The sequence below is a fragment of the Macaca nemestrina genome, chromosome 3, assembly GCF_043159975.1.
Source record: "Macaca nemestrina isolate mMacNem1 chromosome 3, mMacNem.hap1, whole genome shotgun sequence".
Taxonomy (NCBI): Eukaryota; Metazoa; Chordata; class Mammalia; order Primates; family Cercopithecidae; genus Macaca; species Macaca nemestrina.
The window spans coordinates 132,224,032-132,368,210 of NC_092127.1; the positions used below are offsets into that span (position 1 = coordinate 132,224,032).

At 35.2% G+C, this 144,179-nt stretch overlaps 1 protein-coding gene, 2 long non-coding RNA genes and 2 pseudogenes across 4 annotated transcripts; 1 reads left to right on the plus strand and 4 right to left on the minus strand.

Moving 5' to 3' along the window:
• The first annotated feature begins 2,969 nt into the window (after nt 1-2,969).
• On the plus strand, nt 2,970-57,223 carry LOC105477359 (uncharacterized). Its single transcript, XR_984626.2, has 5 exons — nt 2,970-3,061; nt 6,789-6,900; nt 10,405-10,580; nt 27,843-27,979; nt 57,095-57,223. It is a non-coding gene; the product is annotated as an uncharacterized lncRNA (long non-coding RNA).
• Nucleotides 11,929-16,715, minus strand: LOC105477360 (uncharacterized). The gene is made up of 3 exons (XR_984627.2): nt 16,593-16,715; nt 13,623-13,748; nt 11,929-12,089 (listed from the first exon to the last, which is right to left on the minus strand). It is a non-coding gene; the product is annotated as an uncharacterized lncRNA (long non-coding RNA).
• On the minus strand, nt 35,339-36,825 carry LOC105477361 (14-3-3 protein zeta/delta pseudogene; annotated as a pseudogene).
• Nucleotides 56,073-112,354, minus strand: LOC105477357 (UDP-glucuronosyltransferase 2A2). Of its 2 annotated transcripts, XM_011733835.2 has the most exons (7): nt 111,586-112,345; nt 102,795-103,424; nt 67,081-67,229; nt 63,669-63,800; nt 62,579-62,666; nt 61,900-62,119; nt 56,073-57,328 (listed from the first exon to the last, which is right to left on the minus strand). In XM_011733835.2, exons 1-7 carry the CDS (start codon nt 112,298-112,300, stop codon nt 57,049-57,051), a joined length of 2,214 nt encoding a protein of 737 aa, XP_011732137.2. In that variant the 5' UTR covers nt 112,301-112,345; the 3' UTR covers nt 56,073-57,048. The 2 variants fall into 2 exon arrangements, with proteins under 2 accessions (XP_011732137.2, XP_011732138.1); XM_011733836.2 differs by lacking the exon at nt 102,795-103,424 and having other exon boundaries at nt 111,586-112,354.
• Nucleotides 112,355-117,564: 5,210 nt separating this feature from the next.
• LOC105477358 (acetyl-CoA acetyltransferase, cytosolic pseudogene) lies at nt 117,565-118,808 on the minus strand (annotated as a pseudogene).
• Nucleotides 118,809-144,179: the final 25,371 nt, after the last annotated feature.

Below are 144,179 nucleotides of genomic sequence, written 5' to 3' on the forward strand. Positions count from 1 at the left end.
GGGTTGAAATTGTGGAAAATCAGATCACAACCACTCGTCATGAGATTGACTGACCTACAAGGAGAGGTGCATGGTCAGCCTCTCCTGGTGTCAACTGTTAAAGTGAGGGCATCGATTGGGAAAGAATGGAACCCTGTAACTTGGGATGGGGATGTTTGAGAGGGTCCTGATGAAGCTGAGGACACTGAGCTCCTAAATTCTGATAAGCCATTTTTGCTAAAGAAATGGACTTCCCCACCATCAGTAGTGGCAACATTTCCTCCCCAACCTAGGATTCGTTCAGCCTTTCCAACTTTGTCTGAGGATATTAAATTTACACTTGCTGAGGCAATAATTATGGCCTCCCCCAAGGGAGTTGTCAGGCAAGACAATGCTGATTCTACTCAAAACTCATACCCACCTCTCCTCTTTACTTCTAGATCTGTAACTATACTCAAGTCCCGGCAGACCCCTAGAGGTGAATTTCAGAGTGTGACCCATGAGGAGGTGTACTACATTCCAAAAGAACTACTTGAGTTTTATATTTTATGTAAGCAGAAACATGGAAAAGAGGCATGGAAATGGATCTTAAGGATGTGGGATAATAGTAGAATAAACATAAAGTTGGATCAGGATAAATTTATTGATACGGATCCACTAAACAAGATTATATATTTAATGTTGCAGCTCAAGGAGTTTAAAAACTTTCTAATAGTTTACTTTCTTGGTTAGTTGAAACATGGCTCAAAAAATCACCCACTGTGAGCAAGCTGGAAATGTCTCATCTCCCCTGGTTTAATGTAGAGGAAGGGATCCACAGGCTTAGGGAGACTGAAGTGCTAGTGTGGGTTTGTCACTTTAGACCTACTGATCCCAACTGAGAGGGCCCAGAAGACATATGCTTCATCAACACCTTGCAAAACAGATTCATGAGGGGAGGACCCTCACCCTTGAAGAGCTCTGTAATTGCTCTTCTCTGTATGCCAGATCTTACAGTGGGAACCACAGTCACTCAACTGAAAAACTTAAATGCAATGGGAATAATTGGTCCCAAGGTGGCAGGGACCAAGTGATAGCACTCAATTGTCAAAAGCGAGGTGGGCATAGTTACTATACTAGACAGCAGAGGTAAAGCAGCAATCAGAATAGTCTGATTCATGTAGACCTCTGGCCCTGGCAAATTATTTTTAGTGCTTTTAGAAGTGAAATAAATAGGAAGCCTAGCACATTCTTACTTAACTTCTAGATGCAGCAAATTTCCAGGTTAACTGTACAAAATATTAATTTGAATTACAAAAGTAGAGAGTCATGGCTATTCAATCAATTTCCAGATTTGAGGCAGTTTATAGACCCAGAACCACTTGAATAATGTGAGGGCCAGATTTCCTTGAGAAAGGACCCTACTACACTATCAAAAACGTGTGCTGTTAATTTTTCTCCCATCCTTCTTTAAGGGGACTTCTAGTCTTTCATCAGACTAACTGCATTGGGGAACAGAGACTGATCAGAATTTTCAGGCCCTACTGGACATTGGCTCTGAGCTGACATTGGTTCTAGGGAACACAAAATGTCACTGTGGCTCTCCAGTTAGATTAGGGGTTTATGAAGGTCATGTAATTAATGGAGTTTTAGCTCAGGTCCAAATTATGGGGGCTCTAATAAGACCCTAGACTCATCCAATGGTCATTTCCCTAGTGTCAGAATGCATAATTGGAATGGAAATACTTAGCAGCTGGTAGAATCCTCACATTGGCTCCTTGATCAATAGGGTCAGGGCTCTTATGGTGGGAAAGACCAAATGGAAGCTGTCAGAACTGCCTTTGCCTAGAAAAAGAGTAAATGTAAAACAATATTGCATCCCTGGTGGGATTGCAAAGATTAATGCCACCATCAAGGATCTGCAAGATGCAGAGGTAGTGATTCCCACCACAACCCACTTCAACTCTCCTACTTGGCCTGTGCAGAAAACAGATGGATCTTGAAGAATTACAGTAAATTATTGTAAACTTCACCAAGTGGTGGCTCCAATTGCAGCTGCTGTACCAAATGTGGCTTCATTGCTTGAGCAAACTAACACATCTCCTGGTACCTGGTATTCATCCATCTATTTGGCAAATGCCTTTTTCTTCATTCCTGTGCATAGGCCCCACCAGAAGCAATTTGCCTTCAGCTGGCAAGGCTATCAATATGCCTTCACTGTCCTGCCTCATGGGTATATCATCTCTGGCTTTGTGTCATAATCTTGTTCCCATGGATCTTGATTGCTTTTCTCTTTCACAAGGTATCACACTCGTCCATTACATTGATGGCATTATGCTGATTAGACTGATCCAGTGAGTGAGAAGTAGCAGCCACACTGGACTTGTTGGTGAGACATTTTCATGCCAGGTTATAGGAAATAAATCTGACTAAAAGTCAGGAAGCTTCTACTTCAGCGAGATTTCTTAGGGTCTAGTTACATGAGGCCTGTCAAGATATTTTTTTCTGAGGTTACAAGAAGCTGTTACATTTGGCCCCTCCTTCAACGAAGAAAGAGACACAACACCTAGTGAGACTATTTGGATTTTGGAAGAAACACATTCCTCATTTGGGTGTGTTACTTCAACCTGTTTATTGTGTGACGTGAAAGGCTGTCAGTTTTGAGTGGTGTCAAGAACAGGCAAGGGCTCTGTTACAGGTCCAGGATGCTGTACAAGCTGATATGCCACTTAGGCCATATAATCCAGCAGATCCAATCATGACTGGTGTGTCAGTGGCAGATAGTGATGTTGTTTGGAGCCTCTGGCAGGCCCCCATAAGGGAATCACATGGAGGCTTCTAGGATTTTGGAGTAAAGTCCTGCCATCTTCTGCAGATAACTACTCTCATTTTGAGAGAAAACCCATGGCCTGTTACTAGGTCTTGTTAGAAACTGAATGTTTGAATATGAGTCACCAAGTTACCATGCCATCTGAACTACCTATTATGATCTAAGTGCTTTCTCACCTATCTACCCATAAAGATGGACATGCACAGCAGTGCTCTATCATCAAGTGGAAGTGGTATATATGTGACTGGGCTCAAGCTGCTTCTGATGGCACAAGTAAGTTACATAAGAACGTAGCTCAAGTTCCCATAACTGCCCCCCCCATCACCCTACTTTCTCTCTCCCAGTCTGCACCCATGGCCTCATGGGGAGTTCCCTATGAGCAGTTGACAGAGGAAGAGAAGACAATGACCTGGTTTACAGATGGTTCTGCATAGTATGTAGGTGTGATGATTAATACTGAGTGTCAACTTGATTGGATTGAAGGGTGCAAACTATTGTTCCTGGGTGTGTCTGTGAGAGTATTGTCAAAGGAGATTAACATTTGAGTGAGTGGATTGGCAGAGACAGACCCACCCTCAATCTGGACCCACCATCTAATCAGCTGCTAGCACAGCTAGGAAAAAAGCAGGCAGAGGAATGTGGAAAGACTAGACTGGCCTGAGTCTTCTGACCTCCATCTTTCTCCTGTGCTGGGTGCTTCCTGACCATAAACATCAGACTCCAAGTTGTTCAGCTTTTGGACTCTTGAACCTACACTAGTGGTTTGTCAGGTGCTCTTGGGCCTTTGGCCACAGACTGAAAGCTGCACTGTTGGCTTCCCCACTTTTGAGGTTTGGTTACACAGACTGGCTTCCTTGCTCCTCAGCTCACAGATAGCCTGTTGTGGCACTTCACCTTGTGATTATGTGAGTCAATACTCCTTAATAAACTCTTTTTCATATATGCATATATCCTGTTAGTCCTGTTCTTCTAGGGAATCCTGATTAATACAGCAGACACCAAAAGTGGATAGCTACACCACTACAGCCGCTTTCTGGGACATCCATAAATAACATTGAGCAATGCACCTGGTTGTGCACTTCGCTTGGAAGGAGAAATGGTCAGATGTGTGATTATATACTGATTCATGGGCTATAGCCAATGATTTGGCTGCATGGTCAGAGAACTTAGAAGAAGCATGATTGAAAAATTTTTGACAATTAAGTCTGGAAAAGAACTATGTAGATTGACCTCTATGTGTGGTCAAACACTGCGACTGTATTTGTGTTTCATGTGAATACTGAAGAAAAGGTGACCTCAGTAGAATTTTAATAATCAAGTGGTTAGGATGACCTATTCTGTGAACACCACTCAGTCCCCTTCTCCATCCACTCCTGTCATTGCCCAATGAGCTCATGAACACAGTAACTATTGTGGCAGGAATAGAGGTTATGCATTCAGCAACAAGGACTTCCACTCACCAAGGCTGACTTTGCTACAGCTACAGCTGAATGTCCAAGCTGCCAACAGCAGAGAAAAACACTGAGCCCTTGATATGGCACCATTACTCAGGATAATCAGCCAGCTACTTGCTGACATGTTGATTCCGTTGGACTTTTTTTTTTTTTTTTCTCAAGGAAAGGGCAGTTATTTGTCCTCACTAAAATAGACACTGCAGATATGAATTTGCCAACCCTGCACTCAACGCTTTTGCCAAGACTGTCATTTGTGGACTCGCAGAATACCTTGTCCACTGTCATCGTATTCCATGGAGCGTTGCCTCTGACCAAGGCACTCACTTCACAGATAAAGAAGTGCAGCAGTGGGCTCGTGCTCATAGAATTCACTGGTCTTGCAATGTTCTCTGAGGTATTGCATCAGCCTGAGGCAGCTGTCTTCTTGAATGGTGGAATGACCTTTTGGAGTCACAATTACATCCCCAGCAAGGTGACAATACTTTACAGGACTGGAGCAAAATTTTCCAGAAGCCTCTGTATACTCTGAATCACTGTCCAATATATTCTACAGTTTCTCCCATAGCCAAGGTTCATGGGTCCAGGAATCAAGCAGTGGAAGTGGAAGTAGCACCACTCACCATTACCTCTCAAAAAAATTTTCCTTCCTGTTCTCACAACGTTATGTTCTACTGGCCTAGAAACCTTTAATAATCAAGTGGTTAGGATGACCTATTCTGTAGACACCACTCAGCCTCCTTCTCCATCCACTCCTGTCACTCCTGTCAGGGAGGGAGCAATGCTGACCCAAGTAGGCACAACAATGACTTCATTAAACCGGAAGTTAAGATTGCTACCTGGCTACTTTGGGCTTCTCCTTTCTTTCAGCCAACAGACTAAGAAGGGAGTTATCTTGTTGACTGGAGTGGTTGATCAGGATTATTAAAATGAAGTTAGACTACACCTCCATAATAGATGTAAGGAAGAGTATTTCTGGAATACAGGAGATTCCTTAGGGCATCTCTTAGAATTACCATGCCCTGTGATTAAGATCAATGGGAAATTACAACAACTAAATCCAGGCAGGATGACAAATGGCTCAGACCCTTCAAAAATAAAGGTTTAGGTTAGTCCAGCAACTAAATATGACCACCAGCTGAGGAGCTTGCTGAAGACAAAGGGAATACAGAATGGGTAGTAGAAGGTGGTTATGAACACAAGCTACGACTGCATAAACAGTTGCAGAAACAACAACTGTAATTGTCATGAGTATTTTCTCCTTATTTGATTAAGAATATGTTTGTGCATGTATACACTTGTACGAAGAACATATCTTCATTTTATTTCCTTTCTTTTTTCTTTATCATGTAACATTATTGATTTACTTCATATTAACATTTAAGTGTTTTTAACTTTATGTGATAGCATTTAGGTTAAGGATTAATGTACTTCCAATTGTAGAAAGAATAGTTGTATTATGTTAGATGTAAACATAATCTTACTATTTTCTGTATTTGATGATTTATATGATTTCAGGAGATGTGTATTGGTGCCATGTTGACAAGGGATGCACTTGTGATAGTAAATATTAGGTGTTAATTTGATTAGATCGAAGCATGCATAGGTAGCTGATAAAGTACTGTTTCTGGGTGTGTCTGTGAGAGAATTGGCAGAAGAGATTGAAATTTGAGTCAGCAGACTAGGAGAGGAAGACTCACCCTCAGTGTGGGTGAGCACCATCAAATCAGCTCCCAGGATGGCTAGACCATAGCAGAAGGAAGAAAGTGGAATATGTTGGCTTGTTGTGTCTTCTGGCTGTTATCTTTCTCTCATGCTAGAGGCTTCACCTGTTCCTCCTGCCCTTAGACATGAGACTTCAGGGTTTTTGGCCTTTGGACTCTTGAACTTAACACTAGTTGTTTGCCAGGTTATCTTGGATTTTCAGGCACAGGCTGAAAGCTGCATTGTCAGACTTCCCTGTGTTTAAGGCTTTTGGTCTCAGCCTGAGCCACTACTAGCTTCTCTCTTCCCGAGCTTGCAGATGCCCTATCATGGGACTTCACCTTGTGATTGCATGAGCCAATTGTTTTAAATAAACATCCTTATATATACATATATCCTATTAGTTCTGTCCTTCTAGAGAACCCTGACTAATACCACCATTATCATGGATAGTACCAAAATAACTCATATGTCTATAAGTTGTTCCTGATACATTTGTATAGTAAAGCCTTCTCATTGATTCAATAATAATGAGGGAGTTTTTCTTACGCTCATATGGGAGAGGAGTCCGTATAGAGTACAAAGTAAAAAATTAGCTGGGTCTTTTTATTATCTCTACTTGGTTGTAGTAAAACAACTGTGATATTGGAATCTTTTTTGGATTTTTTTCTATGTAGTATATACAAAATTTGGTTTAATTAATTGTAGTATATTTATGTAATGGAATATTATAGTATAAAAATGAACAAACTACAGTGATATGCAAAAATGTAAATAAAATAGAAATCATTGAAGAAGTTAGACATAGGATATTTTTCAATTACTTTATTGTCTTATTTACACAGATGCAAAGACATACAGATTTCACTCATTAGCCAGAGATGGGAGAATCAGGAGTCACATCTCCGCCATTTGAGTAACATGTTGACATTTATCAGCCAAATGCCTGCCTCCAATGTAAGATATAAAGACTTCCACTTTCTAGTTTCTGTTGTAGTGGTATTTGTCATTCCACGGTCTGTGTAAATATTTCATTTACTTTTCCAGCAACTAACTGGTAGGAACAACAGTTATAACCAGAAAAACACATAGAAGATAATGTAATTAGAAAGATAAAAAGTTAAAGTACTAGAGCTTTTAAAACTTAGTGTTAATTTTTAGCAAGAAACCTCAAGATTTTCACTGAAGGGGATATGATATTACATTCATATTTTGAAGATAAGATGAGAGACAACATCATGTGAAAAGTTTTTCTTTACTTTCATGAATATTTGGTTCTTATATCTGGAGCTGGAAATCTAAAATAATGCTACTGTTTGTAGAGCCCCTACACATTTACTATTTCCCACCACCATGTGAGAATACCTGTATATGGAAAAAGAGGAGTACAGTGCTTTTTGGAGAAGGTGAAATATGGAGTGATTTACAAAACTTTGACATACTCAGTAAAACAAGAGAGGAGGTGACTGCAGGGCAAAGAAGAGAAGCAGAGTACACAAGAAGGCTGTGAATGTTTTAGTAGTGCTTTCAGGCGGAATGTAATGACAGATAAGATGAATAATACATTTCTTAATACAAGTAAGAGCATAGGTAGTACATAGCTTGAGTTTAAAACACTAACACCTGCATAGAACTTGAAGAAAACATGAAACACATAAGAATCTTCCTTATCTTTATAAGGAATCAAACTGCTTACTTCTAACCTAACTGCAATCTTACCTACAAGTATAATCATCCTTTTCTACTCCTCCCCTTCCATTAAATGAATTTCTGTGCCGAGTTTCACTTCTATTAAGGCCAGTCTTTTGGAGATATTCACCTTACCTCGTAACCCTCCTGTCTTTTTTCTGTATCCATAACTTCCCTTCCATAATAATTCTTTCACATTTAAAATCAGAAGTAGATAATTTATTTTCAATTGTACTGACTCTGGGCTCCATCAGTTTAAGGTAAATTGTTTCCCAATCACTACCAACAAACATAGCTCCATCAGTTTAAGGTAAATTGTTCCCCAATCACTACCAACAAACATAGAAAAATTATACGATCTACTTGTTTCCGCTCTCTTATTGGTAAAATTTGTCTAAAACTAATATGATTTTTAATGATGTTTAAGAATGTATTGAGTTAATACATTGCACTTAGAATAACATCAAGCATTTAACATAAAACAATACTACAACATACTGGGTCCTGATCTTGATGCCACATCTTGATGCTATGTCTTCAGGTTGATATTGATTTTGATGGCTTATCTTTAAGCTTCGTGGATCTTAGAACCATTCAAGTTTCATGTTATTTCGTTTTATTTTCCATTCACAACTTACTTTTATGGGAGGTGTCTATGCATTTCATCATCTTTCCTTACTTTCAATTGTGTAATTCATTTTGTGTTGCTGCCATTTCATTGAAACTGCAAACATGCCAGAATAAGTAAAAAACGTCTTCAAGTCAGATTTCAAAAAACTTTTCAGTCATTTTATTGACACAATCTAGAATTCAATACTATTTTACTCTATCTACTAAAATTCTTATTTTGATTTATGGCTCACCATAGCCTCACCATTTTCTCATGTTTTTTACTTGTTCTCTCCTCTTTAGCAGATATGACAGTCTATTTCTATCTAGTAAATGTAAATGTGTTTATTTATTCATTCGTTCAGTCAACATGTATCAAATTTGTTCTTTGTGCCCAGATGATCACTAGGTACAAAGAATGTGGAGACAAATGAGATCAGTCCCTACCTTCTCTGTCTTTATTTTATTGATTGATGTATACCTAAATAAAAAAAGTGACAAGATGAACAGAGTAGTTAAATTTGGGAAGAAAATTATGGGAATTATACAAACAAATTTTGAATGCTTATGTTCAACGGCTTTAAAAGAAGTTGTTGCAAAAATTAGTTTACTTCAGTATTTTCAAGTTGTAGCCTATAATTTAAAGTTCAACTCAGATGCCTCTCAGGTATAACCAGTGTATGGAATTTTTTTTCTTGATTCTTTTCATGCTCAGGATCACATCAATGAATGCAAAAAATCTATAAATTTGGTGAGTATAGGTTATTTGCCCAGCTGTGTCATCTAATAGAGCATATTATGAAGATATTGCAAAATGACATATAGAGATTGATAGAAAATATTTTTTATCATGTGAATACTGGGACTTCTCATGTTTGAGACTGATTTTATTTAGGCTACCTAGACTCTAGAAGACTTAAAGATCAACATTTAATTATTGGCTGGTTATCAGAGACTGGGAAAGCTCACAAGGTTTCAAATGGCTCAAATCTTGTCTGACTCTGAGGTTGTTCTCATCCTTAATTGATACATAGATGTTTTTTATGAAAAATTAGAACACTGGTTATGTGTCTTATGCAACAGTATTCATGACTCTTCAAATTAACACTGTTTGCAATATGTTCTAACATGTTTATTGTGGGCAAGTTTTGTGAGATAAAATTTGAAACTTGCTTGTTATAATGCTGATCAAAGATCCACACAGAATGAGTGTTTCTAAGTTGGAAAATACATAGATAGAAAAGGAAAGATTAGTTCAGGGCTTTGAATTTATAACTCCTGAAAGAAGAGAAAACAACCTGTATGGAAGGAAGTTGTAAATAATATCCAATATCTTGTAGCCAAATTGAAATCATGACTATCAGGCCCCAAATCTAATTGCAGTGGTGAATTGAAATGACTTTTCAACGTACAAGCTCATAGATGTCTCTAATTTTCCTCATGTTATATCAGAAAACTGAGTAGAAATGAGGGGGACCCTGAGATTTAGAGAGGGATATTTCAGCAGACACAGACAACTTAGAAACTTATACTCCTAAAACTCCTTGAACTTCTTTTATGGGCTCAATGATACCCTCCTTGTCTATCTGAAAACACTAATTTTGTGTTGTGTAAGACTTTGTAAGAACTTAGCATGGAATAATGTTCTAGCAAGGGAATCTACAGTTTCCATAAGATCCATCTCTACCACTTCTCAATGCTTCATTTCAAGAAGAGAATTGCAAAGTCCACTCACATATACAGCAACACGAGGCACAATTTTATCACTTTGATGGACTGAACAAGAGGCTCATTTTTCATCTTAAATAAAAACTATTTAAATAATATTTTATCAGGCCAACTTCTTACAAAGATGCATGTATCCACTACTTTGAGGTTAATGTGTTGGTCCAAATAGTTAATTATGTCATTATCAGGCATTTGGTTGAATAATTAAGGCCTGGATTTAACATGACTTATAATAAATAAAGTTCAAATTTGATAACATTATTGATATTCTATATGAAAATCACCTATAGGCTGAGGGAAATGGGAATGTTAGAGGAGATACATTATGTGCAACATGTTCAGAATCCATTTCACCATCTCAGTGACATTAAAAAATATATTTGTGCTAAACCTATCAATAGCCTTGAAAATCTACATTGTGTTTTTCTTCTGTAGGGTAGAGATGAAAGTGAAAGATGCCGCAATAAAATTGGGATCTACAATTTCAGTGGAAATAATAGACACCAATGATGGTAGAGGCTGGTTGGGTTATATTAACTACAAAATACTTGATTTGGAAAAGTACCAAATCCAGCTACAGGACCAAAATTGTAGAATGTTTCAACTTACAGGTAACTGTGGCATTGCCTAATTGCTCACATTACTTTTCAGAATAAAATGTATGAACATCCTATGATGATACTGCTTCATCTTTTTTGAATATATAGATATCCTATGTGTACACACCTATATATCCTATATATCTTATACATGCATTGAACGTGTGTGTGTGAGATTAGATAGATATATAGACAGACAGATAGATAGATGATAGATGGATAGAGAAATAGAGAGATAGACTAGATAGTAGATAGGTAGATAGACAGATAGATGATAGATAAATGGATAGATAGATAGATAGCTACATGAATACACATATACATAGATAGATGATTATGTTGCCTATAGACACCTTGTGACATTCATCTTATAACTCAGGAATTTCACGTTTTCTTCCTTTGTCTGTCGTAGATGCCAAAGTTAAATAAACCTTTAACAAAATATAGTAAGAGAATCTCAGAATTTTGGAGCAAAACTCTCACCCATTTTCCTGAAATATCTTCTCCATTAGAAAAACAGTCTCTGATTTACTCTTGAGTTCTGGTGGATATTTACTATTAATATTTGTCCATGGGCACCAAGAACCTATCCTACCTGAGATGGCTGTTCTGTTGTGAGAACAACAAAAATATAACTGAACATTAACAGCAGTATTCTACTCTTAATGGACATACAAATATAAGAAAAGGACTGAGAAAATTTCAGAAAAACAATTAAATCACTTTAGCAAATGGATAAGGCTCTCATGGAACTGAACAATGTTTTTAAACCAATCTCAATAAGCCTGCCTAGAGATTTATGGGGTAATTTCTAATTTAATAGAACAAAATACAGGGTTACAGTCCCACTCAGGAGTGTCTCTTAAAAAATCTTTAAGCAAAATCCTTCTAATGGGCAGAATATCAAGCAGGACATCTAAATAACTGTACTTTTTGGGAGGGGGAGGAGCAGAGAATGGCCTGTGTTACAGCTCTACAGAATCACAGGTAGTACCTAATGAACTGACTAGTTTTTAAGGATATGGAAATAATCTCAGTGAAAAGTTAATGGAAAGAATATTTGAGGTAGACTTATGTGGGTTTACCTTTTGTAATTGGCAGAAATCACTTAGAAGGCATGCACTCTAGGAACTGCCTCAGCAATAAAGTGGATTGAATAAGTAGTCCTATGGAACTCAGTCTTTTCCTTCAGACCTCCAGAACTTGATCGTAAAGTTTATTTTTAAAAAGGAGCAATGCTGTCTGAGACAGAGACTATATATAAGTTTATGACGTGGACTTTATCCCACCAAGGCTGATCTGGCTACTACAGCTGCTACACGCTCAAAATGTTAATAGCAGATGTCAGCCTGAACCCTCCTCAGCATGGCATCATTCCCTAAGATTCTAGCCAGACAGGTACATCACGTACATCACCTTTCATCATACAGCATGCATTCTTTATTTCATAGTACATATGCTTTAAAAAAACACACAGAATTTTCCACATCTTCTCTTTGTTATTTCTGGTGGCATCAAAATCTGTGAACATGAAGGACCCATAATCAAATTATGATATTAATCTCAACATTGAGTATGAATAGGAAATATATTCACAGCGAAGGAAATGCAACAAGTTCTAATGTCTGTGAAATGTGCTGATTTTATAAAATTCACCATTATCTAATGAAGATCCTGAAGTTCTTACCTATGAGAAAAAATTGATTTTGTGGTCTTAAAAATGCAGTATGTGTTTTAAATTAGAATCTGATAGCTGACATTTTCCATATTTTAGTTTAAGTACATGGGTGTAGAATTCAAGAAATTTAAAAAGGGAATGGATTCTCTCAAAAGTATGCACTAATATTTTTGAAAGACTACTTTTTTTTATTATTGTAACCTAGAGGCAATTTGAAGGTTGTCAATCACAACAGAGGAATATGGGATCCAAATATGGGAATATAGAATTCATATTACCTAGGGATTTGGCCACAGTTTACTTAGATTGGAAGCTGAGAGCGCTGCTTGATTATTCTGAACTACTGTGTTTTGGATTTTGGCCAGAGAAGGTATTACTCTCCTGGCTGTGGTTATTGATCCAAAATACCAAAGATAAACTAGGATGCTAAAATATGTTGAGTATAGTCTAAATTATATCTAATATCTGCATTTTACAATAACATATCTTAATACCTTGGTATTCAGTAATAAAAATCAGTGAAAAGTAATGGCAAATCATTAAGACAAAACATATTATTACATTGATTTGAAAATGATGAAATTCGGGATAATTCTACCAGCTAAAGAACTTTGACCAGAGGAAGTGCTGCCAGAGAATAAGGGACACATGCAATATTTACAAACAAAATAAGTTAAACAACCAACTTCAGTCTCCTGGTTAACTCTAAGGGATGATCTTATAAGAGCTGTGCAAAAGCACTCTCGCTGATGTGACCTGGTGTCTGCTTTGTGAGGGATGAGATTTTCCACATTTGACTCATCTGAATAGTTTTGTTAACAGCTGTCAGGGAAAGTTGATTCTCTCTCTCTCTCTCTCTCTCTCTCTCTCTGTGTGTGTGTGTGTGTGTGTGTGTGTGTGTGTGTGTGTGTGTATCCATGTATATCCTGCAGTTACACTGACTAATCCAGTTTGCATTGCCCAGAAACTTTTGCCAGCTGGTCTTCTAATGATATTCAGATAAGGAGAGATAACTGCAGAACATCAAAGAGAAGGAGGAGAGAAAGCAGCTCCTATCTTACCTGATCTTTCTCTACCTTGGCCTCACCTTGTTTTCAGTGGCTGTGTCTCTCTGCAACCCCATCTCTTACCATGCTATCTTGTTTCCACAGTTCCATTTCTTAAGGAACTCTAAAATGTCACTTCTTTTACTTTTCCTTTCCAACCTAGGGTTAATGGAGAGTTTCTTCTCTTGATAAGTCATAGTTCCTAGTTTATTTTCTTAGCTCTGTCAATATTACTGGGAATAGTAACACCCTAAAGCTGAATTATTATGGGGATACACCTGTGAATAAAATAAAACTCCTAAGCTTTCAAGCAAAACAAAACAAACTCACCAGAAAGGAGACCCCAGGCAGATTCAGTGGTTTTGGCAAGGCAGGAAATTAGTCACACCTCATTGCTCCCCTTCCCTATAACTGTCACAGGACTTTATGTTCTAATAATTCAACAGACACCAGTTCCTGAAAAAAAAAAATGATTGAAAGATTTTTCCACCAATGTTGACAGACTGTCTAATGTCATGACTAGACCTTCCCTTACTGTGGCTTCTCTAGGACAGTTGACTGGACTTACAAAACATTCTTTCCTAAGCAATAAAGACTGACCACAGACTGGTTCTGACCAGCCCACGATGACTGTGCACAAGGTGCTTTTATGCCCTCTGATTGACTTTTTGATGTAAAGAGACAAGTTTCAGTTCATGTTAATGTTAAGTTCCCGTGCCAAAGTAGGCATGGGATGAACATACATATTTGTTCGCCATGCATGTGTTTGGTCTTCTTCATTAATATTCCTAGGATTATTATATATCCTACTGAATATGTATGCATAACTGGTTGGGTCCTTTTAGGCATAAAGCCCAGCCTCTATTTTTTATCTCTGAATCATACGCTTTTGGTATTACCTGGAGACTCTGTTTCCTAACCTGCAGATTGTAACCCTTTGTAACAAATAATTCTCTCCTTTTTCTTCTTCCACGTATCTCATGGTGTTTGGTTAACACACTTCCCTGAAGTTCCTAAGCACCTATCTAGCTCCTAAGCTGACAATTTCAATACAATCCAGTAAACTGTTATTATCCATGCATATATTTTAAAAAGTCAATTGACTGGAATAATTGAGAGGGGAAAAGAGACAACCAAGTCTGACTCTTTAGGATTGAATTTAAGCCAAGTGTTGAGAGTATTACTATTTGGAAATGAACATATTATTCCCTTTGTCCAAAAATCATGGTACAAGGGCTTTGAAAAGATAGTTTTATGTAGACTACTTCCACTAAAAATACATGCTGCACAGAATTCCATTTGAGTTTGCCTTCTCCCCTTCTTCTCAAATGCCAGGCTTCAAAAATAAATGGAGTATTATACCTATCTTTCAAGTTTGGACACTAAATAAAATAATTGTCTCAGATAGCCCAGAAACAAGCTTAAGGCACTTATTCAAATTCAGAGCAAATACTGAGAAAACATGAAAAAAAAATCACGAGCTGATAACCATTTACACAATATTAAATTTTTTTCTAAATGACAGATGAAGACAATCAAGCATAACATATGCTATGGTCTGAATGTGCCCTCCAAAATTCATATATTGAAACTTAATTGCAATGTCTTACTATTAAGAGATGGGCCTTTAAGAGGTGATGAGGTCATGAGGGCAGAACCTTCATGAATGAAATTAGGAGCCTTATAAAAGGACTTGGAAGAAGGGGCCTCTTCTCTTCCACTCTTTGCCATGTAAGAAAACAACATTGGCCCACTATTTATCTTCCATCTTTTCTGCCCTGTGAGAACACCAAGAAGGCACCCTCTATGGCCTTCAGCCAATGCCGAAACTCCTGGTGTCTTGATCTAGGACTTTTCAGCTTCCAGAAATGTGTGAAAATAAATTTCACTTCTCTATAGATTGATGAATCTTTGTCATTTTTTTTTATAGCAGCAGAAACAGGGTGAGACAATATGTGAATCCCCAAAAGAGAATATTTGAAATAAAATAAGAATATGTGGGTAATAAATACTAGATCAAAAATCCAATTATGAAACAAAATGATAAAAGAGATAGGTGAGATGTTAAATTAATTTTTGGGAAATAACACCTGAAAGAATGGATAAATAAATTAGAAACAGAAAGCAATGCTTATGACATTAAAATGAATTTACTAATTAAAATTATTTAAGGCAGTCTCGAGCTGAGAATAGTAAAAATTAATTAAAACAATTAGAAAATAATCAGAATGAGGATGATCAAAATATTTTAAAGTAGTGACAACTGAAATCTGATGTCCCAAAAGTAGAGAAAAAATGGAACTGAAAGTTATCCTAATAATCAAACAAAAATTAATTTCTAAAATAAAAAATGAATACTTTAAATCTTGAAATAGCTGTGTTATAAATACACACTATTAGCTGGGAAAATGTATACAATTTATAAAAATATATTAAAATTAAGCTTCTGAGTTTAAAATATAATGATTTTTTTCTAGTCAAAATGGAAACTTTTCAAAAAAGGAAATAATTTGATAGACCTCAAAAGTTATTTAGTAACATTTAAAGCTAGAAGACTGAAAATTATTTACACAGTTCTGAAGGGAAGAAAGTGAGAGATAAGTACATGATACTAAGATTTAGATTTTGTTCATTCTCACATAAAGGTGATGAGTAAATATTACCAAACTTGATCTCAGAGAATTAATATCCATTAGTCTTTATTGAAAGCAAATTCTGTATGACATATTCAAACCAGAAAAATTAAAAACATTCTGGAATAATCTCTGATTCAATGGTGTACATTGAATTCCTTCAAATATAGCAAAAGACCAAAGAAATGTGAATCAAATAAATGTCAGAACTATTGACAAGTTATAATTATGATGTAAATCATATAAATTGGGGATGAAATTACTTCCATAGCAAAAGTTTAGCTAATAGCTAAAACTAAAATGCATGGTTAAAAATAATGACTAAAACTATGCATACATATATCATACTATTTCTTAATCTTAGAGACATCTATCAGAGAAAAAAACAATATATAAAGATATATATCTAAAATTCAGTAGAGATTAGAGTTCCATTTCAGTATCTTTCAGCTAAATTAAATAAAATTATGTTTAAAATTTTATTTAAAAATCCATAGATAGTACTAATCCATTAATGTGGATAACCCCCCCAAAAAGGTTGTCACACTGGCCCTTTGCTCTTGCTGGTGGAGGGCAGCCGCCCCACACGATGAGGCAAAGGACTCACTTAGCTGTTAACACCTAAGCCGTCCACAGATGGCTGAGCTGAAAGAGCACTGTAACACACCTTCTGGAGCTTCAGGGAGTCGCAGGCATCTCTACTTGGATGATGCCATGGGGCCCGCACAGAGTTTGCTCATGCTACTGCCCAAAAGCAGCTGGCCAGACCCCATACTCGCTTGTCTAGGTGCTCCTTCCCACAATGGATTGAGCCAGGCAAGCTGAGTAAATGGAGTTTGTTCCGGTCAGTGTCCGAAGGTGGTTGTCCAGTTCCTGCACTTGCTCACTCCTGGTTCCTGGACTTGTTTGCTTGCACACTCCCTCCTGCAAGAGGTACAAGGACAGGATAAGTAAATGAGACACCCCTGTCATGAGTCCCACAAAGGGGTCAAGAAAATATCCTGTATTATAGGTTAGACTTTATAAACAGTGGTACTTATCTGGAGGTTTATTAGTGACTGCTTTTAAGATATTTAAAAAATTCACTCTTGTCATTGTGTTTACATTCATCTCCACAGATGCGCCTTTGACCTTTATGTGAATGATGCCATTACTCTGATGAGCAAATATGGGAACTCACACCATACAGACCTATGATAAATAGCTTTATAGATCCCATTAATTACACCATAAGTGACACATGCTTTCTTTTAGAGATGACTTAATTTGCGGAATGGATGAGAATGAGATAAGGATTTCATTCAAGGGCAGGGTCAAGATGATGAACTACAAGCAGCTCATGTGTGTTGCCCTCAGGAATGGGAAACAAAAGGGTTAGTGAACCCTGACCTTGCAAGTGAATCATTTGAGAAACCATGTCAGGATCCATCAAAGCAGCAGGGGAACACAGAGAGCAGAGAGGAGCCAAGCTGGGCACTGACCTGTCTAGGCTTAGAGCAGAGCAAGGAAAACCTCTGCAACATGAGAAAGGAAGAGTGAGTGACAGCTCCGAGGGGGATTCATGCTCTGCATAGGGACCTTTACAAAAATAGGAATGTGGAAATCTCCCTTTCCCCCTCCCCAGCACTCCTGCAGTGTGCTTCTTGTTTGAGGCAGAGAGCCACCCAAACATTTTTCCAGGTGAACTTACAAGGAGATCTTATAAGCTTTGAGCCCAAGAGAAGACCAGCAATGATGTCACAGGTAAAATAGAAGACACAGTTGTGGTGCCTGGGAGCAGTAAGATTAGTCCCTTTGCTAGAAGGGGCTTAGCACCATTTTCCAGCCCAGCTGTCGTGCTTTGGCCCAAACTTGGCTGGCTACTCCACCGACCCAACTACTAGTAACCAAGTGAGCAACGCTTACTCAAGATTCCAACCCACTGGTCACAATTTAGTGTAAACTGAGCTGGAGTGCATAGTCTCCTCATGTCCCAGGAAACACCCAGATGACAGGGCATGTTACCTCACTAAACCACATCAATTATAGCCAGGTGAGCAATGCCTCTAGAACTTCTGACCCAGTATCCCTGTATCTGTGTGTACTCAGAGCGTGCAGCATTCCATTGGTCCAGGAAACACCTAGGTGAAAGAGTATATGAGGATGCTCACCTTCATCACTAGTAGGCAGGTGGGCAATACCTGTTAGAGACTCTGACCCACCGGTTCTGCTTCGGTGGGAATTCAGGCAGTAGGTACAGCCTCTTGTTGTCCCAGGAAGCACCCATACAGGAGGGCAGGTGTCCCCCAGAATTAATGCTGCTGATAGCCCGGTAAGCCAAACCTGCTAGAGCTTTCTACCCAGCAGTTCTACTGCTGTCTGAATTTGCTGGGCAGCACACTCTGCTATTGCCTTGGAAACACCCAGACTATAGGGCAGACAATTACACTGACCCCTACCTCCAACAGTCAGATGGGCCATAACTGTTTAGAGCTTCCAATCAGTATCCCCCTTTCCATCTGAATTCTACTGACAGGTGTAACCCTGGGCTGCCCCAGAAAGCATAAAGACAACACTCTAGGGCTGGCCTGCCAAGGATATGTCTTGTCTGCCAACAGTGGCCCCTGCCTGAGAAAGCCCCATGGACTGGAACAATCAACAATAGAAACAAGGATATGGAGATTGTAATTGGAGACAAAACAAAAACTGTCCACTATTCCAAACCCAGGAGTGGACTAGAATTGAGCCAGTCAACTAAACCCATGTAATATCATAATCACTCACAGAAGAAAAAAGCAAAATATTCGATAGAAAGGACAGCAACTTGAAATAATAAAGGAATATCAGTTCACACAAATGAGAAAGAATGAGTGCAACAAATCTGACAACTCACAAAGTGAGAGTGCCTTCTTCTTTCCAAATGACTGCACTAGTTCTCCAGCAAAGTTTACTGACCAGGCTGAAATGGCTAAAATGACAGAAATAGAATTTAAGATATGGATAGATATAAAGATCATTGAGATTCAGGAGAATGTAAAACCCAATTCAACAAAGCTAAGAATCGCAATAAAACAACACAGGAGCTGAAAGATGAAATAGTCATTATAGAAAAGAACCAAACTGATCTGTTAGAGCTGAAAAACACACTATAACAATTGCATAATGCAATCACAAATACTAAGGACAGAATAGGCTACACTGAGGAAAGGATCTTAGAACTTAATGATAGGCTTTCGAAATAACACAGTCAGGCAAAAATAAATAAAAATAAACAATATCTGAGAAATACAGAATGATGTAAAGAGACAAAATATGTGACTCGTTGGCATCACTGATAGAGACAGGGAGAAAGCAAGCAACTTCGAAAATATATTTTAGGATATCGTCCATAAAACTTTCCCAAACTAACTAGACAGGCTAACATTCAAATTCAAGAAATGCAGAGAACACCTGCAAGTATGCAAAAAGACCCCCATCCCAAAGACACATAATCATCAGATTCTCCAAGGTTGAAATGAAATTTAAAAAATATGAAAGGTGGCTAGAGAGAAGAGACTGTTCACATACAAAGGGAACCTCTTCAGGCTAACAGCAGACTTTTACACAGAAAATCTACAAGCCAAAAGAGATTGGGGACGTATACTCAGCATTCTTCAATAAAGAAATTTCCAAGCAAGATTTCATATCCAGCCATATTGATGCATAACGAAGGAGAAATAAGAATCTTTTCAGATAAGTAAATTCTGAGAGAATTTACCACGAAACCTGACTTTAAAACGATCCAGAAAGAAGTGATGAATATGGAAAGGAAAGATGGTTACCAAACACTACAAAAGCGTATTTAAGTACTGAGATTACTGACACTATAAAGTAACCACACAAACTAGTCTGCATTATAATGAGCTAACAATACAATAACAGGATCGAATCTGCACCTATCAATACTAACCTCCAATATAAATAGGCTAAGAGTCCCTCAAAAGGCACAGAGTAACTAGCTGGATAAAGAAGCAAGACCCAGTATCATGCTGTCTTCAAGAGATGCATCTCTCATGCTATGACATCCATAGGCTCAAAATAAAGGGATGGAGGAAAAGCTACCAAAAGAATGCAAAACAGAAAAAAGCAGGGCTTGTAATCCTAATTACAGATCAAATGGATTTTAAGAAAGATAAAGAAGAGCATTATATAATGGTAAAGATTCAACTCAGCAAGAGAACATATCTTAAATATGTATGTGCCCAACAATAGAGCACCCAGATTTATAAAGCAAGTTATTTTAAATCTATAAAGAGACTGAGATTCCTACACAATAATAGGAGGAGACCTCAATACCCCACTGACAGTATTAGACAGATCATCAAGGCAGAAAATTGACTAAGATATTCATGACTAGAACTCAAAACTTGACCAAATGGACCTAATAGACATCTACAGAAGTCTTCACCCAAACCAACAGAATACACATTCTTCTCATAGCCATGTAGTTCATACTTCAAAATTAACCACATAATCAGACAAAATACAATAATCAGCAAATTCAAACAAAAAAACAAAATCATATCAACCACTGTCAAAGACCAAGCACAATAGTAATAGAAATTAATAGTAAGAAAGTCATTCAAAACCATACAATTACATGTAAAATAAAATAAAATAAATTACTACTGAATGACTTTGGCAGAAATAAAGAAATTCTTTGAAACTAAGGAGAACAAAGATATAAAATGCCAGATTCTCCAGAACACAGTTAAACAGTTTTAGAGGGAAGTTGATAGCATTGAATGCCCACATGAAACATTTTAAAGTATTTCAAATTAACAAACTAGCATCACAACTAGAAGAACTAGGGAAGCAAGAGCAAATCAACCCCAAAGATATCAAAAGAAAAAAAAAATCAGTCATAGCTGAACTGAAGAAAATTGAGATACGAAAAAACAAAAAAAAAAAATCAGTGAATCCAGAAGTTAGTTCTTTGTAAGAATTAAAAGAAAAATACACTTCTAGCTAGAGTAAAAAGAAATGAAAAAAGATAGAATATCCAAATAATCATACTTGCAAATGACAAAGGGGATTTTTCCACCAACTACATAGAAAAGCAAAACAAAGCAAAAATCAGTCTAAAATGAAAACAATACTCCAAGCACACAAATTACAAAATCCAGAGGAAATAGATAAATTTATAGACACATTCAGCCTACCAAGACTGAATGTGGAAGAAATGAAATCCTAAACAGACTAACAACAAGTTTTCAAATTGAATAAGTAATAAAAAGTCTGCTGACCAAAAATAGCCCAGGACTAGGTAGAGTCACAGACAAATTCTACCAGATGTATAGAGAAAAGATGATTGCACAATTTCTCTAAACTGTTCCTAAAAAACGAGAAAGAGGTATTGCTTCCCAACTCATTATATGAAGACAGCATCATCCTGATACCAAAACCTGGCAGAGACACAACAAAACTGAAAACCTCATCCCAATATGCTTGATGAACATAAATGAAAAAAATACTTAATAAAATACCAGCAAACTAAATGCAGAAGCACATCAAAAAGCTAATCCACCATAATCAAGTAAGCTTTATTCATGTGGTACAAGGTTGATTCAACTTATGGAAATCAATAAATATGGTTCCTCTCCTAAACAGAACTAAACACACAAAAAAAATGATTATTTCAATAGATGCAGAAAAGACTTTCAATAAAATTCAACATCTCATGATGTTAAAAGCCCTCAATAAAAATAAGCATTGAAGGAACGTACATCAAAATAATAAAAGCCATCTATGACAAAACGACTGCGACCATAATATGGAATTGGCAAAAGTTAGAAGCATTCCATTTGAAAACTGGCATAAGACAAGGATGCCCTCTCTCACCCCTCTCATTTAACATGGTACTGGAAGTCCCGGCTAGAGATATCAGGCAAAGGAAATAAATATAGGGCATCCAAATAGAAAGAGGAAAGTCAAACACTCCATGTTTGCAGATGACATGATTCTATATCTAGAAAACCACCGTCTTTGTCCAAAAGTTTCTTGTTCCGAGAAACAACTTCAGCAAAGTCTCAGGATACAAAACCCAAGTTCAAAACCAGTATAATTTCTATATGCCAACATCCTTCAGGTTGAGAGCCAAATCAGGTACATAATTCCATTCAAAATTGACACAAAAAGAATGAAATACTTAAGAATACAGCTAACCAGGTAGGTGGAAGATCTTTACAATGAGAACCACAAAACACTCCACAAGGAAATCAGAGAAGACACAAACAAGTGGAAAAACATCTCGTGCTTATGGATAAAAAGAATCAGTATCATTAAAATGGCCATACTACTCAAAGCAGTTTACTAGATTAAATATTATTTCTGTCAAACTACCAATGGCATTCTTCCCAGAATTAGAAAAAGAAAAACTGTTTTCAAATTCATATGGAACCAAAAAGAGCCCAAATAGCCAAGACAATTCCAAGTAAAAAGAACAAAGCTGGAGGCATCACATTGTCTTAGTTCCAACTATACTACTGGACTATAGTAACCAAAACAGCATGCTACTAGTACTAAAACAGGCACATAAACCAGTGGATCAGAATAAGGAGTCCAGAAGTAATGTTTCAAACCTACAACCATCTGATCTTTAACAAAACTGACAAAAACAAGCAATTGGGAAAATATTGTCTATTAAATAATTGATGCTGGGATAATTGGTTAGCTATATGCAGAAGAATGAAATGGGGACACTTCCTTTCACTATATACAAACATCAACTCAAGGTGGAAGAAAGACAAATGTAAAACATAAAATTATAAATAGGCTGGAAGATAACCCAGGCAACACCATTCTGGATATAGGAATTGGCCAAGATTTTATGGCAAAAGTCCAGCTTAAATTTTCACTTTAAGCTGGTCCCAGCTATGTTCTGTGTACAATGTTTTAACTTACATCTGAAAAGGTCACTGTTAGTCAATCTACCTTTCCAATTAGTAGAGTGGCCACAAGGATTAAAGTACTGATTTCTGTGAATCTGAGTAGGGGCTTAGAAAATGTATTAGTCTGTTTTCATGCTATTAATAAAGACATACCTGAGACTAGGTAATTTATAAAGGAAAGAGGTATAATTGACTCACAGTTTCACTTGGCTAGGGAGGCCTCACAGTCATGCCTGAAGGCAAGGGAGGAGCAAATGCATGTCTTACCTGGCAGCAGGCAATATAAGGTGTGCAAGGGAACTCCCACTTATAAAACCATCAGATTTCATGAGACTTATTAACTGTTATGAGAACAGCAGGAGAAGATCCGCTCCCATGATCCAATTACCTCCCACCAGGTTTATTCCATGGCATGAGGGAATTATGGAAGCTACAATTTAAGATGAGATTTGGGTGGTGACACAGCCAAACTACATCAGGCAGTAAGATCGATGTTTCTTCTGTGAGATTTTTGACTATTGATCTTAGAGAAAATAAAAACCCCATCTCCGCCTAAATTTTGTGCAAAATCTTATCTTTCTTGTGAAGGTAAAATTATCTCTATTACCAAGGTGCAGCATCATACAGGAAAAGAAAATGTTCACATATACTTCTAACTGGAAACAGTAAAGAAGTTTCAGAGACATCATGATACTGATTCTTCCTACCCATGAACATGGAATGTTTTTCCATTTGTCTGTGTCCTCTCTCATTTTCTTGAGCAGTGATTTGTAGTTCTTCTTGAAGAGGTCCTTCACATCCCTTCCAGGGTATTTTATTCTCTTTGTAACTACTGTGAATGGGAGTTCACTCACGAGTTGGCTCTTTGTTTGTCTGTTATTAGTGTATAGGAATACTTGTAATTTTTGCACATTTATTTTGTATGCTGAGATATTGCCGAAGTTGCTTATCAGCTTAAGGAGATTTTGGGATGAGATGGTGGTGTTTTCTAAAAATACAATCATGTCTTCTGAAAACAGATATAATTTGACTTTTTTGCCTATTTAAATACCTCTTATTTCTTTCTCTTGCCTGATTGCTCTGGTCAGAAAAATAGCAAATAACAAAATCAAAGCCATATCCTAGGAAAGAAAATCCCAGGACCCAATCACTTCAATGTTGAATACTTCCAAACATTAAAAAGTTTGTTTTTTAAAAAAACAAAACTAATATCAATATCTTTCAAGCTCTGTCAAAACAGAATAAGAGGAACACTTCCAAACTCATTCTCTGGGGCTAATAGAAAACTAGAAGAAGACACATTAAAAAAAAAAAAAAAAGAGAGAGAGAGAGAGAGAGAACTACAGACTAATATCACTGATAAATATTGGGGTAAAAATCCTGAACAAAATACAAATAAATCCAATTCAACAGCACATTAAATAAAAATCATTCATTATGACCAATTGGGATTTATATCAGTGATGCTAGGAAAATTAAGTATATGCAAATCAATTGATGCAATATATCTTATCAAATGAAGGTCAAAATCCATACGAACATTTCAATGTATGCTGAAAATGCATTTGATAATGCTTAACATATCTTCCTGATGAAAACTTCAACAAAATGATTGTACAAGAAATATACCTCAAAGTAGTAGAATCCATCTATGACAGACCCACAGTTAGTATCATACTGAACAGGAAAAAACTAAGTCTTTCTTCTTAAATCTGGAACACAATAAGGATTTCCACTGTCACCACTGTCATTCAGCATAGTCCTGGAAGTCTTAGGTAGAGCAACAAGACAAGTGAAAAAAATAAAGGACATTAAAATTTGAGAGGAAGAAGTAAAATTATCCTTGTTTGCAGATGGTATGTCTTATATTTCAAAAAACCTGAAGGCTTCACCAAAAAAAAAAAAAAAAATTAAAACTGATAAATAAATTCCATTAAGTTGCAGATACAAAATGGACACATATAAATGAGTAGCGTTTCTATATGCCAACAGTAAGCAATCTAGAAAAGAAGTAAAACTATAATCCCATTTACAAGAGCAACAAATAAAATTAAATACCTAAAATTTATCTTAACCAATAAATTGAAAGATATCTACAATAAAAACCACAAAGCATTGGTGCAAGAAATGGAAGAGGACACAAAATATAAAAAGATATTTCATTTTCATGAATTAGAAGAAGCAATTTTATTAAAATGCTCATATTTCCTATTCATTCTACATATTTGACACAATGCCTATCAGAATGCCAATTACATTCTTCACAGATATAGAAAAAAAAAAATCCCTAAAATGTATGCGAAGTCACAAAAGACCCAGAATAATCAAAGATATTTTGAGCAAAAAGAACAAAACTGGAAGAATCACATTATCTGACTTCAAATTATACTACAGCATTATTATATTATACAGCATGGTAATGACATCAAAAGACAAACATAAGTCAATGGAACATTATTGAGAACCCAGAAACAAATTCCCACACATAAACTCATTTTTAAGAAAGTTTCCAAGAACATACATTACAAAAAAGACAGTCTCTTTAATAAATGGTCTGGGAAAACCAGATATTTATCTACAGAATAAAGATATAATACCTACTTCTTACCTTACACAAAAATCAAATCAAAATGGATTAAAGACTTAAATATAAGACCTCAATCTATAAAACTAATACAGGGACACATTGGGAAAACTCCCCAGGACATTGGTCTGGGCAAAAAATTTCTTGAGAAATACCCTAGAAGTAGAGGCAACCAAAGCAAAAATGGAAAAATGGGATCAAAAGTAGAATTATGGAGCCAAACAGTATCTTCACATTTAATGTGAAAAGGTTATTCCAAGTTACACTTCATCAAAAAAAAATTCTTAGATTCATTTAAGTTGTAAATCTTCTCTGGAAAAAGAACTCGCTGACTTAAAGTTTATTTCTCTAAGTATCAGTGACTTTTGCTGTCTTACATGTGAATTGCCTGTTCATTTATGACCTATATTCATATTGGTCTGTTTGTCATTTTGGTTGTTAATTTTTACTCGTTTCACTGTACAATGAACCAATCTTTTGTTACTTGTTTTGTAGGATAGATTCGGAAAAAAATAATTCTGGCTTAAGTTAAAAATGTTAAAGTATCTACCATGGTAGTATATTAGTTCTACTTTTCTTTAAAAATATGTCAATTATCTACATGAGTTAAAAATTATGTTGTAAACTCTTTCTATAATTCCCTTAGTGTCAAAGTTTTAATATGTTTTTAAGTTAAGTTTATACCTCAGCCTGGAGAACGTTTCTTGTGCAATTTGAATGACAGTCTTCTTACTAATCAAGGCAACTGTTGTTGTTTAACTCAAAAGTTTTGATCATAAAGTGCTTTGCTGATTTGTAGCTTTCAGAAGGGTCTGGAATATCCCTGTGACTTTCCCATAAGATTGTTGTGATTTTTGTACTTTTTGCATTATTACTGATTATGGTTAACCACAGTTTGCATAGATTTTAAAAAATTGTTATTATCCTACTTTTAATCATGCCAAATTATGTAGTGTTTTCATATTATGGTTATGAGAAGAGTGTAGCAACAGTCTTCTGAGGAAAGAGAGAAGGAACAAGACATGCTTATCTAAATTATGGCTACATAAAAATGATAATTATTAGTGTAAACTATCTTTTACAAACACATGTTGAATGTCACAACATATCTGAAAAGTAGTTACTGAAAGCAAAATCTTCTCGAAATGGCTCAATTTTATAGCAAGAAGCAGATTGACCTTGCTATTTTTTCTCATTCCACATAAATTCTACTGGAAAATGCTTTAATGTATGTTTTAGGGGAGAAAAAGTTATCCTGACTCTGGATGCACATTAAAGTTAAGTAGCACTATTTGTCTCCCAAACCCTGAAGGAGTATATGAGAGTATTAATATGGTTTGGCTCTGTGTCCCTATGCAAATCTCATTGAATTGTAATAATCCCCATGTTATGGGAGGGACCTGGCGGGAGATAATTGAATCACGGGGCCAATTTTCCCCATATTGTTCCTGTGATAGTGAGTGAGTTCCATGAGATCTGATGGTTTCATAAGCGTCTAGCATTTCCCCTGCTGGCATTCATTTCTCTCTTGCCTGTCGCCATGTACGATGCCATGTACAACATGTCTTTTGCCTTCCTCCATGATTGTGAAGCCTCCCCAGACACGTGGAACCTCTTCCATTAAACCTCTTTTTCTTTATAAATTACCCAGTCTGGGGTATGTTTTTATCAGCAGAGTAAAAACTGACTAACACAATTTTATAAATTTCTTTGACCTTGGCTTCAGGCAAGGTCACAGATGAGATCTTAACAAATTCTGAAGTATTTATTTTAGACATATCTGACTACAGTGCAATAAATTTTTAAAAAAATAATAATTGATTAAAAAAGAATGCACCACTATTCAAATTACATGTACAAAAATACATACATTTCAGTGTTTCATATAGTGTAGTATACTGAAATGATTATAAGTGTATCAATTTTTTCCCACTTCTTCTACTCCAGAAATATATACTTCCAGAAGAAAAAATGACATTGATCAACATACATAGACTAGGATAAAATGAAGACATTATGTCCACCAAGTGTTAACACTAGAAGTAATTCTATGATTAGATCCTTGTAAAAGCTATGAACAAAAGTGACTTTTGGGAAGAAACCAAATGAGACATAGTCCCTGGAAGTATAGAGTACAATTTAGAATGCAGTGAATTCCTGCTTAAATAAATAAATAAATAAATAAATAAAACAAATGTAATGGAACTAGAGATCTTCCTAGACTAAAGCAGAGTCAATTAAAAAAATTGTGAAGACATACTCTTACATGCAGAGTGTTCATAAATCAATACCTGTTGAAAATTTCCTAAAGAAAACCATATAAGAAAATAACCATATACAATAGAAAGATTTGCATCCAAGATTTGTAGATAGAGAAAAATGTCAGAATGAGATGTTTATGTTTTATTTTTATTTTTTGAGATAGGATGTTGCTGTATTGCCCAGAGTGGTATGTTTTCAGTGATATGATTATGACTCATTGCAGCTTCAACCTTCCCAGCTCAAGCAATTGTCTCACCTCAGCCCCCTGAACAGATCACAGATTCATGCTACCACATCCAGGTAATGTTTTTAATTTTTTGTAGAGGCAAGCTCTCGCTATGTTGCTCCTGGGCTCAAGGAATCCTTCCACCTTGGCCTCTCAAAGTGTTGGAATTATAAGTGTGTAGCACTGAAACTGGACAGAATAAAAATTGTAAATAAGCATGATTCGAATATTCAGAGAAAAAAGAGTCACTAACATAAGACAAAGATGGAATGGTAAAAGAAGCATGAATTCTAAAAACCAAACAAGCATAATGTGATACTACCTTACTCCTGCAAGAATGGCCATAATCAAAAAAAACCAAAACAGTAGATGTTGGCATGGATGTGGTGATCAGGGAACACTTCTACACTGCTAGTCGGGTTGCAAACTAGTATAAACACTATGGAAAACAGTGTGGAGGTTCCCTAGAGAACTAAAAGTAGAACTACCATTTGATCCAGCAATCCCACTACTGAGTATCTATCCAGAGGAAAAGAAGTCATTATATACAAAAGTTACTTGCACATGCATGTTTATAGCAGCATAATTCACAATTGCAAAATCGTGGACCAATGCAAATATATATGATGGGATAACACTCAGCCATGATAAGGAATGAGTTAACAGCATTCACAGCAACCTGGATGAGATTGGAAACTATTATTCTCAGTGAAGTAATTCAGGAATGGAAAATCACACATCATATATTCTCACTGATATGTGGGAATTAAGCTATCAGGACGCAAACGCATAAGAATGACACAACGGACTTTGGGGACTTGTGGGTAAGGATGGAAGGGGGTGAAGGGTAAGGAATAAAAGACTACAAATAGGGTGCAGTTTCTACTGCTCAGGTTATGGGTGCACCAAAATCTCACAGATCACCACTAGAGAACTTATTCATGTAACCAAACACCACCTCTACCCCGATAACCTATGGAAAAATAAAAAAATAAAATAAAATAGATATTTTTATTTTTGAAATTAGAAATTGGTTCCCTAAGTATATGAAATATTGCCCCCGAGAGAAATCACATAATGCTCTAGACACTGCCAATAAACTGATGAAAACATATACATTTTTTGTTTGTTAACAACTTGCATTACAGCTGTCCTCATCACCTGCTTTTCTTCTAAAGCTCTCATGTTTCCAGTTGTTTGCTTGATCTTAACCACCCATCCCACGCTTTGTTGAAATGTTTGTGATCTAATTCAATGTGTTTATTTCCATTTTTGTTTCATGCTATCCCAACTCTTGCAACTTGCATGTCCTCATTATGATTGATCAATTCAACTACAAAGATCACCTTATCTGACCAAGGACTATTCATTAATTTTTACTAGTTTGTCTGACCTTGGCTAACCTTATATCCTTTGCCAGTCACTCTGAACCACAATCATGATGACTCAGGATTGTAGATCTCTTTCAATTAACAAATTTATATTTTGTAAAATATCTATACCAGAGAAGAATCTATAGAAAAGAACACAACATGAAAAATTGAGGACAGAATATGAACAAAATTCTGACTGGATTATAAACCAAGAAAGTGATTAATCAGATTAATAATTAGGGATTTACAGTAAAATCACTGATACATTTTTATATTTTGCACTGATAAAATTAATATTTATTTACAGGCCAAGCACCAAATAACTGGCGACTCCAGGGCTGGTTTGTTTGGCATATGACTGGTGATAGGTGAATGGTACACAGGGGCCCAGAAGAGCAGATTGCAACCTACTAGTATCTCAATTCTCATTATACTTTTGGACATTAGGAAACAGACTACCAGTGGGACTGAAAATTCTGTGGGCCAACTCTAAGCTCATCTTTGTCGGAAACTCTATATGCCACAACTTACAAAAACATTATTTTCGAAAGAAAGCCATGCCTCTTACTTATCTGAATCTAAGATTCAATGGCCAATGGTACAAGAACTTTGGGGATGCTAGCAAATGAGAAATTTGAAATTTGTTTACCAGTTTTCAATTGATTGTTCACCAGGTGCAAATAAAGTTTTGTGATGTTGAATCAGGACCCTGTAAACATTCCTCATTTGCCAGCTGTCTGAGTGGTAAGTTTCATCAATAGAGAACACTGGAGTGACTGACAGGGAGTGTAGGCAGGAAGACACATCCCTCCCAAGGTCCTACTCTTCACTGTCATTCAGTAATTTTTGTGAAGATTATTGGGTTTTAATAATATGTATTTTAAAGAATATATGTAAAAATATACTTAAAGAATATAAGAAGGACATTTCAATTAGCATATTTGTTTTATCTTTTAAGAAACGTAGCATTCTGCTCAGGAATCAATATAGAAAACTCCTACATATACTATTTGTCCTTGACATAGATAGACTCAGCTTTATATGTTATTTTCAAGACTAACTTCACAATTATTTGATTTTTGCTTTCAACCTCTGTGGTGCTTGCATATTCCTATCTTTAAGTATCATATTCAAAATAAAAATAAAAGAGATTATCACAGAGATGAAGAATGTTACATAAATACAGTCATTCTATGTGATTACTTAAAGTTTATGTGTTTACATATTGCTAATGGCTGAGACATTTAAAAGTTTGCTGAATCAATATCAAAGAGACAGATGCACAATATTATAACTTTTTGAATTTAATATACTTTGGGATTCTGATGACTCTCTATCAAGTACACCTTTATATGAACATATTTTCCTAACTATACATGTATATATCACTTTACATAAAAAGACTTTTCAAAATTAAACAAATCAAAGTGAAAGTATTCTTTGATCTCCTATGGATAGATATTAATTTATGTATCTAGCTATGTGGTCTAAGAATTGCAAAGAAGATCTATTTTGACAAAGTCATTAATACATTTCCAAATGATATTTTGTTAAGAAAATATAAATAAACTAGCTTCCATAGTACATGTTAAGCTTCATTACTGACTTAGGCTAGTATTTATATATAAGGTTTACCCCTTTTTAAAAAAAAAACACATTAAAATAATTAAAGAGCATTAATGCATTACTTTTTTCCTTCCTTGTATTTCACTATTATTTCTTTTTAATGGAATGACTCTATGTTCAGTTTAATAAAATATTCAGCATATATTTATTTTCTAGATGTTATCATACTTAGTTTCATTACCAATTATTGTTAAAAGTATTATTTATAGATGAGCGCTGTAAAATTATTTCCCATGCATCATAAATTATTATTATCCTTTTTTTCATTCAGCTGTTCAGATATATCTCATCAGACAAAAGAACTGCTCTTAAGTTCATTTCTTTCTTCTCTGTGATTTGCTTTTCAATTCTTGTTCTGAATCTAAAGGCTATAATGACCAAAATTTAAAGGCAAGATTTAGAGAGCTTTTGTCATTTATCATGCTTTCTCCAGCATAGACTTTAAAAATTATTGTACAGAATATTTGGTTCTTTATTCAACCTACAATTTATTTTTCTCTGTGTTATGAGAGGATAGTAAGCAAAATGACTATATACATTTCTGGTTTGTATATCCTCAGTATGCCAGGTATTAAAGTAATTGGAAGTATCTGACTTGACAAGGTAAGACTAAGAAGTGTGACATCTTAGTTCAGAAGAGAAATCTTGTAACCTTATAATCTAGAGGGACTGGACTAAACTTTCTGGGCTCCATCTATCATTCCTAACTAAAAGGAACTAGCTTCTCCTTTTGTTTTGTGTATTACTATCCAATTACAAAGGGTCACCACTAAAGCAAAAATGGCAACTCAAGCAAGTTTAAGGCCATATGAGGAAAACATCTTTAGAGTTTCTAAACAAATAGTTTACCAGGTTGCATAGTTTTAGACAGGAAGCCAATTATGACCATCTAGTATGTTTGAAACAAAGAATATTTTCATGAGGAAATATTGTGTATTTCATATAGAATGTGAATTTAAACTTCTATGTAACACAAAAGACTTGCCTAAACACCACGCTAAGAGACTTGGCCAAGTTTAGTTCAGCTTATGTGTGCACTAGGTGACGGATTTGTCCTGAAAAGTGACCCCAACCTCCATGTTGAGACTTTGCTGAAAATAGCATCAACCTGCCAGACTGCAAAACATATACTGTTTAGCTGATGTTCCTGAACAATTAGCAATTATTTTCCACTTCCTTTTTATGTAATATTCTGTTTTCATATAGTCCTACTAGTCCCTTGTTTTCCTCATTTTTGTTTCCTCATATTTCCTTTTTATTCATATCTATTTTCTCTTTATAAACCTCAGTACCTTTGTTTCAGTTGGAGTTGAGCTCAGTTTATACAGTAGTCTCTATCCCCTACTTCAGTAGTCAAAATAACATCTGCTTTGCAATCTTTAACAAGGACCTTGCTTTGATTTTCTTTGACAGAAACACATATATTCTGTTTGATTGTATTTTGTTTATACAGAAGATGTTGTTAAAATGCACAATTAAAATGCCTAGTCTTTCTGATTTCAAATCAACAGATTAAAATTCCAGTGAATCTTGTGTTTTTTTTTTACTTTAAAAATATACACTTGTAAGCATAAAAATTCAATTATTTGAGGTTTTCAAAAATTATAATTACACATTACTTAATGTTTAGCCAAGAGTAAAATATTTAAATAAATCAGGAATTACAGGTTTTATGAAATGTAGAGGAGAATCTTGCCACAACTTAATGCATAGAAATGGAATTAAATGGAATGATCTCTGGTGTCATGCCTACCAGCCTTAGTTCTCAAAGAGTGCTAATATCTCTTTTCCTTCTTTATGGACTTAACAAACTTTTGATAACCGAAAAAGCAATATTTTATGACAAATAGAGTAAGAATTTCCATGCAGGCCAGCACATGCAGAGAGTAGTACTGGAACCAGGTGAGGTTGTGGGCAGTTGGCACAGGTACTTGGTTGCTTTTTGGTGTGTGACAAACTCAATCCAGAAGACTTCTTAGGACTTCATAGGCTGAACATAATGAATGATCCATAATCATGTAACATTCTCTCTACAGATAAAATAAAATCAAATAGTCAACAACTTATAGAATAAACTAGAAAAGATAAATATGTGAAAATTTTTTTGCAGAAGTTTAAAATGAGTGCCACATAACATGGATGAAAACTAAAATATTTTATTTCAAAGTGATTATAGAGATTTTGGTTTATGGACTAGAATTTGTTGGATGCATAAGTTTTCAAGATGTAAAGAGAGAACTTAAGAGAGAATAAGTATTTCTAGCCTAGAGAGTGGAAGAAGTTAAAGCCAAAATTAAATGTACATATATATATCCCCACACACATATATATATACACACATATATATACATATATACATATATATACACGTATGTATAATTTGAGAATACAAAGTTTAATTATCTGCTATAACAATTATTAATGGATGTTGTATACAGGGTTCAAAATAGTAATGGATGTGGTATACAAGGTTCAAAATAGTATCAAAGCCTAGAGATAGGAAACAAATCTATGACAAGATTCAGGTCCACTTCCAGGCAAAGCTGATAAGAAGTTAGTATTGATCAGGAGTTAGTATTGGCATTATATCAGTGGATTAATGTTTAAAAGCATGAAGCTGGTTATATTTAGTTTGAATCTTAGAATACCTGGTGGAATTATTCTCATGATAAAGAGGTTCTCAGTAAACATTTGCAATTATTACTCTCTTTTTTGTATTGTGGTTTTTAGAATATAAGTGGTGCTTAATATTTTAATTTGAGGCTTTGTACTTCCATTTGTTTTTGCTGTTGAAATAATTATAGACTAATAGACAAAGAATAAGAATGCGTGTCAGTATTTGGCTTATCATGTCGAAACCAAAAACTGCTATATAGAAGCCTCATATTTCTGGTTGGAGACATTTTGGCAACTTATTTCTTTCAAGTCAATTATTTTTTGATTTTATTTTTTTTTCAAAAAAAAGCAACCACAGCTATAAAACAAAGAATATAGCTACATGTATACTAGTATCTTCTTTTTATAATAATTTTTAAAAGTCAAATTTGAAAGCTCTGGTAGTTTAAAATTTATCAATGATAGGAACAAAATCTTAACATGAAAAATTTGGAAGGCATTAAATATAATGGCAATTAGAGTTTCATTATGTCATTCTGATTTAATGAAAATGAATTATTTTTTTTCCATCATCAATATTTATTGAGCATTTACAGTGTACTAGGCACAATAGAACATACAGAAAACATTGTCCCTGCTCTTGAGGAGCTTACATTCTAAAAGAAAAAATACACTTCTTTTAAAATGGCATTTTTGTTTGGTGTTTTCTGCAAAGTACTGAGAAAATATTTTGTTACAGTGAGCTTTGGGTATAACTTAGCCCCATCATTATTTAGAGAAGAGAGGAAGAAGAAAGAGGAAGGATTTTAAAGGCAGACAATGACAGACCATTCAGGATAGGTAGGGTTTTAAAGGGAGATAAACACAATCTCATCAACTAAGGACAGATTTGCTACGGTAAATAGGATGGGGAAATAGTCTGTGGGGTGCAAGCAAAGAAAGCAGGGTGCCTTAGACATTGAGTGGAGCCAGAAAGATCATGCGGCCTTTTCCCAAGTACACGGCCCCCAAGTAGGAATGGTTGGTGACAAGACAGAAGGCTAAAAAAGGAAGGTAATCTTGTGCACCTGACAAATAGAATAAAGGATCAAAATTGAAGGCAGTCTGTAAGAGTATCAAGAAATTCTTAAAAACCAAAAAGTGATTTGGAAGCACAAAACTTACAGTTAATGCTACCCACTGTGATGATGGGCCAAGAACATTGTACCTTCCTAAGTTAGAAAATGCCATATACCAAAATTTTAAATGGAACATATTACATTGTTTTGCAATCAATCTCCCCCACTCCCAGAAAAAATAGGAACTCATTTTTTTTTTCAGGGTGGAGAGGAAGAGAGGGGATCATGGGACATGGAAACAGTAGTTATATTAGTAGTTTTGTTGTTATGATAAATTTTGTGTTTAAACTTGGTAAAAAGCCCATTAGCTGCCAAGAGGGAATAAGGAATAAATTTCAAAAAAATGTACAATTTCCTTTAGAGAAGTTTCAGAACCAAAAGACTAATTTACATGAAAAGCTGTAGAGAAAGTAGTTGAAAAGTCCATTCATAAAACTTTTATTCCACTTACATGAATTTAATACACGTGTTCTTAACAATTATGCTTGGATTGTTCATGAAAATTTCATAAGATATTAAACAAAGCTAGCCATCATCTCAAGTTATTTCCCTGTTAACTATTTTTACAGCACATGCATGTTAGGCAAGTATCAAAAAAAAAAAAATCACAAAAGCAAAAAACCTTAAAAAAATGTTAAATACGTGGGTTTTTTGTTTTACTGCTGTGCTTAATATACATGAAGTAATCAATACCAAGCAATTCATTTTTACTGCATCTTTACTTTTACATTTGTTCTTAGGTTGCCTAAAACATTTAAATACAAATAAAATGAGTGTAGCAAAAATAATGAAAGCTAACAGCAGGTAACTTTACAAATAATGGAATGTGAACCATTTCTGACCTTATCCAGAGTAAAATGGGTCACAACTTTGTCTAAAGGAACATTTCTGCAGCTGTAGTCAAAGATGTGCATATTGAGATTGAGTGTTCCACAGATACACATGGTTTAACCTATGGTGTACATGGGGTATGTCTCTACCACAGCCTTCTAAGCGCTCCAGACCTTAAAGTACCCACAATTACTACACCTGTGACTGGAACTAATGATCCCTTTTATTCCCCACCAGGACAAACCAATATATAGGCAGTTTTCTTTGCTTAGACACGGAAGCGGTTTTACACTGGCCCTTGTGAAGCCACAATGTACCAAAAGTAGTATGCCAAACATTTAGAGCTTGTATAAAAATTCCACAGCCCCATATTGGCCACCTCAAGATGAAAACAGATAACTCCCTAAATGTTAACTGGCTCTACTCCCCTAATATTAAACATAAAAACTACATGAGAAATACAGAAATTCAAATAGAAGTAACATAAACCTGTCATAAATCGTAAACAAAAAACTATTTGTGGGACAGCGTGGATGACAAATGGTCTACGGTGTAAATTTTAGAATGAGGCAGACAAAAGTTGGAAGTCTGGTTAATTTTCCCCTCCTTCTCCTGCTTCAGCTTCACCTCCTTGGGTATCTGATGTCCACAATGTCAAGTTGTCTCTCAGTAATTGCATTATTACCGTGCTGTCTTTGTATGACCCTTCACTTAATGTATCAAGTTCAGCAATGGCTTCATCAAAAGCTGACTTTGCAAGAGAGCAGGCTTTCTCTGGGGAGTTCAGAATCTCATAATAGAACACAGAGAAGTTAAGGGCCAGACCCAGTCTGATAGGATGTGTTGGTTCCATTTCCTTTTTGCTGATTTCAAAAGCTTCTTGGTATGCTTGTTGTGACTGATCCACAGTCCCTTTCTTGTCATCACCAGTGGCAACCTCAGCCAAGTAATGATAGTAATCGCCTTTCATTTTCAAATAGAAGACTTTGCTCTCTGCTTATGAAGCATTGGGAATCAAGAATTTTTCCAAAAGAGACAGTACATCATTGCAGATATCTCTTAGCTCCGTCTCAATTTTCTCTCTGTATTCTCGATCCATCTACTGTTTTTTCTCAGCACCTTCCGTAAGTTCAATACTTGAGACGACCCTCCAAGATGACCTACGGGATCCTATAACATTTTTATAAGCAACTGAGAGAAGATTCCTCTCCTCATTGGATAATTCAGCTCCTTGTTCAGTTTACAGACTTCATGCAGGCTGCCATGTCATCATATCATTCAGCCTGCTCGGCCAGTTTGGCCTTCTGAACCAGCTCATTTTTATCCATGACTGGACGTTCTTTTTGTCTCGTAGAAGCAAGGTTTGAGGTATGTCGTAGTCCCCAGGGTTCCAGCTGGTGGTGGGAGTGGACCACAGGGTGATGAATGGGGACGGTAGCCAAAAATGAATTATTTTTAAAGAGTTTTAAAAATAAGGGAAAATGTGCAACTAATGTGAGATGCTAGACATGTTTATTTGCTTCACTGTGGCAAAGTTTTTACTCTGTATTTATATCCCATAACATCACTTTGTATACCTTCAATATACAAAATAAAATTTATTTAAAATATAACATTTGATGAGCTGTCTTACTGAAAGACCCGCATAAATTAGTCAGTACTATCATGACATTCATGGTTCCCTGCTTCAGGTTTGTTCTCAATCTTCCTCATAATCCTTCTATTACCATCATCAGCAATTTCTCTTATTTCACTTTTCAACTATTTCAAAACATATGCATTATCCTAAAACCTCTGTCAAATATTTCCATTAAAACCACACACATACACACAAAAAAAACCAGATTGTGATACTCACAATGGTTTGTTAACGATTGTCTTCAAGCATTAAAAAATACATATATGTACTCAGCATTGTGTTCATGTTCAGAGTCACTGCTGCTCCTTTGGTCTTCATGTAAGAACTCATCAATACATGCTATGTAGTTTAAAAAAAAAAAAAAAACTGTACATTCACAAACGATCATTAATGACTGCTTTTAATGCATTGAGCAAATCTGTAGTTGACATCATTTTTGTGTCCAGTTTAACAGCTTCTCCCCTAGCCTTCATGTGAACAATGTTATCAGATTGATCTGCAAACAAAGGAAGCCCCCTCCACATAGGGATCCCATGGTAGATCCTCTCATAGGTGCTGTTGGCTCCACCATGAGTTATGAAAGCTTTGGTTTTTGGATGACCTAAGATTCAATTAATTTTTGAATAATTATTTTTTATAAGTCTTAGAAATGAAATGAGCAATGCACAATATGAGGCAATGAGACGGGCAGTGTTCTCTAGATAACAAATTACCATTGCAGAAAAACTGCATTAAAATAGCTTCAATCTCAGAGGAAGAAACACCTCTGAGGCGAAAAGTGAAGGCTCCACAAGTGGTATGTGACTTGAGACTTGAAGAATGAATACAAGATTGTCAAGTGGACAAATAGAGCACACCATGAATAAAGAAAACTACAAACCCCTGCTCCAGACCTCAAAACCAGGATGCAAGGTAGGACATGTTCTTTTAGAGAAATAGCGGAGTCACTGAGTGTGATAGGGTGTGGTGTCCAGGGCAGCAGGGAGTGGGGTGGTGGTGGTGCTCGAATAGAGGAAGGACAGGTCACACTTCATCACAAAATGCATTACCACTTCGTAATAAAGACTAGGGATTTATTCCCATAGAAAATACAGTCACTGATAATAAAAGAAGAGCTGTTATTTTTTAGTTGTATTTGAAATATCTATATATTAGGAGAAAGTGTAGGTGTAACATTCAAATTAAGAGACAGACAAACCAGAAAATTATTGGAAAGTTATCTGTGCAATGTAACTACACTAGAAACAAAGGTAGCTAGTTTCTGGCCATAAATGATATGACTGTGTATAATAAAATGCAAACTGTTGTAGTTTATTGTATTTTTCCCCAGAACTGGGATAGTAATGTAATGAAGTTAGATTTTGAGTTTTTAAATAATAAATGGTGAAAGAGTTAGTTTTCTGTTGGATCATTTTCAACCTGTTTGGCTGATACTCACTTATACAGCTGAGTATTGGTACTAATGTATCTGATTTCCTGTCACCAAATTTCCATAGAACTATACAGATAAGGGACTGTAACAATGATAATACGTGGACACATAGAGGGCCACAACACACACTGGGGTTTTTCAGAGGGTAGAAGTTATGAGGAGGGAGAGGATCAGGAAAAATAACTAGTGGGTACTAGGCTTAATATCTGGGTGATGAAATAATCTGTACAACAAACCCCTATGACACAGGTTTACCTATGGAACAAACTGTCGCTTGTACCCCTGAACTTAAAGTGAAAGTTAAAAAAAAAAGTACTTTGTCATATGAGTCAAATTCAAATTATAGCATATTTGTAAGAATTCTAAAATGACAGAGAGATCACCTAGTTAAATGCCTTCCATAAAGCTAGTAAGGATATGAGGACAGGACAGGTTAAGTAACCGAACTATGGAAACCTGAAGTGAAAATAAATAAATAAATAAATAAATAAATAAATAAATATTTAGTTGGTGTAAAAGTAATCGCAGTTTTTAAAAAAGTAATGTCAAAAATCTCAATTACATTTGCACCAACTTATTTTTTATTTATTTTTACATTAAATTAGATTAAACACAATCATGATGTTTCATACATAGTGACTTAGACAAATAAGATAATAAGTGATAAATTCAAACATTTAAGTAATTGTTAAGCAGTCACAATCCTAATGTAAATAATAGCAATAAATTATTAATCATCTATACCTTTTTTATTAATGTATTTACCGTACTCGCTTTCATCTGCAGAATTTAGTATTAAGCTTTTTATTTTTAAATCAATTAAATTGGAGAGAATTTACTTTTATTCACTTGTGCCATAAGTCAAGTCTGACAGCTGATGGTTTACAAAAAATCAAATATATGCAATCATTTATGTATGAGAACTAAGTTAGTTCTGTTTAGAAATTACATATAACTTGTTTCTAATTACAAATTACTAAGCATTTCTTCCATAAAAAAAATAAAGCGACAGCAGGGCACGGTGGCTCACTCCTGTAATCCCAGCACTTTGGGAGGCCGAGGCGGGTGGATCACAAGGTCAGCAGATAGAGACCATCCTGACTAACATGGTGAAACCCCGTCTCTACTAAAAATACAAAAAATTAGCCGGGCGGGGTGGCGGACACCTGTAGTCCCAGCTACTCGGGAGAACCCAGGAGGCAGAGTTTGCAGAGAGCCAAGATCGCGCCACTGTACTCCAGCCTGGGCGACAGAGCGAGACTCCATATCAAAAAAAAAAATAAAAAAATAAAAATAAAATAAAATAAAATTCCAGTGACATTTTCACATATATTCAGAATATTATCATATTTGCTAGCATTGTAAATTCTTTAACTATTGGACTGACTGATAGTTCATAAATAATAAGGCATTTGAAATTTTTCCAAAATTGTGATGATGCTAAATTTTGTTCAACTTACTGTTAACTTTTCAGTGACAAACTACAAAGTGTAGACAGCAGTGATCATTATGGTCATCTATAGCTAAGCCATTTGGTATATGCCTAATACCAAAATGAAGTACTGATTTTGGAGTTACCAAACAATCTTCATAAACTAGAGTATAATGAACACATTTTTAACACTTATTTGCTATATAAGCAATAAATGTAACTTCAGGTTTGCAGCAAAAAAAATTAGTAAAGGTGATTACAGGAAAGCTATATAGGATATAAAACTAAAGAATATCTCATAAATATTTAATACAATATTTAGATCAAAGTTGTACATATTCAAAAGTTAGTTATTACTGTATTTTATGGGGTATCTGAACCTCTCTCCATACCTGGCTTCCTTCTGCTTGACCCTGATCTGAAGTGTCTGGCACATATTAGGAAATTAATAGTGTTAGTAACAACAAGAAATAGCAATAATGTTACTAGTCAACATTAATTTGAATCACTGACTAGGTATCAAATATATTTTAACAGTTTTGTCTCTATTAACTGCTTTTCCCACACAATGCAATATAAGATTTGTACTACTATTATTAGAGTAGTCATAGTCATCTCGGATAAGAATATTCTTGAATAATTTTATCAACTGTTGCCTGAACTCTTACATCCATCTCCTAAAGGCTACTTCGCATAGTCTTAGCCCTCTGCAGTCAAAATCAGGCACTGTATCTTAAGGCTTTTTTTAAGTGAAGTCTGATCATATCTTTCCCCAGCTCAATTTTCTTTTTTTTTTTTTTCCTCTGGCTCCCCAATGCCTTCATTACATGTTTCAAATGTATTTCTGTTATCTGATTCCAAACTATCTCTCTAAGGAAATCTGCCTCTTTATTCAACCTCTTCCTGCTAAACTAAACTTGGAGTCTTCAGAACTGAACTATCATTACTATTCTACCTGCTTTCATTTTGTGTCTTCCTCTCACTTGACCTGTTTCTGCAAATCATTCAGGTCTCACTTTTATGATCAGTGTTGCTGGTGTACTTACTATTCCTACTGAATGTCCTGTAAGCATTGTGGTCCTTCCTTTCTAAAACATTTTATACACATTTTATGACATGCTTTTCATTCTACAATTCCAAATAGAATTTAAAGTCTATGGGAGTAGAAAAGGTGCCTAAATTTGTTTCTCTGCAAATCCAGCACTTACCTCTGGTGTATTTTAATAATCACTTTATAAATAGTTTTTGAGGAAATGATTTATACTGTCTTATGTGTTGAGTAATGAATTCCTTAGTTTCAGTGACCCTATTATTAATGTCTCACAGGCATCTCACTTTATTCTATAATGATAATGATAGTTATTTTAGACAAGAGGTTAGCAGGTTTTCACTGGGATCCTTTAACAAAATCAAAGCTTGGTGAGTTTGAGAGAGAAAACACTAAATACTATTCAGTTCTAATTAGCCATATTTCTGTTTCCCCATTGTCTTAGACAATGCAGTGGGTCTCCCTGAATGAGTAAAATAACAGACAGCATAATGAGACTATTGTCATGTGGATAGACTGTGTAATTTTCCAAAATACGTTGGAATAATACAGCCAATGCTTTAGAAAGTATCTGTGCATTACTGAAATAATTACACTAACGTGTACATAACATAATTTGTATCAATAATTTGTGTTATATAGTATATATATATATACACACATACATACACATATATATGAAAGGCAAAATGAAAGGAGACTGTCTCTAACATCATCTAGCCATTAAAATAATGCACTATAAAATTGAATATGCATTTATTTTCTCTCTAAAGACATACATGTAAACAACTATTTTAACCCCAGAATCAAGTAATCTTAACATATCCATGGAAACAGGTTTCCCAGGAGCATGCATTTTAGTTTCTACTATTTAGCAAACTGGTTCCTGAACCTTGGCTTTCCAAGTGAATGTGACGCTTTTGAGAGAATGTCTGAATTTCTGGTACCCACTACTGCTTTTGGTTATGTTAAGAACTGAAGAACATTGTTTATAGAAATATTTGCTAATAGCAGCTAGAATGTTTTCAGAAATTGTGGAAATTAAGGTTTGTGCTCACCCTTAGTTTTGGCTGAGTTTTTAAATGGAGGAAAATAAATTTTAGAGAGTGAAGACTAATTACATGTATCTCCAAACATTAATCGGGTTTTATGTATTTAAAACGGACTTGTGAGGACTTAATAAAGAAATGTATAATTATTAAAAACCTCCAAGTACAGGGTTTTTTTTTTGCATCTGGAGATAAAGATAATGTATTTCTCACCTGTGAAGAGTCCTTTAAGTAATACGAAATAAATATTTTCTTTTTAAATAAGGAAACTGATCTGTACAAGGACATGCAATTTCCTCAGTGCTACACAACTGTGTTAGAAATATATGTGTGCCTCATCGATCTATATCTTTGTTTATCAAGATATTAGGAAGGCATCTGCTGAGTTTTTATAGGATAAAAATGGATATATGGAAAATGTATATCTTATTGCTTAAATAAATCTGAAATTCATTAATTCATGGTCGTATGACTTCCTACAGTGTCCTGTATGAGTGATGGTCACAGGCTTCTGTCTGATCTGGTAACAGCAGACTTTCCCCCATATTTGTAAGATTATTGATCATTTTATCTTTGCATTTTATCATTTCACCTATAAAACACATAGTTTTTTTGATTTTATATTTATATAAACTTACCTTAAAAGGCACAAGGAAATGTAGGGCTTCATACTACCAATTAAAAACTTACATAGTTCTTCATTGTAAAACTAATCCCATTTCCTTTACAAAAAAAAAAAGTATAATTTTATTCTCTCTGTCAAGCTCACACTTTTGGGTTTTTGTTTGTTTGTTTGTTTGTTTGTTTTTAAATAGTGACAATCCATAGATACAGACATTCCTAAAAGAAATAAAAGTAATTCAGTAGACATGTCACTGTTACAGAACCTGAATATGGAATGCAGTCGATGTTTTTGTTTCATTTTGTTGAGACATGGTCTCGCTCTGTCTCCCAGACTGGAGTGCAGTGGCATGACCGCACCTCACTGCAGCCTTGGCCTCTTGGGCTCAAGCGATCCTCCTGCCTCTACCTCCCAAGTAGTTGGGAATACAGGCGTGTGCCTCTCGTCCTGGCTAATTTTCTGTAGATATGGGTTCCCAATATATTGATCAGGCTGAATCTGATGTTATTTCAGGTTGATTTTTGTGTGTTTGGGAGCTTGTCTTTTTCCTCAACTACTATGCAGGTAGATAGTAATCCCCCAGAGACCCACTAGATTACAATATAGAGGCACTTTCTCATTTCCCTATTGTTCCTAATACAGAATTGTAGAGCTGGAGAGTACCTTCAGTTTTGTAAATCTATTCCCAAACAGTATATCACTAACCTCTTTAGAATCATTCTTCAGAAAATACATCAATTTATTGAGAACTGGCTAATACTCAAAGAAATGAAATCTTGAGTTCAGTAAGCTGTGTTCCAAGCAGGAATTATTTTCACTTACCAAAATATCTTCTATTACCTCAAGGTATCCTTGTTGAGAAATGATGAAAACTAAATTTTAAGTATCAAGTCTAGACCATTGAGTGCTTTGGTGGGAGTATTTTGATTATATACCTCCTACCCATCAGAAGCAGGCAGCTAGTATTGTGAACTGAGCATTTTTGTCAAAAGTCACAGAGAAAAGACTAGAGAAGAATGAGAAGGTCAAATGGACCTTCTGTGGCTGACTACATGGATCTTGTCTCTTGGAGGTCTGTCGTAGAAGAGAAAACACATAGAGGTGAAGAAACAGAACAGGCTCAGTCAGCCTTACCCAGAGATGGCAACATCCCTATTAAGACCAGTGCAATACCTTTTCATTTTCAACAAATGTTGTTTTGTCTGTTTTTGATCCTTGGCATTATCAAAAACTTAACTGCAGATCCAGTGTATATTTTTCCTTATTTTCCCTTTTAGCTATCTGAGAAAATGAGTAAATGTCACAACTGTACTTTTCCAAAGAAACAGAACTATTGACAACTTATAGCCTATCATGCAGCTGATGCTTCAAATTGAGGCTAAAATTTTCAACAACTGTGGGAAAAAATAATGTAGAACACAGAAACATTGTACAATGTAAGCGTTTTTTGGTTTTTTGTTTTTTTAAAGAAAATGTTAGTGTATGGAGTGTACTAAATATCTGTGATACATTAAATATATTAGTTCTAATCATACTTTTGATTTTGGGAGCCCAAAATAAAGGGAGTGTTGTTTTCATGGTTATGTCTTCTTTGTGGAGTCCAGTGTTGATATACTTGAGGCATGTTGTGCATTTTCTAATTAATATTTTTATCAACTTGAATTTGTGTCTCTTCCAAGCATTAAACTTTTACTACGGATCTTAAATTCCTTATTAAAAAATGAAAGTGTGAATACTTTGTTTAGCTTATGTTATTTATTGTGATTGACCACATTTTATGGCTCCTGAGTGCCTTCACAAGCTACACTTTCCCTTGTGTCTATAAAAGTGTAATTTAGAGGAAATACATTGTCTGTAAAGTCGAGATCAGGTGCTCTCCACCAAAAGCAAAACAAAACTGCTGAAATGTGGCAAGGTTTCTCAGTGTAAGCTTAAATATTTAAACTTTTTTACCATTTGGAAAATACTGGACAAAGGGGAAGGACAAAACATCATTTGCAATAGTTAAAAGTTGTGCAAGGCAAGGAAACATTATACTTTTTGACTAAGTTATTCTAAAAAGTTAAACGCATTTCTTTTTGTGAAGTGTGGCTTATAAAAGCCAACCAAAGACAAAACCAGTTTGAAAAATGTTTTGTATTCTACAATATCTTTTATGAGTAAAAGTAAAACATAAATTTTTTACTTGTAATTTTCTTTAGGGAGAAATACTCTTTCTCTTTGGTATGACCACATATTATAAAGAGCAAGAATATAATATTATTTCTGCAATTTTAGTTTGCAGAAATTTACACAAATTTCAAATTTACAAAATTACAAATTTATAAAAATTGCACAAATTTTAGATTAATATGTTTTCTGCAATTTTAGAAAGTCATTCAAGCCTGTGTGGCAAAATGACGTAAGACTGTCTCTTTTTTGTTTTTTTGAATGTGGGAGGTGCTTTTTATTTATTTATTTATTTATTTATTTATTTATTTATTTTTATTATACTTTAAGTTCTAGGGTACATGTGCATAATGTGCAGGTTTGTTACATATGTATACTTGTGTCATGTTGGTGTGCTGCACCCATCAACTCGTCATCACCCATCAACTCGTCATTTACATCAGGTATAACTCCCAATGCAATCCCTCCCCCTTCTCCCCTCCTCATGATAGGCCCTGGTGTGTGATGTTCCCCTTCCCGAGTCCAAGTGATCTCATTGTTCAGTTCACACCTATGAGTGAGAACATGCGGTGTTTGGTTTTCTATTCTTGCGATACTTTGCTGAGAATGATGGTTTCCAGCTGCACCCATGTCCCTACAAAGGACACAAACTCATCCTTTTTGATAGCTGCATAGTATTCCATGGTGTATATGTGCCACATTTTCTTAATCCAGTCTGTCACTGATGGACATTTGGGTTGATTCCAAGTCTTTGCTATTGTGAATAGTGCCACAATAAACATACGTGTGCATGTGTCTTTATAGCAGCATGATTTATAATCCTTTGGGTATATAGCCAGTAATGGGATGGCTGGGTCATATGGTACTTCTAGTTCTAGATGCTTGAGGAATCGCCATACTATTTTCCATAATGGTTGAACTAGTTTACAATCCCACCAACAGTGTAAAAGTGTTCCTATTTCTCCACATCCTCTCCAGCACCTGCTGTTTCCTGACTTTTTAATGATTGCCATTCTAACAGGTGTGAGATGGTATCTCATTGTGGTTTTGATTTCATTTCTCTGATGGCCAGTGATGATGAGCATTTTTTCGTGTGTCTGTAGGCTATATGAATGTCTTCTTTTGAGAAATGTCTGTTCATATCCTATGCCCACATTTTGACGGGGTTGTTTGTTTTTTTCTTGTAAATTTGTTTGAGTTCTTTGTAGGTTCTGGATATTAGCCCTTTGTCAGATGAGTAGATTGCAAAAACTTTCTCCCATTCTGTGGGTTGCCTGTTCACTCTGATGGTAGTTTCTTTTGCTGTGCAGAAGCACTTTAGTTTAATTAAATCCCATTTGTCAATATGGGCTTTTGTTGCCATTGCTTTTGGTGTTTTAGACATGAAGCCCTTGCCCATGCCTATGTCCTGAATGGTATTACCTAGGTTTTCTACTAGAGATTTTATGGTATTAGGTCAAACATTTAAGTCTCTAATCCATCTAGAATTAATTTTCATATAAGGAGTAAGGAAAGGATCCAGTTTCAGCTTTCTACTTATGGCTAGCCAATTTTCCCAGCACCATTTATTAAATAGGGAATCCTTTCCCCATTTCTTGTTTTTCTCAGGTTTGTCAAAGATCAGATGGCTGTAGATGTGTGATATTATTTCTGAGGACTCTGTTCTGTTCCATTGGTCTATATCTCTGTTTTGGTACCAGTATCATGCTGTTTTGGTTACTGTAGCCTTGTAGTATAGTTTGAAGTCAGGTAGCGTGATGCCTCCAGCTTTGTTCTTTTGACTTAGGATTGTCTTGGAGATGCGGGCTCTTTTTTGGTTCCATATGAACTTTAAAGCAGTTTTTTCCAATTCTGTGAAGAAACTCATTGGTAGCTTGATGGGGATGGCATTGAATCTATAAATTACCTTGGGCAGTATGGCCATTTTCACGATATTGATTCTTCCTATCCATGAGCATGGTATGTTCTTCCATTTGTTTGTGTCCTCTTTGATTTCACTGAGCAGTGGTTTGTAGTTCTCCTTGAAGAGGTCCTTTACATCCCTTGTAAGTTGGATTCCTAGGTATTTGATTCTCTTTGAAGCAATTGTGAATGGAAGTTCATTCATGATTTGGCTTTCTGTTTGTCTGTTACTGGTGTATAAGAATGCTTGTGATTTTTGCACATTAATTTTGTATCCCGAGACTTTGCTGAAGTTCCTTATCAGCTTAAGGAGATTTTGGGCTGAGACAATGGGGTTTTCTAAATATACAATAATGTCATCTGCAAAGAGGGACAATTTGACTTCTTCTTTTCCTAACTGAATACCCTTGATTTCTTTCTCTTGCCTGATTGCCCTAGCCAGAACTTCCAACACTATGTTGAATAGGAGTGGAGAGAGAAGGCATCCCTGTCTTGTGCCAATTTTCAGAGGGAATTTTTCTAGTTTTTTCCCATTCAGTATGATATTGGCTGTGGGTTTGTCATAAATAGCTCTTTTGATTTTGAGATACGTTCCATTGATACCAAATTTATTGAGCGTTTTTAGCATGAAGGGCTGTTGAATTTTGTCAAAGGCCTTTTCTGCATCTATTGAGATAATCATGTGGTTTTTGTCTTTGGTTCTGTTTATATGCTGGATTATGTTTATTGATTTGCGTATGTTGAACCAGCCTTGCATCCCAGGGATGAAGCCCACTTGATCATGGTGAATAAGCTTTTTGATGTGCTGCTGGATCCGGTTTGCCAGTATTTTATTGAGGATTTTTGCATCGATGTTCATCAGGGATATTGGTCTAAAATTCTCTTTTTTTGTTGTGTCTCTGCCAGGTTTTGGTATCAGGATGATGTTGGCCTCATAAAATGAGTTAGGGAGCACTCCCTCTTTTTCTATTGATTGGAATAGTTTCAGAAGGAATGGTACCAGCTCCTCCTTGTACCTCTGGTAGAATTCAGCTGTGAATCCATCTGGTCCTGGACTTTTTGGTTGGTAGGCTATTAATTATTGCCTCAATTTCAGAGCCTGATATTGGTCTATTCAGGGATTCAGCTTCTTCCTGGTTTAGTCTTGGTAGAGTGTAAGTGTCCTGGAAATTATCCATTTCTTCTAGATATTCTAGTTTATTTGCATAGAGGTGTTTATAGTATTATCTGATGGTAGTTTGTATTTCTGTGGGGTCGGTAGTCATATCCCCTTTATCATTTTTTATTGCGTCTATTTGGTTCTTCTCTCTTTTCTTCTTTATTAGTCTTGCTAGTGGTCTGTCAATTTTGTTGATCTTTTCAAAAAACCAACTCCTGGATTCATTGATTTTTTTGGAGGGTTTTTTGTGTCTCTATCTCCTTCAGTTCTGCTCTGATCTTAGTTATTTCTTGCCTTCTGCTAGCTTTTGAATGTGTTTACTCTTGCTTCTCTAGTTCTTTTAATTGTGATGTTAGAGTGTCAATTCTAGATCTTTCCAGCTTTCTCTTGTGGGCATTTAGTGCTATAAATTTCCCTCTACACACTGCTTTAAATGTGTCCCAGAGATTCTGGTATGTTGTATCTTTGTTCTCATTGGTTTCAAAGAACTTCTTTATTTCTGCCTTCATTTCGTTGTGTACCCAGTAGTCATTCAGGAGCAGGTTATTTGGTTTCCCTGTAGTTGAGTGGTTTTGATTGAGTTTCTTAGTCGTGAGTTCTAGTTTGATTGCACTGTGGTCTGAGAGACAGTTTGTTAAAATTTCTGTTCTTGTACATTTGCTGAGGAGTGCTTTACTTCCAAATATGTGGTCAATTTTGGAATAAGTGTGATGTGGTGCTGAGAAGAATGTATATTCTGTTGATTTGGGGTGGAGAGTTCTGTAGATGTTTATTAGGTCTGCTTGCTGCAGAGATGAGTTCAATTCCTGGATATCCTTGTTAACTTTCTGTCTCGTTGATCTATCTAATGTTGAATGTGGGGTGTTGAAGTCTCCCATTATTATTGTATGGGAGTCTAAGTCTCTTTGTAAGTCTCTAAGGACTTGCTTTATGAATCTGGGTGCTCCTGTATTGGGTGCATATATATTTAGGATAGTTAGCTCTTCCTGTTGAATTGATCCCTTTACCACTATGTAATGGCCTTCTTTGTCTCTTTTGATCTTTGATGGTTTAAAGTCTGTTTTATCAGAGACTAGGGTTGCAACCCCTGCTATTTTTTGTTCTCCATTTGCTTGGTAGATCTTCCTCCATCTCTTTATTTTGAGCCTATATATGTCTCTGCATGTGAGATGGGTCTCCTGAATACAGCATACTGATGGGTCTTGACTCTTTATCCAGTTTGCCAGTCTGTGTCTTTTAATTGGAACATTTAGTCCATTTACATTTAAGGTTAATATTGTGATGTGTGAACTTGATCCTGCAATTATGATATTAACTGGTTATTTTGCTCGTTAGTTGATGTAGTTTCTTCCTAGCCTCGATGGTCTTTACATTTTGGCATGTTTTTGCAATGGCTGGTACCGGTTGTTCCTTTCCACGTTTAGTGCTTCCTTCAGAGTCTCTTGTAAGGCAGGCCTGCTGGTGACAAAATCTCTAAGCATTTGCTTGTCTGTAAAGGATTTTATTTCTCCTTCACTTATGAAACTTAGTTTGGCTGGATATGAAATTCTGGGTTTAAAATTCTTTTCTTTAAGAATGTTGAATATTGGCCCCCACTCTCTTCTGGCTTGTAGAGTTTCTGCCGAGAGATCTGCTGTTAGTCTGATGGGCTTCCCTTTGTGGGTAACCCGACCTTTCTCTCTGGCTGCCCTTAAGATTTTTTCCTTCATGTCAACTTTGTTGAATCTGGCAATTATGTGTCTTGGAGTTGCTCTTCTCGAGGAGTATCTTTGTGGCATTCTCTGTATTTCCTGGATTTGAATATTGGCCTGCCCTACTAGGTTGGGGAAGTTCTCCTGGATGATATCTTGAAGATGTTTTCCAACTTGGTTCCATTTTCCCCCTCACTTTCAGGCACCCCAATCAGACGTAGATTTGGTCTTTTTACATAATCTTATACTTCTTGCAGGCTTTGTTCATTTTTTTTTCTTCTTTTTTCTTTAGATTTCTCTTCTCGCTTCATTTCATTCATTTGATCCTCAATCGCTGATACTCTTTCTTCCAGTTGATTGAGTTGGTTACTGAAGCTTGTGCATTTGTCACTTATTTCTCTTGTCATGTTTTTCATCTCTGTCCATTCGTTTATGGCCTTCTCTGCATTAATTATTCTAGTTATCAATTCTTCCACTCTTTTTTCAAGCTTTCTAATTTCTTTGCACTGGGTACATAATTCCTCCTTTAGCTCTGAGAAGTTTGATGGACTGAAGCTTTCTCTCATCTCGTCAAAGTCATTCTCCATCCATCTTTGATCCATTGCTGGCGATGAGCTGCGTTCCTTTGGAGGGGGAGATGTGCTCTTATTTTTTGAATTTCCAGCTTTTCTGCCCTGCTTTTTCCCCATCTTTGTGGTTTTATCTGCCTCTGGTCTTTGATGATGGTGACGTACTGATGGGGTTTTGGTGTGGGTGTCCTTCCTGTTTGTTAGTTTTCCTTTTAACAGTCAGGACCTTCAGCTGTAGGTCTGTTGGTGATTGCTTGAGGTCCACTCCAGACCCTGTTTGCCTTGGTGTCAGCAGCAGAGGCTGCAGAAGATAGAATACTGCTGAACAGCAAGTGTACCTGTCTGATTCTTGCTTTGGAAGCTTCCTCTCAGCGGTGTACTCCACTGTGTGAGGTGTGGGGTGTCGGTCTGCCCCTAGTGGAGGATGTCTCCCAGTTAGGTTACTCAGGGGTCAGGGACCCACTTGAGCAGACAGTCTGTCTGTTCTCAGATCAACCTCCGTGTTGGGAGATCCACCGCTCTCTTCAAAGCTGTCAGAGTCGCTTGCATCTGCAGAGGTTTCTGCTGCTTTTTGTTGTTGTTGTTGTTGTTGTTGTTTAGCTGTGCCCTGTCCCCAGAGGTGGAGTCTACAGAGACTGGCAGGTCTCCTTGAACTGCTGTAAGCTCCACCCAGTTTGATCTTCCCAGGGCTTTGTTTACCTACTTAAGCCTCAGCAATGGCGGGCGCCCCTCCCCCAGCCTTGCTGCTGCCTTGCCTTTAGATCGCAGACTGCTGTGCTAGCAATGAGGAAGCCTCCGTGGGTGTGGGACCCTCCCAGCCAGGTGTGGGATATAATCTCCTGGTGTGCCCGTTTGCTTAGAGCACAGTGTTGGGGTGGGAGTTACCCGATTTTCCAGGTGTTGTGTGTCTCAGTTCCCCTGACTAGGAAAAGGGATTCCCTTCCCCCTTGCACTTCCCGGGTGAGGCAATGCCTCGCCCTGCTTCAGCTCTCGCTGGTCAGGCTGCAACAACTGACCAGCATCCATTATCCAGCACTCCCCAGTGAGATGAACCCAGTACCTCAGTTGATAATGCAGAAATCACTTGTCTTCTATGTCGCTCGCGCTGGGAGCTGGAGACTGGAGCTATCCTTTTTGGCCATCTTGCTCTGCCCCCAAGACTGTCTCTTAAAAAAAGAAAGAAAGAAAGAAAGAAAGAAAGAAAGAAAGAAAGAAAGAAAGAAAGAAAGAAAGAAAGAAAGAAACTCACCTGTAATCCCAGCACTTTGGGCACCAAGGCGAGCAGATCGCTTGAGCCCAGGAGTTCGAGATCAATCTGGCAACAATGTTAAATTCCCCCTCCTTTCTACAAAAAGTGAAACTATCAGCTGTTCATGGTGGCACACGCCTGTAGTCCCAGTTACATGAAAGTCTGAAGCAGGTGGATCTCTTGAGCCTGGGAGGTTGAGGTTGCAGTGAGCCATGCTCCTGCCACCATACTCCAGCCTGTGCAACACAGACCTTGTCTCAGAAAAAGGTCATCTGTGTGTTTCTTTCAGGCACATCTATGGCAATTCTTGTACCACGAATTTAGAACTTCTAACTTGATGGCACATTTTTACCGTATTTTTTGAGACGGAATCTCACTCCGTCACCCACGCTGAAGTACAGTGGCGCAATCCTGGCCCGCTGCAACCTCTGACCCCGAGTTCAAGATGAGGTAGCCTTCCCCAGTAGCTGGAAATACAGTCATGCGCTACCATGCCTAGCCAATTTTGCATTTTTAGGTGAGACAAGTTTCCACCATGCTGGCCAGGCTGGTCTCAAACTTCTGACCTGAAATGATCCACCCACCTCAGCCTCCCAAAGAACTGAGAACACAGGCATGAGCCACCACACCAGGCCTTGATGGCACACTTTAAAAGTGATCCCATTTCTTATTGAATGTTTGAAACCAAGAGTCAAAAGAAAGCACACGCACATATATATGTTGTGTTCTCCATTTATGTTATTTGATTATAAAATTTTGACGGAACAACACGCATGTAGGAAAGAGGTAATTGAAGTCCTCCACTACATTTCTCCAGTATGTTTCCAGGAAAGAAACAGAAACTGTACAAAAAGGATGCTTTAGTAGCTGAGTCAGCAGCTTACCACTGAGACCACTGGCAGGTGCAATAATGACATAAAACCTCAAATTTTGTATTTTTTTTTAAAGTTTCTTGTTCAAAACCAAATTTTTACAAAGATTTTCATGACATTCAGAATATCCCCATAATTGTTTCATAGTAGTGCCATATCTGTCCAAAATGTATCTTTGGGCACATCTTTTATGCATTGATCTATCCTGTCAAAAAATTCTATAGTCCATCTATAGTGCAACATGTATTAAAAAGTTCAAATTTAATACTAGATAGTCTATTGAGATCAAGGAAAATGGAAAATAAAGGTCTAGAACAGTCACTGCGTGACCTCTCTGTACAAGTTTATTCAATACTCACTTCATATGAGTTCTCAATTCACTTCATTACAGTTCTCAATTCACTTCGTATTGATCCAATGTCTATATTTTACCAGCACCTTTCCACAACTCTACCTAAAGTAACAACTCAACTGTAGGGGGAGCAAAACTGAAGTTCATTTCACAGGCATCCTAGTTAACTGCAATGCTTATTTCTCTATGCTATTGCTGTTGCTTCTAACTAAGGAGAAATCATCAAGTATTTAAAAGAAAACTCCAACGCATCTGGCTTACACAGCTTTGCTGTTATAGCAAGATACATGAGACTGGATAATTTACCAAGAACAGAAATTGTTTTCTCACAGTTCTGGAGGCTGGCAAGTTAAAGAGCAAGATGCTGGTATCTAGGGAAAGCCTTCTTGCTGCATCCTCACATGATGGAAGTGGAATGGCAAAAGTGACCAATTCTGTATCTTCATGTGGTGGAAAAGCAAGCCTGCTGAATGCTGCTTGAATCCTCTTCTATAAAGGCCTTCATCCCATTAACGAAGAAGGCAATATCACCTCTAAGAGGACCCTCCTCATAATCTGTCACATTGGCAACACCTGAATTTTGGAAGGGACACATTCAAACCATAGCAATGTCAAAGTAAATACATTATCTGAACAATCACAGTTTCTGGATGGCACATGGATCAAGAAAAGGCAGATGATCTCATGCTTACAAGTGTGTGTTAATGTGTCTTTTAAAATTACAAGTGTTTTACTCCCCAGTAAGAGTTGAACTTGTGTTTTCTAGACACCTAAGTCATGTAAGAGGTTTGTGAAGTGTCAAGTACAGTGACAAATGGAGACTTCTTTGTCTGCAGTCTCCTTGACACAGAACTGAAGATAAAGTAATTATACAGCTGAATTACCATTTCTTGGATGTCACCGTTCAAGATACTTTTGTGTGTAAAAAGTTTGTACACATACAAAACACATATCATATATTTATCAGTTTAAAGTGTACAACTCAATGGCCGGGTGCAATGACTCACGTCTGTAATCGCAGGACTTTGTGAAACCCAGGAAGGTGGGTTGCTTAAACCCAGGGATTTGATATCAACAAGGGTAACACAGTGAATCCTCATCTCTACAAAAACAAAACAAAACAAAAACAAAAACAAAACGAACAATTAGCTGGCTGTGGTGGTGTGCACCTGCAGTCCCTGCTACTTGGGAGGCTGAGGTGGGAGGACGCCATGAGCCCAGGAGGTTGAGGCTGCAGTGAGTAGAGATTGCAATACTGCACTCCAGCCTTGGTGACAAGTGAACCCTGTCTTCCAAAACAAAGTTTTTAATATACAATTCAATGGTTAATCGTATATTCATAGAATTTCTCAACAACTACAACAAGATTTAGAGTATTTTATCACCCACCAAAAGAAACACTGTACCCTCAGCCTTTCCTTATCCTCCTTTTTTTTTTTTTTTTTTTGAGACGGAGTCTCACTCTGTCGCCCAGACTGGAGTGTAGTGGTGCCATCTCGGCTCACTGCAAGCTCCGCCTCCCGGGTTCACGCCATTCTCCTGCCTCAGTTCACGCCATTCTCCTGCCTCAGCTCCCGAGTAGCTGGGACTACAGGAGCCCGCCACCGCTCCCGGCTAGTTTTTTGAATTTTTAGTAGTGACGCAGTTTCACCGTGGTCTCGATCTCCTGAGCTCGTGCCTCCCAAAGTGCTGAGATTACAGGCGTGAGCCACTGTGCCCGGTTCCTCTACTTTTTATCTCTACTGATTTTCCTATTAAGAGCATTTCATATGAAGGGACTTACACAGTATGTGATCTTTGTTGTTTGACATCTATACTTAGTATAGTGTTTTTAAAAGTTTCATTAATGGTATAGCATGCATCAAGACTTCATTATTTTTATTGCCAAATAATATTCTACATCATATTGTTTATTCATTTATCAATGATGACTGTAGCTTTCCTTCCAGTTTTGGTTAAGATGTTGTTTATCAATATGCATGTATTAATTTTGTATAGACTTATTGTCATTTGTCTCTGGTATACTACTAGAAGTAGAATTGCTGGGTCATATTGTAACTCTATGTGTAAACTTTTGATAAACTGGCAGATTGTTTCAAAATGCCTGAATAATTTTTGATTCACACAAGCAAAGTATGAAGATTCCAAATTCTCCACATCCTTGCCAACACTTTTATTTATTTATCTTTTTGATAATAGCCGTGTTAGTAAGGGTGAAGTGGTATCTCATTGTGATTTTTACTAACATTTTCCTGTAATAATGTTGAACCTAATGATGCAGAGCATTTTTCTCGTTTGTTCTTATTGGACATTACATTTGTTCATTTGTCCTTATTGGACATTTACATATTCCTTAGAGAAATGCCTGTTCAGATCTTATGCACATTTTTGAATTGGGTCATTTGTGGGTTTTTTTGTTTTTGTTTTTGTTTTTTTAATCATTGAGCTGTGAGCTTTCTTTATAAATTTCTTACACAAGTCATTTACCATGTATGTAATTTGCAACTATACCCTCCAAAGTCTGTTTTCTCTTCAGACTTTAGTGATGGTGTTCTTGGATGTACAAAAAAATTAATTTCAGTGAAGTCCAATTTATCAATTTTAATTTGATTGCTTCTGCTTTTGGTGTCATATCTAAAAACCTTGCAAAATTCAGGGTTAGAAAGTTATACCCATATTCTTCCTGCTAAGAGTTTTATAGTTCTTGCTTTTATATTTGGATTTTTTAAAATCATCTATTTTTGAGTCCATTTTTATATATGGCTTGAGGTAAGGGGTTCAATTTTATTCTTTTGAATATTGATAAATCTGTTTGCCCACTGGTATTTGTTAAAGAGACTATTTTTTTCTTCCTTGTATAGTTTTGCATTCTTGTCAAATATCAGTTGACTCTATGTTTGGCTATATTTCCAGATTTTACAAACTATTAAAAGTGAGTGTATGTCTAGCTATATGCCTGTAGGTAATGCATGCTAGGTTTAATACCTAGGTGATGGGCTGATAGGTGCAGCAAACCACCATGGCACACGTTTGCTATGTAACAAACCTGCACATGCATCCTGGAACTTAAAATAATGTAAAATTGAAAAAAGAAAGAATGAAAGAAAGAATTTCAAAAATTTTACTAAGCCAGTGAATGTAATTTATCTTCTCAATTTCCAATATTGAAATTAACACTTTAGTTAGAAATGTCATTAAATTTATAAAGGATAAATAAAGCAAAATCTTTAATATATTTATTAAATTAATGCAAAGCTGAATCAAGTAAAAGCATTTGCCTCCAACTAGTGCTTTCCATTGGTAAAAATTTATTATACCATATCCTTGGTCAAGCTCTTAGTCTTTTACATACACAGCATAACAATTAATTGATAAATTTAAATTTGTGGAAGATAAAGACAAAAATAATGCAATGACCTCAAATTCCAAGTAAGCATTTTTTATTTTTCAGCATAAAATCAAACTTTTGATTATAAATGGTGATTATATATTATGAACATTAGTGTTTTTTAAACATAATTAATTGATATTTAATGTAATTATTTGAACACTTAACTAAAAATTTTATAAAATTACTTATTATTTTCTAGATTTTTCTTTATTATATCCTCTATATATGATCTGTTCACCTTCAATATATAACATAGAACTTTCACTTTGAAATCAAAGAGTCAATTGATTTATTTATTAAAGACAGTACCCAAATCTTCCACTACAGCTTATATAAGAATATATGTTGAAGAAAGGCAGGCAAGTTACACTGTGATTTTCTGGATATGCTCAATAAAAATTTTGTAGACATTAAATAGGGATGCACATCACACTTAAAATTCATTCTCTAACTCCTGCAAAATTGAGCACACAGAAGAGTTTATTTTTATTAAAACAAGGAAATCATTACCCTTCTCATAACACACTACTGTCCTATGGTGGCTCCCTGAATTATTTGGTATATGAAAACTTGTGAATTTGACTCTTCCTTACACCTATCAAATTCTATCTACACTGTATGCATTACCAGGATTCAGCATAATGTTAATCATTAATTAAGGTGAACTATAAAATAATTTGATACTATGAATAGAACATATTTAAAATTAGGTAGTATCCTTGTGTCAGAAGAGTGAAAGGAAGAGGGTATAGTCAGCAGGGAAAGACAAAGGAGAAATAGAAGACTACAACTCACAAGTTAATGATAATCATGCCAAAATCTAGGGTTTATCAGTAGGCTTATTGCAGGTAGAGAAATAGAAAATTTGGAAACAGGATGGGAGATGTGTTTTTGTTAAACTCCTTTTGGCTGGAATTAATAAGACTATAACATTCAGGATTTTGCCAAACTTATATATATATAAAAATTTTATATATATATAGAATTTCCTCTTTCTCTTGACCTATTCTCTTTTTTTCTTCTTTCCTATCTTACCAAATTTTTGACAGGAAAACAAACAACATTGTATGACCAAAAATATAGCCATTGTCACACAGACCAGCAAGAACCCGATTACATCCAAAGAGTGGTACTGGAACCAGGTGAGGTTGTGGGCAGCTGGGCGCAGGTGCTTGGCTCCTTTGTGGCGCATGACAAACTCGATCCAGAAGACTGCTCGATCCAGGGGCTTTACAAGTTGATCATGGTGAATTCTTGATAACCTCATAGCATTCTCTTTATAACTAGAAGACAAATAAATAGGCAGAAATTAGATAATTTTTGTTTTCATTTTCATTGAAGATAAACGTGTGATACATATTTGCTATACAAGTTAAAGGCCGTAATTATGTTGAGCAAGAATATAATTTTTGCATGAACTTTGCTAGTGCATAGGATTTTAAGAGTTACGAAAGGGAAGATGTGGATGAAATATATTCTTAACACAAGTATGATCAAATGTAGACATAAAAAAGTAGAGTAAGCCAGTTGTAAACATATATATCTAGCATAATTTTTCCAAAAGTAATTTTGATACTGTGTGAATTATACTGTGCAGGATGATTCCAAGACCAAGATGGTTCATAACCTAATATGGTGGGATAAAAATCATTGAACACATACATAAGCATATCTTCTAATGTCTGACTAGTTCATATGACAGACAAAGGACATTGGCAGTCAGCATTAGTGAGTCATTTGACAGTTCTAAGATGTTGGCACTGTGATAATTACTCTGTGGCACACATTTGTATGTTTGTGATGAAAAGGACAGTGTCTGTATCTGTAACATGAAGACTGAACAAAACTACTCTGGTGATTTAAGAAGTGGCATATCCAAGTACCTGAACTTTGATGTTTCAATTGAAACATCTCCCTAGAATTAGAGCTCTTAATCAACTTACCATCACAATAGCAATAGTCACAGAGATAACAGTTCTAATAGCTTCTCAAACAATATTGGATGGATATCTACATATTTAAAAGGCAAATTATGTCTTCACTTGCAGTTTCCCCAGTTGTTAAACCAAAGTTAGTAGGTTTCATTTTGGTTTGTGTCTGGAATAAAAGTTCCAGCCTGGAGTCATGAAGATGAGAGAAGGTAAAGGGTCTGTGTAGAGATGTCCTGGTGTTGGCAGGACATTGTTAGGACTGGGGAATGGGGAATATGGTGATCATTTACAAGAGAACATGGTACACTAGATTAAGCAGCAGAAGTAGTTTACATGTGTTGAGTGTGTGTGTGTGTGTGTGTGTCTATCTAGTGAAAAAGAATATTCATACTTGCAACTGCACTGAACCTTAGGTAGGGTCAAGACAGTAATTTCACATGGATCATCCTAATATACTTTAGACAATAAATAAATTTCTACATGTGAATCAAAAAATAATAAGAAGAAGAAAACATGTTTTCCTATAAATGATGTGGGACAAAGACCATACTCAAAAATTCATTATTTCATGTTTTATTATACACTAATGTTTTATGACTGATATGTTAAAATATTCTGAATAATTAGCTTATGATGGTCTATCTATTCAAATGTAATTGTTAATGTTTATTAATTGCTTTAATGAATAACAGAATGGAGTATAAACACATCCATATGTATACTCTAAACTGTACCCTGTGTTCCCAGAGGTAGTATTTGGTTTAGGGTTAAAGTGACGGTATTTTAAATTAAATAATTTTTAGGCATTTTTTTTAGAAACTTCTCACAGTATTTATAGTTCTTGTTTATTGCATCAATATTTTTGTCAATGAAATGAGTCAAAATCTAAAATATTTGAAGATATTTACTTATAGCATAATATGAGTGTTCATGGCCCATGACACAGCCCTCAGGAGGTCCTTAGCATATGTGCCCAAGGTTTTGGGGATGCAACTTGGTTTTTACATTTTAGGAAGGCATAAACATTAATCAAATACATTTAAGAAATACATCGGTTTGGTTTAGAAAAGTGGGACAACTTGAAGTGGAGGTACATCCAGGCTACAGCTATATTTAAACATTTTCTGGTTGACAATTGGTTGAGTTTGTCTAAAGACCTGTGATCAAAGGGAAGGAATGCCTTGGTTAAGATAAAGGATTGCAAAGACCCAAGTCCTTATTTGCAGAGGGAGCCTTCAGGTAGTAGGCTTCAGAGAGAATAGGTTGTGAAATGTTTCTTATCAGACTTAAAGTCTGTGTTGATGCTAATGCCAGAGAGGTATACTGAGGCATGTTTGACCCTCACTTCCCATCATGGCCTAAAACAGACTCTAAGATTAAATTTAAAGGAGGCCTGGCTGAGGAGGAAGTCCATTCAGATGGTTGGGTGGGAGGCTTAGAATTTTATTTTTGGTTTACAGTTTTCAAGTCAACAATAATATTTAATGATCATTTTAAGCATTAGAGTTAAAGAGAATCACAGACCGCACCTATGCTGATAATTAATAAAATGAACCAAATTGTCAGCCACTAACAATTTTGTAATAGTCTAATTGACTAGACACTGAAGTCAAAAAAAGTTCATACTGAGTCTTGCAGAAGCTCCTAACCCACCACTTAGCTCCTGCATTATGATTTCTAAAATTATGACTTATACAACATGTATGTATTAATAAAAGTCAATTAATTTGAATGTGGATGGGAAGCAAAAGTGGACAACCAGGGCTGAGTCTTGGTATGAATCTAAACCAAGTATTGAGTGTCTTTCTTTTCTGAAATGAGTACACTTGCCCCCGTGTCTAAAATGCCCGGCAAAGGACACTGAATAGATATTTTTAGCAGGTTAGTTCCATTAAGGAAAAGCACTAAATTCCATCCGAGTTTACCTTCTCCTCTACTTCCTGAATCTCAGCCTTCAGGAAAACTGAATGAAAGGTTACATCTATTCTTCAAGCTTTGACTCTACATGAAAACAATTAAGTCCAATACAACATAGAAGCAAGTTTAAGGCACCTACCCAAATTCAGAGCAAACACCAAGACCAAGAAAAAATAACAGCCTGATAACCACTTACATATATTGAAAAATAAATGAGAAACTAAAAATGCATTTAGGTATGGCATATAGTCCAAAGAAGAGGAGATTCAAAATATAATAACAGCGGGAGGGTAATGAATACACTATCAAAATTGATTTATAAAGCAAGAGGAAGTGGTAAGGAGATAGGTGAGCTGATGAAATAAGTTGTTAAAAATGGCAGTTTAAAGAATTAATAAAGAAATTAGAAATAGCAAGCAATGCTCATGGTAAAAATAATGAATTTACTAATTTGTGAACTATTTGAGACAATCTCAATGAATTAAGAATAGTAAAAATTGATTAGAACAATTAGGAAATAATAGAGGAAAACATACCAAAATATTTTATCATAGGGAAGACTAAACTGGTGCTCCAGAATTAAAGATAAAAAATGGACATAAAAGGTATTCTAAGAAATAATACACAAAAGAATTAATTTCTGAAAAGAAAAACTGGATTTTTTTAATGCTAGATTAACAGTGCTGTAAGGACACAGTATAACTGAAGAAAAATATATAAAATAATTTGTAAGAATATACCATAATTGAGTTTCTGATTTTTAAAAAGTAACAATTTCTTTTTCCAAATTGAAAAGAAAGCAAAATGATAAAATGGTCAGGCATGACTCAGAAATCCTATAGCACAATTTGAAATGGAAGGCCATGAGTGATATTTCCACAGGTCTGAAGGAAAGAAAGCAAGAGCTAAATAAATTATATTCAGATAGAAGTCATTCTCATAACAAAGCAGTGAGAGAATATTGCTAAACATTATCTCGGAGAATTCAATATCAAAGTCTTTACTGGAATAAAATTCCATGTGAGATAATCAGTCAAGAAATAAATTGTAAATATTTTAGAATAAATAATCTGTAATTCAGTGGTGAACACTGAGTCACTTAAAATATAGGAAAAAGACTAAATAAATGTGAGAAAAAATGACAAATATTGGTAAAGTAAAATTACAATATAAGTAATACAAATTTGGAATGAAATAGAGATAAATTTCAAAGCAGGAGTTGAACTATATGTGGCTAAAATTAAAACATATCATCAAAAATAAAGACTCAAAATTACATATACATAGATCATATTATTTCCTAGATTTGGTGAAATCTTTCAGAGAAAAAAGATAAGACACAAGTATATATATATATAGACATACACACACACACACAATCTACTAAGCTATATATAGAGACATACATATTATATACTAAGCTATGTGTCTATATATAGCTCAATATATTTTATATATTCATTTCAATCTAAAAGCTAAATCAGATAAAATTATACTTAAATTTTATTTAAAATATCACAGATAGTACCAATCAATATTTAAACAATTATTAACTACCCTATATATTTTCTCTCTGTGTGTATACATACACTAATGAAAGGTATAGAATGGTAAATACTCAGTGTTAATAGTTATTTCTGAATGATTATTAGTGGGCATATTATCATTTCAATTTTGTATTTACTGATTAGTTTATAATATGTACATACTTACTAATTAGTTTATAAAATTAAGCAGATTACCCAGAAAAAAAATGAGAATATATATAATCATAGCATTCTTTATTTTGAAAAATATTGGAAGAATATTTGAAGTCTTAGGATTTTCTTTTTTTTCCGATTTCAGGAAATCACTTCAGCAGTTTGGCAAATAAAATAGTTTTTATATTGGACAGGTTATGGTTGTTACTGGAAAATAATTACAAAAGTATTAAAGAATGTACATTTTCTGGTATTATAAAAAACGTAATTAATGTTAGACAAGTCTTTAGGAGGCTTAGTACTTACGAAGGTTCATTAATGACTGTTCTCAAAGCGCTAAGCAAATCCACACTTGTCATTGTGTTCAGGTTCACTTCCACAGCTGCTCCTTTGGCCTTCATGTGAGCAATGTTATCAGGCTGATCAGCAAACATGGGAACTCCCACCATAGGGACTCCGTGGTAAATAGCTTCATAGATCCCGTTAGTTCCGCCATGAGTGATAAAAGCTTTGGTTTTGGGATGACCTGATTTGAGGATGGAGTGAGAAGTGGGTGTGTAATAATAACACATTAGCAGAATTTGAGAGACAGAAGGGGTCCAAAAGCTATAACATAACTCTCTAAAGAAGGATACATTTTCTACAAAAGCAGATCACAGAGGGCGTTGCCCTCTCAGAAAACTGTGATCCCAGGAAAAGCAGTAACTAACAGCATTTGCATTTTCTGGGAATATATTACTGAAGAGATGGTATCTGAACTGAAAATGAAACGTGAAGTGTAATTAATCTTAACTGAAAATGCTCTTTTGTGAAACAGAAAATACGAATCTATAAAATTAACCGCCAATTAGGTAATTACATCTGCTTTAAAATTGGGTGTCAAAATTTTAAATTATTAAAAATTTATGGAATGTATTTTCTATTAAAGAGTTACTTAACTTGTCTATTGTCCCACTGTACAGCTTTTCTTTTCCAACTGTCTTACCAAGAAGATCATTCTGGGGTATCCAATCATAGAGCTGAGTATTGTTTCCTAATGTGGCTGGTTTCTTTCCTACGTATCTCCATAAAACCTGTGGAAAATTGTGCTTTAATTTTGCAAGAAAAACACAATGAGGACATTTTAAGTTGGTAGAATTATTTAGAAATCATTTAGCCAGCTACATGGAAGATGGCAATTATGTAAGCAGAAGTTTACAAATGTTGAGATATATAGTAGGACTGTTATATCTACCTTTTTGTAAAGTCTTGTACTAATAATCTATTAAGTATAGTATTATTGTTTTGATATTTATCACTTAAAAGCTTTTGGAAGTTATATTTTAAGTGAAGAAATAGAACATAAACAAGACCAGTTTAATCAATCACAACATGGAGGAGAAAAATCATGAAGCGTGTTAGGTGCTTTAACCAATACATAAATATAAAGAGTCCTAGGATGTTTCATGAATAGAAATATAAAAAGAATAGTAATGCAAAATTGTAGAGTTAAAAATGAAGGTTAATTGAATAACATAAATCAGAAGATGCATGTTGTTGGACTATAATATTTGAATTTTAATTGTTTTTAGCTAGAGATTATTCAACTTAGAAAGACTAATTGAATCCAGACTTCTACTTCTAAACCAACTACATTTTGATAAGAGTTGTAATAAAACCTAGACATTTGAATTACATTTTTAGCATAATTTCTCCCTGCTTTGTGTATACACACTCTCTTTTCCTGGGCCATGGAGCTAACAAACTTCAGAAGCTTTGAAAGTAGTCAGTGGAGAACAAAAAAATTTCAAATAGTAAAAGTTCAGTGGGGGCTTAAAGTTTTCATTTCTATTCCATTAAAAATAAATGACTTCAAAAAAGTATGCGTTCCCAAAATAATGCCAAGGCTCAGTAGGGAAATGATTCAATGTGCTAATGTACATAATTTTAATATATTACACAATTTTACTTACAACTGTTACTAATGGTACTCAGTGTATAATGAGTTTCAATTTTCATATGGAAAGAACATTACTAGACGCACTGTGCCTCCCCTTAGTAAAAAGCTGTGTACCAGGATCCCAGGCTGTACTGACCTTCTGTGGAATCTGGGCAAGGGCTGAGGCAATAAGATTGGCCTTTTCTTCTGTAAGGTTTTTGACCATTGATCCCAGAGAAAACACCACAACACCATCTTTACCTGAGCTCTGGATAAATTCTTCCATTTCCTGCATACATAATATATTTTCTATTACAAAGGTGTAGTATCATAAGAAAAAATAAGTTTACTTACACATTTAAGTAGGTTAAATTAAGATATATGTCAGAGAAATTATTAACCTGGTCTGTCTTCTGACATGTAGAAAGATCTAGTTTCTTTTTTTTTTTTTTTGACAGAGTCTCTGTCTGTCGCCCAGACTGGAGCGCAGTGGCATGATCTCCGCTCACTGCAAACTCACCTCCCCAGTTCAAGTGATTCTCACACCTCAGCCTCCTGAGTAACTGGAATTATAGTCACATGCCACCGTGCCTGGCTAAGTTTTGTATTTTTAGTAGAGATGGGGTTTCACCACGTTGGCCAGGCTGGTCTCGAGCTCCTGACCTCCAGTGATCCACCTGTCTCGGCCTCCCAAAGTGCTGGAATTACAAGCATGAGCCACTGTACCCAGTCAGATCTAGTCTCCTTAAGAGGAAACATGTCTCTGAAAGGTATAACTTAAATATAAAATCAGTGATTACAAGTCCAAGCATGGAACCAAAACCATGACAGAAATGAACACTAAATAAGAGACAACCTTTCTCATGGTAACTGAAATTGCTACCCCCAAGGCTTAATTTAACCAACCAACAAGGTTGTTTGCAAACTCATAAAAACAGTTTTTGGAAGGAAGCACAGTAAAGGGTACTGAGTTAGGCTTTTAAAATTATTAGCATGCCAGTTATATCTAATAAATTATTAATAAATTTACTGGTTTCTGTTAAGCATTCATGATCATTTTGTCAAGTTTATGCCTTCCTTGTTTAATAGGTCTAAGAAAAAATTTGTGTAAAATGTCATCTAATAGTAACATATTTTAGAACGAGACAACAAAGTGCTTCTCCAACTATAATCACAATGATGCTTATGAGACAGTGTATCTCTTCTTCCTGATGTATAAGCTGCCATGAGTGTGATGTTAGCTACGTGCCCTTAATTTGAGCCTTAAAGCAAAAGTAAAATATAAATTTCTCTGCCAATAAAATTCCCCAGGTCTTTACTTATAGTTTTGCAAATTTGATGCTGCAAAATCTGAGATTAAGGCCTTTCACATCATAATCTATGTGAATGCTACTTTCTAGAGATGTATTCTGCATTACATGTGCAAATATTTGTCATGATCACACTGGAATCACTGATGGATCAGTTTCTGACTAGCCAAATTATTAGGGTAGGGTAGTATCTTAAGTGAAAATAGACTGCAATTTTTGGCTTAATGTCAGGAGAATATTTCTGAAGTCCCAGGAATTGGTGCTTTACCATATTGGTTTAGTTTCCAAACAGGTATTCATTAATTAAAATAATACACACACACACACACACACACACACACACACAACATACACATACACACACATTCAAACCTACCATACTGATATGGATTTTTCACTTTACAGTCTCTTGTTACTTTTGTATTCTGTGTATCCAGTGATTGGTGTAATTATCATCAATATAATCCATGATTGGTATTGATATTTTGCAAAGCCTATATCAATATTTAAATTGATTGAATACGTAATGGTATAATGTCTGCTGTTGTAAAATGTAACTGATTTGTCTTTGTGAAATTGTGAGAGCATATGTATTTGTGTGTGTTTGTGTAAAAAGTGGGTTTGGGAGGAAAAACATAATAGTGTGGCATGGGTTATTATCCAGCGACCTATGGATATGTCATGTATATTTCTGTGTCTTTATTTAGATATTGGCACATTATCTCCTATAATAAACATTCACTAGAGCTTGCCTGCAGTCATAACTTGACTGGCAAGAAAATCCTTAAATAAAATTTTCAGAATCCTGAAATAAAATTTTAAACTTAAATATGTCTTTTACCATAAACAGAAATTTAGTACTCTTATGGGAACCAGGAACTTTCTAAAAAGATTGCTTTTGTTTGTGTATGAACCAAATAAATAACAGCCTATTTCCTCACTCTCTATTGATAGTTAAATACGTTGTTCCTACCATGTGTACCTGTAGTCTATTTTGCTTCTCAACACTTTTTCTGTATAACATTTCTTATATTCTACATTTCTTCTCTGAAGGCTTCATATTGTAGTATACAATTTCTTTTTCATGCCATAAAACCTGACACTATATTTATAAAGAACCAATACAATATTTGAGTCTCTTAGTTTTATAATAGTTACTTTATGCTGATGAATCTGAATCTATTTCTAAATGCTTTCTGCTTGGATTTACACTTTGTACTACTTAAATGATTTCTAGAAATTACTGAAAATCCTTTTGGCTCCTTAAAGTAAATAAGTCAAAAAGTAACTCACCATTGTTGACACAAAAGAGTTTTTCTTTTTCTTTTCTTTTCTTTTTTTTTTTTAACCAATTGTTTCCTGACAGTAGAAGTCACAACTATCTAATAAATTCACAAGATTAAAACCTAAGAGTCTTGCCTCATTTCATTGTCTTTCTTCAATAATGACTTCTTACTCACCAAGTTATGTGGAATTCACCCAAGAGTTTTCATGAAGACATCTTTATCTCTTAAGAAATTTGGCACATATACACCATGGAATACTATGTAGCCATAAAAAGGATGAGTTCATGTCCTTGTAGGGACATGGATGAGGCTGGAAACCATCATTTTCAGCAAACTATCGCAAGAACAGAAAACCAAATACCGCATGTTCTCACTCATAGGTGGGAACTGAACAATGAGAACACTTGGACACAGGAAGGGAACATCACACACTGGGGCCTGTCATGGGGTGGAGGGAAGGGGGAGGCATAGCATTAGGAGATATACCTAATGTAAATGATGTGTTAATGGGTGCAGCACACCAACATGGCACATGTGTACATATGTAACAAACCTGCACATTGTGTACATGTACCCTAGAACTTAAAGTATAATAAAAAAAGTGAAAAAAAAAGAAATTTGGTAAATATTCCTGTTCATAATGCTATGTGTCTTGTTAAGAAGACTATGGCAATCTCCTTAGTAATTTCTATGATCTGGTTTTCTATCTCCCCAGGTCCAGCATCAAGGTATAGTCACACTGATATTTGTAACACACAACTTGAATCATTTTATTCTTCAGTTTAAATTATCAATGTAAAGTCCAAAACACCTAATATTACTTATAGGAGACCTCTATCATGAGGAAAATAGATGTGGAGTAGCAAACCGAAATTTCCAGCAAAATTTATTTGTTATTGAGGCTATAAACTTTAAAAGAAAATTAGGTATGTTATTATGAGGAGCATAAAGTCCTCCACTGTTGTAGACCTACCTTAGGTAAAGATTTGGCAGGTTTGCAGTGTAATCCTCCAACAAACTCAAAATTAGGTAAGTATGGACGAGGAAATTCAAAATCCCAATAAGTTCGGATTAACCAAATTTCAGCTTTCCCCATAGTCTCACACAAGGTAGTGGGTCTTCCTGGAGAAAGAAGTTGGATGGACAAAATTAGCTTGTATGTTTGCTGAAGGGAAAAAAACTATCAGTAATTTCCTGAAAGCTATTAAGAAAAAATTCAGTTAGGTCTTCTAGAATACATATCATGTTTATATATTAAGGAGAAGGAAAAATTAAAGAGGATGGAAGAAAGGAAGGAGGGAGGAAGAAAAGAAGAATGAAAGGGAGGAAGGAAGGAAGAAAGGAAGGAGAGAGGAAGGAAGGAAGGAAGGAAGGAAGGAAGGAAGGAAGGAAGGAAGGAAGGAAGGAAGGAAGGAGAAAAGAAAGGAGGAAGGAAGGAAGGAAGGAAGGAAGGAAGGAAGGAAGGAAGGAAGGAAGGAAGGAAGGAAGGAAGGAGAAAAGAAAGGAGGAAGGAAGGAAAGAAGGAAGGAAGGGGAAAAGAAGGGAGGAAGGAAGGCAGGCAGGCAGGCAGGCAAGCAAGGAGGGAGAGAGAGACAAAAGCAAGAAAAAGGGAGAAAAAAGGAAGAAAGAGGTAGAACTAAAGAGACAGAGGAAGAGAGAGAGAGGGAGAAATTGAGACAGGGAAGAAGAGAGGGAGTAGAGTGGGGCCTGAGAAAGGAAGGAAGGAGGGAGGATTTTTAGTTAGTGAAAAAGAAGTAATGTGTAAGTGTCATTTCACAATAATAAATCAACTAAAATTAAACTATAACTACAAATACTGATAAATTTAACATTCATATTCTCTCTTCAATTAAATGCCAGATAACTTTTTTCCCCAGGACACCATACTGGAGACACTGTTAGCATGTCTCTCCCACTTGAAAAGACAATATAATGAGTAGAGATTCACGCTCTGAATTTTTTTTACAAGAAGCAACACAGAAACTTAACAACAACAACAAAAAAGTAACCATAAACCCTTTGAAAAAAGTGGTGGGCAGCAGCCTATCCTGCGACCCACATGAAAAATTCTGAGTCCCAAGAGTATGAGTGGGGAGAAACTGCCTATGGGATATATACTCCCACTGGGAAACCTGGCCATCCAGAACACGGGGAAATGCCTTAACCATACCCAGTACTGGAGCTGCTTCAGTGAGCAGTGGGAAATAGATGTGAAATAGCAGCATCTGGACGTGGTTTGTGTGCACTCTCAGACTCCAGCAGGAACAGAGAAAAGTCACTCCTAATCCTACATCACAAGGGACCTTGCGGAAGTCTGCCAACTAACTCAGGTTGTGGTCACAGGTTGAGGGAAACTCCCAAGTGAGAATCACAATACAGTCTTGAGAGGGGACAAACTCCCTTTGGTCAGAATTGAGGAATGAGTAGGAAGTGTGCTATGGCCACAACCACAGGGGATGGACACCCCTGCTTCAGAGGAGCATGGCCTGAAAGCAACAGTTTATATCTCAGTGGGTGTGTTAGGCCATTCTCTTATTCCTATAAAGAAATACTTGAAACTGAGAAATTTATTTTTTAAAAAAAGAGGTTGAATTGGCTTATGGTCCCATAGGCTGTATAGGAAGCATAGTGGTTTCTGCTTCTGGAGAGGCCTCAGGAAGCTTCTAAGCATGGCAGAAGGCAACGGAGCAGCAGGTTGTTTTGCATGATGGGAGCAGGAGCAAGAGAGAGAGTGAGGGCAAAGGTGATATACACTTATTAAAAAAAAAAAAAAGCAGACCTCATGATAACTCACTCACTATCACAAGAACAGTACTAAGGGAGGATGGTGCTAAACCATTCATGAATACTCTACCCCCATGATCCAATCCTCTCCAACCAGGCCCCACTTCCAACATTAGGGATTACAATTTGACATAAGATTTGGGCAGAAACACAGATCCAAACCATATCAGTGGGGAAGGCTTATGACCTGGGGCATTTTTGAATTTTGAGAGTAGTGTGCCTGGAATCCAGTTACCTCATGCTAGTGGAACACTGCAAATGTGAGACCTGCCTTGCCAAGTGTGTAAGAGTCAGGTGAGGTTTACTTCTTGCTGCTACACATACTCCGCATGTGGATTCTTCTGTGCAGCAGAGGCAGCTGCACTTCTCCCTCGAACGTTACCCCAGCAGACAGAGAGCTTTGCTCTGATCCTCATTGTGACCACTGATCGTGCCTACATAGGGGGAGCCAGAGCACAGACTTGACTGACCCAGCCTCCACCTGTCCTTGCCCCTGCACCTGCCCTGGTAGCTTAACAGAAAGGACAGAGAATGTGGGGAGCTCCACGGCCTGCCCCCAACCAAGAGTACTTATCCTGGGTAACACAAGGCAAACACAAAACTCACTTCTACCAGTACAGTTGGAGCTCTTTTTCAAGTGCCTCCTCCTGGCTAGAGGCCAAATGATAGTCCGTTACAGCATCTGCAGGCAGAATAACACAAAGCCAGGAAGGAAAAAACTTGTGCATGACCTCCGCTATCACTATTGCCTGCATCACTTTGGGTAACCAGGAGGTCCTGAGTTTGTCCACATGCCAGTACCTTACTACCACAGTAATTTGAGAAAGTCAGCATTGCTAAGGTCAATAATCAAGGAATCTCACAAAGTCTATGTAATTCCCCTGCCACCCGTGTCAGAGTTGGTGCTGGTATCCACTGATGGGAGACTAGAGGACAGGTCACATCCCATGCAATCACAAAGTCTATGTAATTCCCCTGCCACCCCTGTCAGAGCTGGTGCTGGTACCCACTGATGGGAGACTAGAGGACAGGTCACATCCCTTGCAGACATTCCCTAGCACCAGTCTGTAGGCTGACAGTCCCACTGGGTGGCTAGGTCCAGAGGAGCAGCAGCATTCATAGTAGTCTGGCCCTCAGAGACTCCTACTCTTAGTCAAAGTAGGACTGCACCACACCCATGGAACTTGAGAAGTTAAAGGGTAGAGTAAAACTAAGAAAACTTGAATAATTAATATAATCAAGAAAAAGTATATTATTGAAATAGAAATCAAATTAAAAGTCAATCATACTCAAAAATAGATGCTGTTACACTTAAAATGATTATCCGACTAAATCTAGTAATATTTTAACAAAAGATATGAAAAAGCTGGACGCATATAGCAATGAAATGATAGCTTAAAATCGAAAAATAAATAAGTTCACTTTATTAAAAGGTAAAAAGAGAAAAATCTTACCATCTCAAGCAATAAAAACTCAACAGTTGTTCATAATCTTCAAATTCTATTAGTAAACTACAAATAGAAAATAATCTCTTTACACCAACAAAGGCACTCCAAACAAAAAAGTTTCACCAAATGTAACCTTTATGTTAAACTAGTAAGAGCATTCTTATCAAGATGAGAAAAAGTCAACTTTAATTCAGAAATATTTTACACTACTGCAGTTAAACAAGAACAACAATTTTTAGAATAAAAAAGATTGAGGAGTTCTATCTATCTATCTATCTATCTGATATCATGTTGTGTAACAAATCCAAAATAATATACAGATATATCTTCAGAATGAGCAAGAGAAGTTTTAGTTTTGCTCAATACAAAACTGTAACATAGCAACTGAAATTTCTGTGCACAAGTAGATGAAAATTTAATTTAAAATCTAAATTTCCACTTGAAAAGTTAGAATAATTTTTATAAAAGTTACATACTCTATTCATGCTTAGTATTACAAAATTGTATAAAAACCCACAATAGAAAAGTAAATAGAGCTAATATGTTCACAGATAAGATCAAAATTCATAAAGATGTCCATTCTCTAAAATCAACTTATAGATTAATTATGAATCTTATTAAGGGTCAGGAGTTCAAGACCAGCATGGCCAAGATGGTGAAACCCAGTCTCTACTAAAAATACAAAAAAATTAGCTAGGCGTGGTGGCGGGTGCCTGTAATCCCAGCTACTCCAGAGGCTGAGGCAGAGAATTGCTTGAACCTGGGAGGCGCAGGTTGCAGTGAGCCAAGATCACACCACTGCACTCCAGCCTGGGTGACAGAGTGAGACTCTGTCTAAAAAAATTAAAAATTTAAAAATTTAAAAACTTATTAAAATTTCAAAATTACAAGTTTCATAAACCTTTACAAATTTTGTAGAACTTTATATGTGATTCTAAAATCCATATGGAAAATCAAACAGCCAAAAATAAGGTGAAGAGATGAAGAGATACAAGGGGAAAGAATATTATTTTATCAGATATCAAGAACTAATATAAAGGAAAGCAGGTAAGATAGTGAAAAAAAAACAAAACCACTGAAGTAATGAAATTCATGAATGACAAAGATGCAGATATGCAGGAAAAAATGTTTTCAATAAATGGTGATGGGACAACTCCTTACACTTGTGCAAAGGTGAAAAAAAATAAAATAGGTAGGCTGAGAGGGAGTCAGGGAAGAAGGAAAGAGGGAAAAAATGAAAAATATGCAAAGAAATGAACTCAACTCTACAAAATACACACAAAAAATAATTTATTTTATTAGTATTATTTTTGAGACAGAATTTCACTCTTGTTGCCCAGGCTGGAGTGCAGTGGCATGATCTCAGCTCACTGCAGCCTCCGCCTCCCGGGTTCAAGCCATTCTCCCACCTCAGCCTCCTGAGTAGCTGGGACCACAGGCACATGCCACCATGTCCGGTAAGTTTTGTAAAAAATGAATAATTGCAAATAAATTCAGATATTTAAAGTAAAAGCAAAACCATAGCTTCCATGAAGACAGCATAAAAAATATTATTTTTAATTTCATAGTAGAAAAGGATTTCCTCAGGAGCATAAAGAAAAATTATTCACTTCCATTAGATTTAAAATCTACAATTCATTATCTGATATTAAAACATAATGGGAAAACAATCATAAACTATAGGAGGATATCTGCAATATATAAAACTGGCCCAGGCTTATTTAGAATATACGATAATTTTTTTTTCTTTTTTTTTTTTTGACACAGGGTTTTTCTCTGTCTTCCAGGCTGGAATGCAGTGGTGCCGACACAGCTCACTGCAGCCTTGACCTTATGGGCTCAAGCAATCCTCCTACCTCAGCCTCTCAGTAGCTGGGACCAGAGGTGCACACCACAAACCTAGCTATTCTTTTTGTTTTCTTTTTTAAAATATTTATTTATTTATTTATTTATTTATTTATTTATTTATTTATATAGCGATGATGTCTCTCTCTGTTTCCCACGCTGGCCTCAAACTCCTGGGTTCAAGTGATACACCTTGGCCTCCTAAAGAGCTGGAATTACAGGTGCACCAATCATTGAACTGCAGACTTAAACTGTGAATTTGAAAGCGTGTATATTATATCTCAATACAACTGTTAATAAAAATCATTAAATGAATTGAATAGTTTGCAGAACAATGGGAAATATAACACCCTACTCGTGAAAGTATAAACTAGTATAATCTCTCTGAGATGAGATTATTTATACCTATACATATTCCTATACCTATACCCATACCCACACCCATACCCATACCGATACCTATACCTATAACTACACTTATACCTATACCTATACTTATTGGGTGAAAATAAATGGCTTATATCCTGTAAATACAATTGTTCTTATGGAACAGGAGACACATACCAAATGTTCACTGCATTCCACACACACACAAAAATCTATAGTCAATTGTCATTTGACAGAATGTCATGATATAGTCACCTGATGGAAAACTGTCTATAGAACTTGGGGAAAAATAAAAACGAAATACACGACTGTATCTCTACACTAATGTTGAACATAAGTAGAAATTTTACCCATGTGTTTGTATACATTTCAAAAATCTAAATAATAGAATATTGAGGAAATAACACATAATTAGCAGACCTATAAAATTTTTAGAGAAAATGTTAAAACCAGTCAGGCTTCTGGTTTCCATTGGAAGCATCATGTTTCTAATACTGAAGGCAAAACTTTACACTCATATATTATCAAAGTTGATATAGTTTCTAAAAGCTGAAAATACATGCATAGTTTAAAATATACATAAAATATTTTTAAATGTGCACAAATTAAAGTTCATGGGTTAATCTTGCATTGTTCCAATTCTGCTATTACCAAAAATAAGTTGCATTTAATTCATTGTCTTTATGAATTAGCATGAAGCACCCTAAAATTGTTTAATCATTTAGTGTTTACCCTCAGACATGTTCTGGGGCAGGGTACAAATCATTTCATTTTCTATTTGGCCACCTTTCCTCTTGACTTGTAACTGTTATGGCATTTTAGGTAATTTAAGCCTTTTTCCTGTGATATCTATTACAAATATTTTTTTCAGTTGACTTATGAACCGATTAACATTATGCACCCTTTAAAACTTTAAACATAAACTTTAAATAATCTATTTTATAAGTCAGTGTTATTAATTGAATTGTGTTCCACTAAAATTTGTATGTGAAGCCTGACTGTATTTGAAGATAGGGCCTTCAGAGATAATTAAGCTTAAAATGGTTCAAGGGTGGGTTTCAAATCCATTATGACTAGTGTCCTTCCAAGAAGAGAAAGTGACACCAGGAATGCCCATATGCAGAGAAAAAGCTATATGAGAACATAAGATGGTGACCACAAAAGCTTCAAGAAAAAACAGACCTGGCAAACCCTGATTTTGGACATCTAACCATCAGAACTGTGAGAAAATAAACTTTTGTTATTATTAGTTCTTGTATTAGTTTGCTAGCACTGCTATAGCTACACACCACTGGTTAGGAAGTTAAATTAGCTAATATTTTTCATACCCAGTATAATCTTTGGTTTCTTAGTTCACATTTCTTTATGATTCTCAAAAATAATAGTTGGAGTGGAAGCCTACCTCAGTTGATGTATTTAGATGAGAGCTGTGTATATAAAAATTAGAAAGCAAAACCATTATTTAGCAGAATTGGCAAATAATTTTAAAATAGGGAGAATAAATGTTATCAGTGAAGTTAAAAAAGAAAACCACTGTTTTTGGGGTTTTTGTTTTTGTTTTTGTTTTTTTGAGACATAATCTTGCTCTGTCCCTCAAGCTGGAGTGCAGTGGCACCAACACAGCTCACTGCAGTCTCGACCTCCTGGTTTCGAGCAATCTTCCTACCTCAATCTCCCAGTAGCTACAACCACAGGTGTTCACCGCCAAGTCTGGCTATTCTTAATTGCTATTAATTGTGCCAAATTTTAAAAAAGGTCAGAAACAACAAAATATAGCAGGGTCATAAAAGTACTCTAAGAAAACAGAGGTAACATTATAACCTTAGAGAATGGAAGTCCTTTTCTACAAGATAAACCAGAAATGATAAGAAAAAAACTGATAAACATATGCACACACTATGACAAGTTTCATCATATATTATGAAGTACTTTAAATGAAGAGCAATGCTACATAATATAGCTCAGAGTTTTTTTTTCTCCAAATCTTTGTGTTAGCATAGAAATACCTCTAAATTATTTTATCTGAGAAAACTAAAGTCTAGCTCACGTTAAGCAGTATAACTTAATTGCATAAATTTAAAAGTATGGGAATGTTTTTCATTAGGCTGGGTGAAATATAAAATTGTTCCCTTTGCAAGTCACTTTTGAGTCAGCAAGAAAATGAAATCAGCACACTGCCAAAAAAAGGAAAAACAGGAATTCTGAAATACACAATTTAGTAAAACTTGAATGGTTCCTTCTGAAAATACACAGTATGTTTTAGGGTGGGAAAGTAGCTAAGCCTAAAGGGTTGCCGTAGTGTCCCTCACTACACATATGCATTCATGTAAGTTCAACTCCCCAAATCTGCCCTCACTCTTAAAAATAAATTCCATTACATGCAAGTGTACAGCAAGAAAAATTTCCTGTGTTGACTTGTCCCTGTGTGGAAGAAAAATACCTTCTCTGAGAATTAACATAGTCAGCACTCTTGTGAGGTTCCAGTTAAAATTCAAGCTAGAAAAGCATTTTGGAAGAAACTGACCCTAGCCCCAAACACTTCCCACAAATTAAATTCCAAGGTTAGTAGGCAGCTCCTGTTTACCAAGAAACAAGAGTTCATGTCTGAAAATCAGCAAAAGTAACGGAGAGTAGAATATTAGCATAATTATTTCAAATATTAGAATTATTTTAAATAAAATATAAAATTATTCCATATACTATAGTGAGTTGGAAGATAGCTCATGAATTGGAAGAATCAGTATCATTAAAATGACTAAATTGCACAAAGTAGTTTACACATTCAATGATATTCATGTCAAACTACCAAAATAATCATATAATTAGATAAAAACTATACTAAAATTCGGCCGGGCGCGGTGGCTCAAGCCTGTAATCCCAGCACTTTGGGAGGCCGAGACGAGCGGATCACGAGGTCAGGAGATCGAGACCATTCTGGCTAACACAGTGAAACCCCGTCTCTACTAAAAATACAAAAACTTAGCCGGGCGAGGTGGCAGGCGCCTGTAGTCCCAGCTACTCGGAAGGCTGAGGCAGGAGAATGGCGTAAACCCGGGAGGCGGAGCTTGCAGTGAGCTGAGATGCGGCCACTGCACTCCAGCCTGGGTGACAGAGCGAGACTCCGTCTCAAAAAAAAAAAAAAAAAAAAAAAACTATACTAAAATTCATATGGAACCAAAATAGCAAGGATAGTCAAATTAAAGAGCTAAGTCAGAAGCACCATACTACCCAACTTCAAACGATAAGACTACAGTAATTTTAAAAGCATGGTACTAGTTTGAAAAGAGACACATAGACGAATGGAGCAGAAAACAAAACTCATTAATAAAGCCACATACAACCATTTGATTTTTCACAATATGGACAAAGACAAGAAATAGGGAAAGCACTCTCTATTCCGTAAATGGTGCTGGGATAAGTGGCTAGCCATATGCAGAAGAAAGAAACTGGATTGTCACAATTTACCATATACAAACATTAATGCAATGTGGATCAAAGATTTAAATGGAAGACCTCAAAGTATAAAAATCTCTGAAGAAAACTTAGGATATTATTTATTGACATCAGCCTTGGCAAAGAATTTTTGACTCAATCATCAAAAGCAATTGCAACAAAAACAAAAATTGACATGTGGGACATAATTAAATAAAGAACTTCTGCAGAAAAAAAAAAAAACTATCCAGAGAATACACAGACAACCTACAAAATAGGAGAAAAGATTTACAAACTATGCATTTGACAAGGGTCTAATATCCAGATTATACAAAGAATTTAAACAACTTAACAAGCAAAAAACAAATAACCCCACTAAAAAATAATAGGCAAAAGACATGAACAGACACTTCACAAGAGAAGACATACAATCAACCTGTATATGAAAAATTGTGCATTATTACTAATCATCAGAGAAATGTGAATCAAAATCACAATGATATATTATCGCACACCAGTCACAATGACTCTTATTAAAAAGTTAATAAACAACAGAAACTGACTAGGTTCTGAAGAAAAGGGCTTAGAAACTGTTGGTTGGAATGTAAATTAGTTAAGCCAACATGTGTAACATTTTGAAAGTTTCTCAGAAAACTTAAAACAGATCTACCATTTCACCCAGCCATCCCATTACTGGGTATATACCCAAAGGAAAATAAATCATTCCATAAAAGGATACATGTACTAATACGTTCATCATTGTGCTTTTCACAATACCAAAGACAAGAAATCATCTGCCAAGAATGGTGGATTGGGTAAATAAAATATGGTACATATACACCATGGAATACTATGCAGCCATAAAGAGAACAAAATCATGTATTTTACAGCAACATGGATACAGCTGGAATCCATTTTCCTAAGTGAATTAAGACAGGAACAAAAACCAAAATATCCTGAGTTCTCACTTATCAGTGGGAGCTAAACACTGAGCACAAATGCACTTAAATATGGGAACAATAGACACTGTGGACTTCCAGAGTGGAGACAGAAGAAGGGGGGTGTGGACTAAAATACTAACTTTTAGGTACTGTGTTTACTACCAGGGTGACAGAATGCATACTACAAACGTTAGTGTTACACAATATACCCTTGTAACAAACCTAAACACCTATCCCTACATCTAAAATAAAAGTTGAAATTTAAAACAAAACAAAAAAAATAAACTAGGAAATGCAAACTAGAAAAGAAAGAGAAAACCAAATCAAAAATTAGTAGAAAAAAAAATAAAGATTAGAACATAATAAATAAAATTGTGTCTAACAAAATAATACAAAAGATAAACAGTTATTTATTTGAAGATAAACAAAATGAACAGAACTTTAGCCAGACTAATGAAAAGAAGGAAAGATTCAAATGAATAAAATCAGAGGCAAAAAAGTGTAGACATTACGACTGGTGCCACAGAAATTCAAATACAGGCCACTACGAGCAATTACATGCAAATAAATTGGAAAACCTAGAAATAAACAGTTACCTAGACAAATACAACCCATAAGATTGAACTGTGAAGAAATCCAAAACCTCAACAAACCTATATTAAATAATGGGGTAAAGCAGTGATAAAAATTCTCCCATCAAAGTAAAGTCCAGGACCTGAAAACTTTCACTGCTGAATTCTACCAAACATTTGAATAACTAATGTCAATTCTACTTAAACTATTCCAAACATCATTGAAATATGTTCCAAAACATAGTATTCCAACTATGTTTAGAATATTGAAACCAAAGACACAACAACAACAACAACAGCAGAACAATATCTGTGATGAACATAGACACGAACATCTTACCAAAATGTTAGCATTCTGAATTCAACAACATATCAAAAGATCATTCATCATTATTACATGTGATTCATCTCATGGATGCGAGAATGTTTCAACATATGCAAATCAATAAATGTGATACATCATATCAACAGTACCAGGACAAAACCCATTTGATTATTTTATTTGATGATGAAAAAAACATTTGAGAACATTAACATCCCTTCATGATTAAAAACTCTCAAAACAACTGATTATAGAAGGAACATAGCTCAACATGATAAAAGCCATAAACTGCAAACCTACAGGAAACATGATATTGAATGAGTATAAATTGAAAAAGTTTCTTCTAAGATCTGGAAGAAGAGTAGGATACGCATTTTCACAACTTTTACTTAACGTCATAGTAGCAGTCCTAGCCAGAGCAATTAGACAAGTGAAAGAAGTAAAGGGCATTCAAATTGCAAAGAAAATAAAATCAATTATTCTTATTTACAAAAAATATAATCTTATATCTAGAAAAACCTAACAACCCTACCACAAACTGTTTTAAGCTGATAAACCGATTCAGTAGTTCCAGGACACAAAATCAACATACAAATATCAGTAGCATTTCTACATGCCAACAGTGAACCATACGTTAAAAAAGGAAGTAATCCCATTTGCCACAGCTACAAATAAAATAAAATACCTGTTAAACTGAATCAAATAAAAGAAATATATCTACAATGAAAAATATAAAATACGGATGAAAAAATTGAACAGGACACAAAAAATGAAAATATGTTTTCTGTTCATAGAATAGAGGAATAAAAAGTATTCAAACACCTATAGCACCCAAAACAATCTACAGATTCAATGCAATCCCTATCAAAATACCAATAAAATTCTTCACAAATTGAAAAAAATATATATCTAAACTTTGTATGGAACCACAAAAGACAAGAATAGCTAAAGCTATTCTGAGCAAAAAGAACAAATTTGGAGGAATTATGTTACTTGACTTCAAATTATACTTCAAAGCTAGTAGCCATAACAGCATGGCACTGTCATAAAAACAGAAATAAATCTATACATCTACGGTAAACTGTCTTTCAACGAAGCTGCCAAATACATACATTGGGAAAGGAATGGACTCTTAATGGTGCTGGGAAGCTGGGTGTGTATATGTAGAAGAATGAAACTGGACCTCTGAGTTGTCTGTTCTCACATTACTATAAAGAACTACTTGAGACTCTGTAGTTTATAAAGAAAAGAGGTTTAATTAACTCACAACTCCACAGGCTGTACAAGAGGCATGGTTGGGAGGCCTCAGGCAACTTACAATTGTAGTGGAAGGGCAATGAGGAAGCAAGCACATGGTGGCAGGAGAGAGAAAGAGATAAGGGGAAAGTGTTACACACTTTTAAACAACTATATCTCATGAGAACTCACTATCACTAGAAGAGCAAGTGGAAAACCCAACCTCATGATCTGCTCACCTTTCAACAGGTCCCTCCCCCAACATTGGCAATTACAATTCAACATGAGATTTGGGTGGGGACGAAGGAGCCAAACCACATCAGTCTCTATCTCTCACCATATACAAACATCAAATCACACTGAAAAATTAAATCACTCTAATTTAAATCTAATCCTTCTCATCTTTAAGTTAAATCTCACTGATTTAAAACCCAAAACTCTGAGGAAACACTAAGACAGTGTTTTGGGCAGACTTGGTTAGTAAGACCTCAGAAGCATAGGGATCCAGAGCAAAAATGGTCAGATGGGATCACATCAACCTCAACCTAAAATGTTTCTTCACATTAAAGAAAACAATCAACAAACTGAAGAAAGAGTCTACAAAATGGGAGAAAATATTTTCCATGTACCAATCTGACAAGGGATTGATAAGTAGAATATATCAGGAGCTCAAACAAATCAATAAGGAAAGAAAGAACAAGTAATCCCCCCCTCAAAAAAAAAAAAAATGGGTAAAAGATCTGAATAGACATTTCTCAAAAGAACAGACAACAGGCAAATGAAGAAATGGTCACCATCACTAATCATCAAATAAATGCAAGTAAAAACTATAATGAGATATCATCTCAGCCCAGTTCAAATGGTATTTACCTGTCCCCCCTCCAGCCCCCCCCCCCAAAAAAAGGCAATAACAAATGCTGGTGAGGATGTGGAAAAAGGGAACCCTTGTGCACTGTTGGTGGGAATATAAAATGAGTACAGCCACTGTGGAGAAGAGTGTGGATGTTTCTCAAAAAAAAATAAAAATAAAACTACCATATGATCCTACAATCCCACTGCTGGGTATATATCCAAATAAAGGAACCAGTATATCAAAGAAATACCTGCACACCCTTGTTTATTTCAGTACTGTTCCCAATAGCCAAGATATGGAATCATCCTATATGTTCATAAATGGGTGAATCAATGGACAAGTGAAAATCCTGTCATTTGCAATAACTTGGATGAAATTAGAGTTTCCTCCAGTTAAGTCAGGTGAAATAAGCCAGGCACAGAAAGACAAATATGCCGTGTTTTTATTCACATGTGGAAGCTAAAAACAATAATTAAAGAATGAAGATATAGAGAAGATACAGAGTAGAAAGATGGTTACCAGAGGCTGGGAAAGGTCTTGCAGGGGAGGAGAGTATAAAGAAGGCATGATTAATGGCTACAAAAATATAGTTAGAATGAAAAAATCTAGTATTTGGTAGCACAATAGGGTGACTATAGTTAATAATAATTTATTGTGTGTTTTAAAATAACTAAGAGTGGAATTGGAATTTTCCTAACATAGAAATGATAAATGCTTGAGGTTATGAGTATCCCAATTATCCTGATTTGATCATTACACATTTTATGCTTGCATCAAAATATCAACGTTTCCTGTAAATAGGTACAACTATTATGTATACATGATAATTGAAAACGAAAACTTAAACAATTATAACATGTATCCCACCAACAAAAAGGAACTGAAGCGTTTGAAATTTCCAGTTTACCATTTCCTGGAAAGCCACTGGCTTACTCATTCAATTAATTTGAGAGAAATGAAGCCAGAAAAATATGATATTTTTGTCTTCTAACTAGGATATGCAATAGTTCATTTAGGGAGATAAGAAATTGAAAAGTGTAAGCTATAAATCCTCCATTTAGTTGGAACTGTAGCTTCTCATTATAATAAAAATCAAAAGCTAATGACACTTTCTAAATTTCTCTGCCATTTTTTATTTTATTTTATTTTTTTTTGAGTAGTGGTTTCTAAGTTTCATTTTCCCACTTGAAATTGCCTTCTGAGTATGTGACATCTATAATCAATGACAATGGAGTAAAGAAATATCTGCATAAGTTTCTGCCCACACTGTTTTCACTACTGTCTTATAGTTAAAATGTAGGTGAATAAGAAATATGTAGCTGGTGGAAATGGGATATAATTTCAGTTTCCAATTGCCAGAAAATTCTCAACTTCTCTGATCTCGATTTCTTCATCTGTAAAATAAAATTAGAATCACAGAACTTTTGCAACACTTTCATAACTATAAAACAAAAATGTGCATCCTTTGGCAGTTGTTGAATGTTAGGCCTTAGGTTAAAAGTAAATCTCATTTGAGACTTCCTTTTTCGTCAAGCAGTTTACCAAGCTTTAGGATGTGCTGCCCTCCTGTGGATGATGCTTGATAGTGCTGAATAAGTGTGACGAGTCCAGATTATTAGGAGTTTAGTAATTTTGTTGATGGCGTAAAAATAAAGTTCATTTAGATCTATTTATGTTTATACAAATATATAATATATGTGTTTATAACATATAAGAAATGTATATTATAAAACATTATGTGTGCGTGTATAAGTAGACGTACAAAACCAAGATGAACACACACAACGTATTTAATATTAAATATTGTAGCCACTCTCTAAGCACTAGTTTCCTTCAGATTCAGGAAGAAAGACTGTTTCAAATTAGGGTTAGGGCTATTTATAAGTTAAAATAATGATATTATTTTATAGTATTATAAAATATTAACATTAACATTAAAAGTTTAAGGAGATTTCATTAGCAACATACAGGATCCATTAATACGTTCTTTAAAATAATTTTAAACACTAAAATAACATAAATTATTATTCTTTATTGGGAAATAACATTTCTAAAAATATTTTCATTATAATCCACTTACTATCTAAGATTTTCTGATGTAATTTTCAAGGTAATTGAAATAAAATATAACTAGGTTTCAAAATAGAACAGAACAATAATTCTTATCTAAAAATCTTCAATACTTAGCTTCCTGAGGAAAAAACAAAACCACACAGTAACAACAACAACAAAAATGATAAACAAGACTTTACATTCCTAACATTATTGTGTTTAAATATGTTTTTCAGAAATCATTCACATTTGGGATTTAATGAGAGAAAATTTTCCAGTTCTTAAGAATCTGTTTGTTTGACATTATTTAATTAGGGGTCTAAATAGATTCAAATTAAAGAAAAATTGGACTACATGTTTTTATACAGAGATTTAGTATCCGTGTATGTAATCATCATAATTCTATGAGAAAATATTATTTCACAGAGAAATAGGCCAGTAGTAAGCGTGTGTGTGTGTATGTATGTTTGTGTGCGTGTGTGTTGAAGTGGGAAGAATGTATTAAATTTGGTAACACTGGTTATAGTTCTCTTAAAAATATTTTTGGGGTGTTAAATTAAATAAAACCAGTAACCCCAGGAACTCGTAACTAATCAATCTAATTGGGAGATTCCACTAAAGGTTGGCAAAAGACTTCTTCACAAGAGAAGAGATTTAAAAAGCACAAAAATATCTTGGTGAATTCTAACACATTTCTAACTTTATTGATTGAAAGGTTCTTTGTCTATTTCTGCTGCCAAAAATAAATTTATTTTAACCATGTGGCCATTGAATGAGAATTTAAATAGATCATATTCATATTAATATTTTCATGTGCAAGTACACAAAGACTATATTGACCATTAATCCCTGAAACCCTCGATACAGTAAAATCTCCGTGCTTTTCAGATTCAAATTTGGTTGAAATTTCTTTAAAAGTGTAATTCTAAGTTCAATTAATTATATGATTATATCAATAAATGTAGAAAAGCCTTAAGTATAATCCAATACCCTTATTGATTAAAAAATAGAAGTGAACTTTCTTAGACAGATGAAAATTATGAAACAACTATTAAAGGACATAAAACAAACAAAATAAGACCAGCAAGAAATCAAACTTCGGAAAACTTTGTACTCAACATTGAAAGCTTAGAAGAAATTTTTTAAAAACTCAGGATCAAGACAAAGATGTTGCTTAACATAGTTTAAATTAATGTTGACTTTTATAATTTAATTATAAAATAATACATGGAAAAAGTTATGTATTATAATATACAATATATGTATATACATTTGTAAATGTAGGAATTAACATTATTTATGTCAGAAAAAAGTTTATCAATATTGATAGATATAATTTTAATATACAGGCCACCTGCTGTGCTTCATGCCTACAATCCCAGCACTTTGGGAAGCCAACACAGAAGGATTGCTTGAGCCCAGGAGTTTGAGATCAGCCTGAGAAACACAGAAAGACATGTCTCTACAAAAATAAAAATAAAAAATTAGCCAGGTGTGGTGGTGCAAGCCTGTAGTCCAGCTACTTTGGAGACTGAAGTTGGAGAATTGCTTGAGCCTGGGAGGTTGAGACTACAGTGAGCCACCATCAGCAGCACTGTACTTCAGCCTGGGTGACAGAGCAAAATGTTGTCTTAATGCATACATATATAAATACATAAAATAAAATAAAATAAAACCAACATACAAAAATAAATTGCAGTCTTACATACCCAACAAAAATAAAAGTGAAATTTTAAAATAACATTTAAGAAGACTCTAAAAATAATTACATACCCAAAAATAAATCTAACATAAAAGGAATATAATCTTTTTCAGGTAAATTATTCCACTTGTTTGTGTGAAACTTAAACACATTCTAAAATCTGTGATAAAAAATAATGAACTCAGAATCATCCTGTTACCAAAACCTGGCAGAAACACACACACACACACACACACACACACAAATTCAGGTCAATAACCTTGATGAGTATTGATGCAAAAATCCTCAACAAAATCCTTCCAAACCAAATGCAGCAGCATATCTAAAAGCTAATCCGTGACAATCAAATAGGCCTTATCTGCAGAAGGCAAGATTGGCTCAACATACACAAATCAATACATGTGGTTCATCATGTAAACAGAAAGACAAAAACCACAAGATTACCTCAATAGGTACACAAAAAGCCTTTGATAACTTTATACAAAAACTCAATAAACTAAGTATTGAAGAAACATACCTCAAAATAATAAGAACCATATATGACAAACCCCCAGCCAACATCATACTGAATGGGGAAAATCTGTAAGCATTATCCTTATAAACTGATAAAGACAAGTATGCCCTCTCTCACCACTCCTATTCAACAAAGTACTGGAAGGCCTTCCAGGGCAATCAGGCAAGAGAAAGAAATAAGAGGCATCCGAATAGGAAGAGAGAAAGTCAAACTTTCCTAGAAAACCCCAGAGTCTCAGCCCCAAAGCTGCTTGAGAATAATAAAAAACTTCAGCAAAGTTTCAGGAAACAAAATCTATCTACAAAATCACTATCATTCCTATACATCAACAGCAAAGCTGAGAGACAAATCAGGAAGGCAATCCCATTCACAATTTCTAAAAAAGAATAAAATACCTGGGAATAAATCTAGCCATGGAGGTGAAAGATCTCTACAACGAAAATTACAAAACACTGCTCTAAGAAATCAGAGATGACACAAACAAATGAAAAACCATTTCATGCTCATAGATAAGAAGAATCAATCTCATTAAAATGGCCATACTGTCTAAAGCAATTTAGAGATTCAAGGCTATTCATATTAAACTATTAATACCATTCTTCACAGAATTAGAAATAAAAAGAAAACTATTTTAAAATATATATGAAAACAAAAAACAGCCCCAAAAATCAAGGCAATGCTATACAAAAAGAACAAAGATGGAGTTATCGCGTTATCCAACTTTATACTACAGGGCTACAGTAACCAGAACAGTATGGCACAGGTAAAAAACAGAAACATAGACCACGGAAACAGAATAGACAGCTCAGAAATAAGGCTACACAACTAACAACCATCTGATCTTCTACAAAACTAACAAAACCAAGCAATAAGAAAAGGATTCCCTATTCAATAAACAGTTCTGGGATAAATGGCTAGCCATATACAGAAGATCGAAACTGGACCCCTATCTTACAACACATACAAATATCAACTCAAGATGTATTAAAAACATAAATGTAAAACCTAAAACTATACAAACCTAGAAGACAACTTAGTCAATACTATTCCGGACATAGAAAGAGGAAATACTTTATGACAAAGATGTCAAAAGCAATCACAACAAAAGCAAAATTTGACAAACGTATCTAATTAAACTTAAGAGCTTCTGCACAGCAAAAGAAACTATCAACAGTAAATAGACAATCTACAGAATGAGAGACAATATTTTTCAAAGTATGCACCTGACAAAGGTCTAATATCCAGCATTTATAAGAAACTTAAACTTACAAGAAAGAAACAACATCATTAAAAAGTGGGCAAAGGACATTAACAGACACTTTGCAAAAGAAGACATACATGCAACCATCAAGTATATTAAAAAGTTAAAATCTAAATACCACTGATTATTAGAGAAATGAAGATTAAAACACAGTGAGATACCATTTTATGTCAGTCAGAATAGCTTTTATTAAAAAATCAAAAAATAACAGATGCTGGCGAGGTTGCAGAGAAAAGGAAACACTTATATACTGTTGGTAGAAGTGTAAATCAGTTCACCCATTGTAGAAAGCAGTGTGGTGATTCCTCAAAGACTTAGAAAGAGAACTACCATTAAACTCAGCAATCACATTATGGGTATATACCTAAAGGAATATAAATCATTCTATTATAAACACACATGCATGTGAATGTTCATTGCAGCATGATTCACAATAGCAAAAACATAAAGTCAACCTAAATGTCTATCAATGACAGATTGGATAAAGAATGTGTGGTATATATTCATCATGGAAAACTACACAGCCAAAAAAAAAGGAATGAGAAATTTTTTTGGCAGGAACATAGATGGAGCTGGGGAGAGAGTCATTATTCTTAGCAAACTAATGCAGACACAGAACATCAAATACCACTTTCTCTCACTTATAAGTTGGAACTAAACAATGAGAACTCATGGACACAAAGAGGGGAACAAGAGACACTAAGGCCTACTTGAGGGTGGACGGTGGAAGGAGGAAGGCGAACAGAAAATATAACCATTGAGTTGTAGGCTTAATACCTGGGTCTTGTAATAATCAGTACAACAAACTCCTGTGTACCATATGACATGTAGAACAAACCTGCACATGTACTCCTGAACAAAAAGGTTCTTTCTAAAAATAAAAATAAAAATAATTAACATATGAGTTTAAAATAGCCAAGAGAAATTGTAAGAAAAAAGTTATGAATACTTACCTGAACGTGTATCAAGTTACATAACAAAGTAATAATATAATGTATAACAACACAAAGATGTGAAATTGGCATACAAAAAGTTAGAGATCAAAATGTATTTATAGCTAATATGCCAGTGTATTGCATACAATTGAGAAATGGGGAAAATATGAATTATTGAATTAATGATCTGAAACAATTCTTAACTACATAGAATGTAAAAGAGAACTGTATTTTTATGTGTAACAAAACCAATTACAAACTCACTAAATAGGTTTGAAAAAAATTGTTATTATGCATTATCTATATAATAGACACAGGGAATCCATATAATGGATACAATATACTGAATGAATAATATATCTTCATATTATATATGCATTGCATATTGTACTGCCAATTCTTAGTCTAGAGGTTCAAAGGTGAGGGGGGCATGTATTGAAGATTTCATGTGTTATGAGCTTCAATTCTATATATGGCATCCAGACAATGGGATGCTGCTATTGTCTAGCAAAGAGAATGACCCATAGGGTCAACAGGAATATAGAGGTTCAAGGTCCTCAAACACATTAATCCAGCAGTCCACATCCTATGTCTTGGCTTCGGGGTAGGAGATTCCCTGACAAAAAAATTGCTAAAAATTCAGCATAATTTATAATTCCGCTAAGCCAACAATTAGGTCTTGGCTATAATTTTCAACACAGTATACCCACTTGTTATGGGTCATAAGGGTCTTTTAAAAGTTGTCATGGATGTGTTCTGCTTTATATTGTGTCCTGAGTTTTACGTGTCTGAATTAATTGAAATTTTCTACCTTCTGTTACTGAAGGCAATAAACACAGCTAACAGTTACATAATTCTTATAATTATTATTGCTTCCACACTTTTCAGCTGTTGATTTGGCACAAGGTAATTCATCCTCTTCCATCTGTTCCTCATGACAATTCACCAAAAATGAAAATTGCAGTAATTGTGATTGTACTACATGCCAAGTGATACCACTACCCCATTTCTACCAGTAATGTGGTCTTTACAGCTACCTAGCCTAGGATTACTACAATGTAACACTCTGTTTTGATTCCCCAAGAAAGAAGCACTGAAAAAAGAATTTGAATACAAATAATTTCTTTGAGAATCATCCCGAAGTAATACCACAAAGGCAGTGGATAAAATGGGGTAGGGAAAAGACAAAAGCCAATATGAATGCATTACCAAGTCACTTGCCACTGCAGGAAACTGTGCATACATGTAAAAAAATAGCATAATATTTAACAGAGTAGTTTATATAATTTTTTTTTAAAATATAAAATAACATTTTATGTTATTTAATGATAGATACAAAATGTACAAAGAAATATAACAGATGCAAAGAACTGAAGTCACAGTTTTAAAGAGCAAATGAGCAGCCAGGATATAAAATTATATTATAACGTTTAATTTCTTCAGATGGCTATCAAATGGATTAGGATTTATCTCATGTAATGTGTAAAATTATATATGATACATTATTAAAATAATTCAAATAAAACTTTTGAGATGAAGGTAGAAAATTGAGCTTAATGCTTTTATATACAGATTCATTTGAAAGTAAATTAAATAAAATTAAAGACTTGAGCAAAAGCATTTCAGAAAATACAAATCAGAAAAATAAAGATTTTACAAAATTAATGCTGGCCAAAATGCCCAAAACAAGCACCTCAAAGAAGTATCTTATATATTGTGAAATATAACAAAAATATGTAATTTTCACAAATTATTTTTCCATGAACAGTATGAACTCTATTATTTCCTCATTTATTTTCTGTGTAATTGTATTATCAATTACTGAGAGAGGACCATCATAATCTCCAAGTGTAAATGGGAATCTGTCTATTTCTCCTTTAATCTTCATCAATTTGCTTTCTTTACTTTGGTCCTCTTAGGTGCATACATATTTGTGATTATTATGTCTTCTTGATGAATTAACAACTTTACTTATAAAATGACCTTTATTCTCATAATAATCATTTCTCTGAAGATCTACTTTATCTAATATTGATACAGCCACTCCACCTTTGCTTTACTGTTAGCATCATAGGTATATTCTCATTTTATTTTTAACCTTTTCCTTTATGAGTTTTTTTAAGATAGAGGAGAGTTTAGTCTTGCTTTAAAAAAAAAATAATAATCCAATTTGACAATGTCTAACTATTGGTGAGGGTTGTGAGCACTTTACATTTAATGTGATTATCTACATGTTTGAGTTGGAATTTATCATTTTGTTATTTTTTAAAAATTTATCTCATCTCTTTTTTTTTCCTTCCTACCTTCATTTTTATTAGTTGAACACATTTTATGATCCTAGTTGATATTTTTATTAGCTTATTAAATATTCTTTTTTTGCTCTACTTTTTTGGGGTAGTATGTAAAATTTGCAGTTAGTATCATTTTTAGCATAACAACTTTACAACAGTATACATCCTATATTTCTTCCCGGATTTTGTGCTACTGTTGCCATACAGTTTACTTCTATGTATTATACCTTCAAAATACAATAAAAAACAGTAGTTACTATTTTGGTTCTAAGCCATCTTTTAACCTTTAGTAATATTAAATAAAAATTGTAATGCCTTTTTTATTCATTGACTTATTTACAATTTTTGTCTTTCCATTCTTTTATCTAGATCCAAATTTTTACTAGAGATCATTTTTCTTCTGCCTTTAACATTTCTTCAAGAAGTGGTGGTCTATAGAAGATTAATTTTCTTGGTTCTTGTAGCAGCAATAAAAAAATCAGCCTTTATTTTTAAAATTATATTGGCTGGGTATTACATTTGCTGGGAATATATGTATTAATTATGATAATTTTAATTTATTTTAGTACTTTTTAGGTGTAACTGCTGTTTTGTAGCTTGCATTGATTTTAATGAGAAGTCTGTTTTCATTCTTTTCTTTTTTTCTTTGTTAGATGAAGTATTTTTAAAATTTCACTTCCATTTTTCAGATTTTCTCTTTATCACTGATAGAGGCATTTTATTTTTCTTTTCACTTCATTAATTGAGCTTCTTGGATCTATTCATATATGGAATTCACGAAATTTGAAAAATTTGGGGGCATTATTTATTGTAATATTTTTTTTCTGCTGATGCTCCTTCCTTTAGGATCTTGAAATACTATACGTTAGGATGCTCTGTTTATTTTGTGGGGAAGGGAGAAGTGATTATTTTTCTTTGTTTTCCATTTTGTATAGTTTCTATTACTATATCTTTAAATTCTTTTTTCTATGTTGTGTCCAATCTATAAATACTATCCAATGTATTTTTAATTTTAGATATTGTGCATTTCATCTCTGGTAGTTTAATATAGGCTTATTTTTAGATATTTTATTTTTCTCTTTATATGCTTACTTTTATGTTCTTTTGGCCATACACTATTTTTTTTTTTTAGGTCTACACTTTATCACTTATGTAAATTTAAAATTTACTTACAGAAATACAGAGCAACTGCTAAGTGGTGTAAAGATGTATCTTTTCAAAAGTCCCAGGCAGGAAGACTTAAAAAATCAGTAAACAAATATTAAAATTAATTAAAGAGTCTTGCAAGTTGTCCAACATAATATCAAATTACAAAATTCAATAGCATTATCTAATCCAGATACAACTACAAAATGTTACAAAATGAGATGTTTAGAATTGCAACAAAAACTATCATCAGAGTTATCTTAAAGTTACTCAATAACCACAAGCTATTTATAACAGCAGTTTTAGAGTACTTGTCTACTAATTCTATCATCTATGTCATTACTGTGAACTTATCTATTTAATAATATGCCATTTGTTGCTGTCACTTATATATTTATGCTTTGTCAAATGCTTCATAACTTTTTTTCTGATTTTACCTTGTTGGATACTGTGCTATTTTTAAAAAAATTATTTTAAATATTTGGACACTTCGATCTGGTAGAGAGATATTAGTAATTTCATCCACTAGGGCTTGCTTTTAAGTTTATTAGATCATATTCTAACATTTTATTTCAGAGTAAATTTTATTCCACCAAAGAGGCCATACACATCTAAAGACTCTGTTTTGATGTTTGGAGACTTTTAACCATGGTGAAAAAAACTACGTACATATATATGATTTTTATATATGTACATATATATGAAGTAACTATTATTGGACCACCTACAATTTCTAGTGGTTTTATGCCCTATTTCAGTAGTTTCCTTAAATGCATGTGCAGATCAGTATTCCAAAACAGACTTGAGGATACTTATTGGGTAAAATGTTCACTACCTGGGTGATGGGATTATTCATACATCAAGCCTTAGTGACACGCAATATACTCTGATAACAAACTTGCAATATACGCTTGGAAGCTAAAATAAAAGCAGAAGATAAAAAATAAAATACTAAAGAAAGCTGGTCATTTAAAAAATTTTCATTATTCCTTTTATACTCATTAATTTGAATTAAGAGATAGCTTGTTGCTTGAATGTTTTATTTATACAGTATAAAATAAAATATTAATGAATTTTATATGTTCTATTAAATCATACTGATTATTTATTTGGTGTCTCAAATTGTCCCAGATTTTGGAAACTTCTTCACAGTAGTTCCTGTATTCTTTTGACATGGCTCCATTATTTCTGAGCACTTTTGACTTTTTGGCATTACTAGATAGTTTAGACTCAACTTCTGTTTTCACTGCCTCAAACTTAAAATTAACCATTTCTCCAGCGAATGATATTTTATTTTATTAGATAATGGCATATAAAACTCAAGATGTACATTTTAGGTCAATTCATTGTTACTGGGTTTCACATATTTTCAGTGGACAAAGAGAGAAAATATATTTGCACGTACTGACACACACATACACATTTTCTATTCTCTATTTCTAAATCATTTTTAACAGTAAAAAACCTTTGCCATAATAACACAATATTTACCTATTTGATAAGCCTTAATAAACACATGAAATTTGTTTTAGAATTACTCAGAGATTTGCAAAAAAATCAAATTTACTGCTTACGGAAAAATACTTGTCTGATAAATGAGTCTCTTAACAGCATTGAAACAGTACTACTAGACTCATACTACATACTATACTAGTACATACTAGACTCATATTTTATTTTATGTATATATTATAACAAAATTCCAAACAATAAATATTTTTTCTTCCAAAGATGGAAGGAAGGAAGGAAGGAAGGAAGGAAGGAAGGAAGGAAGGAAGGAAGGAAGGAAGGAAGGAAGGAAGGAAGGGAGGGAGAGAAAGAAAGAGAAAGAAAGAAAGAGTCTCCGAAGGCCAATTCAAACTGTTCAGAAAAGGACTGAAGAACAAATATATATAAGGTTCATAATCACTCATGAATACAAAGGCAAGTGTTCCTATATCAAATTATAAGCAAATTGTAATTAATGATGAGAAAGAAAATATGAAATATTAGTATCACATTGAAATTAACTCAAGATGGAGGGACGGATAAATAGAAAATTTGTAAATGTCATAGACAATATTAGCGGTTAAAAAGAGAATGGAGAGAAAAATATTAAAATATTATTAAGTTTTGCATAGTGACCCTTTATCATATATATGTTTTACAAATATTTACTTCCATTCTACAGATTGGCTTTTAAGTTTGTTGATTGTCTCTTTTGCTGGCCAGAACCTATTAAGATAGATATAATCCCACTTGTCTGTTTTTACTTTTGGTGTTATATCCAAGAAATTATTACCAAGGTCAATGTCAAGAAGCATTTCCCTATGTTTTTTTCCAGGATTTTTGTGGTTTTAGGTCTTTGGTTGAATATTTAATTTGTCTCAGGGCATCAAAATGTCCACATTATCGAAAGCAATCCAGATTAATGAATCCATATCAAAATCCCATTGGCATTTTTTAAAGAAATAGAAAAGACAAATCCAAAATGTATATGGAGCCATAAAAAAAAAAATAGTCAAAGCAAATTTATGCAAGAAGAGCAAAGCTGGAGACATCACACTCCCTAATTTCAAAATACACTACAAAGTGACAAGAATCCAAACAGTATTAAAACACACATATAGACTAAGGGAATAAAATGGGTAGCCTAAAAGAAACCCACCCATATATGGTCAGCTGGTCTTTCAACAAGATGTCAAGAATACATGATGAACAAAGAGTAGTATCTTCAATAAATGATGCCGGGAACACTAAATATCCACAAGCAAAAGCAGGAAATTAGAGCCTTATCTTAAACCACACCTCTTCAAATTTGATGAAAACAATCCTTAAAACTTAGAAAAGAGAACTTTTTTGAATTAATACAAATGGTTATATATTTAACATAAGTTAAATGGGAGGAAAGAAAAAGTGTTTTCTTTAAAAGCAAATATATGAATGATCCAGAATGTCCACTTCTACTTAATACTAAATGCAAAGTTTCAGCTTACAAAATAAAATACATGTGAAATGCCTAAAAACTGAATAAAAGAAAAAAGACTGCCATAACCTTTACATGCTATTATGGTCTATATTGAAATTCAAAGGAACCTATAGCCACTATTAAGTTATAGTCTACACTGAGAGAGACAATCTTTCAATTTACTTCAACTATTAGTCTCAAAGGGGATTCATTGACTGAACCCAAATTGATAGCAAAGAGAAAGGGAGCCAGCTGATACCAGGTGATACATGGTTACACTCTTCTCCTGACTATGTTAAAGCCACCTTTGTCATTTCCCCAGCACCACAAACCATAGTTTTTTTCAAGCATTGCTATTCCCTCTCCTTTAAACCACCTTCATTTGAATTTTGCAGATTCAATGATATTCATACATTCTACTCTGAGCTACTACAAATGATGGGAATATTAATACTCCTCCAAGTAGAAAGGGAGCCAAGTGGTACAGTCAATAACAGTAGCTTCCTAGGACTTTGAATAGCGTTCATTCAGGAAGTGTACTGCAAAGGGTTTACTTTGCAGGTCTTGATGTCTCAGCTTGTACATTCCCAAAAAAGGTTCATGTTCTTATATTCAAGACGGGCTCGTACCCGTCTCCTAAGAGCTGAGTTCCAATCTTTTGGAATACAGTGCCTAATAAGAGGGTTTTGTATATCTGAGGTCTTGGTCCACAGTAGTTTAACCAGATAGTTTATGTTATCAATGTGATTTACCATGATCACCAGTTTTTGCTCTGAGGGTCTGGAGTCTGGGTAGCTGAGGTTAGTCAAACAGGCTCTAGACATCTGTATGACTGAGCTTTAACAATAACCCAAGACATCAAGGTTCAGGTAAGCTGGTTGATAAAACTGCATCCTGTCACACATATCCTTGCTAGGAATATTAAATAAATCCTGTGCAAGTCTACTGGAAGAGGACCCCTGCAAGCTTGCAACTGATCTTTTCTGGGCTACCCACCCTTCATGGGTCTTTTCTCTCTCCTTATTTTAATCTGTATTATTTTGTTATAATAAACCACAACCAGGAGTCTAGCAGCTTCTGAGTCCTGTGAGTCCTTCTAGTGGATCATCAAGTCTCAGAGTAGATGCATAAGAACAATCAGTAAGACATTGTGAATAATTTGGTAAAACAAAATTTATATTATCATTGCAATAGAAATTTCTTTGTAAAATATTTTTCCTTAATCTTGAATGTACAACTATAGTTAAAATTCCAAAATACCACATGAAAAATAATTTACTGGAATTTATTTCTCATATTTAAATGTGACTTTAAATTACACGATTAAAGATATTGAAGATTATATTAAAATATGTAACTAAAATCCAGCCATATAGATCAGAGCTCTAAGTTTCTATTCTTGTAGACATTTGTCTTTCTCTTTGTTTTAATGAGGATATACCAATAGTAATAGCTACATCTGCAGTTCGCCACTATATATTTTTTTTCTCCCGCAATTTTTGACGTAGTTGGAGTGAGGCCATATGCAACAGGGTCTTTAAGCAATTTCCCTCTTCCCAGATTTGCCATGCAGTATCTTTATTCTCTATAACTCTCCATTCCTACCTCTTCCTGGTTACACTCTTATCCTGACTATGTTAAAGCTAACTTCGTCATTTCCCCAGCACCACAAGCCATAGTTTTTATCAAGCATTACTATTCCCTCTCCTTTAAACCACCTTCATTTGAATTTTGCAGAATCAAAGATATTTACACATTCTACTCTGAGCTACTACAAGTCAATGTGAATATTAATATTCCTCCAAGTAGAAAAGGGTTATAAACACGGAATTATATAATAGGCCTCTAAGAAAACCCCAAGGAATGCAAATTAAAATGAGACACATATTTTCAACAGTCAAACTGGTCACAAAATAAAAACTATTTATTACAGCCAAGTTGCCAAGGATGTATGAAAATTATATATGTTTTATTATGTTAGTGAAGTGGTATACAGACCCTAAAGATGAAACCGTGAATGCAATTCTATTGCTGGAGGAAGTCCTAACTTACCAAGTCTCCAGCACACCCACATTCACACAACACACAATTACACTCTATATCAATTATACATATATTATATATATGCATACATGTAAGAATTATTACACTGTGGTGTGTGCTAAAGAATACACGACTAAGTGGCAGAGTTAACAATACTATTTACATGTTATTAATAACTTGAATCTGATTTCTGTGATAGGATGTCTTAGCTCTCCAGATATGGAACCACTGACATAACATTTCTATTGTTCTCTTTCTTAAACTATGACACTACTTTCTCATCTGAAAAAGAGAATCAGTGATACTTGTTTCAATATCAAATGCTCCATTTTTCACTTCCTATTGGCATCTTTTCTTTGGAAAAGCAGAGAGCTAGGGCTTGAGTGAATCCTAGAATCACAAAGATACCTATACAATTTTAGGGAAATTAGTTATGTGGACTTTGGAGGTAAATAGATCTATTTCCCATATTTTTTTCAAAATGATGTTTGTCAATGAGTTACTTAATTTTTCTCTTTTTTTATTTTATCATAATATTTTATAAATATATTGTGAAAATTAGTAATAATAATCCAAATGTGTAGAAAAATGCTTCAGTGGAGAGTTTAGTCATCATAAATTTTAATACTAAACTGAAGATTATAGCACCAGCAAGTAGACTGTCCACAGATTTACTGCCTAATCATCAATATTGAGAAATAGTTTAGTTATCTTTCCAAGGTGTATAACAGAATATACCAAAATATAACAGAATGAAGAATACTATTTGAGATGAGGGGCCATAACTTCAATATAGTCAGATATTTGTGTATCTAAACCAGCCAAGCAAGGAGAGGAGTGTGTACATGGGCATTGCTGGATGTGTCCATTAATTATCCCAGCTGACAACCTGAAAATGAGAACAACTGTAGCCACTACATCAGGATATTTTGGGAATTTGAAGACTACTGACATGCTACTAGGTTCCACTGATGTCGGGATACTAATTTTAAGGAAGTCACAATTGAGCTAAAAACAAAGATTGATTGAATTCAATTTCTATTTTAACACAAGGCTACCACTTCACGCTACCTTTAGTTGGCACTTTTGTCAAGAAAAGACAGAAAATATGTGGAAACATGGATTCCAAAATAATGTCATTAAAAGGACAATAAAAGCACCACAATTTGTATGAATCCAATAAATACCACATTATAGTTATTAGTTTTTATTTATTCCTAAAATTGTTCACTTATATGATGTATATTTTTATCTGTATTTTTGAGATTCACAAAAATGAAAGATCTATTCCTATATGTTTATTTGTAATAACAAAATGGCCTATGAATTCAAAGATAATTACATTAAAATAAATTTTTAAAAGGTTCAAGTTGTTTTGCTATAAATATAAAAGAAATTACAAAATAATTTGATTCGCTACCATGAAGGAAGAGGGAAGGCATAACATGTAATGTTACAAAGCTCAAAAGAACTAGGTTTGGGGGTTAATAAGGGGCCTGTATTAAAGATAAGGTAATTTTTTTTCCACAACTAGGGAAATTATTTTTTAGTTTATGTACAGCACCTTTCAGAGTCAAAATTGAGTTGCTGATGATGCCAGTACACCCACATTATGATTTCTTTGAAACATCCAGTGGCTTCATCATTTAGGCCAAAAGAGTACAATCTCATTGAGGACAATTTCTATTTATGACCAACTAAAAACAGGCAGGTGGCAAACTTTTTAAGCATGACAACAGTAAATATGGAAATCAGCCTTAGTGAATATATTTTTAAAAATAATTAACTGACCGGGCGTGGTGACTCACGCCTGTAATCCCAGCACTTTTGGAGGCAGAGGCAGGCAGATCACGAGGTCAGGAGTTCGAGACTAGCTTGGCCAACATAGTGAAACCCCGTCTCTACTAAAAATACAACAATTAGCCAGACATGGTGACGGGAGCCTGTAATCCCAGCTACTCAGGAGGCTGAGGCAGGAAAATCGCTTGAACCCGGGAGGCAGGGGTTGCAGTGAGCCGAGATCGCACCATTGTACTCCAGCCCGAGCAACAGTGTAAGACTCGGTCAAAAAAAAAAAAAAAAAGTAACTATATTTAAGACAACTTTTTATTTTTAATCAAGGAATACGTTATGCACTAGAGATTCTTGATGGCTTACAAACCGGACATGGGTGACAATTTAATCTCGATGTTAAAGTCAAAATGATAAGAGAATGTAGTAAAAAGTTCACCAAAGAAAACTAAAAGAGAGTAAGAATGAAGAATTAGAACTAAGAGGTGGGAGTTATTCAGCCTAAGTATCCGAAAAGGTCTGGGTAGTGGCCTTGTTAGAAAGGAATCCCAGAGAATGATTGATATGTTAGTTACACACATAACATACCTGATGAAACAAATCACACTGTACACTTTATGTACTTTTTATCACATAAAAACTATACCTTAATAAAAACAATACAGATCAACAAAATGGTTACAATGAAAATAAATAACAAAAAGAACAATATCAAGTGTGATGACAATGGAGAACAGCTGGAACCCTAGTATATGGCTAGTAGGTTTACTAGTGTGTATAACCGTTTGGGAAACTAAATTTTAATGGTATCTATGACCTGTCAATTCCACTCTCAAGAATATATCCAACAGTATAGCATACATGTATTCACCAATATTAGGTACAAGAATGTTCAAAGCAGTGTTCATCATAAAGTGGCAAAACCAAAATATCCTAAATGTCAATCAGCAGTAGAATGGATAAATAAAATGCAATATATTAATTCAATATAGACTCCATATAGCTATAAGAATGAACACAACATATCTACATGCAACAACTTATATGAATTTCAAAAACATAATATTAATCAAAATAAGAAAAAATACAAAGGAGTACATAATGTGTGATTCATCTATATAACGTTTAAACTCAAGGAAAACTGATATATGGTATTAGAAGCCAAGAAAGTGTTTACCCTTAGATAGGAGCTGTAGGGACTGATAAGCAGAAGAAGGAGGAGTTAGGGATTGCATTCATGTTTTGTGTAATTAATTTGAGTTCTGGTTGCAAGGGTGGGGTTATTTCGTGAAACTTCAATGAGCTATAAAGTTTAGGATTAATGTTTTACAGAAAGATTACACAAAATTTTAAAAACCCGGCCGTGTGCAGTGGCTCACGCCTGTAATCCCAGCACTTTGGGAGGCCGAGGCGGGCGAATCACGAGTTCAGGAGATCTAGACCATCCTGCCTAACACGGTGAAACCCCGTCTCTACTAAAAATACAAAAAATTAGCCGTGCATGGTGGCGGATGCCTGTAGTCCCAGCTACTCGGGAGGCTGAGGCAGGAGAATGGCGTGAACCCGGGAACAGGCGCTTCCAGTGAGCCGAGATCTCTCCACTGCGCTACAGCGGGGGCGACAGAGGGAGACTCCATCTCAAAAAACAAACAAACCAAAACAACGACAACAACCCACAACACTGATCGCAGGAAAGTTACATATAAGAAGGAACTGGAAGGCTTCTGTGAGGAAAGATTAACAGAAAGCTCCAAGTTTTCCAGAGAAAGAGTGGGAAGTAGGGTATGAGAATTAGAGTTGGGATAGGAAATGCAGAGAACCAATAAATAAAACACTGTGCCCAGAAAAGAAACTATAGATGAAATACAAATAATACATTACTGTGATTAATCTAGTTCAGTTCCAGACAAGTTGGTTAGAGGGGGAAGGTTAAGAGGCTATTTTTTTCTTAAGTTAATTGGGGTTCATTCCAAAAATAAAAAGTTGATTTAACAACTGATAATCACTTTATATATTTTACCATATTGGCAGAACAAAGAGAAGAAAAATATAATAATTTCAACAGACACAGAAAAACATTTGATAAAATTCATCATCCTTTCACGATGATATTTGAACTAAAAAGAAAAAGGGAGATTCCTCAATCTAATAAGAGGTATCTAAAATTAGCCTAGAGCAAACATCGCACTTAATGGTAAACAATGAATGATTTTCCATTGACATCTAGAACGAGACAAAAGGCCCATTACCCTCATTTTTATCTTATATTGTGCGGGAGTGTCTCATTAACTGTTAGATTTGTTTTCTTCATGGGCTGGGGTAAGGTAACATTAGATCTAAGAATCCATCTGAAATTTATCAGCAGGAAATGCTTGAGGGGATGGATACTCCAGACTTCAGGATGTGCTTATTTTACATTGCAGGCCTATAACAAAACATCGCATGTACCCCCTAAATATATACTACTATGTACCCACAAAAAAGTTTAAAAATAAAAATAAATTTAAAAAGAGGAGTAAGGATTAAAGTTCAGATTTAAATTAAATATTAAAAGTCAAAAAATAAAAACGAATAAATAAAATATATCAGCAGGGAAAGAGAGCCCAACATAGTACTGACAGTGAAAACGAAATTATACCAGCCAAGTGTCATATAGCTTATTACTGGGCTTTCTGCTTTCTTGATCTACAGGGCGCTGGGATGGATGGAGACAGACTGGAAACCCAAAAGACCCATGCAAAATGGAGTCATCCAGTTTCCAGTTGCCTTACCAGTCTAACCATTTTCACTACAGTGTTCAAGGGCTTAACCTTTCTATTGCTGCAGCAAAGGCTAGTCTCAAATTCTACAGTGAGAACTATCTATGCACTGTACAGCAGATCTCTTAGAAGTTGAGGAAGAAATAAGGTTCAGAGGCCAGGCGCGTTGGCTCAAGCATGTAATCCCAGCAATTTGTGAGGCCAAAGCGGGTGGATCACTTGAGGTCAGGAATTTGAGACTAGCCTGGCCAACACAGTGAAACCTCGTCTCTCCTACAAATACAAAAATTAGCTTGTCCTGGTGGCATGTCTGTAATCCCAACTACATTGGAGGCTGAGGCAGGAGAATCACTTGAACCTGGGAAGCAGAGGTTGCAGTGAGCCAAGATCCGCCACTGCACTCCAGCCTGGGCAACAGAGTGAGAGTCCATCTCAAAAAAGAATTTTAAAAATAAAAAAGAGAGAGAGAAAGAAATAAGATTCAGTTAAATTTGATAGTGCCATGCGGAACACTTGGCCTGCCCAAAATTTATTAATAGATTTGCTTCTGGATATGAGTAGCAATGATTTTCATAATTCCTGATATCCCTGTTCCCTTAGCTATTAAAGGTATTTTTAAAATGTTAATTGTTTTACTCATTTCATCTGTCACAGTTAAGACTTCCTCACTGATATAGAAAACAAGTGTCTTAACTGGTGCAATCAAATGTATCCTTGTACTTATTCCGATGTCCTTCAAGACAGAGTTTTTCTTTGTCACAATTTAACATGTCATTTCTCTAGTCTATTTTTCCTACACAGAACTGAAGAACAACTACTGTAATGGAGACTCTACAAAAATTTGACATGTTGATAGCTTTCCTGTGGTCAAACAGAATTATGTAAAATTGTGTATCTGCCCTCTTTCAATATCAGTTTACAGTTAGCAGGTGTTCTTAATGCTTTGAGAATGTGATGGCAAACAAAACACAAAATGTGGTTTTACCAGTTCTTCACAGTATACCTTAATTTGAAATAAAATATTCAAGGCAGTTATTTGTTGTTCAGATATGTTTAGTAACATAAGAAGCATGAAGGATTTCAGTAAATAGGATATTTAATTTCTGAAATGATAGAATTTCTGAACCTAGATTATTATTCTGTAAAGGTGAGAAGTTGGGAACTTGCTGTTTTACAAAGTCTTTTTCACATTTATCTAATTGTTTATGGCTTCCTTTGAGAAGGAAGGTTTAGTACATACCAGAAACCATTTATTTTTTGCAGATTTTTTTGGCTACTTTCCATTTACAGAGCCCTATGGTCATGTAACTAGGGTTTTATCATTGCAGGCTTCCTAAGTAGTTTGGTGTAAATAATATTTAATATGTTTAATTCTTTATAATTGATATGGAATAGTCACAAATGATGCCATATGATCCTCCTAACAAGTATACTGAAATTTTTAACCCTATTTTAAAGAAGAGAAAGCATTGTGACTCAAAAGTTTCAGCTACTTGTCTGAGATCACAGTTAGCAAGTGGAATCGGAACCTGGAGCCACACTTATTTTTCAGGATCCTTCACCTTCTTACTTTTTGTATGTCTCTTATTTAAGGTGTATAGATTGTTAACTCATTCAGTAACTATAATAATCACTATCCAATACGTACCTGGCTAGTGACAATTATCATAGAACACATTTCAAATGTCTTGAAACATACTCATGTGAATCATACACCTAAATTAAAAGAAAAATGTGGTTTGAAGGCATACAAAATCTGAAAGCCAGAAAAAAAAGGAAATCTGGTTAGATTATGCCTTAAAGGAACTTTAAAAACACAGAATTATAAAATTTTAATTACCTCATCTTCAAAAATAAACTCAAATTTTATTTACTTGCATATGTTTTTTATGTGGTATATTTAATATCTTTCCTCCAGACAAATTCTATGAAAAAGTTGAAAAGTTTTTGATAAAAAATTATTGCAAGAGTTTTGCAATATCAAGAGGAGAAAAAAGAGACACACAAATACCACTTGTGAAAGATGAGAGTAAGATCAAGTGAGTTGATGAGCATTCTTGTGTGTATGGCTTGCCACAGGTCTTTATACTTGTTCTTACCTACTCCTAAAAGGCTTTTCCTCCAGGGATCTTATGAATTCTCACTTTCACTTCCCTCAGGTCTTTGGCCTGATGTCGTTCTTTCATTTGATACTTTCTCTGCCTGCTCTATTTAAATATGCAACCTCACTCTAAGAACTATCTGTTCTTCTTACTTTATTACATAGCATATATCACAGGTTAACATCCACATATTTTATATATTTATTTTATTTATTGGTTGTCTCCTCTCATTAGAATGTAAGTTCCATGAGATAGAGTAGATAATTTGATCTGCTTTGCTTATTGTTGTATTCCTACCACTTAGCCAAGTTGTAGGAACTAGGTTGGCATTCAACAAATACTTTCTTTTTACACAAAGAAAACAAGAGCGAATGAACTAAGAAAAGTAAAAATGGAAGGCAGGCAGGCAAGAAGGCAGGAAGGAAGCAAGGAAGGAACGAAGAAAGGAACGAAGGAAGGAACGAAGGAAGGAAAGAAGGAAAAATGGAAGGACCAAGGGGAGTGAGGGAGAAAGAAAGGGAAGTCAAAAGGTATGTAAAAAGCCTTTCACATTACCTCTGCAAGAAAGTACCAGTGGTAGCATCATCTTTTAATTCGTGCTATTAATTAGTGTCCCAAGTACTAAGAGATCTGGAGGCAAAACCATTCAAGAGAGAAGGAAATAAAAATAGGGAGGCTCATAAAAGTCAGGAAAAATAAGTAATATAAACAATCAATCAGGACTGGCCTTGATGGTTAATATTATCGTGCTTGATTCTCATAAGGAATGCTTCATGAAAGGAAATGTGAGGCTGGCCACAGGATAGACAGAAGTTAATTTGAGACATGGTGCCCAAGTACCCAGAGAAGTGTAAAGACAGACAGTGAGAACTAGAGTAGAGTGTAAACTCTGGTTTTCTATTGCCTGATTCTATGCTTTTCAAAGCTTTCTGCAGATAAAGAAAATAATGAAGGACAAAGGAGGGACAGTAAGTCATGCATCACCTCGAAAATATTTGCCAGGGTATTTTTGAGTAGTGTTATAATGTATCCTAATACAGGCACTTTCATTTATATTTTGAAATTGATTTATACATTGAAAAGCTATTACCTAAATAGACACAAAGTTGTTTGCATTAAGAGAAAATAGCATACATATTAAATCCACCATTTCATTTTTAAGGATTTGTTCAAAGAGAATAATCAGGGAGTTGTTTATACAGAGATATTAGAAGTCCATTATCTTCAGCTCAGCATATGCAGTGGAATGGAAATCTTTTGCCGTACAACAATAAGCACAAATAAGGGATGTGGAGTCATTAAAAAGAGAAAATTTTAAACTTACCTAAAATTTTGCTATAGTATGAATTCCATTCTCCCCAGTAGGACTGAAATATATAGTCTTGCAGAAAATAAGATATCATATTTTTAATCCTTTCACCAAAAGTCATCTGGTCAGTGAGCTCTGACAAGGCTGCCGGTACATAGGAGACCGGTGCTGGGATTTTCCCACAGTGTCTCTCCACTGTTGATGCTGGAGAGAACCTCAATGTGTACACAAATGGAATTCCTAATTTCAGAGCAATGAGATCACCACAGATTGTTACTGGGTCTGCTACTAACACTTCAAAACCACCTTTCTGAAGTCTTTCCATTAACTTGGGGTTGTTTAGTACACCATCACAGATTTGCATATTAATTTGAAAGAAAGTGTCTAGAAGGTTTCCTAGTTCTTTGTAGAAAGCCCATATTGTGAGAGGAGTTGGTCTATGGTCAATCCACAGCATTATCATATGCTCAATTAAGGAATCTACATTGCTCTTCTTGTAGGAAACAGGTATCACTTCAAAATTCACAGGAGAATCAGGATTGGAGTTGATGAATAGAGTTGCTGATGAAGCCAGTACAGTCACATTGTGATTTCTTTGAATCAACTCTTCTAGAATAATCTTAATATTTAACCAGTGGCTACCATCTGTAGGCCAAATTAACACATTCCCACTTAGAGCAATTTCAGTCAGAGTCAAGTTAAAAACCAGCATCTGGACAAACTTCTTAGGCATGGTGAAATCCATTATGGAAACCATCCTACTGTAGGTCCTTCAAGATGTAAACAAACAAAACAAACAAAAAAACTTCAAAGTACATCTAGGTCAATTTCTAAATAAAATAATACTTAATGCGATGGTTACACTCAGTTATGGGTCAACTGATCTTCAGATTAAAATAGAATATAATTCAAATTCCTATATGCACTAACATAATTATTTCAATAACAGAAATAAAATTTGGTTAAAGAAAAGGAGGCAGGGGTGTTATAAACCTACAATCTGTATATTCTGGGATAATAACTATGATTTATAAAATACGTCTTTAATATAATACATGTTTCGCAAAATTGATTAAACAACTTTCTCTCAGAGGAAGTTTGCTCAAAGATTTCAAGGTGTTTTAGATTATATGGATTACAGAGCAAAATACTATGCATTTGATATAGAATAGCTTTCTTCTCCATAAAGCCAATTGATCATTGTCTCCTATGCCTTTGTTACAGGGAATTTTTCAGTTTCTTCCATATGACACAAATGAAGAAGATATGGCCTGGTACTCCAAAGAAGCACAGACTTTGTTATTCAGAGAAGTTAGGTAGATACTGGAGTTCAACAGACTCAGATTCAAATATTGTCCTTTTATAAGAATTCTGACCTCAGGGAATTATCGAGACCCTCCCATTCTAAGTTTTCTCAAAGAAAAATGAGAGGTAACGACATTAATTTGTTGTATTACTTTGTGGATTAACAATAGTATCTGTAAAGCTACTGTTCCTTCTTCTTGGTACAGAGCAAGGGTTTAGTAATGTTAAAGGTTTAATAAATTTGTCTAAAGATTGATTAGGAAATCCATGGGCCAGCTGCAGAATGACTGGCTAGACTTGGATATAACAATATCAGATATGGATATAGTGTTGCAATTCTTAGTGAATTCCAAACTGAATAGTAGCAGTTACGTAAGAATTCTGTCTTGAAATCGTTAGAGGCCACCATTAAAACGAGAAATATGAACAAATAAAGTGATTAAAAGGATAATAATCAAAAATTAAGATTAGAAAATAAGTGATGTATTTTAAATTTATATTCAGTTGCCCTTAAATCATGTAATTTCAGGCCCTTGAATAACAAAAGAACCAGGAGGGCAGAGAACAGGAAAGACAAGAGAGAGAAGTGATGGTTTTAGAATTTTTGCATTTATGTCCTTTCAAGAGTAAGCCTCAATTTGAATATAGTGGCAGTACCTTAAAAATTAATTAGATTTTGAAACCAGGCAGCCAGAGAAGAGTGTAAATAATCTTAATGATCTTCAAAATAAGCCCAGGAAAAGGGGATTAAAAAATCTTCATAAAGAAATCTGTTGCTGTCAAACTTTCAGTAAAAAGTAAAGAAAACACAGCATTATAGAAAACATGAAAGTCTATCTATAAAATACTTAGATTTGTTCAAAAGTTGAGTTACATGTAAGGAAAATATAATAATTAATTAGGGATTACTCACAAATGTAGCTACAATAGTACATAAAAGCTTATCAAAATATGCTTCAAAATCTCGATACATATAGATATTCCTAAATTACCGAGAGTAAGGGGAAAATTATGATTTTAGTCAACTTCCACTTTTAAGTAATATCTGCAGGGCGATAAAATATTTATCTAATTTAGTGAAGAACAATAAAATGTATATAATGCTTTTAATTTGAATTGATTATCCTATTATTTACTAAATAAAACAACATTTTATTTAGTAAAATGTATATAATGCCATTAGCCTGAATTGATAATCCGCAAAACAACATTCTGGTATGAAAATATTTTTCCACTAAAGACGTGCCCTTGCCTGAAAGTCTTCTCTTCCTAAGTGCTTCCAGAACATTGCACCTGATGGCTAGGATTCAACTCTGCTGGCTCTTTTTTCATTGTCTCCCCAAGGCCAGAAAAGCCAGGAAACCAGTTTTCATACTCTTTTGGGTATGAGTGATTCAGTTTTATTTGAGTTTCTTGATTTTTATTAACCTAATTCTCTAAAAGCTTAAATTTAGATGTACTTTTAGTTTTGCTTTGTTTTGCTAAACAGAAACTGCGTATATTCTAGCACTTTGCTTTTTACCTCAGAGTGGAGTCTAATATCAAATGATTCACCACATTCTGAATTGTAACTAAGCAAGTTACTTAGCCTCCTCATTTACCAAATGATGAGAACAATGGCACCTATTTCCTATAGTTTTGGGTATGGTGTGACACAATGCAGGTAAATTATTCAGAACAGCACCTGGGCTCCATAAGTGATAGCTACCCATGATGTTTTAGGGAGAGAATCTTATTTTTTAAATGATCAAATAAATCAGATCTCATTAACTTGACCCTTCTCTACTCTTTCTCTCCTCCTACAGTGACAGACTGGAGAATCTAGGGTTTGGTGCAGAATTTCTCAAACACTGAAAGTTTCCCCACAAGGCAGTCCCTCTCAGTCTTTTGGCAGAACACAAGTGACAGGTTATTAACAATGCAAAGAGTACCAAAGTTTACAAATTACTTATTTTAAGAAATATAGGCATATAAAACTCAAGATTATATCCACACAAATTATAATTTCCATATTTCCTTTTCTTCTAATACCTTTTCATTAGTGGGAGCAAAAAAGATAGAGTGATCACTATCTCCAAGAATTTCCAATGTCCCAACTTCAATTACATCTCCAATGTAATGCCTGTGGCTATCATTCAGCTTATGGGTCATTGCAGAAAAGGGAATGATAGTAGAAAGTTTTTCAAAGATTCTAACCAATCAAGAGTAATGTAAATTAAAACAGAAGAAGAATAACAGAAAAAAGGAAGGAGAGAAGAAAGCAAAGGAATAATTAGTAAGAAAGAGAAAAATAAAAAAAAGGAAGACTTAAGTAGAAATGTATTATTCTACAGGAAAAGATTCCAGTGCATTTTTTCTTCTTTAAAATTACTGCTGAAAATCAAGTATCCTGGGAGTATACACATTTCATGTTTCATTTCTAGCACTTTATTTTATATTAATTACTCATGCTCAGGGAGTCCGGAGTTCATGCAAAGATCTAGATACTGTGATCATTCTTTTTGAAAATCTAGATTTCTTATTTAATAGACTTGCAAAAAAGTCTGTTATTATAGATGACATTCATCTTAGAGATTATTCACCTAATTATTCATATATAATGTTATGTATTTTTACATGTTATACACCTCTAATATAGAGAGATTATTCACAAAAAAACCTTGCTTTTACAGTGGTCAAAGGGTAAAGTGCTGTTGGTAACAATATGTAATGCTTATGGATTATAAGTATTTTTAGTGACAAAAAATGTTATGTTTTTCTCCCCTTAAATGTGCCCCAGTTTTGGTGTTTTTTTTTTTCTTTTTAAATAAAAATGAAAATGAAATTTACCTGGTTCCATTTTTTAAAATGCATGAAAATTCAAAAAATTTTTAATGTATACATTAGAAACTGTGGAACCTGTTACCTCCTTTCAGTTAGAAGTGGCTTATAAAGCTCTCTTAACGCCAAAGATATATCCCTAGACAACCCTCCCCAGACAACAGAATCGCATGATGATCTACCCCTTAATGAATAGTAGGTTACCTAGTGATACAATGGCCCAATTGTGTTCATTTGACAAATCAAAAATAGGCAAGAAATAGAATAGCACATTTTAAAAGCTAAACACATTGAAAAGAAGAAAAGTGTCCAAGAAAAATTTAACCTAAAATATTCTGAACAGTTCATAGATTTGCACCTGAAATTTAAAAAGAAGAAAAAACAATTTCTAGAACTAGGAAATATGACATCGAAGCTTTGTTATGAGAAAGATTTTCATTTGAATACTATTTTCTCATAATTTAACATGTTTGATATTTCCAAGTCTCAACATTCTTTTCTGTGTTACAACTTTTTTCTTGCAATGAACTGCAATAGTTCAAGGATTGAGAGAAAATATACGTAAATCACTTATCACAGTGGCTAGTGCATAGAAAGATATTAATATATACTGCTATCACTATTATGATATCCATCAGTTTGAGCTAAATTCCCATGATCTGAAATAAAATGAGTAATTTTACATTATAAATATCCAATTTCTACCAATTATCAGAGATTAAGGACTCACTCTGAGCTTCTTGTTGCATTCCACTGCAGAGAAGTAAACTTAGGGACTTGTTCTATTTATTTACTCAGGTGAGACTGTTCGAGGTCTAAGTGGATATAAATTTGTTACAATGATTTGATTAACGAATTTTAAGTAAATGTGGAACATCAATTCAAATTACAAATTGGAAAGGAGTTATTTTTACAAGTCAGTTCCATTTATCATTCTCCTTTCTCATTCTACATCCACAAAGTCTTGCACAGAAATAAGTTACTCTGTCATGTCAATACTTTACTTCTTACCTCGTCTTTTAAATATGACTGTTCATGTTCCTGGCATCAGTAAGAATATTGTGTTTTAATAAAGACAAACTTAAGTAGTCATTCTAAGTCAAAAGCGGGTAATTTGATCAGAAACATGATATATCAAAATCAGAGGATAAGAACATCTTTAGAAATCTGCATTATATTCCTCTGAACAAATTGTTAAGAAAGATTAGCCTCATGTATTAAGACTGAAAGAATAGTGTGCTTTTATTACCAGTATTTACTTACAGGCAAAATAAAATGGAACATGTGATTCTGAGACTGCCAGCCTAGGTAAAGTAAACTGTCAGATAACTTCACAAATAAAGAGATTAGTAATCATGAGAATTAGAATTCCAAGGTTGATGATGAGGAGTTGACAAAACTGAAGTGGTAGGATTGAAAATATAAACATAAATTGTGACCAAGAGACTGTCTATGTACATTCCGCTCTTACCTGAACTGAGATGCTGCACTTACTCCGATGTCCCTTTTAGTTTACCACATATATGAGGATATGAAGGATATTTTGCCATCTTGACAGTTTCATTGCTTCATAAAACTTCAATTTTTTCCTCCTCTCTCTTTTAAGATCTAGTTTCAGCCATAAGATGTTTCCCATTCATTTTTATCTCTATAGGACACTTGAAGGTTCATCTATAATCATCATAGCAAAGTTTGTATTCTCTGAATAAGAGAATAACTAGTTTTTCTTTTACTTCTCAAGAGATAAAGATCTGTTTTTGAATTTTAGGCCAATTACTTAACACACCCAGAGGAGTTTATGACTTTTGCTATCGGTGTTAATTATAACTGGCTTACCAGCTTTTGATAATAATCATTCACATGGCTGTAGTATCTCATGTCTTCATTCACATACCAACCTATGCATATTTATTTTGATTGATATAGGTCAACTTTACAGTTTTTTTAGAACAGAGGTCTGTAGAAAAGAAACTAACGTATCAGTAAGCATCACTACACAGAAATCTCACTTTCTTATTTTGCCAACATTCATGTAACCCACTGTTTTACCTAGTACACTTTGTCATCTTTAAATTATTTTCAATAGCATGTAAGATGTTCATTCATTAGCTAGTAACCATTTCTAGGCCTTACAAGCTCTGCTTAGCAAACATTACAGTCTCTGCAGTCTGTGCATTATTACTTTGTTATCAATAAATGAATGCACATAAATTAATGTGCCAATGTTACTAATGAGAAGCTACAGCCTCAGAACTTAATAACAGCTAGGAAGAGTAAGGAGAGGGAGGATGAAGAGAGGTTGATTAATGGGTACAAATAGACAGTTGAGCCCAGTCTTTGATAAACCAGTAGGGTGACTACAGTTAGCAATCTGTTGTACATTTCAAAATTGCTAGATGATAATTTGAATGTTCCTGTTATCAAGAAAAGATGGATATTTAAGGTGACAGATATCCCAATTATCCTCATTTGATCTTTACATATTATATCTATCAAAATAGCACATGTACCCCCAAAATATGTACATCTATCATGTATCAATAAGATAAAAAATCTTAGAGAAATATAACTTATCAAATTTGAAAAACATTCCTCCTCTATCTGATTATCATTGGGTTTATGTCTGCATTTGTAAGGTTTAGCAAGAAAACAAAGTAAACATTAAATATATAATACTTCACCCTACATACAAAGTATCAGCTGCAACTGTGTATTGTGAAATAATTTTACCTGCCTGGGAAGAAAATCATGTTTAGAATATGTAAATGCATTGCTTGAGTTCAAATATTTTGATTGTTGACAATTTCAGAAATATGTTATGTATGAAAGCAGAAAAATAGCAGGTGACCTGCATGTAATAAGATAGCAGAAAACATGGAAACTAGATTACCATAAGAGAGATAAAAGTATATATGTGTCATCTTTATTTAGATGACACTTCAATCTCTAACCCAGGAGATTACCTCTGAGATCTCACCCCTTATATCCAGCTGCTTATTGGATTTTGCTAAATATTCTCCAAAGTGTCACATACACAACATGTCCAAAATTCAATACAGTATCCATTTTTATTCTCCCATATTCACTGTCATGGCTGATTGGGCCACCCTATTCTAAATCCTTTCAGATGTAAACTAATTTAGTCCTTTTAGTAGCCTTGTCAGAGATGACATAAATGAGGTTCAGGTGCAAGGAGACTGAATTGCTTTTCAAAGCTACAGGCGGCTATGTGGATGTTGTCTGTAAGCTCCTGCTATCCTAATTGTGTTGCTATGTAGTCTCATACTGCACTATTTTCCTCCATTTATTTGCCACTTGTGTAGGGCAGGCTCTTACCATGTCTTTCCTAGAGTGATAACTTAGTCTAGTCTCACACCTCTCAACTCTACCGCCACATCTGTCCAAGTGTTTTATATAAAATGAAAATCAGGTCATAATATTTCCCTTTAGATGGTTCTCAATTGCTTATTAGATTAAGATGTTTTTAGAATGATGTAAGGAGACTTTGAAATATTCATTGAATTAATTCACTCATTCTTGTGGTTTCAACGTCATTAGCATCTTCCCCCATGCCTCCCTACCTTACACTTGAACCTTCAGCAATAGTAAATTATCGGAAATATCCATCGCACCTGTGCTGTTTTGTCTTCAACTTTGAGCATGCTTTTTCTTTCCCCGTTCTTACTTTGCAGGAAAACTCACATTCAGTATTTTAAAGTATCCTTATGCATCACCTGAACTCTGAAGTTTTTCAAAATAACACACTCTGTCTGTCAACATAATACCTAACTCCTCTACATTTTGTAATTGGTACATATTTCCATATTTACGTAATTCACATAATAAATATTCCTTTTAATGTCTGATTTGTCTGTTTGTGAAATCCTTGAACCGATGGACTTTATTTTAGTCTTCCTATCTAAAAGAGTGCTTAGTAAAGAGTAAGAAATCTATAATTAATAAGGAATAAATGATAAAATTCAAAAGCAAAAAAATGGACAAAGCCTGTTTGATTTTTAGACAAATATGTTCATAAATATATCAACACGATCAATATAGGCTTTTTGATGTTAGTACCATTGATTACATTTTTATTTTTCAGGTAAACACCATATCACACTTAAGCAAGTTAAATAAGCTTAGCATGGATAAATCATCCAGATCAATGGTTTTAGTTCACACCTTACAATTAAAGGTGATAAAGCCTTAATGTATTTTGTTTCTTTATGAGCCTTAATATTTATTAAATGATGATCAGAGATTATCAACATACATGTATGCTCTTAAACATGCATAATAATGTCTGTATTAATAATAGGCTTGTGGAAAGTTTAACATTTTCTGGCTTTCTCCACACATCCCTGTAGTTTCTAGGCAATTTCTATTTTGAGCATAATATCTACATAAGATACAGCCTGACTTTTAGACTAAAGTATTTGTCACTATATTTTATCCTTAAAAGAACTAAATTGATATCTTTAAGTCCATGCAATTAGAAAACAACACACTGTACTTCTGAAGTACAATGTCTTTTATCTTCTTTTGTGCTATCAAGTGATAGTAATACATAGTATATCAATACTTGGAATTAAAAAAGAGTAGACATAGAGAAATAAAGAAGGGGCTCCACAAAGTTCTGTTTTTTCAAATTCAAGTAATAGAAACAAAATTTGTTACATACCTAAAGCTTTACTATAGTATGAATCCCAGGATTTCCAAAGAGTTTCAAACATGTAGTCCTGTAGGTGGTAGGAGATGAAATTTCTTATTCTGTCAGTGAAAGACATTCGGTCGGTGAGTTCTGATAAAACAGCAGGAACATAGGAAGGTGGGTATGGTACCTTCCCACAGTGCTTTTCCACTGTTGAGGCTGGAGAAAACCTCAAGGAGTACATAAATGGAATTCCAAGTTTTAAAGCTACTATATCGCCACAAGGAAATACTGGATCTGACACCAGGACTTCAAACTTGCTTTTCTTTAGCTTTTCCATCAGCTGTTGGTTTTTAAGAACACCATCACAGATCTCCCGAGACACTATATGGAAGTTCTTGATTGCTTTGGCCATCTTCTGATAGAATCTCCAAATGGTTGAAGGAGATGGTCTATTTTCCAGCCATGTCAAAACGAAGTCGTTGATTACTCCTTCGATTCTTTCTTTGCCAAAGGGCACCTTATATATTTCAAATGTCAGAGATGAGTTAGAGGTTGGTGTGATGAAAAGTGCACCCGAGGCAACTAGGACAGTCACATTATGCTCTTTTTTAATGAGCTCATCTATAATTATCTTAACATTTAGCCAATGACTACCTTCCATTGACCAAATCAAAACATTTCCACCAAGAGTGGTTCCTATGAGACTTATCTGAAGGGAGAACAGGAGAAGGTTGTTTAACATGATGTGGCTTGATGCAGAAGATTTGATGAGATGTGAAGCAAAACTTTTTCTCTGCTTTTAAAGGAAAAAGAAAAGGAAAGACAAAAGGATTTCTCAGTTTTGAGGCAAACCATTAATACCCTTAAAACCCTTCTCGCTATAAAGTGATACTAGTCACAGTAGCTCCATATTTTAGGGTATTTACAGATGTATGGGTAATGTGTCTTACTTCTCAACCTGTTGCTTTAATTTTAATGCTTTAGTATGATTCCTGCTGTCTAATCCTCCTTTTGAACTTAATCCTCCAACCCTTTTTTGTGTGTTTCATAATTGTTAAATTTTTACAATTAAATTAGATAAAGCTTCTGTATATGTCCACTCTACATTCAGGTCTAGATATTGAAACCTTAGTTAGGACCAAAACTCATTCAGAAATTTAAAGTTGTTGATACTGTAAGTTTTAAAATTTTTAATGCATTAATATAATTTCATTTGTCACAATTAGACATTATAATAATAGTTATAATATATAACATTATGTCAAATGATATTTATAAATATATATTACTATAAATATGTATAAATTCAAATACTTATAAATAATATGTATAACATATATACTATATTTATAACTACTTTAGTAACATGTTTACAAAAATAGTTTATGTTAATCACCAAGTAAATATTATAAATAAATGAATAAAATAAAAGATGTGCAAGAGATTATAGGTTATGTTACTAGTGAATAGGAGCTATTTAAAGAGAATTACTAAGTCAAGCATACATCTACCAAAAGTGCTGCTCAAAAGCTATCTAGCCTGCATGAAAAACAGCTACTTGACACCTAGACTCACCCTTCAATGATTGCTAGCGTTTATTAAGTTCTCGTTGTATGTCAGACATCATGCAAACTCTTTAACACGTTAATTTCATTTATTGCTTATTTTTTTAAAAAATCCAATTATGGATCTTTTATAATTATTCCCACATCAAAGAAAAAGAAACCACTGCCCAAAGAGATTGAATAACTTGCCATGTTCCTACAGCAAAATAAGAAAATACTACTTATTGGGTACAATGAAAATACAGTGTACACTACTTGGGTGATGGGTACACTAAAAGCTCAGATTTCACCACTACACAATGTACCCAGACAGCACAACTGCACTTGAACCCCTAAAATAAGAATAAATAAAAGATGGGAACTAATGGTAGCAATCTTAAGGATCTCTAACTCCCACAGCCTATTGTATTAACCACTGGGATAGATCGCCCCATCAAAATGTATCATGTGCCCTTACCAACTAAGGAATCTATATGAATAGCAGCCTTCCAAAAGCAAGATAACACAATACAAAATTTTGTAACACACATTGGATAATATCGGATCAAGTAATTTAAGTAAAGCGATCTCTGTGAAAATATTATGTTTGTATGCATGTGTCTGTGAATAAGCAGAGTGATCTTTTCTGTGTTAATAAACCTTCTGAAATTATAAATGCTATATTCTTAGTGATATCATAAAATCGTCTCTTCTAAGCTCTCCCATTACCAAAGATAATCTGTATGAAAACATCAACTGTTTCATTCAAACAATTACTTTTATAAAGTACTGTTCAAAGTTTAACAGAGTGATCATAAAATTCCTTGAATTTATTTCCATTCTAGGCTCTCTGCAGAAGATGTTATGGTGTGCACAAAATTTCTGCCTTCCTGGTGTCAGCCTGGTTCATAGTGACTTGGCAAGAAACTTTAAAATAATTGTCATGATTCATTAGGATGTCATGATTCACTGATGTTATTTTCTTCATTTTATTTATTGGCTGGGAATCAGATCCAGTTTTAGATAACTAAAATATGGTATTTTATTCAAGTACTATTGAGAGAGGAGAAATCAAGAAACCAGTTAGGCAGATAGTTAGAACAAGGTCCTTTGGTAAAATTCTTTCTAACAAAAGGGCAGACTGAAGCTGCACAACCTTCAAGCACAGATAAAGAGGCAAGGTCAACCATAAAAGACCCTTGTCTTTTGTAACCAGCAAAAGACATATACATATACACACTGTGGGCTTCAGTGAGCATGTTCCTTTTCTTTTTTGTTCCTATCCTCTTCAGATAAGAGAACTTACACAGGGAGGCTTGCCTAAGACATGCCTGCATGTGCACAGATAAGATTAGTTACACAGAACCAGGCATGTCTGCAATGGAAAATTCCATCTCCTGATACATGCGCAGTAAGGAAACAGGATAATATGGAATAACTCAGGGCCTGCATGCACACAAGAGGGAGTGGGTGGAGTTGTGAGAAATTCGCACCTTTGCAAATAAAAAACACCCCACCCCATTGGCTTGTATATAAAAGTCTTTGCATTCAACTGAGAAATGGCAATCCTCTCGGTCCCCCTCTCTGTTGTGGAGAAATTTCCCCTTTCACTTACTAGACTTTCACTCCAACCTCACCCTTGATGTCCATGCACCTTAATTTTCTTGGTCCTAAGACAAAGACCTCTGGGTAATACCTCCGACAGGGAGACTGCTCCAGTGACCTTAAGCTGCTTCACTATGTGTTTATTGGGTACCTATTATTCACACACAGCAGTACCTACTAGGTAGAAAAGGAATCCAAGAGATCTTTCTCATATTACTTTTATAGTCTATCAGTGGAAGATAAGAAAAATACATACATATCTGCGACAAAAATCACTGTAATACATTATAGTAAGCAAGATATTATAAACATAATTTAGATTTTAGAATAAATTAGGCCAAAGAATCCTAGCTTAACATTATGCTGTTTAACGTTTATTAGACCAAATTTTCTCATATATAAAATGAAAATTAAAAACAACTTGTTTGAGAATATAAAGTAATAAAATAAAATAAGTATATTTGTTAATATATTAAAAATGAATATACAATAAATACCATAAATTATGTAACAATACAACATATAAGAAAACTATATATATAAATAGATACAATTGTATTTATTAAGCCACAAGTATATTACCTGGAGTAAAAGTGATGTTTAAAATGTATTATCTTTTTCATGTAATCCCTTCTCTTCTCTTCCCTAGAGAAATTAACAAGGGCCTTCATATGAAATGGCATAGGTATAGTGTTTTCAGAGATCCGTAGAGATTACTTAACAGCTTTTTGGGGGGATTAAGGGTAGGGTGGAGGATAGGAAAGTCTTCATGAAAGGTATGATATTTGATACTCGTGTTGAAGTACAGGGTACCTGGATGTACATGACAAGCAGTGTGCACAAAGGTGTTATGCCACTGATGAATTTTAGTGTTTTCAATTTTAATTTTTGTGGACTACAAAATAGATGCATAAATTCATGTGATATATGTGATGTGCTGATACAACATAAATAGCCAAAAATATGATCATTATTAAAAACTTTCTCACACTAGTCAGGTTAAATTTTAGATTGATTTGTGTTTTCAAATTTAATAGAAAACTAAATGAAGTTATATTGACAACAAAAGGCTTAAAGAGGTTGTTAAATAGAAAGATTTTGCCTAAAATGTGGGTCTGAATTTGTGTTTGTAATTATTCTGATCTTAAAATCACTGAAAAGCTAATCTGCCCTTGCCAGAAAAATTTTGAAAGAAATACATTTTATCCCTGTATCAAAACATCACAAATATGTCATAAAATATACATATATATACTATGTACACATAAAAATTAAAAATACAAATAAACTAAGTGTAATATGATTACAATATTTGTGAACGCTCATGAGTTCAGAGAAAAAAACTAACATATTTCAGAAGTTAGCATACTCAAATATTTTTGTCTTAGACAATGATAATAAAATATAAACTTTGCTTAATTGTGTTACAGGTAATTAGATAGGCATTAGGAATGTCAGGTGACAGTTCGATGATTATCACACTGCCTCTCTAAAAATGAGAATTTTGCAGCCAGTGCCTGGGAGAGACAATGTCTCTATGATCCACAGCTGTTAACATTAAAGAATTAAGTGAATGCAGATGCCAGAGAGGAGCGACTTCCTGGGCACGTGCATTAAGAGGCAAAATGTTGACGTGTGACCATCCAGGGACACTTTACAAAAAAGGGAAGAAAGCCTCAGATGAGCATATATACAACTTCCTAAACAGACTGTGCATGCTCACTTCCCAAGGGTAAGAAGGACACTGTACATGTGGGCAGCCGACGCTAAAGGAAGAATCATGGAAAAGAGGCGAGCCTACAAAGTCCTAGGATCAAGGTTAAACGGGGCACTTCAGGTGCCCACTTGAGTCTCTTCTAAGTGAGTTTTCCTTTCTTTCCTGTTCTAAAGCCTTTAAAATAAACTTTCACTCCTGCTCTGAAACTCGTGTCAGTCTCATTTTCTCTTCCTTATGCCCCTCAGTCAAATTTTTTCTTCTGAGGAGGCAAGAATTGAAGTTGCTGCAGACGTGTAAGGATTCGCCACTGATAACTCAGATGCCTTATACTGGTTAAAAGTTGCACCCAAAAGGAGTAAGCATGTCATTAATATTAACACAATTGGTTATTACTTGGTTATTACTTTTACAGCAATATTTTCTTTAGAAAAACTTTATGTCTTTTTTTTTTATTTTTTTTTTTGAGACAAAGTTCACTCCTGCTGTCCAAGCTGGAGTGCAAGGGCATGATCTCGGCTCACTGCAACCTCCGCCTCCCGGGTTCGAGCTATTCTCCTGCCTCAGCCTCCTGAGTAGCTGGGATTACAGGCGACCACCATCACGCCTGGCTAATTTTTGTATATGTAGCAGAGACGGGTTTCACCTGGTCTTGAACTTCTGACCGCAGGTGATCCACCTCCCAAAGTGCTGGAATTATAGGCGTGAGCCACCATGCCCGGCCATCATTTTTCTTTTATTAATAAATAAAATTAATTTTGCATAAAACTTGATTTATAGCATAAAACTTATTATAGCATAAAACATATTTACAGTAGATTTTAAAATAAATATTTAAAAATCTATTAATTAATATTAAGAAAATAAAATTCCCACTGAGGATGACATCTTACATCCTGTTATTCATGTGTTGTCTTTTTTTTTTTGATTGATCTGATGTCTCTTGTATGTATAACAATGTTAAATGCAATTGTCTTGTACCTTGAGTTAAGTATTACACATTAAAGTACAACAAGTTGTAAACTTGGGTTTTTGTGATGTAGGAAATGGTTTCCATGTGTTTTGGTCCTCTGATTTCACATATAACAACTTAGTACTTTATTAGTTTAAAAAGAAATTGAGGTTGTTCAAAGTTTAAGCAATTCATCCTCTCTGAACACACATTGCTATTCCCATCCCACCCCCAATGCACAGGGCCACAATACCACAGCTTCCTCCCGTTCTCTCCAGTGTGTGTAACAGGGTCACAAGAATTCGACAGCCATATGCTCCAAGAAGGTGGCCCACGGCTATAGCCCCTCCTTCAATGTTGACCTTCTCTGGGTTTAATCCAAGTTCTTTAACTATGACAACAGAGAGGGCTGCAAAGGCTTCATTGATTCCAAATATATCAACATCCTCCAGTGACCAATCTGCTTTTGTAACTGCTTGTTTTGTGGCTAGAATTGGTCCTATTCCCATAATAGAAGGCTCCACACCCACTTGGGACTAGGAAACTATCCGTGCTAAAGGTGTAAGCCCACGTTTATCAGCTTCTGACTTCTTCATATGAACCACAGCTGCAGCACCATCATTTATTCCTGAAGCGTTGGCTGGGGTGACAGTTCCCATTCCATCGGTAAGAAAGTAAGGCTTTAGCGTGGACATGGCTTCTATGTTGCTCCCATGGCGAGGAAACTCATCTGTTTTAACTTCAATAAGACCTTTTCTAGATGACACCAAAACTGGTACAACCTCTTTGTCAAAATGGCTAGCTTTCTGTGTATTCTCTGTCCTATTCTGAGACAGAACTGCAACCTCATCCTGATCTTCTCTAATCACTTGCCATTTTTTGGCTACGTTTTCAGCTGTAATACCCATATGACAGTTGTGAAATGCATCTGTAAGAACATCACAGAGTATACTGTCAGTCAGCGGCATCTCACCTATCTTTACTCCTGTTCTCAAGTGAGCCAAGTGAGGAGCCTTGCTCATATTTTCCATGCCTCCTGCAACCACAGTGCTGGAGTCTCCTATCCCTATTGACTGGGCTGCAAGGCACACAGCTTTTAGACCTGACCCACAGATCATCTGGCAGCTCCATGCTGGAATACAGTAGGGAATTCCTGCACCCACACTGGCTTGTCTAACAGGATTCTGCCCACAGCCTGCTGCCAAAACATGTCCAAAGATGACCTCCCACACATCTTCAGGAACCACAGTGGCCCTCTTCAAGTCTTCTTTGATGACAGTGGAGCCCAAGTCTTGGACAGGAACAGTAGCTAAGGCACCATTGAAGGAACCTATGATGGTCCGCGCCGCCGAGACGATGACCACAGGATCTGAGCCTGCATTCATCCTGCCCACGAACGCCTCTCCTGCTGCCCTCTGCCCTGCGCTGCCTGCAAGTTAGGCAAGGCTCCTCCTCGCAGCCCATAGGTCGCCCCCTCATGTTTGTCTTAAAGACCACAGTGGTCACTTGTGTACATTATCCTTGTCTTCACCATATGTCAGTATAAAGTTTCTTATTTGTTACCTTATGTGTCATCTAATGAAGGAACAAACAACTCTCCACTGGTAGGAACAAGAGGCATGAGAAGAACCCCTAAAGAGGACTGTGAGTTCACATTTAGACAAAACTCTCAACTTACTGCTCTGTCCACACAGTTCCCTCAATATCTGTAAAATTATTCTGAAGTATAAAATCTGGGAGAAAAATCCCTCAAATTATAAATTAGAACTAATAACACTTTCATGGGTAAGCAATGAAACAAACCAAAAGCTAAACCAACCTTTCGATGATTGATATTTCTTTAAGAAGAAAATGGAAAATAAATTTAAACATACATTTTGTATTGATTAACATGAAGTTTTCTAGTTTCTTACCTGAAGTTTCCTGAAGGAACGTTAACAGCACTCATTTGACATTAAGGAAGAAGCTGAACGTAAATAAATCCTAGGTGAATAAGCATAATATAATCAGTAATATGATCTTAAATGGAATAAAGATTACGTAAAGTCGTTTATACTTAACATTTTCCACCCACTAAACTGTGAAGCAGATTAACCTTTTGTCAAAGGTGTAACCTTCTATTGGTTCCCTAGCAACTATTTGCCCTGAATTTTGCATTTACTCTCATGATCTCTGTCCCTACCCCCGCTAACCAAGTATGTCAGGATATATCTAAAATAAGATTGACAATAATTAGTAATCTTGAGATTGTTATGAATAAGTATGAGCATTTAATGTCCCTCAAATGCATGAAACAATTATTTTTATTATGATGATGAAAAGAAATTTAAAAAAATTAAAATGTCTTTATTTTTATTTATTTATATATTTATTTTCCTGATTCATGATGATGAAAGTGGGTGGTTTAATTGATCTTTGCCATAAAGAAGATAGTAATTTAGATCATGAAATAACTTTTTTAGAGTTGCACACCTTCATTATGCACCATCCTTGGGGAAGAAAATTACTGCTGTTTCTTTGTGTAAATATTTTGAAGTAGCAAAAAAAACTTAGTATGTTTTTCGGCATAGTGTCCTAAATATGTCATATTTAGCAATAACTAAGCATTGAGATAGAACATCACCATTTGTTGTTTTTGCTGATAAACAAACTTATGGAAATGTGGAAATAAATTTCATACAGCTAATAAGTATGGCATAGTCCCACAGAGACACACTTTGTGTGATAACATTAAAGAGGAAATAAAGGAGAACGGTGGAGGCCCCACACAAGTCTTTTAAGTTCACATCAGCTTGGATTGCATACATCTGACTACAAATATTCATCAGTTTATGGAGTACAAGTTCAATCTTGATAAAAGAGAAGTAATGTGTGTGCTTCATATAATGATTTCTCCATTTTGAATAGCTAAAATAATTAACTTCTCAGCTAAATAAAATGAGTCTTCATGCAAATATTTCAACATGAGCCCTCAGATGGAAACTTTTCTGAGTCTTTTCACTTATAGTAATATATCTTTTGCCTTCACACTTGTAACATAGCATGTGTGTTAATTTTTTTGATTACCATAGTTTTCACTCAAATCTATTTGATCATACTCTATTTTCTTTTTATAATCCCAATCACACACACACACACACACACACAAACATACACACACACACACACATTCCTTTGAAGCCAAATAATTGATAACTATTTAAAAAAAATTTCTGTTTGGTTTTCTGTACTGTAAAATTCATATCAAATGTATTAACTGTAATATAAAAGTGTTTTGTTTTGTTTTGTTTTGTCTTTTTGCTTGTCCAAGATTTTTACTTGTTACAAGTGGTTAAATTTATATCTAGGACAGAATGAGAAAAGCCAGTAACTTTGAAAATATTGAACAGCATGATTCCCAACTTGACAAAGGAGAGACTCAAAATAAGAAAAAATCGTAATGAACACTGGACACAGTAGGCCTGAAGACTTCCTATGATTCCAATACATTTCTAGGTGTAAAAGATCACTGTTATTCTACTCATCCTCCCATGAAGACAGGCAAAGACCTGACTAACTCTGTAACAAGAAAACAGTTTAAATTGGTGAAGCTTTTCTTGGAAATGACTCATTTTACCCAATTCAATGACAGCAATTTTCACCACTTAGAATTAATGAGAAATACTGGATAAACTATCATCAACTTCAAGGTTAACCAGTAAACTTCTTTGAAAAACAACAATGTTTCATACCACGTATGATAATAATTTCTATCAATGTTTAAAAAGCATTTTGAAAAATTCATGTCAAATATTTTCTTTTCATTTTAATTTCTGAGTTATTTTTCCTATGTGTATCAGTTGTTTATTGCTGCAAAAAAAGTCCCTTCAGATTTAGTAGCTTCAACTAACAATCACTTTATTTGCTGCCAATTTTGGGGGTGAGAAGTTTGTGCTGGGTTCAGTTGGACAGTTCTACTGATTTCCCTGTATACACCTCATGCAGCAAAAGTCATCCTGGGGGCTCTATGTGATGGTTAATTTTTGTACCAACTTGGCTGGATCATAGTGCCCAGATATTTGGTCAAACATCATTCTAAATATTTCTGTCTAGGTGTTTTGGGAATGAGATAAAATTTTACAGGATCATTCTTCACAATGTGGGTGGGCCTCATCCAGTTGGTTGAAGGACTTAATAGACAGTAATTGACATCACACCTAAATAAGAAGAAATTCTGTCAGCAGACTGCTTTTGGACCCAAACTGCAACTCTTCCCTGAGTCTCAAGCCTGCTGTTGTACCTTGCAGATTTTGGACTTATCAAGCTTCCACAATTGTAGGAAGGGTTTCCTTAAAATAAATTTACATCTCTCTCTCTCTGCATATATACACATACACACACACACACTCACACACACACATCCTCTTGGTTCTCTTTCTCTGGAGAACCATAACGCAGTCCACTTAGACAGATTGTCTAAGGTGGCTTCACTTAAGTTTTGGATGTCGACTCTTGCCCTCACTCTCTTGAAACAATGTTCTTAGACTCTCATGTAAAGAAACTCCATCTAGAGGTCAGAAGATGGAGACCATCCTGCCTAACCCCGTTTCTACTAAAAAAATACAAAAAACTAGCCCGGCATGGTGGCGGGCACCTGTAGCCTCAGCTACTTGGGAGGCTAAGCCAGGAGAATGGCATAAACCTGGGAGGTGGAGCTTGCAGTGAGCTGAGATTCAGCCACTGCACTCCAGCCTGGGTGACAGAGCGAGACTCCATCTCCAAAAAAAAAAAAAAAAAGAAAAGAAAAAGAAAAAAAGAAAAAGAAACTCCATTTAGCTGTACCCTGGCATTGTCTCAAAAAAGTGAGGATAATACCTGCAAGCTTTCTTAAGGATTATGCCTTGAAGTCATATTTTACTTCTGTAGAGTTCTATTAGATCAAACAAGTGACCTGGCCAGGCCTAGGGTCATAGTGGGAGAATTTTGAGGACCACATGGCAAGCAGCCTACCACACGATACATTCTTAAATCGCTTCTCAAATTTTACATTCTTGTGAATGATTCTCTTCCTGTGATTCATTTTATACACATTACTTCAATGTAAATTTTATCTCATTGCATTTTCAGTTTTTTTTTTTTGTAATTTCACATTTATGGTGTACTTACAATATTCCATGTGCTATTCTGATTATTTTACGTACATTAATTCTTACAACATTTTGAAGTAGGTAATATTATTTTTTCCCATTTTCAGATGAAAATGCCAAGGCATAGAAAGCTTATGTAACTTGCCCAGTATTACTCAGAAACTTAATATCACAAGCAGTACTTAAATGTATATGATCTGACTACAGAGTATGCATGCTTAGTCACAATGTTATTAAAAGATTATTTGTGATGACTGAGGCATCATGGCAGATGGCAAGCAGGACTAGATTGCAGTTCCAGACACAGCAGGAGACAGAGGCTTGCACTGTGAATTTTAGCTCAAGATCGACTGCAAGAGCAAACCGGTAATCCTGAGAGGACCCACATATCCTATGATGGAAGCAGACTGTTTCTTCAGGACCCAGGAGACACCACAAATACTGTGGGTGTCCCAACTGCAGAAATTGTAAAGGGAGACCCTTCTCTTCTCAACACACACCCCCCCTAGAGAATCTGAATGTCTGCTTGTCAGGGAAGTTTTTGACTTTACCTGGAGCTGAGTCAAGTTAGAGAGCTGAGTCAAGTGAAATACAGTGGTAGGAGAAATAGCGGAAAGGCCCTGGGAGCTCGCTGGGTCCCCCAAGCAGCCCATACCTGCCTGGCACCACAGGGATCCACTAGGAGGTTGGCCAGAGAAGTAGGGGGTAAATACCACAGGCAGAAGGAATTCTCTACCTGAACTTTGTAACAATTTGAATGGGGCATGAAACCTCCTGGCCAGTACCTGGAGGATGGCATGAATCCAGCATGCAGACTTCACAGACGGGGGCAAAACTAAAGCGCTTTTCTTTGGCAGCTGGGAGGTGGAAAGTCTCAGGCAAGTATTCAAGTGGGTCTCACCCTCCACCTGGAAACAGACTCCAGGTTGTTGAGGGGAACATGGTGGAAATTAGACTGGCCCTTCAGTTTGCATGAGAGCTCAGTGAGGCCTGTGACTGCTGGCTTTCCCCCACTTACCTGACAAGCTACATGACTCAGCAAAGGCAGCCCTACTCCTCCTAGTGTGTCTGGAATTGGTAGGTTCTTGGTCTCACTGACTTCAAGAATGAAGCCACAGGCCCTTGCGGTGAGTGTTACAGTTCTTAAAGATGGTGTGTCCAGAGTTTGTTCCTTCTGATGTTCAGATGTGTCTGGAGTTTCTTCTTTCTGGTGGGTTCATGGTCTCACTGACTTCAGGAGTGAAGCTGCAGATGTTCACGGTGAGTGTTACAGCTCTTAAAGGTGGTGCATCTGGAGTTGTTCGTTCCTTACAGTGGGTCATGGTCTCACTGGCTTCAGGAGTGAAGCTACAGACCTTTCATTGAGTGTTACAGCTCTTAAAGGCTGCGAGGACCCAAAGAATGAGGAGCAGCAAGATTTATTGTGAAGTGCAAAAGAACAAAGCTTCCACTGTGTGGAAGGGAACCAAAGCAGGTTGTCACTGCTGGCTGGAGTAGCCTGCTTTTATTCCCTTATCTGGCCCCACCCACATCCTATTGATTGGTCCATTTTACAGAGGGTTGATTGGTCCATTTTACAGAGAGCTGATTGATGTACTTACAAACCTTTAGTTAGACACAGAGCGCTGATTGGTGCATTAACAATCCTTTAGCTAGACACAAAAGTTCTCCAAGTCCCCCACTTCATTAGCTAGACACAGAGCACTGATTGGTGCATTTACAAACCTTTAGCTAGACACAGAGTGCTGATTGGTGCGTTTCCAAACCTTTAGCTAGACAGAAAAGTTCTCCAGGTCCCCACCTGACCTAGAAGACCATCCAGCTTCACCTCTCAATGACACTCACTGTGGGACTTTGTGGCACCTAGCCCGGGCACTCCAGCAGCCCAGAGAGAGCTTTTCCCCCGATCAAGCCCCATAGGCACCGAACTGCTGTGCTAAGTGTGGGGCCCACCAAGCCCGTGCCCACTCAGACCCTACACTGGCCGGCGATCACCCACAGCCCTGCTCCTGCTAGTGCCTCTCCCTCCATACCTCCCTGCAAGCAGAAGGAGCTGGCTTCAGCCTCTGCCAGCCCCAGAAAGGGGTGCCCACAGCACAGCAGTGGGCTGAAGGGCTCTTCCAGGGCAGCCAGAGCAGACACCAAGGCCAAGGAGGCACCAAGAGCAAGCGAGGGCTGCTAGCACATTGTCACCTCTTTACTAGGTACACAACTCCAGTGACCTGGAAGTCTCACTCCCATCTCCAACAGCAGTCACAGCAAGACCCGCCCAAGGATACTCTGAGCTCACACAGGCCTATACCACTGCCATCTGATGGGCCTTCCTTATCCACCCTGGTAGAAGAAAACAAAGAACATTTAACCTTGGGAGTTCTGGGGTCCCATCCACTGTTGGTATCTCTTCACACTACTACAGCTGATGTGTTCTGGAAAGTGCCATCTCCTGGCAGGAGGCCAAGCCGCACAAAAATAGATCATTAAACCACCAAAGCTAGGACCCTCAAGGCACCTTCTGCCACCTCCAATGGAACAGGCGCTGGTATCCACAGCTGAGAGACTCATAGATGGTTCACATCACAGGATTCTGTGCAGACAACCCCCGGTACCAGCCCAGAGCTAGGTAGACTCACTGGGTGGCTAGACCCAGAAGACCAGAAGAGAGACAACAATCGTTGCAATTGGGCTCACATGAAGTCACATCTACAGGAAAAGGGAAAGAGTACTACATCATGAGATCACCCCATAGGACAAAAAAAAATCTGAACAACAACCTTCCGCCCTAGACCTTCCCTATGACATAGTGCATACAAATGAGAAGGAATCAGAAAACCAACCCTGGTAATATGACAAAACAAGACACTTCAACAACCCCCAAAAATCATACTAGCTCCCCAGCAATGGCTCCAAAACAATAAGAAATTCCTGACTTACCTGAAAAAGAATTCAGGGGATTAGTTATGAAGTTAATCAAGGAGGCACCAGAGAAAAGTGAAACCCAATGCAAGGAAATCCAAAAACATGGTGCAAGAATTGAAGGAGAAATATTCAAGGAAATAAACAGCTTAAAGAAAAAAACAATAAAAAATTCCAGAAACTTTCGACAGACTTTTAGAAATGTGAAATCCTCTGTAGAGTCTCAGCAATAGCACTGAACAAGTAGAAGAAAAATTCAGAGCTCAAAGACAAGGTCTTTCAATTAACCCAATCTAACCAAGACAAAGAACAAAGCCTCCAAGAAGTCTGGGATTATGTTAAACAACCAAACTTAAGAATAATCAGTGTTCCTGAGGAGGAAGACAATTCTAAAAGCTTGAAAAATATGTTTGGGGGAATAACTGTGGAAAACTTCCCAGGCGTTGCTAGAGATTTAGACATGCAAATACAAGAAGCACAAAGAACACCCAGGAAATTCATTGCAAAAAGATTTTTACCTATGCACTTTGCCATCAGGTTATCTAAAGTTAAGATGAAGGAAAGAATCTTAAGAAGCACCAGGCAACCTATAAAGGAAAACCTATCAGGTTAACAACAGATTTTTCAGCGGAAACCATACAAGCCAGAATGGATGAGGCCCTATCTTTAGCTTCCTCAAACAAAACAAGTATCAGCCAAGAATTTTGTATCCAGCAACACTAAGCATCATATATGAAAGAAAGATTCAGCCATTTTCAGACAAACAAATGCTGAGAATTCACCATTACCAAGCCAGTACAAGAACTGCTAAAAGGAGCTCTAAATCTTGAAACAAATTCTGGAATCACATCAAACAGAACATCTTTAAAGCATAAATCACACAGAACCTATAAAACAAAAGTACAAGTTTAAAAGCAAAAACAACAACACCAAAAAAATAACCAAAGTACACAGGCAACAAAGAGCATGATGAATGCAATTGTACCTCACATTTCAAAACTAACATTGAGTGTAAATGGCCTAAATGCTCCAACTAAAAGATACAGAACCTCAGAATGGATAAGAACTCACCAACCAACTATCTCCTGCCTTCAGAACACTCGCCTAACACATAAGGACTCACATAAACTTCAAGTAAAGGGCTAGAAAAAGACATTTCATGCAATTGGACACCAAAAGCAAGCAGGGGTAGCTATTCTTATATCAGACAAAGCAAATTTTAAAGTAAGAGAATTTAAAGGGCACAAAGAGGATCATTATATAATGGCAAAAGGTCTTGACCAACAGGAAAATATCACAATTTTAAACACATATGCACTTAACACTGGAGCTCCTAAATTTATAAAACAATTACCAATAGACCTAAGAAATGAGAGAGACAGCAACACAATCATAATGGGGGACTTTAGTACTCCACTGACAGCACTAGACAGGTCATCAATACAGATAATCACCAAGGAAACAATGGATTTAAACTATACCTTGGAACAAATGGACTAGATAGATAGATAGATAGATAGATAGATAGATAGATAGATAGATAGATAGATAGAACATTTCATCCAACAATTGCAGGATGCACATTTTATTCAATAGTGCATGGAACTTTCTTCAAGTTAAACCATGTGATAGGCCACAAAACAAGTCTTAATACATTTAAGAAAACTGAAATTGAAGTTTGCTGGAGATCCACTCCAGACCCTGTTTGCCTGGGTATCAGCAGTAGAGGTTGCAGAACAGCAAATATTGCAGAACAGCAGATGTTGCTGTCTGATCCTTCCTCTGGAAGCTTCATCTCAGAGGGGCACCTGGCTGTATGAGGAGCCAGTCAGCCCCTACTGGGAGGTGTCTCCCAGTTAGGCAACTCAGAGCTCAGGGAACCACTTGAGGAGGCAGTCTGTCCATTCTCAGATCTCAAACTCCATTCTGAGAGAACCACTACTCTCTTCAAAGCTGTCAGACAGGGACATTTAAGTCTGCAGAAGTTTCTGCTGTCTTTTGTTCAGCTATTCCCTCCCCCAGAGGTGGAGTCTACAGAGGCAAGCAGGCCTCCTTGAGCTGCGGTGGGCTCCACCCAGTTCAAGCTTCCTGGCTGCTTTGTTTACCTACTCAAGCCTCAGCAATGGCAGACACTCCTCCCCCAACCTCATTGCTGCCTTGCATTTTGATCTCAGACTGCTGTGCTAGCAGTGAGCAAGGCTCTGTGGGTGTGGGACCCTCCAAAGCAGGTGTGGGATATAATCTCCTAGTGTGCTATTTGCTAAGGCCATTGGAAAAGCACAGTATTAAGGTGGGAGTGTTCCAATTTTCCAGGTACTGTCTGTCACAGTTTCCCTTTGCTAGGAAAGGGAATTCCCTGACCCCTTGTGCTTCCTGGGTGAGGTGATGTCCTGCCCTTCTCTGTGGGTTGCACCCACTGTCTGACAAGCCCCAGTGAGTTGAACCTGGTACCTCATTGGAAAAGCAGAAATCACCCATCTTCTGTGTCGCTCATGCTGGGAGCTGCAGACTGGAGCTTAGGGTCCTGACTGTTAGAAGGAAAACTAACAAACAGCACTTCCACACCAAAATCCCATCTGTATGTCACCATTGTCAAAGACCAAAGGTAGATAAAACCACAAAGATGGGGAGAAACCAGAGCAGAAAAGCTGAAAATTCTAAAAATCAGAGTACCTCTTCTCCTCCCAAGGAATGCAGCTTCTCACCAGCAACAGAACAAAGCTGGATGGATAATGACTTTGACAAGTTGCAAGTTGAGAGAAGAAGGCTTCAGACGATCGGTAATAATAAAATTCTCCAAGCTAAAGGAGGATGTTCAAACCCATTGCAAAGAACCTAAAAACCTTGAAAAAAGATTAAATGAATGGCTAACCAAAATAACCAGTGTAGAGAAGTCCTTAAATGACCTGATGGAGCTGAGAACCATAGCACAAGAACTACCTGACACATGCACAAGCTTCAGTAGCTGATTGGATCTAGTGGAAGAAAGGGTATCAATGATTGAAGATCAAATGAATGAAATGACATGAGAAAAGAAGTTTAGAGGAAAATAAAAAATAAAAAGAAATGAGCAAAGCCTCCAAGAAATATGGGACCATGTGAAAAGACCAAATCTATATCTGATTGGTGTACCTGAAAGTGACAGAGAGAATGGAACCAAGTTGGAAAACATTCTTCAGGATATTATCCAGTAGAACTTCCCCAACCTAGCGAGGCAGGCCAACATTCAAATTCAGGAAATACAGAGATTGCCACAACTCCAAGACACATAATTGTCAGATTCACCAAAGTTGAAATGAAGGAAAAAATGTTAAGGGCAGCCAGAGAGAAAGGTCGGGTTACCCACAAAAGAAAGCCCATCAGACTAACAGTGGATCTCTTGGCAGAAACTCTATAAGCCAGAAGAGAGTGAGGGCGAATATTGAACATTGTTAAAGGAAAGAATTTTCAACCCAGAATTTCATATCCAGCCAAACTAAGCTTCACAAATGGAGGAGAAATAAAATCCTTTACAGACAAAAAAATGCTGAGAGATTTTGTCACCACCAGACCTGCCTTACAAGAGCTCCTGAAGGAAGCACTAAACATGAAAAGGAACAACCAGTACCAGCTACTGCAAAAACATGCCAAATTGTAAAAACCATCAGTGCTAGAAAGAAACTGCATCAACTAATGAGCAAAATAACTAGCTAACATCAAAATAACAGGATCAAATTCACACATAAAAACATTAACCTTAGATGTAAATGGGCTAAATGCTACAGTTAAAAGACACAGACTGGCAAGTTGGATAGAGTCAAGACCATCACTGTGCTGTATTCAGGAGACCCATCTTACCTGGAGAGACACATATAGGCTCAAAATAAAGGGATGGAGGAAGATCTATCAAGCAAATGAAAAAAAAAAAAAAAAAAAAAAAAAGGAGGGGTTGCAATCCTAGTCTCTGATAAAACAGACTTTAAACCAACAACGATCAAAAGAGACAAAGAAGGTCATTACATAATGGTAAAGGGAACAATTCAACAAGAAGAGCTAACTATCCTAAATATATATGCACCCAACACAGGAGCACCCAGCTTCATAAAGCAAGTCCTTAGAGACCTACAAAGAGACTTAGACTCCCACACAACAATAATGGGAGACTTTAACACCCCACTGTCAATATTAAACAGATCAATGAGACAGAAAGTTGACAAGGATATCCAGGAATTGAACTCAGCTCTGCACCAAGTTGACCTAATAGACATCGACAGAACTCTCCACCCAAATCATCAGAATATATATTCTTCTCAGCACCACATCACACTTATTCCAACATTGACCACATAGTTGGAAGTAAAGCACTCCTCAGCCAATGTAAAAGAACAGAAATTATAACGAGCTGTCTCTGAGACCACAGTGCAATCAAACTAGAACTCAGGATTAATAAAAGCACTCAAAACGGCTCAACTACATGGAAACTGAACAACCTGCTCCTGAATGACTACTGGGCACATAATGAAATGAAGACAGAAATAAAGATGTTCTTTGAAACCAATGAGAAAGAAGACACAACATACCAGAATCTCTGGGACACATTTAAAGCAGTGTGTAGAGGGAAATTTATAGCACTAAATGCCCACAAGAGAAAGCAGGAAAGATCTAAAATTGACACCCTAGCATCACAATTAAAAGAACTAGACAAGCAAGAGCAAACACATTCAAAAGGTATCAGAAGGCAAGAAATAACTAAGATCAGAGCAGAACTGAAGGAGATAGAGACACAAAAAACCCTTCAAATCAATGAATTCAGGAGCTGGTTTTATGAAGAGATCAACAAAAGAGATAGACCACTAGCAAGACTAATAAAGAAGAAAAAAGAGAAGAATCAAATAGACGTAATAACAAATGATAAAGGAGATATCACCACCGATCCCACAGAAATATAAACTACCATCAGATAACACTATAAACACCTCTACACAAATAAACTAGAAAATCTACAACAAATGGATAAATTCCTGGACACATACACCCTCCCAAGACTAAACCAGGAAGAAATTGAATCCCTGAATAGACTAACAACAGGTTCTGAAATTGGAGCAATAATTAATCGCCTACCAACCAAAAAAGTTCCAGGACCAGATGGATTCACAGTTGAATTCTACCAGATGTACAAAGAGGAGCTGGTACCATTCCTTCTGAAAGTATTCCAATCAATAGAAAAACAGGGAATCCTCCCTAACTCATTTTATGAGGCCAGCATCATACTGATACTAAATTCAAATTAAGATACGGAGGCCATTATCTTTACTACAATTAAACATGTGTTTAGAGGTATAGATGAGAAAAGTTAGACAAAAGAAGACAATCTGTTATGTCAAAAATAGAGAGGGAGAGGTAATTTATCTTTACTTGCAGTTCATATGGAGGAATATTTGGAAAACTATTATAAAGTTCAAGAGAGTATATAGAGGAAAATAATAAGGTATAAAATTTAAATTGAGATATGTGTAGAATTTTATACAATAAGAAAGATAAATTGTTCTCAATCCAATAAAAAAGATAAGCATAAATTTAATAAAACATATACAAAATCTATATGAGGAACAATTTTAAACACTTTAGAAATACACAAAAATAATCAGTTTTTATTAAATTAAATTACTGATTTTCTTCCAATCTTCTTTAAATTCTAATTTTCTTTTCTTTTCCATTTTCATTCTCTGTACTTAGAGCACTCAAAGAGTATTGCTTATAATATAGTCTGTCAATACTACCTGATATTTGGAGATATGTGATAATGCAATATGGTAAAGAAAAAATAAAAATTAAGGGTAATTTTGCATCTGTACTTATTTTAGCACAGTCGGAAAAAATCCCTGTGCTTATCAGGTGGCATTTTTGTATTCTACTTATCCAGTATATGAGGTTTTAAAACTTTGTCAATTCCTATAGAATATCAAATAAGAGGAAAGCTAAAGTTCAGAACAATGGTCTTTGACAGCTAACCTGCCTTCTCATTTGGAAAAATAACAAGTAAATGTTTTCCTTTTTTCCTTAGGAAATTCTAGCTGATTTTATAGCTAGTAAATTAATCTTTGTTATCCTTATCTCCTCCAGAAACAACCATGCAAATATCAAGCCATGCAATAAGAACAACAACAACAAAATAATAATAAATAAATAAATAACCTTGGTATTGGGTTCTCCATTTTTTTTTCAAGACATTAAATTTTGTATTCATTTAAGAATATTTCACAAGAGATGGAGCAAGATGGTGGAATAGAAACCTCCATCGATATTCCTCCACATACCACAAGGACACCAAGTTAACAAATATCTATGCGGAAAAAAAAATCTTTATAAGAAAAATCAGGTGATCACTCATAGTACCAGCTTTTAGCTTGATATAACTGAAAGAGGCATTGAAGAGTTAAAAAAAAAAAATCATGAATCGCAGATGCTACTCCTCCTCACTCCACAGCAGCAGTGTGGTGTGGAGAGCACTTCCAGGCACTGGACAAGGAGAACACAGCAAGAGCGAGGCATTGAACTCAGAGAAGAAAATAAACCCAGACAGAACTCAGCTAACACCCACCCACAGAGGGAGCATTTAAACCAGCCCTAGTCAGAGGGGAACCACCAAGTCCAGTGGTCAGAACCTGAGTGCCTGCAAACCTCACCACAGAGGACTACAGTGCTCTGTTTCTCCAAGTAAACTTGAAAGGCAGTGTAGGTCATAAGGACTGCAACACTTATGTGAGTCCTACTGCTGTACCAGGCCCAGAGAGAGTGGACTGGGGGTCATGTGACATATTGAGACATAAGATAGGACAGTCAAAGGACTTCTGGCATCACCTCTTTTCTAAACCCAGGCTGTACAGCTTATGGCTCCAAAAGAGACCTCTTCCTTGCACTTGAGAGGAGAAGGAAGAGTGGGGAAAATTTTACCTTGAATCTAGGATATCATCTCAGACATAGCAGGATAGGGCACTAGTAAAAGTCTTAAAGTCCCTAATCCAGACTCTAGCTCCCAGATGACATTTCTAGACACACCCAGGGCCAGAAAGGAACCTGTTGCCTTGAAGGGAAGGACCCAGTCCTGACAACATTCATCACCAGCTAACTGAAAAGCCCTTGGGCCCTGAATAACAAGCAATGATACTCAGGTTCTACATTCAGAGCCATGTGTGAGACATGCTAGCTTGAGGTAAGACACAGCACATTATCAGCTCTGTTGGATATGGTTTAAAACTTCTTCTGTTTGAGAAAAGCAGAGGAAAATTTAAAGGGGACTTTGTCTTGCACTTTAGGTACCAGCATGACCATAAGGTGTAGAGCACCATTTGGGCTCTCAAGGTCCCTAGTTCAAGGACTTGACTCTTAGATGGCATTTTTGGACCTAACGTAGGCCAGAGAGGAACCCACTTCCTTAACAGGTGAGTTCCAGGGAAAGTAACATTCACCACAAGCCAACTTATGAGACCTTGGGGTGCCTGGGCACCGTGGCTCATGCCATAATTTTAGCACTGTAAGAGGCTGAGGCAGGCAGATTACTTGAGCCCAGGAGTTCCAGACAAGCCTGGACAACATGGAAAAAAAAACCCATCTATACTAAAACTACAAAAAATTAGCCTGGTGTAGTGGCATGTGCTTGTAGGTTCAGCTACTTGGGAGGCTGAGATGGGAGGATTGCTTGATCCTGGGAGGCAGAGGTTGCAGTGAGCCAAGACTGTGCCATTGTACTTCAGCCTGGATGACAGAGCAAGGCTTTGTCAAAAAAAAAAAAAAAAAAAAAACAAACAAACAAAAAAAACCAAAAAAAAAAAAAAAAAAAACAGAGAGAGAGAGAGAGAGACAGAAAGAGAGAGAACCTGGGCCTTAAGAGAACATCAGTGGTAGTGCGGTAGTACAGATCTCAATCTATGAAACTACTGCAAGAAAACATTTGGGAAAATCTCCAGGACATCCTTCTACAGAAAAATTTATTGAACAATTCCTTACAAGCATAGGCAAACAAAGCAAAGATGGACGAATGGGATCACAAGTTAAAAAGCTTCTGCACAGGAAAAAAAAATGCAATTAACAAAGTAAAGAGAAAGCCCAAAAGAAGTGGAGAAAACATTTGTAAACTATCCATCTGACAAGGGTTTAATAACTAGAGTATATAAGGAGCTTGAACGATTCTATAGGGAAAAAAAATCTAATAACCCATTAAAAAAATAGGCAAAGTAAGCATTTCTCAAAAGAAATACAGATGGCAAACAAGCATATGAAAAGGTGCTCAACATCACTGTTCATCAGAAAAATGTAAATCAAAACTACAATGAGCTATCATCTCTCCCCAGTTGAAATGTCTTATATCCAAAAGACAGACAGTAATAATGACGCTGAGGATGTGGAGAAAAGGGAACTGTTGATAAGAATGTAAATTAACACAACCACTATGGAGAACAGTTTGGAGGTTCCTCAGAAAACTAAAAATTGAGGTTCCATATGATCCAGCAATCTCACTGCTAGGTATGTAGTTAAAAGAAAGGAAATTAGTGTATTGAAGATATCTGCATTCCTGTTTGTTACAGCACTCTTCACAATAGTCAAGATTTGGAAGCAACCTATGTGTCCATCAGCAGAGAAATGGATAAAGAAAATGTGGTACATAATGCACAACGGAGTACTACTCAGCTATAAGAAAGAATGAGATTCTGTCATTTGCAACAACATTGGTGGGACTGTAGATCATTATTTTAAGTGAAATAAGACAGGCACAGAGAGACAAACATCACATGTTCTCACTTGTCTGTGGAATCTAAATGTCAAAACAACTCAACTCTTAGATATACAGAAGAAGGATGGTTTCCAGAGGTTGAGAATGGTAGTGAGGGGTTGGAGGGAGAAAGGAGGTGGAGATGGTTAATGTGTACAAAATAAATAGAAAGAATAAAGAAGACCTATGGTTGATAGCAGAATAGGGTGATTATGGTAATAATTTTACATTATAAAATAACTTAAAAGACGTAATTGAGTTGTAACTCAAAGGATAAGTGCTTGAAGAGACAGATACCCCGTTCTCCATAAGGTGGCTATTTCGGTTATTACACATTGCTGCCTTTATGAAAGGCATACCATGTATCCCATAAATATACACATCTACGGTGTACTCAAAAGAAATTTTAAAATTGAAAAAATGTTTAAGTATATTTTAGAGATTGTTAGAGCCTATCTTCCATATTCTGTTGATTTTGAAAGCATTTCTTTGATTTTGCATATTTTTTGATATCAAGTGATATGACACAGAGAAACTCACTTTTCTGAAAGCACACATTTATCTTGTAAAAATTTTATATTGTTTCTTCACATATATTATTCATGTCAAAATTCAGTATGTATAACCAAAGATAATATTAACATTACCTTTATATCACAAAGTCTATGGGTCTTCAAAACCTTAACATTTCATTAAGTACCCTAGTTTTTTTATCTTTAGTTACAATGATTGGTAATAATACCTAATAATCTGTTTATAGAAATGAACATTATATGTATATTACTGTTTTTAAAATCTCAACCACAAATAGTAGAAAGGGTTAATGCCTAGCTAGCAAAATTCATTTTTTAAAAATTTTAGTTTAGTTTTATGAGCAGCCCCTCTTGTAATTTTATTGTCTCAAGACACTATTCTTTTCATTATTATAATTATACTTTAAGTTCTAAGGTACATGTGCACAATGTGCAGGTTTGTTACATAGGTATACATGTGCCATGGTGGTTTGCTGCACCCATCAGCTCGTCATTTACATTAGATATTTCTCCTAATGTTATCCCTACCCCAGCCCCCACCCCCTGACAAGCCCCAGTGTGTGATGTTCCCCTCCCTGTGTCAGTGTTCTCATTGTTAAATTCCCACATATGAGTGAGAACATGCGGTGTTTGCTTTTCTGTCCTTGTGATAGTTTGCTCAGAATGATGGTTTCCAGCTGCATTCATGGCCCTGCAAAGGACATGAACTCATCCTTTTTTATGGCTGCATACTATTCCATGGTGTCTATGTGTCACATTTTCTTAATCCAGTCTATGATAGATGGACATTTGGGTTGGTTCCAAGTCTTTACTATTGTAAATAATGCCACAATAAACATACATATACATGCATCTTTACAGTAGCATGATTTATAATCCTTTCGGTATATACCCAGTAATGGGATGGCTGGGTCAAATGGTATTTCTAGTTTTAGATCCTTGAGGAATCACCACACTGTCTTCCACAATGGTTGAACTAGTTTACAGTCCCACCAACAGTGTAAAAGTGTTCCTATTTCTCCACATCCTCCCCAGCATCTGTTGTTTCCTGACTTTTCAATGATTGCTTTTCTAACTGGTGTGAGATGTTATCTCATTGTGGTTTTGATTTGCATTTCTCTGATGATCAGTGATGACGAACATTATTTTCCTTTGTCTGTTGGCTGCCTAAATGTCTTCTTTTGAAAAGTGTCTGTTTATATCCTTTGCCCTCTTTTTGATGTTTTGTTTGTTGGTTTGTTCGTTTTTCTTGTAAATTGGTTTAAGTTCTTTGTAGATTCTGGATATTAGCCCTTTGTCAGATGAGTAGACTGCAAAAAATTTCTCCCATTCTGTAGGTTGCCTGTTCACTCTGATGATAATTTCTTTTGCCATGCAGAGGCTCTTTAGTTTAATTAGATACCATTTGTCTATTTTGACTTTTGTTGCCATTGCTTTTGGTGTTTTAGTCATGAAGTCCTTGCCCTTGCCTATGTCCTGAATGGTATTGCCTAGGTTTTCTTCTGGGGTTTTTATGGTTTTAGGTCTAACATTTAACCCTTTAATCCATCTTGAATTAATTTTTGTATAAGGTGTAAGGAAGGGATCCAGTTTCAACTTTCTACATATGGCTAGCCAGCTTTCCCAGCACCATTTATTAAATATGGAATCTTTTCCCCATTTCTTGTTTTTGTCTGTTCTTAAGCCCAAGCTTATATGTTTGTCAGTACAATAACATTTATTTTTTTTTCTTTTTGTGCCATAAAGATATATCTATTTCCTCAACTACACCTCCCGTAAAATTTTTTAAATTCTTGTTTTATTGTGTTTAAAGTATATAACTCTGCAAATGACACACTTAAATATGAGGGTAAGGTAATGTGTTGGGATGCATGATACTAAGCAGTCAATGTATGTTTCGCCAGAATGAGACACATGGAGCACTCAAAGGTGCTGAAAAGACAATATTATAAGATCTCTGTAACTCATACCTGAATCAGTTTAATATATGGATTTTTGCTAGAATAATTTAACAATTGCTAAAAACATAATAGGGATCATATTTATGTTCAGAATAGTATACAAGTACAGAACCACTCTAGTCTCCATGATACAAATTTTAAGATAATTACACAAAGAAAACACACTCAAGAAAAACATCTCTAAAAGTATAAAATAAATATTGGCAGAAAAAATATGTAGAATAAGGAGATAAAAATCATGGCACTAAAATACTGAAATAGGATCTTAATTAAAAGACAATAAAATTTGATGTAATACATTTAGAGACATACTTTTCTGCTAAAATTATGCCACACTTATTGTGTAATAAATATTGCCCGAGTCTTCTCTGACTATAATCACAGGTGTGACAACGTATTATTTTCTAGGAAAAGATGCAAAATAAGCAAAGTTATTCCTTCTAGCTTCATGGCTTCTTGTTACATTAAAGTAACACAGAATATTTTTCATTATAAAGGGGAGAGATCCAGTTTGCAAAACGTTTTAAGAAAGAGACTAATTTTTTTTTCCTAATTTTAAAAATTTATTTAGTCTCGATACCTGTGAAAATTATATTCTATGTAAATATATTTTACAATGATTTATCTGCTCTCTATAAGAACATTTGATTAAGATTAAAAATAATTAAACTTTAAGTAAAAAATTATCTGTAATTATAGTCTCAGTCAGGAACGACAAGATAATATGAGAGGGTGATGCAATTTGATCCACAATATAACCTGATAGACACTATAATTTTCTAAAGTAGAGTAGAGACTTGTTATGAAACAGTTCAATTGCTCTCTAGAAATAATATTTTTTCCAAAAATGTAATAAATCAATTTTTTGAATTGTTAAAAATCATAAACAAAAGACGCTTGAGGGTGAGAAAAAGAGTGACAGATGCTTAAGAGAGAAGGGTGTCCCATGAAGTTAAGAAAAATAAAATAACTTGCAGTAAACATAATCACTAGAAACTAAACAATTAAGTTCATTTTTTTCCTCAGAAATGTGAACTATTTTGCTTCAGTAAAGAACCACTTAAAATTAAAAATAGTAATCCTCAAAGCCCCTTCAATAATCATTGTCTTTGTCAGAATACTGATCTGCAAATGCAGGTGAGGAAAATACTATAATAGGGCATAAAACCACTACAAACAGTAGGTGATCCAGGAATAGTTAGTCCATATTGGTTCCTACCATGGTGAAAGGTCTCCATACCTCAAAGCACATTCTTTAAAGTGTATTACCTCATTGGTGGCGTAAAATTTACTCTGAAATAAAATGTTAGAATTTGATTTAATAAACTTTAAAACTAGCTTCTAATGGATCATTTAGAAATTTATCTCTACCGGGCCGGGCGCGGTGGCTCAAGCCTATAATCCCAGCACTTTGGGAGGCTGAGACGGGCGGATCATGAGGTCAGGAAATCAAGACCATCCTGGCTAACACGGTGAAACCCCGTCTCTACTAAAAAATACAAAAAACTAGCCGGGCGAGGTGGCGGGCGCCTGTAGTCCCAGCTACTCAGGAGGCTGAGGCAGGAGAATGGCGTAAACCCGGGAGGCGGAGCTTGCAGTGAGCTGTGATCTGGCCACTGCACTCCAGCCTGGGTGACAGAGCGAAACTCTGTCTCAAAAAAAAAAAAAAAAAAAGAAAGAAATTTATCTCTACCAGATCAAAATTACCAAACATTTAAAAGAATATAAATAAATAAATAAACAAATAAATAAAGTCCAGTAACCAAGGTAAAATCGTAGTGAAAAGTTCTGAAATATTCAACAAATCATAAATATGTGACATATATGATATAAAATATGGCATATTACTTAATAGACCAAGTCACAGTAATGTCACAGATGATGGAATTAGTAGACTTGAAAACAGCGATTATAAACAGCTTATGACTATTGAGCTTTCTTTAAGATAATCCTCTAAGGATAGGTTTTGCTGTATTTTCTAATTGTATCTGGTTTAGAGAATGCTGTTGAGTTTTACAACTCGATATTTTATCAGACAACCTGTTAGGCTCTTTATTTAGTTTTAATATTTGTTTATTGATTTTGCAAGTTTTCTTGCCTGGAGCTTTTGAAAGGATATATCTTTACCATATTTAGCAGTCGCTCTGTATTTCTGTGTGTGAATTTTAAATTTACATGAGTAATATAGTTTAGACCTGAAAAAAAGTAGCTATGGCCAGAAAAACATAAAAGTGAGCATGTGAGGAGGAAAATAAAAGATCTAAACATGAGCCTATATTAAACTACCAGAGATGAAATACACAATATCTAAAATTAAGAACATTTTGGATAGTATTAACAGATTAGACATACTATAGAAAAATATAATAAACTTTAAAATAGTGTAATATAAACTACTCAAAATGAACAAAGCCATTCTTCACTCCCCCTACAAAATAAACAAAGCATCCCAACATGCATGTAATTAGATTCTCTGAAAGAGGGAGCATCCACAGAAACCAATTTTGAAAGAAATAATAATTATTTTCAAATTTGGTGAATTCTATATATGCATACATCCCAGAAATTCAATTAACCAGGTAAAAAGAAAAAAAAAAAAGTCATCCTGAGCACATCATAATCAATGTATTGAACTCCAGTTATAAAGAAAAAAACCTCAAAAATTGTAGAAAAGTTTTAAAAACTGTATCACCTAATGAATGAAGAAAATATAGAAACAGACTTCTCATTAAAAGTAATACAAGATAGAAAACAATAAAGTTAAATCTAAAAAGTCCTGAAAAAATACAATCCTTGTAATAAATATATGTATGCCCAGACAATTAAATATACAGCAAATATAATTTTAAAAATAAAGACTAAAGATTTTTTATAGCTACAAGAAACAAGAAAATTAATCTTCTCTAGAAGACCACTTCTTTACTAAAAAGTTAAAGGCAGAAGAAAAATAACATCTAATGGATATTTGGATGTAGACAAGTGAATGGAGAGTGTTAAAATTATAAATATGTGTGTGAATATAAAAGATATTTAAAAATTTTATTTAATATCACTAAACGTTGAATGACTGCTTAAAACCAAAATAATAACTACTATTATTTATTGTATTGTGAAGTTATAACACATAGATGTAAAATATATGGCAATAATAGCAGAAAATCTGGGAGGAGGTACAGGAAGTATAATGTTGTAAAGTTGTTATGCAAAATATGATATTAATTGCAAACTGAACGTACAACCACAAAAAAAGGAACAAAACAAATATCTAAAAGGCCAATAAAAATGTCAAATAGAATTGTAAAATATATTCTACTAATTCAAATGAAGGTAGAAAAGAAAAAAAAAGAACAAAGAAGAGATAAGATGAATTTATAAAACAAATAGCAAAATAATAAATTTCTCTTCAAACATATGAATAATCACAATAAATATAAATGGTCTCACTACTCTCACTAAAAGTTAAACATTGTCAGACTGGCTTTTCTAGACATCTATATGATGTCTAGAAGAAACTCATTTTATAAAGAAAAAGTTTAAAAATAAAATGAGAATACCCATTTTATAGCAATACAAATATTAAAAAACAGGGGTGGCTACAATAACATCAAATAAAGTAGATTTTTGGGAAAATTATTAGGGAAAAATGGTGATTTGATAATTATAGTTGTCATTTCATCAAAAAGACATAAAAATCAGAAATATATATGTACCTAAGAGCATCAAAGAAAGCAAATTTATGAAAATTAAAGGAGAAATAGAGTCCCATTTATATTTGGAGATTATTATGACTTTCTTTTACTAATTGACAAAATAAGCATATACAAAGTAAATAAGGAATAATAAAGTTCATATTCTTCATGAAAACATAATTCGCAAAAATTAAATGTTCTTGTTATGTTTTACTATATACAACATGCCTTTTTAAGGTGCTTTTTCTGGGCATTTTGGCCTGCATTAATTTTGTAAAATCTTCATCTTTCTTGTTGTTTTTATTTTCTGAAATGCCTTTGCTTATGTACTTTTGTTTAATTTACTTTCAAATAAATCTGTTATAAAAAGTATTAAGCTTAATTTTTTACCTTCATCTCAAAGGTTTTATATGAACTATTTTTATACATAGTCATACATAATTTCACACACAAAGTGAGGTTAAACAAACACTAATCTATTTGATAGTCATCTAAAGAAATTAAATATTACGATACAATTCTATATATCTTGTCTGTTCGTTTGCTCATTATGACTGTGACTTCAATTCTTTGATTCTCATGTTCTTTGTAATGATTTTTTGTATTTATTATTAAGTAACATATTATTTTATATATTTTTAAATATTGAACAGAATACACAATATTCTGTTAAATATTATGTTGATTTTTATTACATGTGTGCACAGTTTTCCACAGTGGTGACTTAGTAATACCTTTATATTGGATCTTGTCCTTTCCCTATTTAATGTTACCCACTGCCCCTGTGGAATTACCTGGCAATGCTTATTACAGAAATAATTTGCACTCAAATTTTTTCCTGAGAGCCTATTTCTTTGGGAACTCAAAACAGAGAGTAATATTGTAGCGATGCTAGACCATATAGCTATAAAAACTACATTACTGGTAGAAGTGAGGTAGATATCACTTGGCATGCACTACAATCACAATTACTACTATCTTCATTATTGGTGAATTGTGGTGAGGAACAGATGGAAGAGGATGGACTATTCTTGTGCAAAATCTACACTTAAGAAATATGGGACCAATAACGATTATAAGATTACGTAGCTGTTAGCTGTGTTTATTACTTTCAACAACGTAAGATAGAAAGAAAATAACAGAATCAATTCAGCCCTGTATATCTCAGGACACAATATAAAGCAGAAGGCATCCATGACAGGTTTTCTTTTTTTATAGTAATTATTTTCTCAAACTTTTGTTTTAGGTTCAGGGGTACATATGAAGGTTTGTTACACAGATAAATTCTGTGTCATGGGTGTTTGATGTAAAGATTTTTTCATCAACCTGGTAATAAGCATAGGACTCAATAGGTAGTTTTTTTATCCTCATCCTCCTTCCTCCCTCCACTCTCAGGTGGTCCCCAATGCCTGTTGTTTCCTTCTTCATGTCCATATGTACTCAATGTTATAGCTGCCACTTATAAGTGAGAATATGCACTTGGTTTTCTGTTCCGGTGTTACTTTGCATAGGATAATGACCTCCAGCTCCATCCATGTTGCTACAAAGGACATGATCTTGTTTTTTTGTTTTGTTTGTTTGTTTGTTTTTCTGCTGCATAGTATTCAATTGTGTATATATACCACATTTTTTTCATTGAGTCTACCACTGATAAGCATTTAGTTTGAATCCATGTCTCCGCTATTGTGAATAGTGATGTAATGAACACGTGTGCCTATGTCTTTAAGGTAAAATAATTTATATGCCTTTGAGCGTATACCCAATAATGAGATTGCTGGATTGAATGGTAATTCTGCTTTGAGTTATTTGAGAAATCACCAAACTGCTTCACAATGGCTGAACTAATTTACATTCCCACCAGGAGTATATAAGTATTCCCTTTTCTTTGCAACCTGGACATCATCTGTTTATCTTTTGGCTTTTAAATAATAGCAATTCTGACTGGTGTGAGATGGTATCTTGTTGTGGTTTTGATTTGCATTTCTTCAACGATTATTGATTTTGAGTAGTTTTTCATATGCTTATTAGCCACATGTATGTCTGCTTTCGAAAACTATCTGCTAATGTTCTTTATTCACTTCTTAATGGGGTTGTTTTGCTTGTTAGTTTAAACTCCTTATAGATTCTGGATACTAGACTTTTGTCAGACACATAGTTTGCAAATATTTTCTCCCATTCTGTAGGCTGTTTATTGTGTTGATAGTTTCTTTTGCAGTATAGAAGCTCTTTAGTATAATTAGGTCCGATTTGTCAATTTTTATTTCTGTTGCGATTGCTTTTCTTACCTTCATAATGAAATCTTTGCCAACTCCTACGTCCGGAATGGTATTTTCTAGGTTATCTCCCAAGGTGTTTATGGTTTTAGTTTTTTACAATTAAGTCTTTAATCTATCTTGAGTTGTTTTTTGTATGTGGTAGAAAGAAGGGGTCCAGTTTCAATCTTCTGCATATAGCTAGCCAGTTACTCCACCACCATGTATTGAATAGGGAATTATTTCCCCATTGCTCGCTTTTGTTGACTTTCTCAAAGATCAGATGGTTGTGGGAGAGCTTGGCTCTCTATTCTGTTCCATTAATCTATGTGTCTGTTTTTGTGCCAGTTATTTTGGTTACTGTAGCCTTATATACACTATACTGTATTTAGAGTACAGTACTTATAGTATAGTTTTTAAAGAGACCCTTATGTCCCGTAGCAAATGGGCAAACTATCTTGAAAATCATAACCAGGACCTAATCTTTGGCTTATCAGAATTACAAAGGATGCTGAATTCATAACAATTATTTTTTCTAGCCAGCAAATATCCTACACCAAAGCCAAGACATAGGTTTGGGACAGATGGATTGATGTATTTGAGAACCTTGAACCTCCATATTCCCCTGAACCCTATAGGTCAGTTGAAGACACCCTTCTCTTTGCTAGACAATTAAGCATCCTCTTGCATGGAGACAATGCATAGAATTAAAGTTTATAACACACAAAATACTCAATATATGCCCCTCTCACCTTCAAACTTCTAGACCAGGAGTTGTTAACATGATATAAAATATATATAATATTAATATGCAATAAACATTGTATTATGTATACATCAATAGTATCTATTATATAAGTACTATATATCTATTTGACAGATAATATATAATAAAAATTATTTTTTCTAAAATCTGTTTCTTTAAGAAATTTGTAATTGGTTTTGTTAGGCAAACAAAAAAAAAATGCAGTTCTCTTTTTGTTTCTATGTGGTTAAACAATTGTTTCAGGTCATTAATTAAGCAATCTATAATTTTTCCCATTTCCCAGTGGTATGAAATGCAGAGACATATTAGCTACACATATATGATTAGGTCTCTACCTGTCTTTATGTACTAGTTTTCCATCACTGTGTTGTTACTACACTATATTATTACTTAAGTGTTATTATTTATTATTTACCTTAATATCTGTTCAAGCGAGTATTTATGACTTTGTCCTTCAAATGTATTTTAGCTATTTTGAGCCCAGTATTAGTCCATTATCATGCTACTGTGAAAAAATATCTGAGGCTGGGTAATTTATCAAGAAAGAGTTTTAATTGACTCTCAGTTTCCACATGGCTGGGGAATGCCTCAAGAAACTTACGATCATGGCGGAAGGCAACTCTTCAAAGCGGGGACAGGAGAGAGAATGAGTGCAAGCAGGGGAAATGCCAGATGCTTATAAAACCACGAGATCTCATGAAACTCATTCACTCTCAGGAGAGCAGCATGGCAAAAACTGCCCCCATGATCCTATTACCTCCACCTGGTCCCTCCCACAACACGTGGGGATAATCAAGATGAGATTTGTGTGGGGTCA

What these genes read in the sequence shown, in the direction of transcription:
- LOC105477357 (XM_011733835.2), bottom strand. Translation starts at nt 112,300, where the DNA reads ATGTTAAACAACCTTCTCCTGTTCTCCCTTCAGATAAGTCTCATAGGA. An exon ending in CTGCCAAATCTTTACCTAAG is followed by an intron (nt 63,801 to 67,080) that starts GTAGGTCTACAA and finishes TTATGTATGCAG; the next exon opens with GAAATGGAAGAATTTATCCA. An exon ending in ACAGTCATTAATGAACCTTC is followed by an intron (nt 57,329 to 61,899) that starts GTAAGTACTAAG and finishes TTTGTCTTCTAG; the next exon opens with TTATAAAGAGAATGCTATGA.